We start from the raw sequence: 144,179 nt of genomic DNA, 5'->3' as shown, positions 1-144,179 counted from the left end.
CTAGAATGAACTATATCCAATAGTGGAACAAATTAAACACCACACCTCTGTCAGTCAAGTCATCTGGCAAAGACCTGAAGCACTTTTTGAGAAGGTCAATAGCGATGGGAGTGCTCTAAGTAATCCAGGAAGAATATGGGTTATCATCAGAGATCATACCAGTGAGTTCATCCATGCCATTGCTATCCCCCTTGGAGAAGGTACTAACAATCTTGCTGAAGTAGAAGTTACCATCATAGGAGTGCAATGGTGTTTGGGCAATGGATTTCACAAAGTCCACCTTGAGGTAGATTCAGTTGTCCTTATCCAGTGGCTGAACAAAAATGAATCCCCCTAGACTCTAAGGATGAAAGTGCAGAATCTTAAGAAACTCAGCTCACAGTGTGAGGAATTCATATCTTCACATGTGTATAGAGAAGCTAACTACCCAGCTGATTCCTTATCTAAGTTAAGTCATGAGTTGCCAGCAATGACCCATTTCCACTTCCCATCAGCTCTACCTAACCACATCAGAGGACAGATCTTACAAGACTCCATCAGCACTCCAGATTTCAGACACAGGAAAATAAGCAGAATCACTGCACCATCACAATCTTCACATGGATATGGGTAAAATCAAAGCAACAAGGGGAGCCGGCCTAATTGTCCAATTATCCACACCCATGGCCCTATATGATCTCAAGAAGAACAAGCACCTTGCTCACATCCTTATGGAGGAGAACACTGGTGCAGCTTGGTATACTAACCTTGGTTTTTATTTTGCAAGTAATACTAGGCCCTTGCAAAGTCCTCTAGTGGTCCTTCAGAGTGTGGTATCAGCAACTCCGTTGCTCAATCTACTGAAGGATCATCAGAGCACTGAAGCAGGCCTCTATAGCAATGAAACCAAACACCTAATCATACCACCAACCCAGAAGTCCTCACAATCTCCAACACACTTCATCAGTTACCTATACCTCCAATCTACTGCACTAATGATCAACCAATCCACACGACGGTCCACATTCCTCACCTACAACTGGAAGTCACTCACCCAGTTTGACACCAACAAGACACAACCATCCACCCAAACTCAAACCAGCAGTCCATTTCAATTACCCTACAACCTCAGTAACAACCAAACTTACCCCTACAAACCACACTCAACCAGCAAGCACACAGATCCCAGAACCCACAATAACCTGAGATGAGACATACATACAATTCTCAGAAGACACAAGAACCTGAGAATGGCCTCACACTCAACTCTCAACCTTCAAAAGGAACTGAGAGGAGAGAATCACTGCTGCAAAACAAGAAGCAAAAAAATCTACGTTTACACTAACTTTGTTTTCTTTTTTGCAGGTACTTAAACATATGCCTTGCTTAACCAATTGGCGTACCCTCAGTGTGTGGTATCAGTACAATATGTACTCATTCTATTAAGGGCATCTCAATGGCTTAAAGAAGGTCCTAATTTACTACCTCAAATAGACTGCTTCATACCATACAACTCACAGCTCCCCAAGTTAAATTTTGCCTTTTCATGCTCCTTCTCATTATAAGGAGGAAACAATATGGAAACACTTGGAGCTGGACTTCCTCAGCTCAGACTGTACAACAGGAATCCCAACATACAGAACATTGTAATCCTTTACAATTCACTGATGCAGAACCAGTACATGCCGCAGGACACCAACATTTGAGCCATCATCAACTGGAACCTCAGCATAGTTCCAGCAGCTTCAGCTTCAAAACAGCTAACTAATTTGTTTATTTTTGCAAGTACCATATTGAGTGATATGTCCTTACCATTTAGATGTTCTCAGAGTGTGGTATTAGCACAATTTGTTCTCAATCTACTGAGAGCATGTCAAAGACTCAAGGCATGTCAATTCCTGAATATCGCACACTTGTGCATGCATTTAACAGGTACCCAACAAGACACATCTAGCTGCCCTGCACTGCTTTTTCATCAGCCCTCAGATGCAGAAACTTACATACTACAACAACCTCTTCACAAAGGGATCTGCCTCAGCTCCCAGAACCTACCATCTCAACCTGTCTGTTGCACTACCTCTTGGATCAAAGTAACAAACAACTACTCAATCTCTTTTGTCAAGAACATCATGCAGAAGCAACAACCTTAATCATATACATGGGCTCTTTTGATAATTATCTTCAACTTGGCTTTCTCTGGCCTCATTGTCAAAGCAAAGTTGAAGATAGTTCCTCATGCAATCATCAACATTTTGTCATTCTCCATAGGGAGATTCTACTGTAGATGTAGGTCTTATTGTATGTGGACCATGCACTTTCAACTCAACCACTTAGTAGATTTAGATTCACTTGTGCATTTTTGTATAGTTGACCTAGACTCATTTCATCATGTTTTTGTATGCCCAAGTGCCTATCATTTATGGATAGGCAATTGGCACATCATTATAGGTCTAACTTCATATAGTCTTCAGGATCCATTTGTTTGTCAAGTTAGGATGACCAAGTGTGTATTGACCATATTCTCAGAGGTTAGGTTTATTTCCCCCTCCTTTGTTGTACTCTATTTTACATTTATGAAAATTAACCCTAGGCAAAATGCATAGTGAATTGGCAAAAAAAACTATAGGAAGCTATTCCGAACAATAAAGTTACGATCTTTTAAGAGAAACAAAAGTCAACTTAAAAAGTCAACCCCGATCTCGCGTCTCGGAACCCGACCAAAATTATAAAATCCGAATACAATTTCGATAATGAGTCCAACCATATAAGAATTACTCAAATCCGACTTCAAATCGCCTTTCACAACCTCAAAATTTAGTCTAAGAAGTTTTCACAATTTCCCCCCAAATTTCTAACTCAATTCACTAATTAAATGATGAAAATAACAATAGATTCATGTAATATAGTCAAATCTGGGTTAGAATCACTTACGCCGATGATTTCCTTGAAAACCCCTCGAAATATCACCTCCAACCGAGCTCTCTAGATCCAAAAGATGAAAAATGAAAATAAACCCTCGAAGACCTCTTTTTCTGCCCAGCGATTTCGCATCTGCGGGCTCTCAGTCGAATCTGCGACGCCGCACCCACGGAAAATTCATTGCAAGTGCGGTTCCAGTTAAAGTCAGGAGTTTCCGCTTATAGCGCATATGTGCTCGCGCACCTACGGAGGGTCTCCGCTTCTGCAACCACAGAGCCGGCTAGCCCTTTCCGCTTCTACGATACACTTCTCGCACCAGCGAGTCCGCTTTTGTAGATAAACGACCGCACCTGCGGTCATAGCTGACTAAGTCCAATCTCACTTCTGCGGCGCGATGGCCGCTTCATTGGTGCAGCATCTGCAACCCAAAGTGCGCATGTGCGATTGTACCAGGCACATTAAAGGTTCAGCAATCACCTAAGTCCAAAATTGTTCCAGATTCAATCTGAATCACACCCGGGGTCCCCAGAACACGGTCCGAATATACCAACAAATTCAAAAATACATAACGGACCTACTCGAGGCCAAAAATCACATCAAACAACATCGATTCAACGAATCGCAACCCAATTCAAGTCTATTTAGACTGTGAACATCTGATTTCCAAAACTAACGCCCGAACCATACCAAAACAACTCTGATTGCCCTCAAATTTTGTACACAAGTAATAAATGACATGACAGACCTATTCTAACTTCCAAAATTGGAATCCGGCCCCGATATCAATAAAGTCAACTCCCGATCGAACTTCTCAACCTTCCAAACCTTCAACTTACTAACATTCGCCAATTCAAGTCAAAACGACCTACGGACCTCCAAATCAACATCCTGACACACTCCTAAATCCAAAATCACCATACAGATCTATTGAAACCGTCAAAATCCCATTCTAAAGTCGTCTACACAAAAGTCAAACTACGGTCAACTCTTTCAATTTAAGCCTCCAACTTAGAGACTATGTGTCTCAATTCACCCCGAAACTCACCCGAACCAAAACCAAACACCCCTGGCAAGCCACATAACCATAATACAACATAGAGGAGGCAATAAATAGGGGATCAGGTCTAAAATACTTCCTCCATTCCAATTTATGTGATCGTGTTTGATGGGGCACAAAGTTAAAGGAAAAATGAAGACTCTTTGATTTTGTAGTCCTAAAAAACTCAAAAGGGGGACCAGAGTATTTGTGTGGTTATGAAATATTCTTATTAAGGGTAGAATTGGAAGTTTAAGCTAAATTGTTTTCAAATTTAGAAAGGGGTCATTCCTTTTGGAACGGATCAAAAAGAAAATAGGTTCACATAAACTGGAACGGAGGGAGTACTCAAAAGCATAATAAACTACGTTATGCTATATTCCTCTCCCCCCACAAATATTTAGCACATGTAGAGACTCACCACATCATAAAAACCAAAAGAACCGATTTTACCCATTACCATGCTGACCCAATCTACCACCAAGCAGTCTTACTTCTCCGAGTTCCTTTCGAATTGCCTTCAAGTTAACACATCTCCTTGACAGTACACCATGATCCTTACCCAAAGCTCACCACAAAGATCCTACCATAAAACCACGTCGTCCTAAAGCTCATAAACAGTTGTATTCCCTCTTAAGCACTCCAAAAGTATCATAACCGAGACACTCACTTTGAGGAGACCTTCTGTGAATTAAAGTTTTTCCTTTTACCTTTCGGATACTGAAATGTAGAATCCATAGTAATACAAAAATACCGCAAGTCCCGACACCATCTAATGCAAATCTTAGATCTTAGCCATATACAAATTTGGAAAAATTCTCAATTGGCACATATAAATCTTGAATCCATTAGAACCTTCTCGAGAGTCATCCACTCTGCTCGAAAATCAATTGCACCGCCCAAACGGGTCGAACGACCTGTGTCCCATTAGCACAATAACACCCAAAGAAGTAATTCACACCTCTAAGCAACCGAGTGACTCCTTTTCCAATACTTCCATATACATTACAAGACTTCCATATATCCATAAGGTATAATACATCATGCATCCAGAAATTCCTTACTCAAGTCATCCTCAAAACCAACCTATGCAAGTCATAACCGATCCACAAGTGTGCCTTAGTCCAAAACAAATACATCACATAGTCATGCAATTAAATCATCGATAGCCGACTCCCCAACTTGGCTCAAAGCCATAGAACAAAACATCTGATAATTCACAATACCCATACTCTATTACTGCCATCATTCCGCATTGAAATTCAACTAAATCCTTCATAAGATCATGCAACACAAACCATATAATACCTCAAATCATCTGCTAATCTCGCATTCATCCTCGTAATTATCAAGTCGACTTTCTTAACCAATTCAAACTCAAATCACATCACATATAACCCACTGGTAGAAAGAAACTCTCCACACAACATCATAAGGATCACACATCTGTATATTACCCTGCAGGTGATGACCCACCTGCTTAGCCTCAAATTGGCATTTCACTACGCCCTACCATGGCCACAACCATCATGCGATCACTAAATCTTCCCGAGTATGAACTCATCAACAAAATATAGGAATCAACTTTATCCCATAATTAGACAACATGAGAGATTCCTCAACACACTCATAACTCGAGACTATACAACACATCAAGACAGAAATCAAGCACCCAATAGTTCTTTTCACATCTCAAGCAAACTTTTCTCGTCACATTCAAGCCATTTGAACACATCCCGCAGTCACATCCTACTCATCATATAGCCATCTAACCACTCACCGAGCCACCAGTCCCACTCATAGGGACACCACCAGACATAGAAGTCCAAAAGCACATACTCACACAACTGAAATCACCGTGCCCAAGCTGCAGTCAAAACCGACCTCAAGTCCTCCATACTGGCCCATCACTAAATCAAGAAAAACACATCTCACACTTCATCCATGGAACTACAAGCCGTCAATGCACAACTGATATCGAGCGCTCACATATGCATATGAGTGAGTGGAAGGAATTCAAAGAGATACGCTTCAAGCTGAATCAATGTCGCATGATAAGGAAAGAAATATGGGAAGTTTATCCTAAATGTGTTGTAGCCTCTCGAATATAGGTATGGCCGTCATCATATCGATCTGCAAGACTCTACTAGGCACCTACTCATGACTCATAGAACCTATGAACCTAGAGCTCTGATACTAACTTGTCACAACCCAAAATCCAACTAGTCGTGATGGCACTTAACCCACTTGCTAGGTAAGCCAATAAACAACAATCCAATTCAAATGAGATTTACTGAGAAAATAAATGATGAAATAACTGAACTTTTATACAAAAATTTCAAGGATTGGTAGTACGAATCGTGAGCTTCTAAGACTTGGAGTTTACAAAGCTGGTATAAAATAAATACATCATCTGTTCGAAATATATATAAACAGATTTATAAATCTAAAGCTACCAAGAATAAGAGGCAGTTATAGCCGAAACACAGGTACATCTTTAACAGCTCCCGCCGTACATATCAACGTCAACTTCAAAATCTACTCACAAGGTGCAGAAGTGTAATATGAGTACAACCGACCGCATCTACTCATTAAGTAACAAACCTAACCTTTGGTTGAAAGCAGTAAAGAGCTCGAAAAATGGTCAGAGTCTAACACCAACATCCGAAAATAACTCATAACAATATAATAAAAGTAGTACATATAACAACTCAAAAGATCTCATGTTCAGCTAATTTACAGTTACATAAGAATAAACATTCTTTTTAGGTATAACAGAAAAATCCAATCATTCACAGAAATTACCACAATGTAAGTATATCAGAAAGTTGTGATTTTTCCCAAACTTTCAACAACAAATAAGATATTTTATTATCATATATCATGAGTAAAGTACATCTCTATGTCTATATGTCAATGTACATGTCAAATCATGAATGTCACAATACTGTGTAGCATGAGGAAAAAATGCTTCTCTATGCCTACATGTCAAGTATGCATGTCAAATGAATGATTTCACGGTGATAATTCTAGATACTCACACTCTCAGAGTACTCAATCTGCCTAACTCAAACTCCCACTCGTCACACATAATCACTCAGCATTGTACGGCACCTGCGCTCACTGCTTGTATGTTAGACTCCGGAGGGGTGGATCCTACCCAAGCGCTAATATAAAGCCAATATAGCCTGTTGCTGCGTGCTCAATAAAGCATGTTGTGGCGTGCATCCCGATCCCATAAATAGCCAATAAGGCCTGCTACGGCATGTAGCCCGATACCATAAATAGCCAATAAGGTCTGCTGCAACATGCAACCATATTCCATTGTCACGACCCCAATTTCCCTATGTATGATGTCGTAATGGCACCTAGTTCGTACGACTAGGTAAGCCTAACAGTTTGCGGAAAAAGTAAACTTCAATCTCCACACATGATATATAAATAGAAACTACGATTTAAATAATTACAACTCCCAAAACCCGGTAGAAATAAGTCACAAGCTTCTAAGAGCAAATACTAAGTGTCTCTATACATCAGAGTTTAAAGAGAATAAGGAAAAACAACATAGTAAGGATAGAGGCGGACTCCGAGGTATGTGGATGCTGGCAAATATACCTTTAAGTCTCCACATGTGGTCCAGCTCACTGGTATCTGGTCTGGTAGGAAGAACTTGGATCTGCACAAAAAGATGTGTAGAAGTGTAATATGAGTACACCACAACGGTACCCAGTAAGTGCCAAGCCTAATCTCAGTAAAGTAGTGACGAGGTCAAGTCAGGGCCCAACTGGTTAAAAAGGAAATGAGGCAGAAAATATAATAATACAATAAAGTGACTGAGAAATGAACAACGAGAAATTTCAAAGAAATAACAACACGGCAAATAAAGGAAAACAATAGGGGCGCTCCCGAGGTATCGCATCGTAAACCCAAATGTAAATGCTCAACAGGGGGATCTCACGAGGTACCGCCTCGTAGTCCCAAAAGTAAATATGCAAGCAGGGGGATCTCCCGAGGTATCGTCTCATAGTCCTAAAAGTAAATATGCAAGAAGAGGGATCTCCCGAGGTATCGCCTCGTAGTCCCAAAAGTAAATATGCAACACATAAATTATGGAACCATAAATTTACGGCAAGGAATCCTATAGTTAAAGACTGAATATAATAATCAAGAAAAAAGGTAATTCAACTAAGCATGTTGCACGAATTTCAAGTAAGGTTAAGACACGTAGACATATGATACTAGGCTAAACATGACAGCTACACATGCTAAGGCAACTCGATTAAGAAATTTAAAAGAAGTTTACTCAGCAAGAACCGAAATTTTCCACAATTAGCCTGTGTACGCACTCGTCACCTCGTGTACACGGCGCACGCATATCACAAATTATTACAACAGTACCAAATCCTAAGGGGATTTCCCCCACATAAGGTTAGACAAGTCACTTACCTCAAATCTCGCTCAATCAATCGATAAGGATGCCTTTCCCTCGATTTTCCGACTCCGAATGACCCAAATCTAGCCAAAAGCAATTACATATCATGAATACAACTACAAGAAACTAATTTAAATCATAACTCTATGACTTTAGCAAAGATTCGAAAAATTGCCCCAAAAGTCGACCTGGGCCCACGTCTTGGAATCGAGTAAAAGTCACAAAATACGAACACCCATTCGATACCGAGTTCACCCATACCAAAAATACCAAAATCCGACACCAAGTCGCCACTCAAATCCTCAAATTTAACTCTCCAAACCCCTAGCCTCAAACTCCTAAATTCCACCTTAAACACACACAATCTAGGTGGGAAAATCAATGGAGAAACAAGATTATTGATCAAAAATGAGTATAAGAGACTTACCTCAAGAAATCCCTTGAAAATGCTTTTAAAAATCGCCAAGAGCCGAGCTAAAAATGTTTAAAATGAAGCAAAATCGTGAACCCTCGTATTTAAGTGTTTTGTCCAGCACTTCCGCTTTTGCGGAAACATAGCCACATCTGTGGCGTCGCAGAAGTGAAAACTTACTCGCTTCTGCGGTTTCCCTCACTCCTACAGTCTCCTCATCCGCTCTTGCGGACTCGCTTCTGCGGGCCTCCTAGCCGTTTCTGCTGTCCCAGCTTCCTCGCCAAATTCTGCTTCTGCGGTTCAAAGACCGCTTTTGCAGGTGCGCATATGCGCAAACTCGTCCGCTTCTACGGACAGGCCCTCCAAGCACTTGTCTTCTTCTGCGATCACTCTTTCTCAGAAGCGACTCCGCTTCTACGGCCATTACATCGCACCTGTAACCACTGGCCATTTCCCCAGTTCCGCATCTGCGCTCCAAATTCTCGCTTCTGCGAGCTCACACATGCGGTCAATCTTGCATAAGTGCAATTACACTAGAACTGGTGCTTTCGGTCATTCTCACAAGACCAAATTTGATCTGTTAACCATACGGAATCCACCCGAAGCCCCCGGGAACTCAACCAAACTTACCAACAAGTCCTAAAACATCATACGTACTTAGTTGAGCCTTTAGATCACCTCAAACAATGCTAAAAATATGAATTGCACATCGATTCAAGCCTAATGAACTTTAAAACTTCAAACTTCTACATCTGACGCCGAAACCTATCAAATCAAGTACGATTTACCTCAAATTTTGCACACAAGTCATAGTTGACATTACGGACCTACTCCAACCTCCGGAATCAGAATCCGACCTCGGTATCAAAAAGTCCACTCCCGGTCCAACTTTCCAAAATTAAACCAATTTTCCAACTTTCGCCAATTGACGCTAAAATGACCTACGGACCTCTAATCTGAACATGCTCCTAAGACCAAAATAACCCTACAGAGCTATTGTAACAGTTGAAACTCCATTCCGGAGTCGTCTTCACACAATTCAAACTATGGTCAATTCCTACGACTTAAACTTTCATTTTAGTGACTATGTGTCCCATTTCACTCCGAAACCCAATATAAATCTCCCCAGAAAGTTATGTAACCACAAAATGAAATAGAGGGAGCAATAAATAGGGGTCCGGGGTTAATACTCTCAAAATGACTGGCCGGGTCGTTACACCCATGAATATCACTCACAATCCGGCTCTCTAGTCCCAACTCAGTCATCAATCTCTCAAGTCTCAAGGGCTCATACTCTCATACCACTCAGCCCAAATAATAATAACATATGATGTAATAATGAATGATAAACATAGACTGAGATATGATATGGAAATGAAGAATCATGATTGAGTATATAATTACAGTTAGAGCAGATAACTCAAAATAATAGAGATAGCCTCATTTGGTCTCAACAGAATAAGTGCATATCCTAAACATGATTTCTAACATGATTCACAGCTCATAAAATCAAACAAGTAGGGAGAACATAGATGCAACAAGATATAACAACAAAATAAGTCCGATCATAGTCTAATAGTACCCTAGAATCATGATTTCCCTGGTGCACGCCCACACGCTCGTCACATAGCATGTGTGTCAGCTCTTATAACATAGTTCCCAGGGTTAAATACCCTAAAATCCAAGTTTAGATATGTTACTTACCTCGAACAAGCCAAATCCAATACTGAGCAAGCCAAACAATACTCTAAAAATGCCATCTTCGCACGTAACAATCTCCGAACAACTCAAAACTAATCAAAAACAACTCAAATATATCAAATAATGCCTAAGGAAACAATCCCAAGTGATAAAGGTCGAATCTTTACACATTTACTCAAAGTCAACCAAAATTCAAACCCGGGCCCGCATAACGGAACCTGACAAAACTTACAAAATCTGACAAGCCATTTAATTACGAGTCTAACCATACTAATTTTACTCAAATCTGACTCCGAATCGATGATCAAAACTCAAAAATTCACTTTAGGAAAGTTTAAACAAAAACCTCTAATTCCTCATTTCAAATCATAAATCAAATGCCAAAAACGAAGATGGAATCACAGAATAAAATTAATACCGAGTAGAAAATATTTGCCCCAATCCATGTGGTGAAAATCGCCTCCAAAATAGCCGAAATCCGAGCTCAACTCAAAAATATGCTAAAATGTCTGAAACCTTCGTAAATAGAGTACTTATAATCACTGGACAGATATATGAATCGCGAGCGCGGAAATATCACCGCCTTCACGAAGAAGAAAAATCACACTGTCATGAAACACTCTACGCGTTCGCGAGCATACTCATGCGAATGCGATGCCCACAGATGCTACCTCTCGGCGAACGCGGATACACTCATGTGAACATGAAAGAGAAATCACCAGCTCCCAGCTCTCAACTCAGCTCTATGCGAACGCGATGACTCATATGCGAACGCGTACTATAACTAGGCTACGCGAATGCGGTCTCCTAGTTGCGATTGAGATGAAGAAAATGCCCAGCTCTGGATTTCCTCTACGCGATCACATTTCCATCTTCGCGATCGCGAAGAACAATTGGGGCATCAGAAACCAGCAGAAACCAACAATAAAAACATAAAGAAAAATGGTCTCAAATCAATCCAAAATACACCCTAGCCCCTAGGAACCCCGTCTAAACATACCAACAAGTATCGAAACATAACACGGATCTACTCGAGCCCTCAAATCATGCATAACAACATCAAAACCATAAAACACACCTCAAATCGAACTAAATAAACTTTTGAACTTTCAACTTCCAAAACTCGTGCCAAACCATATCAAATCAACTCTGAATGACCTCAAATTGTGTACACAAGTCCCAAATGACATAATGAAGCTATTCCAATCCTCAGAACCACAATCCGAACCCAATATCATCAATGTCAACTCTCGGTCAAACTTATGAACATTCCAAACCTTTAAATTTCCAACTTTTGCCAAATAGCGCTGAAACCTTCTAGAAACACACAAATACAAATTCGGGCATACGCCCAAGTCTAAAATCACCATCCAGACCTAACATAATCATCAAAACTCCATTTCAGGGTTAAATACTCAGAAGTCAAAATTGGTCAACTCTTCAAACTTAAAGCTTCAGAGTTGAGAATCATTCTTCCAAATCAATTCTGAATCACCTGAAAACCAAAACCAACGATTCACACAAGTCATAATACATCATACGAAGCTACTAAAGACTTCAAATAGCTTAACAGACTGCAAATGCTCAAAATAACCGATCGGGTCATTACAAGATCGTAACAAGTTGGTATCAGAGCTCTAGGTTTATAGATGTTACGAGTCATAAGCAGATTTATTGGAGTACGGAGTCATTTTTATTTATCTTCGAGAGGATACAAAACTGTTATGAAAACTTCACTTCTTTGATTCCTTATCGTGCAAATTGGCTGACTTCGAAAACTAAATCTTTGACTTTCTATTCTCTCAAAAATGATGATGACAAATACTGTTGGATCCGACGATCAGACACCCGCGCCCTCTGCTAGAGCCACAAGAGGCCGGAACTGGAGAAGAGGCCGAGGAGGGGCACGTGGTGCAGCTAGAGCACCTTCCCGAGCTGCGACAGAGGATCCACCAATAGCTGCAGTTGGGGGACAGGCACCCGAGGCACCTGTTGCCACCTCCGAACTTTAGGAGACCCTCACACAACAGTTCTTGAGTATGTTTGGCACTCTAGCTCAGGCGAGGTTGATTCGACTTGCACCAGCCACATCTCAGGCTGGGGGAGGAGCTCAATCCGTATTGTGGAGCAGCGATTCTATATTGGTCAGGTCTTCGGGTGTAGTACCTGTACAACCTGTTATTCTGGTTCAGTCGAGGTTAGGGCAGCAACATCTGAGGAGGAGGAGCTTAGACTTGAGAGGTTCAAGAAGTATCACCCTCCTACTTTCAATGGTTTAGCTGAAGAGGATCCATGTGATTTTCTAGATAAGTGCCACCGTATTCTTTGCACCATGGGTATTGTGGAGACAAGCGGAGTTGCTTTCACTACTTTCCAGCTGTTAGGAGCAACATATCAGTGGTGGCGAGTTTGAGCAACTGCGCTATGGTACTATGATAGTGTCAGAGTATGTTGTCTGATTCAGTGATTTTTCCAGACATGCACATGTCTTGATTTCTACAGTCAGAGAGCGAGTCTGTCGATTCATCGGGGGGCTCAATTATTGTATTAGATTTAGCATGGCTCGAGAGTTAGAGACAGATACCCTATATCGGCAGATGGTAGGGATTACACGGAGGTTGGAGGGTATGCGGGGCCGTGAGAGAGAGGACAGGGAGGCCACGAGGCCTCGAGGTTTTGGAGGATTTAGTGGTGGCCACGTTATGGCTACAACCCATCATGGTAGAGTCTATGTGAGTTGTCCAGTTCACTCAACGCTTCCAGCTTCTAGTGGTGCTCCAGTTGTTCCGAGGTCTCAGGTTGCACACTTTGCTCAGCCACTTTCTAGTGCACCTACTGCACGGGGTGCCTTCAGCGGTCAATCCAGTTGACCAGGCTCGAGTCGGTCCTAATAGTCACGCCCACTGAGATCTTGATTTAAGTGTGGTGATACCCGTCATATGGTTAGAGACTGCCCTAGACTCAGGAGGGGTGCACCTCCATAGATTACTCAGGCTCTATGGATTTAATCAGGTCCACAAACTTCTCAAGCCATGGTTGTTGCCCCAGTTACCACTCCACCCAAATAGCCAACTAGGGGTGGGGGATGGGCAGGTAGTGGTATCCCTAGAGAGGGAGGCCAAGCCAGATTCTAAGGTTTTTTGGATAGGACGGAGGCAGTTGCTTCAGATACAGTCATTACATGTATGGTTCCGATTTGCCATAGAGATGAATCAGTCTTATTTGATTCGGGATCCACTTATTCATATGTGTCATCTTACTTTGCTCTGTATTTGGATATATCTCATAATTCTTTGAGTTCTCATGTTTATGTGTCCATGCATGTGGGAGATTTTATTATTGTGGACCGTGTGTATCGGTTGTGTTTAGTTGTTATTGGTGGTTTTGAGACAAGAGTTGATCTATTATTGTTTAGTATGGTAGACTTTGATGTTATCTTGGGCATGGACTGGTTGTCGCCCTATCATACTATTCTGGATTGTCATGCCAAGACTGTGACACTAGCTATGCCAGGTTTGCCATGGTTAGAGTGGAGGGGTGCATTGGATTATGTTTCTAGTAGGTTTGTGTCATTTCTAAATGCTCAGAAGATGGTGAAGAAGGGGTGTGATGCTTATTTAGCCTTTGTAAGAGATGTCAGTGCTGATACTTCAACCGTTGAGTCAGTTCCGATAGTGTGATACTTCCTAGATATATTTCCAGCATATCTTTCTGGTATGCCGCCTGATAGGGATATCGATTTAAGTAATGACTTGTTATTGGGAACTTAGTCCATTTCTATTCCACCATATCGTATGGCCCCAATAGAGTTGAAGGAGTTAAAGGAGCAGTTGCAAGAGTTGCTTGATAAGAGTTTCATTCGGCTTAATATGTCGCCTCGGGGTGCTCCGATCTTATTTGTGAAGAAGAAGGATGGTTCTATGCGCATGTGTATTAGTTATCGGCAGTTGAACACGGTTACAGTGTAGAACAAGTATACATTACCGCGCATTGATGACTTATTTGATCAGCTACAGGGTGCTAGAGTGTTCTCAAATATTGATTTGCGGTCAGGTTATCATCAACTGAAGATTCGGGATTTGGATATTCCTAAGACTGCCTTTAGGACTCGGTATGGTCACTACAAGTTTCTTGTGATGTCATTTACGCTGACCAACGCCCCAACAATATTTATGCACCTGATGAACAATGTGTTCCAGCCATATCTTGATTTATTCGTCATTGTATTTATTGACGACATCTTGGTGTACTCCCGTAGCTAGGAAGATCATGAGTAGCACCTAAGTATCATGCTTCAGACCTTGAGAGAGAAGAAGTTGTATGCAAAATTCTCAAAGTATGAATTCTGGCTTGATTCGGTGGCATTTTTGGGTCATATGGTCTCGAGTTATGGGATCAAGGTAGATCCAAAAAAGATTGAAGTAGTTCAGAGTTAGCCCAGACCATTTTCAACTACTGAGATTTAGAGTTTCTTTAGTTTGGCCGGGTATTATCGCCATTTCGTAGAGGGTTTCTTATCTATTGTTGCACCTATGACCAGATTGACCTAGAAGGGTGCTCCTTTTAGATGGTCCGAGGAGTGTGAGACAAGCTTTCAAAAGCTCAAGACTGCTTTGACTACATCCCCAGTGTTGGTGTTACCTAGGTGTTCAGGGTCTTATACTGTGTATTGTAAAGCGTCGTGTGTTGGCCTTGGCACGGTGTTAATGCAAGATGGTAGGGTAATTACCTACGCGTCTCGGCAGTTGAAGACCCATGAGAAGAATTATTCAGTCTATGACTTGGAATTGGCAGCTATCGTTCATGCATTGAATATCTGGCAGCATTATTTGTACGGTGTCCCTTGTGAGGTCTTTACCGACCACCGGAGTCTACAATATCTGTTCAAATAGAAAGATCTTAACTTGCGACAGCGGAGATGGTTAGAGTTGCTTAAATACTATGATATCACCATTCTATATCAATTTGGGAAGGCCAATGTCTTGAGGCAAAAGGTGGAGAGCTTGGGCAGTCTAGCATATCTACCGGCAGCAGAGAGGCTATTAGCATTGAATGTTCAGGCCTTGGCCAACTAGTTTGTTAGATTGGATGTTTCAGAGCCTAGTCAGGCTCTTGCTTGCGTGGTTTCTCAGTCTTCTTTATATGATCGCATCAGAGAGCGTCAGTATGACGACCCCCATTTGCTTGTCCTTAAGGACATGGTACAACACGATACCAAAGAGATTTCTATCGGAGGTGACGGAGTGTTGCGGATGCAGGGCAGGTTATATGTGCCCAATGTGGATGGGCTGCGTGAGTTGATTCTGCAGGAGGCCCACAATTCGCGTACTCCATTCATCCGAGTGCCGCTAAGATGTATCATGATTTGAGTCAGCACTATTGGTGGAGGAGAATGAAGAAAAACATCGTGGAGTATGTAGTTCGGTGCCTAAACTGCCAGCAGGTGAAGTATGAGCACCAGAGGCCGAGCGGTTTGCTTCAGAGACTTGATATTCCCGAGTGGAAATGGGAGCGTGTTACCATGGACTTTGTTGTTGGACTCCCACGGACTTGAAAGAAATTTGACGCAGTATGGGTCATTATGGATGGGTTGAACAAGCCGACTCAATTCATTCCAGTAGTGACTACCTATTCTTTAGAGCAACTGCTCAGGTTTATATCCACGAGATTGTCCGACTTCATGGCGTGCCGGTATCCATCATCTCTGACCGGGGTACGTAGTTCACATCACATTTCTGTAGAGTTGTATAATGGGATATAGGCACACAGGTTGAGTTGAGTACAAAATTTCACCCGCAGATAGACGGACAAGCCGAGCTCACCATTCAGATATTTGAGGATATGTTTCGTGCGTGTATTATATGGGGTTCTTAGGATCAGTTCTTACACCGCTTGTGGAGTTTGCCTACAATAACAGCTACCAATCTAATATTCATATGGCTCCTTATGAGGCATTATGGGAGACAATGTCGTTCTCTAGTTGGTTGGTTTGATCCGGGAGATGCTAAGCTATTAGGCACAAATTTGGTTTGATATGCCTTGGATAAGGTCAAGTTGATCCAAGATCGGCTTTGTACAACCCAATCTAGATAGAAAAGTTATGCGGATTGGAAGGTTCGTGATGTTGTATTCATGGTTGGAGAGCGAGTCTTGCTCCATGTTTCACCCATGAAGGGTGTGATGAGGTTCGGGAAGAAAGGCAAGTTGAGCCCTAGGTATATTGGACCTTTTGAGATCCTTAAGAGGATTGGTGAGGTGGCCTACAAGCTTGCATTGCCACCTAGTTTATCTGTGGTTTATCCGGTGATCCATGTTTCTATGCTCAGAAAGTATTACGGTGATACGTCTCATATTTTAGACTTTAGCATAGTCCAATTAGATGAGGATTTGACTTATATTGAGGAGTCGGTGGCTATCTTGGACAGACAGGTTTGGAAGTTAAAATCAAAGAACATTGCTTCAGTGAAGGTTCAATGGAGGGGGTCATCTGGTCGAGAGGTCGACCTGGGAGACCAAGCGCGAAATGCGAAGTCGTTATCCTCATCTATTCATCACTTTAGGTATGTCCTCATGCACGTTTGAGGACGAACGTTTGTTTTAAGAAGGGGAGATTGTAATGACCCGGCCGGTTAGATTCTTGGCTTAAAAGCCTATATTAGAAATGTTCACCAAATTTTAAATTTTGTGAAAACGACCCTGGAATGGTGTTTTGATGAATCCTATATCTTCATATTGCAATTTCGGACTTGGGCATATGCCCGTAATTGATTTCGGAAGTTCGTAGGTTGATTTGTGTTGTTTTGCCGAAATTTGGCAATTTAAAGTTGAAAATTTTGACCGTAGTTTGACTTTTAGCCATCGAACTCAGAATTTGATTTTGGGACTTTGAATAGGTCTGTTATGCTATTTAGAATTTGTCTACAAAATTTGGTATCATTAGGAGTTGAATTGATATGATTCAAACATCTTGTTGAAATTCTAGAAGTTCTTGAACTTTACTTTGAAATTCCTCATTTTAGTGTTTGATTCCTAGTTTTAGATATTATTTTTGTGTTTTGATCGCACGAGCGAGTTTGTATGATATTTTTAGGCTTGTGTGAATGTTTGGTTTTGAGCCCCGAGGGCTTGGATGAGTTTCAGACATGTTTCAAAAGGTTTTGAACTGAAAAATGAAAAATCTTGTGTCTGGTGCCTCTGGTGTCGCATTTGCGGCCTTAGCAGGGAACCCACATGTATCGCAATTGTGATGCCTGGGTCGTATTTTCCATGTTTCTTGGGGTTGGGCTAGGTTCAAATTTGCGACTAAATTGTCACTTTTGCGAGGGGAACATGGTTCGCAATTGCTAACCCATCTTCGCATTTGCAAGAATTTCCCATGCATGTTAGTGCTGCAATTGCGTGATTTTCTTTGCAATTGCGAGGGTTCAGAATTGCGAACCCATGTCACAATTGCGATAACTGCAGCTGAATATAAGGGCTGGAAGTCGGGATTTCATCACACATTCTCTCATTTTAGAACCCTAGACTCGGTAGGAGGCGATTTAGATTGAGGATTTTCATCTACAAACTTTGGGTAGGTTATTCTAATCTATTTCTAATCATATTCCATCAATATATCTTAGATTTTAACATCAAAATCATGTGAATCAAAGTGAAAATTTGTGAAAAATTGTCAATTTTTTGAAAAATAAGAATTTAGGTTTTGAGAGTCGATTCAGACTCGAATTTTGAAACTAATCATATATATGAACTCGCGGAGTTATGGGTAGTCGGAATCTACCATTGGACCTGGGTTTTGACCGGGGCGGGCCCCGGGTTGACTTTTGTTGACTTTTTGGGAAAAGTGTAAAGATCATGCCTTTATCTATTGTAATTGATTTCCCTTGTATTGTTTGATGATATTAAATCGATTTTGGTTAGATTTGAGCCGTGTGGAGACGAATTTTAGGGGAAAAGCTATTTCCGATAGTTGAATTGGCCTAGTTGAGGTAAGTATCTTGCCTAACTTTATGTGGGGGAACTACCCATTAGGAGTTGGGATTGATTATGTCGTTTGTGCTATGTGAAAGCCGTGTACGCAAGGTGACGAGTGGGTACATATGTTATATGTGGTTTTTACCGGTTTAGGCTACTTAGACTCTTTCCATGCTTGAATTGAATGGTCATATTGTCACGACCCAAATCGGAGGGCCGTGACAGGCACCCGGTGCCTTACTCAACTGAGTACAAACGTAACATATCTTTCTTATCACACCATCATGGGTAAATAGGCCAGGCGTCATGAGATAACCAGAATAAAATATAAGGGAATACTAGACATAGGACGACCCAACATGATATAAAAACTTATACATGTGACACACGGGCCTATAAGGCCGACATGATCATTTGTACACTCAAAACATAGGCCGACAAGGCCATACAAGTATCCATATACATGACATATGTCTATAAGCCTCTAAGAGTACATAAATATTATAAAGGTCGGGATAGGGCCCGCCATACCAATCAATACATGTCCAAATCATACTGACCAAATAGGCAACTCTGGAGCAAGTGGAGTCCGCCAACACCTTCCACTGAGCTGATAGCCTACTAGGAGGACTATCAACCTGTCTATCAGGACCTGCGGGAATGAAACACAGTGTCTCCGGGCAAAAAGGACCTCAGTACGAATAAAGTACCGAGTATGCAAGGCATGAAAGCACTATATAAAAGACATGAAATAAACATGGAGTAAAGAACTCAACCTTTAAGTCTGAATAGCTATATGAATCATGAAACATTTATAATGTCATGCATATGTGTATAAATATCATATCATTCATAGGTATATGTGTACATAACATCATCAAGCCTCTGAGGGCATCCCATCATATCATCTCAGCCTCTACGGGAAAAATCATCAACGTATACCAACTGATCAGGTAGTGGTGCGTATATAACTATAACCTTTCCTCATACCCCATATACATAGAATATATACATATATAACGCCATCTGGTCATGGGTCAATGTACATGTATAAATGAATGCAATGCATAAGAAAGTAAGTCGATACGATCTCTCGGAATGTCATAAGATCAATATGCCTTCGACTAATATCATGAAATAAACTTTATCAACTTGCATATTTTCTGAGACCCATGAACAGATGATATAATAATAGGACACATGGGGAATCAAGAACATAGGCAACTCTAGTACTTCTAAGAATATAGTCATTTGTGAAAGTTGTGTGTTTGCTCGTTTCGTTGTATCATATGGATCATGCCAAAAGGAAAGAAGAGATAGCCTTAACATACCAATAAATTCTTCAAACAACTCAACTTAATCTACCATAGCATAAGGAGATTCAAAATCAGTGCTGAGTAAAGGCTAAGTACATAACTTAAACTAGTAGCTCGTTTATGTAAATTTGGGAAGCATCTCCCTTGTAACAAGGGCCTCTTCCAATAACATATACCAATAACAACAACCAGAGCAATACAATAATAACAACATCAATAATAGGGTACAAAATATTTCATTAACAAGTCATCAACATATCACGACGAGCGGCAAGCTCAGATTGAATCCCTTTAGCACCCTTCAACCCCATTATCATTCATTCTTGAACTTAGTAATATATCTAGTATAATAACCAATACATTTAAAAGGATTTCTAACCTTGTACTCAATTTTAATGTTACCCGTAATAGCCTAACACAAGATAATATCACTATGGATAACTTCCAAGAGCTTTATAGCCATTTCTTTTCTAGTTACCAATTTCCTCAACAAGATTGACATGTAAACCAACATAATCATACTAAAAATATCATATCCAACTTATTTTTCATAATTTCCAGCCATATGAAGTCATATACACAACTCCAAAATAGTCCAATAAGAGACAACAACTTCTTATACAACTTCAAGTTCTATCTTGTAATTCTTCATCCAAATAACTTAACCAACACATAGATAAGCTTAAGACCAAGTAATAGGGTGTTATAAATACCTTAAATAATCAGAACAAACTCAAACCAAAGCTTCTCTTAGCTTACAAGCACCCTTAATTGACTTACGACGTACTCTCACGTACGAAAACATGGGGTGTAACACATATCATGTTCTAAATTCTCATAGTCAATTTATTCTTACTTATGTTAGTCTATAATTACATGCCTTAAATCACTCGTTAACACTTGTTCTACATCATAATTGATAAATTGCTCTCATGCTTTAGTTGAACTTGTTGCCTCTTTTATTGTCACATGTTATTTCTTCATTGTTGATTATCATTATTTGAAGTTATTGTTCATGTTATCTCGTTCATTGTTGATTTACATTATTTGAAGTCATTGTTACATGTTACCTATTCCATTGTGAGTTATTCTTATTTAATATCATGGTTATACATTATCTCTCTCATTGTTGAGTTATTGGTGTTAAAGTTGTGGAAGTCGTTATCATGTTGAGACGAAGTAGTTTATTGTTGAGACATCTTTCTTATCGAGCATTTTACATTAATTGTTGTTGTTAATATTCTTGTACACTATGTGGTTGAGCCATGGGCTAATGTTGTGGAAATAGTGATATTGTTGATTATTGTCAAGTCGTGATATATGGGCCTTTGTGGTGTGAGTTGTTATTGTGATGTGCTATTGACGCACATGCGGTGGTATAAGGCTAGGGATTAATGTGCATGCGGCGGCATAAGGTGGGACTTATGTGCGTGTTACCTGTAAGGGAATTACGTGAAGCCACACGGCATCATAAGGTGAGCTAAAGTGCGTGTAGCTATTTCGGGAAAAATGTTTTCAAAATCTATTTAAATGTAAGGCTCACGCGGTGGTATAAGAAAAGACTGTGATTAAGATTGTGAATTGTGAATATGAGATGGTACCTCGGTTATGATTATATATATATATATATACACGAGGCGGTATCTCGGTTGTGATTCTTATTGTACACGAGGCGGTACCTCATTGTGATTCATGTTGTTTATCTCGTGTTGGAAAGAGTTGTTTGGTGGGAACACGTCTTGTTGTTTTGTTCTTCATTATTCTATCAGTTATTATCCGTATATTAACATTGTGGTTCTTTTCAATTGCTTCTATTATGTTATCTCCATGTTTACAATCCTTTCGTTAGTCTCTGTTATTAACTAGCTTCATATTACTTATTGCTCCATTTTCCGTTACTTCTTGCTACCACGTTTTCATTCTGTTTATTATATCCTAGTAGGTATCTTGACCTGGCCTTGTCACTACTCTACCGAGGTTAGGTTTAATACTTACTGAATACCGTTGTGGTGTATTCATAGTACGCTTTTGCACATCTTTTTGTACAAATCCAGGTACGTCTGCATGTGTCAGAAGCTAGAGTTGATTTGAGTTGCTGCTTTTGTAGAATTCAAGGTATACCTGCTCCACGTCCGCAGGCCTCGGAGTCCCCTTCTATTTTAGACTTTCCACTATTTCTTTCTTATTTCAAACAGTATTGTAGTTCGAGACTTATAGTACCATCTTGTAGTGCTTATGACTCCGTTCCACCAGGTTTTGGGGAAAGTTTTGGCTATTGTACTGTTGAGTTATCATTATAGAATGAAGGTTTTATTGAAGTTGTAGTAGTATTTCCGCTATTTCTCTATGCATGTTAGGCTTACCTAGTCATAGAGAATAAGTGCCATTATGACATCCTACGGAGGGGAAATTGGGGTCGTGACAGCATGTCTACCTCAAGTCTCTGAAAGTAGATATGATCCGAGCAGAAACTCCGCTAGACACTGCTGGGACCAACACCAGAATCCGCACAAAACTGCAGCAGTTTAATATAAGTACAACTGACCCAATGTACTCCATAAGTGTCGATCCTAACCTCGACGAGGCAGTGTCGAGGCTATGACAAGACACCTACTAAAATCCTGTGCAGATTTATACATAAAACAACAGAAGTAACAAGTAAAGCATTTAAAATAATAACGGGAAGGGAACATGTAAAAAGGGAGCAAGATCATATCAGTAAGTACAAAATCACCAAGTAACCTCTTTCCGAAATAAACAACGGTGCGTCCAAGTAAATTCACAAATCCGAAAATCAAGTAAAGCATTGAAAGCATCAAATGGCACGACATCACTCTTCGCGCTTTTACTCTCATCCTCACCATATAATTTTATAAATGTAATGGCATGGAAACACCCTTCGTGTTTTTACTCTCATTCTCACATGATATAATAAATGATAATAAAGCAGTCAAATGCACGGCATAACCCTTCGTGCTTTAATCCTCACATTCTCTCATTCAATAATAACAATATGCAAATATGGCACGGCAACACCTTTCGTGCTTTTTACTCTTCATCACCAAGTAGCAACAATAATCCAAAGTATCAATGCAAAATGGGAAGCAATTTCAACTCCAACATTCTAACTAAATCATATAACGCATGGTAAGAGAAGAAATATGGTACAATAAATCAATTTTCACCTGCATGCTTTAACCCATGACAACGCATATATACTCGTCACCTAGCATATACGTCATCCCCACATGTAATTCATATAGCAAATAGAACAACTAGTCTTGATTCTCTCAAGTCAAAGTTAAACATGACACTTACCTCACTCCGCAACCAAATCAATCAATCAACCACGTCCTTGTCTTTCGAACAAGCCTCCAAACCAACCGAATCTAGACAATTATCGATCAAACAATTCAAAATATGCTTTAGAAACTACTCACGAATGAAAAGGGTTCAATTTTGATCCTTTTTGCAAAAGTCAACCCTAAGATCGCTTGGTCCAAATATCGGATTTGGACCAAAACTTGATTACCCATTCACCCCCGAGCTCGATTATGTGATTTATTTTGAAATCCGATCTCAATTTGATATCTAAATCTCAATTTTACAAAATCCCTAAATTCTACCAAAAATCCCTAATTTCTACCATGTAATTTATAGATCTGATGTTAAAAACTTATGAAAAGTAATGGAAAATTGATATAAAATGAATTAGAGTTGCTTACCAATAAATTTGGGAAGTAAACGCTCTTCAAAAATCGTCTCTAGAGTGTTTGGGTGTAATGACCCGACCGGTCATTTTGCTTTCTAGATCCCCATTCCCCTAAATAAGACTCCTCATATATGCTTGTACTATTTTATGACTTGTGGAGATGGTTGGTTTGGTTTTGGAAGGGCTCGGGTTGAAATCGGAACACTTTGTTCCTTAATAGTGGCTTAAGATGGCCCAGTTTGACTTGAATCAATATTTATAGTAAACGATCTCGGAAGTGGGATTTGATGGTTCCAATAGGTCTGTATGATGATTTTGTACTTTGGCCTATGTTCTAATCGAGTTTCGGGTGATCCGGGAGCATTTCAGTGCTTAATGTTTTGGTGCATTGAAGGTTTTCAAGTTCTTTAAATTTGGTTTGAAGTAGACTTTAGTGTTATCGAGGTCCGTTTGGGATTCCGAGCCTGGGAATAAGTATGTATGGTAATTTATGACTTGTACGCAAAATTTGGCATCATTCTAAGTTGTCTAAGTATGATTTGATGCGTTCAAAGATAGTTGAAGATGTTTGAAGTTCATAAGTAGATTAATTTGGTTTTGGGGTGCGATTCTTAGTTTCAATGTTGTTTTATGTTTTCTCAGGGTTCGAGCAGGTCTTTATTATGTTTATGGACTTGTTGGTACAGTTGGATGGGAGCTCGGGTGGCTCGGTCGAGTTTCGGACCACCCGCAGCTAAGTCTGAAATTGCGGATATATTAGTTATAGTTTCCTTCTTCACGAACACGAAGGTGGTATTGCATTCCTAGAGAAGGAATTGGGGGCTGGGAATTTTGTTCTTCGTGTTCGCGATCGCGAAGGTTTAGGACCTGTGGCCTTCACGTTCGTGTTGGAAGGTCCGCGTTCGCATAGAAGGGGAGAGGGCTTGAGTGCCAGAGGGTCATTTCCCTTCGTGTTCGTGAAGGGCAGGCCGCGTTTGCGTAGCTTGGGCTGGGCTGGGCTAACCTTCGCGAACATGAGGACCTGGTCGCGTTCATGAAGGGATTTTTTTAGAGCCTAGGCAATTTGGCCTTCGCAATCGCGAGGCCCTTTTCGCGATCGCGAAGAATGGAGACCTAGGCAGAAGCAAGATTTAAATCGGGACTTAGGCTTATTTTCTCATTTCACTTTGGGTTGGCCGATTTTGGAGCTCTTGAAGAGGGATTTTTAACCTAGCATTTTAATGTAAGTGATTTCTACTTAATGTGTGTTTAATACATGGATTATGGGTAGATTGTAACATGTAAAATTGTCGAAATTATAGGATTTGGTCGAAAAAATGTAGGTTTTAATAAAAATGGGATTAGACCACAAAAATGATTATGGAATGGAGTAAAAATTATATATTTGTGTTCATGAGGTTATGGGCAACATTTATTTACGAAAATTTCAGGAATCCAGACACGTGGGCCAGAGGGTGAATTTTAGGAACCTTCCAAATTGGGTTGGGTAATTACTCTAATAGTTAAATTATGAACTTTTGAGCATATATTGATTAGTTTGTACAACCTTTGGCTAATTTCGGATTGCTCGGAACCGATTTGAAGCTATTAGTATGATTTGTGGATCGGGAAGAGAACTTGAAAATGAGGTAAGTCTCTTGCCTAACCTTGTAAGAGGGAATTATCCCCATAGGTGTTTTAAATTATTATTTGCTAATAATTATGGATGATACGTACGCACAATATGATGAGAGTCCGTATGTAACTAAAATCATGCTTATGTCCTGGTAGAATTAGGACTTTACCATGCATTACTTGTATTATTTGCACCCAACTTGTTAGTTTAATTACTTGAATTTATCATTAAAATTGGATAAAGAATTTTATGAGACCGAGCTTCATTACTTTGAGTTTTGACGAAATACTTGATTGTTAGCAGAAATTAAGCCTTCTTTGAGCACTATTCTTATGTAATAGTCATTGATCGTAGTTTGTAGAGTTTCTATATTCTTGTGGATAGGGCCGAATGTCTCGGCATTATAATAGATGCATATATGGTTCGCGCCGGTCGACCCTCGACAGTGTACACAGCATTCTTGATCGGGTCATACGACATCGGCATAAATCGTGCGTGATATTGCTCAGAGTTCGATTATACTTGATATTTCTTCCATGACTTGATAAATTATAATTACTTGATGGCTCTTAACTGTTGAAATTAGAAGGTGTTAGTTGGAGATTTTTAATTAATATTTAGTTAAGAACTACTTACTTATTGTTCATTATTTTGTTGTATTTTATGCCTATCTATAATTCCTATACTTTATTTATTGACCTCTAGTAAGTGTCGATGTCGACCCCTCGTTACTACTTCTTCGAGGTTAGACTAGATACTTACTGGGTACACGTTGTTTATGTACTCACGCTACACTTATGCACTAATCGTGAAGGATCTGAGGCAGGTGCATCACGTGGCTAGTCAGGCGCGCATCCCCGCTGCCCGGAGACTTAGTGGTGAGCTGCTTCCTATGCTCCGTTCTGCAGCACCCAGATTATCTTCCTTGTTGTATTTACTTTTTTGTCTATCTTACTTTAGACAATAGTTGTAGGAGATTTTGTATATCCTACTAGTTTTCTCGTGCACTTGTGATACCGGATTTTGGGAATTTCTAGTAGATATTCATGGTTTTTGTCTATTAATTTCACTACTTCACCCTTATGTTTATTTTATGCTTTATGTTACTTTACTCTTACTTCTTTATTAAATAAAGTCAATAACTTTAAACTATTAAAATGAACAATTAAATGGATATTTCACCTTTGGCTTACCTAGCAGCGACGTTGAGCGCCATCACGACCTATAGTAGGAATTGGTCGTGACAGCTTGGTATCAGAGCACTAGGTTCACATAGGTCATACAAGTAATGAGCAGGCCTAATAGGGTCTTGTGTATCAATGCAGAGACGTCCGTACTTATCTTCGAGAGGCTATAGGGTGTTAGGAAACTTCTCTTTCATCATCTCCTATTGTGCAGTTGATGTTGTGCTAAGTATCTTTCTTTTATTCTCTCATAGATGGTGAGAACGCGCGCGACAGATGTACCTGACGGTGGAGGAGCTGCTCCCCTTGTTGCTAGAGGCCGAGGGAGGGCTCCAGCTCTTGTTAGAGGATGAGGGCATCCTAGAGTTTCCCATGTCGTACCACCAGTGGGTCTAGTGGAGGATCCTATCATTGAGAAGAAGGATGAGGCACCTGGAGATGAGTCCGCCCCGGTAGATTTCACGAGTGCACCGGGATTTAAGGAGGTCATGGGCCGTATGTTGCGGTTCATGGACTCTATGATGAAGGTTGGTTTATTTCCAGCGGACCCAGCCATATCTCAGGCGGGAGGGGGAGCACAGACCCCTACCGCTCAGGCTCCAGGACACGTTGTTGTGTATATCAGACCCCAAGTGCACTACCTGCGGACATGACTCAGCTAGTTGCAGCGGTTATACCGGAGCTCAGACCAGCTGTGACCGTTGAGCAACAAAAGCGGTTGGATAGATGGACCAGGCTACATCCTTCTGTCTTTGGTGGGAAGCGACATGCGGAGTATTGGAGTCCAACAGGGTGGACTTCACCATATTTCAGTTAGAGGGCAAGGCCCCTAGATTGTGGCAGTCTTATCTCTGTAGAAGGCCAGCAGGTTCACCTCCCTTTGCTTGGGATCGATTCACACATCTCTTTCTATATATATATATATATATATATATTCTACCCTCATAGAGGGAAGAGTTGCGGGGTCAGTTTGAGCAGCTCCAGAGTGACTTTTACTTGAAAAATATATTTATTTGAAAGAAGTATATTCAAAATATATTTATTTAAAAGAAGTATATTCGAAAAATACTTGTCTTAAATAATAATATGTGAAGGAATTATATTTGAAGGACTTGATTAATTGATTTTACTTGTGTTTCTTATTTGTCTCAGCAATAATTATGATGTTCTTATTGCCTTGATGTTATATCACTAGTTGATTTTGTTGTTATCAGTGTTAGTTGTTTTCCAATACTTTTATATACTGCTATATTGCACAGGTTAGTTGACTAGTGAGTGTCTTGACTGTACCTCATCACTACTCCACTGAGATTAGTCTTGATACTTACTGGATACCGACTGTGGTATACTCATACTACACTTCTGCACATTTTGTGCAGAGACATGTATTGGAGATATCGGACTTGAGTAGAGTTAAAGCGGGACTGTAAGGATTCAAGATAGAGTTGCTTGGTCGCCGTAGTCCCTTGGAGTCTTTTCATTTCATCGTACTGTTAATTTTTAATCAAAGAGTATTGTATATTCACTCCTCGTGATCATTCCATGTATTTAGTTAGAGTTCGTGACTCAGCGGAGAGCATGAACCGAGGGACAAGCGGCCCCGATATTCGGGAGGATTTACTGGTGCTCTGTCTAGGGGCATATGTTAGTTTGTGAGGGGCCAGTCTAGCAGGACCACCTATTCAGCACCACCGCTTTCTCGGGGTGCTCAAGTACAGCCTATTTTAGCGTTATTCCAGAGAGCTCCTACCGTCCACCGGCTATTCAGGGTTTCTCTAATAGGTATTCAGGTCCCCAGGGTCAGACTCAGGGTCAGCCATCTTCCGCAGCGAGAGGTTGCTATGAGTGCGGGAAGCTTGGTCATATGAGGAGATTGCCCCAGACTTCGGGGCAAGGAAGTACAACAGGGCCATCAGCCCATGATCATCGCACCAACTGCTGCACCGCCCACCCGCTCGGCCAGAGGCGGAGGGAAGGTGGGTAGGGGTCACCCTAGATGTGGAGGCTAGTCAGATAGCATTCCATCTAGGTTCTATGATTTTCCAGCCAGACCGGATGTAGTAACCTCAAATGTCGTGATCACATATATTATTTCTATTTGCGGTAGGGATGCTTTGGTTTTATATGATCCAGGGTCTATATATTCATATGTTTCTTCTCTATTTGCTCATTATCTGGATCTCTCTCGTGAGTCCTTGGGTGCTCCTATATATGTGTCCATGTTGGTGGGCGATTCTGTTGTGGATCGCATTTACTAGTCCTGTATTTTGATTTTCTGTGGTTATGAGACCAGAGCAGATTTTCTGTTGCTCGACATGACTGACTTTGAGGTCATCCTGGGCATGGACTAGTTGTCTCCGTACCATGTCGTTCTATATTGCTATGCCAAGACTGTTACCTTGGTAATGCCAGTGTTGCCTAGATTGGAGTGGAAGAGTTCATCTATCAGTAGATCAAGCAGGGTTATCTCTTTCTTGAGTACTCGACATATGGTCGAGAAGGGTTGTTTGGCCTATCTAGCTTATGTTCGGGATACTGATGTAGAGACTCCCACGATTGATTCAGTGCCTGTGGTGCGAGAGTTCTCTAATGTGTTTATTTCTGATCTACCAGGCATGCCATTAGATCGTGATATCGATTTCAGTATTGATTTGGCACCAGGTACACAGCCTATCTTTATTCCACTGTACTTCATGGCTCCGAAAGAATTGAAGGATTTGAAGGAAAAGCTTGAGGAGTTTCTTGCGAATGGGTTCATTAGGACTAGTGTGTTGCCTTGGGGTGCACCGATATTATTTGTGAAGAAGAAGAAGGAGGGGAGTATGCGGATGTGCATTGATTACCGCCAGTTGAACAAGGTTACCATTAAGAATAAGTACTCGTTTCAGTGCATTGATGATTTATTTGATCAGTTACAAGGTGTTAGGGTGTTCTCTAAGATCGACTTAAGGTCTGGGTATCATCAGTTGAATACTCGTGCATCGGATCTTCCGAAGATGGCTTTCCGGACTAGATATGAGAACTATGAGTTCCTAGTGATATCCTTCGGTTTGACTAATGCCCTGGCAGTGTTTATGGATTTGATGAATCGGGTTTTCAGGCCATACCTTGACTTATTTGTTATTGTCTTCATTGATGATATATTGATCTACTCGCGTAGTATGGAGAAGCACGAGCAGCATTTGAGAGTTGTGCTTCAGACCTTACGGGAATAGAAGCTATATGATAAGTTCTATAAGTGCGAGTTCTAGTAAGATTCTGTGGTAATGTTGGGACATGTTATATCAGGTGAGAGTATTAAGGTGGATCCCAGGAAGATCAAGGCAGTTCAGAGTTGGCCTCGTCATAGCGACCGAGATTAGGAGTTTCTTGGGGTTAGCAGGTTATTATCATCAGTTTGTAGAGGGCTTCTCATCTATTGCAGCATCTTTGACCAGATTGACTTAGAAGGGTGCTCCGTTCATATGGTTGGACAATTAAGAGGTGAGCTTTCATAAGCTGAAGACCGCGTTGACTACAACACCGGTGTTAGTGTTGCCGTCCGATTCAGGGATGTATATTGTGCATTGCGATGCTTCACACATGGGTTTGAGTTGTGTATTGATGCAGGAGGGGCGAGGTATTGCATATGCTTCATGTTAGCTGAAGCCCCACGAGAAGAATTACCCTATTCATGATTTGGAGTTGGTTGCGATAGTTCATGCCCTCAAGATCTGAAAGCATTATCTTTATGGAGTGTCCTATGAGGTTTACACCGATCATCGCAGTTTACAGGATTTGTTTAAGCATATGGATCTTAATTTGAGGTAGCGCATGTGGCTTGAGTTACTGAATGATTGTGATATTACTATACTTTATCATCCGGGCAAGGCAAATGTGGTTGCGGATGCCTTGAGTAGAAAGGCTGAGAATATGGGTAGTTTGGCATTCATTTCTCCAGAGGAGAGGCCATTGGCTTTGGATATTCAGTCCTTAGCTAACAAACTTGTGAGGTTGGATATCTTAGAGCCTAGTCGAGTTCTTGCATGTGTTGTGGTTCAGTCTTCGTTATTTGAGCAAATCAAGGCTTGTCAATACGATAATCTGCACTTGTTAGTTCTTAGAGAGACGATGCTATAGGGTGGATCCAAGGAGGTTACTCTCGGTGGTAATGGTGTTCTGCGACTCCAGGGTTGCTTATGTGTTCCTAATGTTGTTGTCCTGAGGGAGACGATTCTAGAGGAGGCTCACAGTTGATGGTATTTTATTCATCCATGTGCTATGAAGATGTATCGCGACTTGAGGCAGCATTACTGGTGGTGGCAGATGAAGAATTACATAGTGGAGTATGTGGCAAGATGTCAAAATTGCCAGCAAGTTAAGTATGAGCACCAGAGGCCAGGTGGCCTACTTCAGCAGATGGTTATACCGGAGTGGAAGTGGGAGCGCATCACTATGGACTTCGTAGTTGGGTTGGCGCAGACGTTGAGGAAGTTTTATGCCATTTGGGTCATTGTTGGTAGTTTGACCAAGTCGGCACACTTTATTCTGATTGTGACTACGTACTCTACAGAGAGATTGGCCCAGATTTACATTCAGGAGATTGTCTGGTTACATGGTATGCCTGTTTCTATCATTTTAGATAGAGGCCCTCAGTTCACTTTGCATTTCTGGAGAGCAGAACAGAGCGAGTTGGGTACCCGGGTAGAGCTCAGCACAACCTTTCATCTGTAGACCGACGGGCGGTCGGAGCGGACAATTTAGATTCTAGAGGGTATGCTAAGAGTGTGTGTGATTGACTTCAGAGGGTAGTGGTATCGATTCTTACACTTGGCCGAGTTTGCTTATAACAACAGTAATCAGTCCAGCATCGAGATGGCTCAATTTGAGGCTTTATATGGTCGGCAATGTCGTTCGCCCATCAGATGGTTTGAGCCCGGCAAAGCTAGGTTATATGGAACTGATTTAGTGAAGAATGCCTTTGTCACGCCCTAAAATCGGGGAGCGCGACCGGCGCTCAACCGAGTGAACCCGACCGAGAAAGCCTATTAAATTTTCTTCTACCCAAACTCATCCATGAATAAATATGATACAGATCTTCGTTAATTAGATAATAAGATGTTCGTGTCTACAATACCAAATCATTACCAACAGTTCCATCATTTCAAGGTCTTAAATAGAACTAGTAATACAACATAGTTTGACTTTCCCAGCACCAATACACAAATCACACTATGTTTACGGAGCCTCTAAAATAACAAAGAGTACAATGATAGTGCCGGCAACAAGGCTCGACTATACCTCAAAACACGAAAACACATACGAAACAAAAGATGCACAACCCCGAAATGAGATGGGGCTCACCAAGTTAGCTGGGAAGAATGAGCACCGCTATCACTGGTCAATATCCTCCACTGTGGAACACCTGAATCCATTAAAGATGTAGCACCCCCGGCAAAAGGGACGTCTGTACATGTCGAATAGTACTAGTATGAAAACCAAACACCAATTTAAGAACTTGGAAGTACAATATGAATATGATGAACCGAGGTGACAATAGAATAGCACAGATAGCCATTTAAACCAATGCAAGCTTATCAAGAGCTGTCATTAACATTTATAGAATTTAAAATGAGGACCTATGTAACAATTTTCACACAAAACAGCCCTGAGGTGTAAATACAATATCCATTTTCACATAAAGCGGCTCCGCCGCCTCACCCCAATATATGCGAGTGGAGGTGTAAACACAATACCCATTTTCACACAAAGCGGCCCCGCCGCCTCACCCCAATATATGCGGGTGGAGGTGTAAACATAATCACAATCTCTACACAATTTGGTAGAATAGTTTCCCACATAAATCACGACTTGGAATCATAACACGTAGATACACAATCCATAGTTTGGAACACATCCTCAATTTATAATACAATATAATAAGAGCACTTGAAACACGAATTGAACATATATCTTTGTCACAAAATTTATTCGGAATACTCAACTTGTAATAAATATCTTGGAACTTACAAGGATATTGGGGTTCTAATTCTTAAAGAAAAGTTTAGCCAACATACCTCAATAGAGCTTCCTTAAACTATAAAATATTTCGAAATTCTTAGCAACTTTAATCTATTTTAGAAATATAACAAATTGAGCCAAAATTAGGAAGATGCTCGTGGTTCTAGCTCATTTGAGCATTTTATCAAACACTAGGTGTGCATTAAGGTTTCAAGGTCCTTTAATGGAGGATTCCATCATCCCACAACCCAATCTTTACCATTTTTAGCTCAACAATCTTCCTACACCCTTTGATAACACATGCATGTGATATAAACAACTCTCATGCCCAAATATTATCTTGCTAATTACCTATTTCTAGACAAAATTCGAAATTGAGGGTTAGGGTATAGAATCTTACCTCTAGGTTGAAGACCTAGTGAGTTTCCCTTCTTAATCTTCCAAAATTTGAGCAAGAATTGAAGAATAATTATTGAGGAACACCTTCTCACTCTAGGGCACACGCTTTCACTTTAAAATGTTAGATTTTAGCTCAAAAATGGCCCAAAGTGTGTATTTAACGAAGTAGGGTCGGGTTTTAAAAACCCAAAAATGAAGCTCCAGAACAAGGTCTGCGATCGCATAATCGATATGCAGACCGCATATCGGCCGCATAATTGGTGTCCGAAACTGGTAGAAAATCTGCTTGGGTCTGCGGTCACTATGCGGCCCACAGACCTGTTCTGTGGTCGTATAGTGAACTGCAGAATGGTTCTGCGGTCGCATAGTCGACCGCAGAATTGCATCCAAAACTGCCCCTCACATGCCTCACTCTGCGGCCATTATGCGGTCCGCAAAGTGATTCTGCGGTCGCATAATGGACCGTAGAAACACATTTCTTTTCCAAAAAAAATTCCTTTATCCCTTAGTGCATTGTTCAAACAAAAAGTCCGAGCCGCGTCGAGCTCCCTAAACACGTAAGCCCAATCCGGCACCACGAAACATTATATTTCTTTTTTTGGTAAAATTTTATGGGGCCTTACATTCTCCCCAACTTAGGATCATTCGTCCTCGAATGAGGGTCAAAATCTGTTATTAGCATCAAATGTGGCCCAACTGTTAATTCACACTCACTAGTAGTTTCAAAATTTGGCTAACTCCCTAAAGTTCCAAAAATTTTGCCAGAGTCTCCTTTGTAACTGGGCCTATCCACCTGTCAGATAATTCTAGAAACACTTCCTAACAGCATATACATAATCCAACGATGTAACATAATACAAAACAACACCAATTGTGGCCTCACAAGCAATATATTACCAGAAAGAAACACCCTTAACGCCAATTGTACAAATGATACATAATTCATAGGAAATAAGTCTTAGAAATTTCCTAGATCACAACTTTATAAATACATGGTCATTCAAACAAATAAGGATACTTTTTCTTCATTTCTTCCTCGGCCTCCCAAGTAGCCTCTTCAACTTGTTCGTTTTGCCATAGCACTTTCACGGAGGCAATTTCTTTATTTCTCAACTTTCGGACTTGTCGATCAATAACGGAAACCGAAATCTCTTCGTAAGTCAATTTCTTGTTAACCTCAATAGTCTCAACCAGAATAATGGGTGTCAGGTCTCCAACTACTTTCATCAACATAGATATATGAAACACTGGGTGCACTAATGACATCTCAGGTGGTAGCTCAAGCTTGTACGCCACCTCACCAATCCTCTAAATGATTTTTTACGGTCCGACATACCTCGAAATCAATTTTTCTTTCTTACCAAACCTCATCATACCCTTCATGGGGGAAACTTTCAAGAATACCCAATCATCTTCTTTGAACTCCAAATCCCTACGACGAACATTCGAATAGGATTTCTGACGACTCTGAGCAGTCTTCAACTGCTCCTTAATAATTTTAACTTTTTCCATAGCCTGATGCACGAGGTCTAGCCCTATGAACTCTGCTTCCACGATCTCAAACCACCCAATGGGAGATCTATATCTCCTTCAATATAAAGCCTCGAACGGTGCCATATGAATGCTAGTATGATAGCTGTTGTTGTAAGTAAATTCTATGAGTGGTAAATAGTCATCCCAGCTACCTTTGAAGTCTAGAACACAAGCACGCAACATATCCTCAAGCGTCTGAATAGTCTGCTCTGCCTGCCCGTCAGTCTGCAGGTGAAAGGTTGTACTAAGATTCACCTGAGTACCCAGACCTTGCTGAAATTTCTTCCAAAAATTTGCGGTGAATTGCGCTCCCCGATTAGAAATGATGGAAACTGGAGTGCCATGCAACTTGACTATTTCTTTAATATACAACTAAGCATATTGTTCCGCTGCGTCGGTAGCCTTAACCAGCAAAAAGTGTGCTAATTTTGTGAGTCGGTCCACAATCACATAAATTGAGTCAAACTTATGAAGAGTGCGGGGATATCCTACCACAAAGTTCATATTAATTATTTCCCATTTCCACATTGGAATTTCTATGTTTTGTGCCAACCCACTGGACCTTTGGTGTTCGGCCTTTACTTGCTGACAATTTGGACATCTTACCACAAATCCGCCACATTCCTCTTCATATCATTCCACCAATAGACTTCCTTAAGATCATGATACATTTTCATAGAACCTGGGTGCACGAAATACCTAGAAGTCAGTCATAATTCTTTCCCAGAGACCATCCACATTTGGAACACATAGACGCCCTTGGTACCTTAGTGTACCATCATCCATGCCAAGAGAAAAGGCCATGGTCTTATGTTTATGAATCCCCTCCTTTAATTGCACCAAAAATGGATCATTGTATTGCTTCTCCTTGACTTCCACAACAAGTGATGATTCAGCCCTATTTTGTACAATTACCCCTCCTTCACTACAGTCCGTAATACGAACTCCTAAACTAGCCAATCGATGAACTTCCTTAGACAATGGCCTTTGATATGCCTCTAAGTGAGCCAAACTACCCATAGATTTCCGGCTAAGAGCATCCGCCACAATAATAGCCTTCCACGGATGGTATAAAATATCAATGTCGTAGTCCTTGAGTAACTCAAGCCATCTTCTCTGCCTCAGATTCAATTTCTTCTGCTTGAAAATATATTGAAGGCTCTTATGGTCCGTGAATATATCAACATGGACCCCATACAAATAATGACGCCAAATTTTCAGTGCAAAAACCACTGCCGCAAGTTCTAAGTCATGTGTTGGATAATTCTTTTCATGATTCTTGAGTTGCCTAGAAGCATAAGATATCACCTTGCCATGTTGCATTAATACACACCCAAGTCCAATTCTTGAAGCATCACAATTTACTACAAACCCATCAGTACCGTCTGGTAGAATCAATATTGGTGTCGTAGTTAATCTCAATTTCAACTCCTAGAAGCTCCTTTCACAAGCATCTGACCATTGAAACTTAATTGCATTCTACGTCAATTTAGTCAACGGAAAGGCAAGGGTAGAAAACCCCTCTACAAATCTTCTGTAATACCTAGCTAAGTCTAAGAAACTACGAATCTCTGTTGGAGTTGTAGGCCTCGGCCAATTTCTCACAGCCGCAATCTTTTGAGGATCAACCATAATTCCTTCACTAGAGACTACATGACCCAATAATGTAACAGATTCAAGCCAAAATTCACATTTTGAAAATTTTGCATATAACTCGTGCTGATATATGGTTTGTAGAACTACCCTAAGATGATCAACATGGTCCTCCCGAATCCGTAAATAAACAAGAATATCATCAATAAATACTATCACGAAGGAGTCGAGGAAAGGTTTGAAAACCCGATTCATAAGATCCATGAAAGCTGCTGGGGCATTTGTTAGCCCAAAAGACATCACCAGAAATTCAAAATGCCCATACCGGGTTCTAAAAGCTGTTTTCGGAACATTTTGTTCCCTGATCTTCAATTGGTGATACCCGGATCGTAAATCAATTTTAGAGAAGTACCTAGCACCTTGAAATTGGGCAAACAAGTCATATATCCTTGGAAGTGGGTACTTATTCTTGATCGTGACCTTGTTAAGCTGCCGATAGTCAATACACATTCTCAGTGACCCATCTTTCTTTCTTACAAAAAGGACCGGTACGCCCCAAGGCAACACACTCGGCCAGATAAAACCCTGTTCTAATAAATCTCTCAATTATTCCTTTAGCTCCTTCAATTCTGCCGGTGCCATTCTGTAGGGTGGAATAAATATAGGATGCGTGTCTGTCATCATATCAATCCCAAAATCAATATCCCTGTCTGGTGAGATCCCAGGGAGTTCATCTGGAAAGACTCCCGGAAATTCATTCACAACAGGCATGGACTCAAGTGTAGGTGCCTTAGCATCGGTGTCCGTAACCCGGACCAAATGGTAAATACACCCCTTGTTGATCATTTTTGTGGCCTTAAGGTAAGAAATAATCCTACGCTTTGGCACTACATCATCACCCCTCCACTCAATAACTGGCTCATTTGGAAATTCAAACCTAACAATCCTGGTTCGGCAATCAAGCTTGGCAAAACAAGAATAAAGCCAGTTCATCCCCATTATTACATCAAAAATCAATCATTCTCAATTCAATAAGATCGGCCACGGTGTATCGACCACACAACATGACAACACAATTTCTATAAACCCGCACGGTCAAAATAGACTTATCAACCATAGTAGATACAAAGAATGACTCATGAAGTTGTTCTGGTTCTATCCCAAATCCCATAGCAACATAAGGAGTGACATATGACAAAGTGGAACCGGGATCAACAAGAGCATACACATCATAAGATTGGACAGTTAATATACCTGTGATAACATCTGGAGAAGCCTCTGAATCCCGACGCCTCCGCATATCATAAAATCTGCTGGGTCCTCCCGAATTTTGTGCACCACCCCTAGCTGCACCACGCCCTGCGGGTGCTGGGGTGCCTCGAGCTGGAGTACTGTGGATGCAGTTGCTGCAGAATTAGCTGGTTGCACTGCACCTCCGCCCATATTTTGGCTTGACGAACGGCAATCCCTCTGAATGTGACCCCTCACACCGCACACATAGCATACAGGTAGATCCATGAAGTAGGACCCAAAATGCATCCTCCCACACTTAGGGCATGGGAGCCTCCGCTGTTGAAACCTTCTATCGGGCCGACCCTACTGGTGGGGTCCCATATTGCCCTGACTGGGTCCAGATGACTGTGCAATCATCGAAGACTGAGTGAATGATTGAGATGGTCCAGATAACCCTCCCCTGAATGCCAACCTACCACCACCACCACCGGAAGAACCACCAAAGTTGCCCGTGGATCGGGCCTTGCTGCTACTCTGATGCTCCATTCTATTCTTCAATTTGCGGGTCTCTGTGGCTTGAGCAAATGCCACCATCTTACCATAATTCATATCGAAATTCAAGGCAGCTATAGCGGCCTCATTAATAACCAAGGGGATAAGGCCATGTACAAACCGGCGCACTCTAGCCTCCATAATGGGCAACATGTGAATAGCATATTTGGACAGGCGCACAAACTCCATATGATACTCCCACACATTCATACTACCCTACTTCAGGCTTTCAAACTCAGCGGCACGGGCTGCCTTAGTTTCGGCAGGCAAGAAATGATCCGTAAAGGCATCGGTGAACTCACCTCACCTTGCCAGAGGGCTTCCCTCCTCACGGGATTCCTCCCACAACTCAAATAAAGAATAGGCCACCCCTTTCAGGCAGTAGGAGGCCAACTCCACTCCCTCCGTCTATGTAGCATGAATAACCCGAAGAGTCTTGTGCATCTCATCAATGAAGTCCTGGGGGTCCTCCTTAGGATCAGTACCCGTAAACACTGGAGGATCTAACTGAAGAAACTTGTTCACCCTGGAACTAGCAGATTTCCCTGACTGACTGGAAGAATTAGGCCCAACACTCGATCTCTGGGCTTGAGAAGCCACTTTCTGTGCCAACATCTGTACGGCTCCCCTAAGATCAACATCAGAAACACCATAATTGGAAGCTGGAACTGGAGGTAGAACTGGTATATCAGTTGGAGGGACTGTTTCACCCTCCGTAGGTGTAAGGACAGGTGCGTTCTGGTTAGTTGTAGTAGAATCAGGCAGTGTAGTAACCGGAGGAATATTCTCACTCCTTGGGTTCTCACCCGCATCATCAAATATAGGATCAACTGTCACTCCTGGGGTGACATTGGCTCTTTGGACAGTTCTTGCCTTCTTCTTAGGTGCCATGTACTGAAATTTAAAGTAAAGCACGAGTTAAAGGGGGAACAATCTTACAACCAGCTTTATCACACGATCAAGAACATGCAAAAAGGGTATTATTCCTAAATGCCCAAGTAGCATCCTAATTATAGATGTGGTCGACAACACATCGATAATAAGAACTCTACTAGACACGACTCCGAGACATCCTAGGACACTTTAAAACCTTAGGCTCTGATACCAAGTTTGTCACACCCCAAAATCGGGAAGCGCGGCCGGCGCTCAACCGAGTGAACCTGGCCGAGCAAGCCTATTAGATTTTCTTCTACCCAAACTCATCCATGAATAAATAGGATACACATCTTCGATAATTAGACAATAAGATGTTCATGTCTACAATACCAATTCATTACTAATAGTTCCATCATTTTAAGGTCTTAAATAGAACAAGTAATACAACATAGTTTGACTTTCCCAGCACCAATACACAACCCACACTATGTATATGGAGCCACTAAAATACCAAAGAGTACAATGATGGTGCCGGCAACAAGGCTCCGGCTATACCTCAAAACACAATAAGTCATACGAAACAAAAAATGCACAACCCCGGAATGAGATGGGGCTCACCAAGTCAGCTGGGAAGAATGAGCACTGCTATCACTGGTTAGTATCCTCCGCTGTGGAACCACCTGCATCCATTAAAGATGCAGTGCCCCCGGCAAAAGGGATATTAGTACATGTCGAATAGTACTAGTATGAAAACCAAACACCAATTTAAGAACTCGGAAATATAATAGGAACATGATGAACCAAGGCGACAATAGAATAGCATAGATAGCCGGTTAAACCCAAACAAGCTCATCAAGAGCTGTCATTAACATTTATAGAATTCAAGATGAGATCCCAGGTAACCATTTCCACAAAAAGAGACCCCGCCGCCTCACCCCAATGTATGCGGTTGGAGGTGTAAACACAATACCAAAATCTACTCAAGCGGCCCTGCCGCCTAACCCCAATATATACGGGTGGATGTGTAAACACAATACCCATTTTCATACAAAGCGGCCCTACCGCCTCAACCCAATATATGCGGGTGGAGGTGTAAACACAATATCCATTTCCACACAAAGAGACCCCGCTGCCTCACCCCAATATATGCGGGTGGAGGTGTAAGCACAATACCCATTTTCACACAAAGAGGCATCGCTGCCTCACCCCAATATATGCGGGTGGAGATGTAAACACAATACACATTTCCACATAAAGCGGTTCTGCCGCCTCACCCCCAATATATGCGGGTGGGGGTATAAACACAATACCCATTTCCACACAAAGAGGCCTCGCCGCCTCACCCCCAATATATGCCGGTGGAGGTGTAAATAAAATCCCTATTTCCACACAAAGCGGGCCTGCCGCCTCACCCCAATATATGCTGGTGGAGGTGTAAAAATAATCACAATCTCTACACAATTTGGTATAATAGTTTCCCACATAAATCACGACTTGGAATCATAACACGTAGATACACAATCTATAGTTTGGAACACATCCTCAATTTATAATACAATATGATAAGAGCACTTGAAACATGAATTAAAAATATATCTTTGTCACAAAACTTATTCGCTATACTCAACTTGTAATAAATATCTTGGAACTTACAAGGATATTAGGGTTCTAATTCTTAAAGAAGAGTTTATCCAACATACCTCAATGGAGCTTCCTTAAACTCTAAAATGTTTCGGAATTCTTAGCAACTTCAATCTATTTTAGAAATATAACAAATTGAGCCAAAATTTGGAAGATGCTCATGGTTCTAGCTCATTTGAGCATTTTATCAAATACTAGGTGTGCATTAAGGTTTCAAAGTCCTTTTATGGAGGATTCCATCATCCCACAACCCAATCTTTACTTTTTTTAGCTCAACAATCTTCATACACCCTTTGATAACACATGCATGTAAAATAAATAACTCCCATGCCCAAAAATTATCTTGCTAATTACCCATTTCTAGACAAAATTCGAAATTGAGGGTTAGGGTGTAGAATCTTACCTCTAGGTTGAAGACCTAGTGAGTTTTCCTTCTTAATCTTCCAAAATTTGAGCAAGAATTGAAGAACAATTATTGAGGAACACCTTCTCACTCTAGGGCACTCGCTCTCACTTTAAAATGTCAGATTTTAGCTCAAAAATGGCCCAAAGCGTGTATTTAACGAAGTAGGGTCGGGTTTTAAAAACCCAAAATGAAGCTCCAAAACAAGGTCTGCGATCGCATAATCGATATGCAGACTGCATATCGGCCGCATAATTGGTGTCCAAAATTGGTAGAAAATATGCTTGGGTCTGCGGTCACTATGCGGCCTGCAGACATGTTCTGTGGTCGTATAGTGAACTGCAGAATAGTTCTGCGGTCACATAGTCGACCGCAGAATTGCATCCAAAACTGCCCCTCTCCTGCCTCAATCTACGGCCATTATGCGGTCCACAAAGTAATTCTGCGGTCGTATAATGGATCGCAGAAACGCATTTCTCTGCCAAAAAAATTTCCTTTATTCCTCAGTGCACTGTTCAACCCAAATAGTCCAAGTCGCAGCTTACAAGCTCGCTGCAAAGAATTTATACAATCCCTAAACACGTAAGCCCAATCTGGCACCACGAAACATTATATTTCTTTCCTTTTTTTTTGCAAAATTTTACGGGGCCCTACAGCCTTGGAGAAGGTAAAGTTGATTCAGGAACAACTTTGCACCGCACAGTCCAGACAAAAGAGTTACGCGGATAAGAAAATGCTTAATTTATCATTTATTGTGGGCGAGAAAGTTCTCTTAAAGGTCTCGCCTATGAAGGGTATCATGAGGTTCAGAAAGAAGGGCACGTTGAGTCCGAGGTTTATTGGCCCATTCGAGGTGTTGAGGAGAGTTGGGGAGGTTTCTTATAAGCTTGCTTTGCCTCCCAGTCTATCGGGAGTTCATTCGGTCTTCCATGTGTTTATGCTCCAGAGGTACCATGCCGACAGGTCGCATGTGTTAGATTACAACATGGTTCAGCTAGATGAGAGCTTGGGTTATGAGGAGGAGCCAGTTGCCATTGTTGACAGGCAGGTTCGCCAGTTGAGGTCTAATATGATTTATGTGGTAAAGGTCCAGTGAAGGGGTCAACCAGTCGAGGAAATGACTTGGGAGACTGAGGAGGACATGCGGAGCAGATATCCATACTTATTCAGTACTCCACGTATGATTCAAGACCCGTTCGGGGACGAATGTTTGTTTAAGAGGTGGAGAATATAACAACCCGATCGGTCATTTTGCTTTCTAGATCCCTATTCACCTAAATAAGACTTATCTTATGTGCTTTTAGTATTTTATGACTTACGGGGATGGTTGGTTTGGTTTTAGAAAGGTTCGGGTTGAAATCGGAACACTTAGTTCCTTAATAGTGGCCTAAGATGACCAAATTTGACTTGAGTTAACATTTTGAGTAAACGACCTCAGAACTGGGATTTGATGGTTCCAATATATTTGTATGATGATTTTGTACTTGGGCATGTGTTCGGATTGAGATTCGGGTGACCCGGGAGCGTTTCAGCGCTTAATGTTGAAAGTTGGCGCATTGAAGGTTTTCAAGTTCTTTAAATTTGGTTTGAAGTGGACTTTGGTGTTATCTAGGTCTGTTTGAGATTTTGAGCCTGGGAATAGGTCTGTATGGAGATTTATGGCTTGTATGCAAAATTTGGGGTCATTGCGGGTTGTTTATGTATGATTTGACGCGTTCGGGACTAGTTGAAGAAGTTTGAAGTTCATAAGTTGATTAATTTGGTGTCGGGGTGAGATTCTTAGTTTCGATGTTATTTTATGTGTTCCGAGGATTTGATCAGATCCGTATTATGTTTATGTACATATTGGCATAGTTGGACGGGAGTCCGGGTGGCTCAGGTGAGTTTCGGACCACCCGAAGCTAAGTCTGAAATTGTTGATATACTGGTTTGGGTTTCCTTCTTCGCGAACGAGGAGGTGGTATCGAAAAAGGAATTGGGGGTTGGGAATTTTGTTCTTCGTGTTCACGATCAAATGGTCGCATTCCCGAAGGTTTAGGACTTTTGGCCTTCGCGATCGTGTTCGCATTGGACGGTTCGCGATCGCGTAGAAGGGGAGAGGGCCTCGGGGTCAGATGGTCGCTTCCCTTCGCGTAGCTTGGGCTGGGCTGGCCTTCGCGAACGCGAGGACCTAGTCGCATTCGCGAAGGGATTTTTCAGAGCCTGGGCAATTTGTCCTTCGAGATCGCGAGGCCCTTTTCACGATCGCGAAGAAAGGAGACCTGGGCAGAAGCAAGATTTAAATCGGGACTTATGCTTATTTCCTCTCATTTCACTTTGGGTTGGCCGATTTTGGAGCTCTTGGAGAGGGATTTTTCACCTAGCATTTTAAGGTAAGTGATTTCAACTTAATGTGAATTTAATACATGGATTATGGGTAGATTTTAGCATATAAATTTGAACATTATAGGATTTGGTTGAAAAATCTAGGTTTTGATAAAAATAGGAACCACGAAAATGATTATGGAATGGAGTAGATATTGTTTATTTGTGTCCATGAAGTTATGGGTAACATTTATTTATGAAAATTTCCAGAATCCCGACACGTGGGCCCGATGGTGAATTTTAGGAACCTTCCAAATTGGGTTGGGTAATTACTCTAATAGTTAAATTATGAACTTTTGAGCATATATTGATTGGTTTGCACAACCTCTGGCTAATTTCGGATTGCTCGGCACCGATTTGAGGCTATTAGTGTGATTTATGGACCGAAAAGAGGACTTGAAAACAAGGTAAGTCTCTTGCCTAACCTTGTAGGAGAGAATTATCCTCGTAGGTGTTTTAAATAGTTATTTTCTAATAATTTTGGGTGCTATGTACGCACGGTGTGACGAGAGTCCGTACGTAGCTAAAATCTTACTTATGTCCGAGTAGACTTAGGACTTTACCATGCATTACTTGTATTATTTGCACCCAACTTGTTAGTTTTTTTACTTGAATTTATAATTAAAATTGGATAAAGGATTTTATGAGACCGAGCTTCATTACTTTGAATTTTAGCGAAATACTTGATTGTTAGCTGAAATTATGCCTTCTTTGAGTATTATTCCTATGTAATAGTTGTTGATCGAAGTTTGTAGAGTTTCTCTATTCCTATGGATCGGGCCGAACGCCTCGGTAGTATATTAGATGCATCTATGGTTCGCACCCGTCGACCCTTGGCAGTATACACACTATTCTGGATCAGGCCATACAACCTCGGCATAAATCGTGCGTGATATTGCTATGAGTCCGATTATACTTGATATTTCTTTCTTGACCCGAGACTTGATAATTACTCGGTGGCTCTTATGTGTTAAAATTTTGGCATGTGATAGTTGGAGATTTTAAATTGATATTATGATTAAGAATCATTATTTACTGTTTCTTATTCTATTGTTATTGTTGTATTTCATGCCTATCTATAATTCATATACTTTATTTATTGAGCTCTAGTAAGTGTCGATGTCGACCCCTCGTTACTACTTCTTCGAGGTTAGACTAGATACTTACTGGGTACATGTTGTTTATGTACTCACGCTACATTTATGCACTAATCGTGAAGGATCTAAGGCAGGTGCATCAGGTGGCTAGTCAGGCGCGTATCCCTGCTGCCCGAAGACTTAGTGGTGAGCTGCTTCCTATGCTCCGTTCTGCAGCACCCGGAGTCTCCTTCTTGTTGTATTTACTTTTATGTCTATCTTACTTCAGATAGTAGCTATAGGAGGTTTTGTATATCCTACGATTTTGCTCGTGCACTTATGATATCGGGTTTTGGAAATTCTAGTAGATATTCATGGTTTTCGTCTATTAATTTCGCTACTTCACCCCTATGTCTATTTGGCTAAGTGAATATGAATCCTTCTCCCTTGCATTAGAAAGATCAACAATCCCAAGAAACAGACTATGAAGACATATACCCAGCGGTCCACCCATCCCAGAGAGGAAATGGCTAGCTCCTCATGATGAAGGCGATATGATTTGCTATGCCCATAATGCTCATATAAGAATTCAAAGGGGATGTATGATTTATTCAGACAGACCAGTTCATCGTTCTTCTTGAAACCCAATATTTTCAGCAAACCGTGTGGAATGTGATTTTCTGGCACCAATAGCCCTGTACTATCCCATGGTAACTTAGCGAAACCCCCTATTTCCTTCAGGAGATGGTCATTTCTATATTACCAAATCGAAAAACAGCCCTCTTCCCATCCCAGAACATAGTAGTAGCCTCGATTAGTCCCCTGTTAGGTTGAATGTTCAGCAAGGATGGCAAGTTACCCAGTACCCTCCTCACATGGTTTCTGTCACAGGGTGCAAGGTCGTTCTACCAGTCAATTAGCGGAGGCGGGATATTCTGGACCATACCGAACCTGGGGATTTCGTGCTTAATTTTCTGCAAACAAATAAAAGTTATCCCTTTCCCCCTCCAGATTCGATTATTGATGCTTTATGTTACTACGGTTTTTTACTCTTAGTTCTGTATTAAATAAAATCAATGACTTTAAACTATTAAAATGAATAATTAAATGGATAGTTCACCGTTGGCTTGCCTAGCGGCGACGTTGGGCGCCATCATAGCCTATAGTGGGAATGAGGTCGTGACATTGGGTTTAAGAAATTGTGTAAAATGAGCTAAGTCCCCTCTTTTATCCAGCTGCAGGTGTCGCATTTGTGAACACTTGTTCGCAAATGCGATCGGACCACCAAACATCGCAAATGCGATAATATCCTCGCAAATGTGATCTTCCCACAAACCGCAAATGCGAGCTAAGCTTCACATTTGCGAAGATGCCAACCCCTAGCTCCAAGTCGCAAAAGCGACTCAAGGATCGCAAATGCGAAGTTCAAGAGTCTACAAATGCGATTAAATGTTCGCAAAAGCGAAGAACCAACCCACCAGCCCCTTATCGCAAATGTCTTGGACCGAAAATGCGAGATCTACAAAGTGACACCATAACCAGCATTGCACCAGCAGTTCAAAATCAACCAAACTGTTCCGTAACAGATCCAAAACTCAAAACAGAAATAACATATTTGAGATCGGGCTTTATGTGATCAGATAAATATCCCATATCTACATATTGATCATTTGTGACTTGAATTCATTAGAAAATAATAATTTCATATCAATATTTCCCTGAAGGTATATGAATATAAGCTTAACATCATCTCGTACCTTCTTGTTGGAGAGGAGATAAATCTTGCTGATAAGCGTACAACAAAAGTGATGTTTGGTCGGGTATTATTGGCAAGTATACTAATGCTTCAATTGCACTAAGATATAGAGTTTCATCACCAATAAGCTCTTCACAAATTTTTGGAGGTCGGAATAAGTCTTTATTTATGTTAAGCAATTGCACAACCATTGGGGAATCAACGATGCTTTATCCATGTAAAATCACTTTAAAATCTTTTTAGTATATGTTGATTATTTGACAAATATTCCATTTGTTAAGTGCTCAATTTGTAGGCCAAGATAAAATTTTGTCTTACCAAGATCTTTCATTTCATGTTCTTTCTTCAAATATTGTACAGTTTTTAACAACTTATTATCAGTACCAATGATATTCAAGTCATCAATGTACACAATTATGATGATAAATTCAGATCAAGATCTTTTTATAAAAGTACAACTACAAATAAGATCATTATTCTATCCTTTCTTTAGCAAATATTTTTGAAAGCGGTTTCACCATATTTGTCCCGATTATTTCAATTTTTATAAGGATTTTTGAAGCTTTATTGAACAAGTTTTTCGAGATTATTTGCTTCTAACACTTTGAATCCTTAAGAGATTTTCATAAAAAAATTCTTGTCCAATAATCCATATAAATAAGTTGTGACAACGTCCATCAGCTGCATATCAAGCTTTACATGAACTACCAGATTTATTAGATACATGAAGGTAATTGTGTCCACCACGGGAGAATATGTCTTTATATATTCAATGTCAGACCTTTGCAAAAACTATTGTGATATAAGCCGTGATTTATATCTTACGACTTTACCTTTCTCATTTTGTTTTCACAGAAAAATTCATTTGTACTCTATTGGCTTGACATTTTCAAATGTTCGGACTATTGGTCTAAATACTTCATATTTTTCAAGTGAAGCTAATTCCGCTTGAATTGCATCTTTTTATTGTATCCAATTATTTTTCTATCTACATTCATTGATGGTTTTGGTCGAAGATCCTCATCTTATTGCATTACTTCAACAACAATGTTATACACAAAACTATTGTCGACAATAATATTATTTTAGTTTCACCTTTTTTTCCTCTGGAGACATAACTTATTGAGATTTATTTTTTATTTTCAGGTATCTGGATCTCTCTTAAGATCTTATCAATTGTTATGTTTTGATGCTCTTCTTCAACAATTACCTTCATATTAGAGTTAATTTGATCATTTGCTCTTTCCCTTTTCGAGGGTTCTTATCGACGAAACCAATTAGTCTACGTTTAAGATGTGGCTTAGACTCATTTGCATTATCATACTATTCAACTTAAACATCAACTCGACCTGGAACATTTGCAGCTGGAGTATGAGATTTAGTTACCCTAGGAAGGTTAGTAAATGCATCCGACAGTTGATTTGTAATATTTTTTAAATAATTTTTTTTAACCTCAATCTTCAAATTGCTTTGTATGAGGACCCGTATGTGATAAAGATAAATCTGTCTCTTTTCCCGACTGTTTATTTTCACCCCTAATATTGAAAAAACTGATTCATCAAAATGATAATCAGCAAATTCTACCGTAAATAAATCTTCCGTCATTGATTCAAAATTTTTATTAATAGAAGGAGATTCATAACGAACATATATTTCCATCCTTCTTTGGGAACACATCTTTATGTATTATGGTGGAGCAAATGGAATATATACTCCACATTCAAAAACTCTAAGATGAAAAATATTGGCTCATGAACAAAAGCCCACTATAATGGGAGACTTCATGATAACTAGCTGGCCTTATGCGTACAAGTGTTGCTGCATGCAAAATAGTATACCTCCACATGAAAAGAAAAAGGTTTTATCCTCATTAGCAATGGTCTATCTATTAATTGGAGGCATTTAATCAACAATTCTGCTGGACTATTTTAAGTATGAACATGAGCAACCAGGTGTTCAGCTGCTATTCCAGTAGATATATAATAATCAGTAAAGGCTTAAGATGTAAACTCACTAGCATTATCAAGACGAATTGTCTTAATTGCATAATCTGAAATTTGTGCTCTTAACCTTATTATTTGAGTCAACAATCTCACAAATGCCATATTACGTGTTGATAATAAGCACGCATGTCTTCCAAATGTGAATAACATGATTCTTAATACCTTTATTCATAGGGTTACATTGAGGAACACCAATTGGTGTCATGTACATGACATTAACCATTGAGATTATGAGAAAAAATCATGAGGAGGGTATGAAGGTGTGGAGTTACAACTATAATGATGAGAAATAATGGAGTGTTAACTACATCATGAGAAAAAAAATAGTGGGAGTAGTGAACAAAATATTATAATTTACAACAAACATAAATATATTCTTTCTCTTTTAGGACATGTATGGAAAGCCCCCTTGTAATTGAATTTGAATATAATTGGGTGTAACTACACAGTTTGACATGTTTGTTTAGAATTCGGCGTAATTGAGAGAGAGTAATTACACTCTCCAATTGTCACGCCCCCAATTTCCCTCTGTAGGATGTCATGATGGCACCTAATCTCTAAGACTAGGTAAGCCTAACATACATGTGGAATATAACTGAAATAACTATAAAACTCTCAAATACTCAATAACTATCATAAAGGAAACTTCGCAACTCAGCATAAACAAACTTCCCAAAATCTGGTGATAACAAGTCACAAGCTCTATGAGTAAGTACTGATCATCCCTATAGAGCAGTGTCTATAAAAGTGAAAGAAAATGAAGTAGACTAGATAGAGGGTGACTCTGAGGCAGCCTGCGGATGCCAGCAGGAATACCTTAAAGTCTCCGAAGCTGAGCTCGTCTCACTGGTGCCTGGACTGGTAGGAGGAACCTTGATCTGCACAAAAAGATGTGCAGAAGCATAACATGAGTACACCATAACGGTACCCAGTAAGTGCCAAGCCTAACCTCGATAGAGTAGTGACGAGTTCAGGTCAAGGCATTACTGGAATAAATAAGAACTGAACAGGGATACAACAGCGTAATAATGATAACGATGAAAATGAAACAATACGGAAATATACCAAGATTAGCTACATTGAACCAAGGCAAATAATGTATCACGAAAGAAAACAAGGAAGAACATGCCAAGGAAACAAAGCAACCAAACACAAGCGAAGTACAGAAAGGTATCAACAAGAATCACTTCTGAGGTACTCCCTCGTAGTCTCATATCATAAAATAATTCACAATATTTCCTTATATCACCGAGGGAGCCTTGCATTTAGTTTTGAAAATCATTTTTCCCGAAATAGCTTCCCGCGTTTTAGCCCACCCTATCACACTGCGTGGCTTCAAGCAGTTCTCCTACTAGCAACATGCGTATCAAGCCCACCTTATCTCACTGCATGCGTTTCAACCCCAATCCTTATACCATCGCATGCATATCAATATCACAACGTATCACAAATCGCACCTCAAGTACCCAATATCACAAATTGCCAAAGAAGTCAACAATAATAGTATTTTCACAATAAATAGCTCATGGATCAACCACAATATGCACAAGAGTCTCAATAATATCAACCGGAAGTGAATAACTCAACAAGGATAGTATTTCACAACTTAACAACTTTGCCTCAAGTAAGGAACTCAACGGTTAAATAATGAATAAGGAATAGAGGAAACAAAAATTTCAACTAGGCATGTAAAGGCAAATAACAAGTAAAAGGTAGGGCAAGTAAAGCATGTGAAGATAGACTAAAGATGATGAATATAACATATTATGGCAACTCAATTAAAGGCATGAAAAGAATTTACATAGCTAGAACCGGTCAATTACCACATTAAGCCCGTGTGCATACCCGTCACCTTGCGTACACAGCTTCCACACATCACATTTAATACAAAACAATACCAATCCTAAGGGGTAATTCCCCACACAAAGTTAGGCAAAACACTTACCTCAAAACACGCTACGCAATCCACTAGTAAGCCTTTCCCTCGATTATCCAACTCCAAACAGCTCGAATTTAGCCAAAACAACTTTATACCATAAATATAAACTATAGCAAATTATTCTGAACAATAAAGTTACTATCTTTTAAGAGAAACAAAAAGTCAACTCAAAAGTCAAACCCGGGCTCGCGAATTGAACCCGACCAAAATTACGAAATTCGAACACCCATTCGATAACGAGTCCAACCATACAAAAATTACTCAAATCCGACTTCAAAACGCCTTTCAACCCAAAGTCTAAGAAGTTTTCATAGATTTCCAACTCAAATCACTAATTAAATGATGAAAATAACAATGGATTCATGTAATATAGCCATAACCGACTTAGAATATCTTACCCTGATAATTTTCTTGAAAACTCTCAAAAATTCGTCACAAATCGAGCTCCCTAGGTCCAAAAATAAAAATGAGATCAAACCCTCGAACTAAGCGTTTTCTGCCCAGCGATTTGCGCATTTATGGGTTCACTGTCGCACCTGTGGAAAATCCATTGCAGGTGCGGTTCCCACTAATCTCAGGAGATTCCGCTTCTGCGAACCAAATCATGCACATGTGCGTCCGCTCCTGCGCTCTCGCGCCTGCGGAAGGGGCTCCGCTTCTGCGACCCCACGCTTGGCTAGCTTTTCCACTTCTGCGCTCCCTCACTCGCACAAGCGAGTCTGCTTCTGCGGACACTGAGCGCATCTGCGGCCCCAGTTGGGCAGGTTACATTTTGCTTATGCAGCTTGAGGGCCGCTTCTGCGATGCCACACCTGCGGCCCAAAATGCGCAGGTGCGATTGCACTAGACACAACAGAGGTTCAGCAATGCATCAAGTCCAAAATTATTTCGGATTTAATTCGAATCACACCTGGGGCACCCGGGACCCCGTTCGAATATACCAACAAGTTCTAAAACACATAACGGACCTACTCGAGGCCATAAATCACATCAAACAATATCGATTCAACGAATCGTAACTCAATTCAAGCCTATTGAAACTATGAACATTCGACTTTCAAAACTAACGTAGAATCATACCAAAACAACTCTGATTGACCTCAATTTTGCACACAAGTCATAAGTAACATGACAGGCCTATTTCAACTTCCAGAATTAGAATCCGACCTCGATATCAATAAAGTCAATTCTCGGTCAAACTTCTCAACCTTCCAAACCTTCAACTTTCTAACTTTCGCTAATTCAAGCTGAAACGACCTACAGACCTCCAAATCAACATCCGGACACGCTCCTAAGACCAAAATTACCATACGGAGCTATTGGAATCGTCAAAATTGTATTTCATAGTCGTCTACATAAAAGTCAAACTACGGTCAACTCTTTCAACTTAAAGCTTCATTCGAGAACTGTGTCTCATTTCACTCCGAAACTCACTTGAACCAATATCAAACACCCCCGGCAAATCACATAACCATAATACAACATAGAGGAGTCAATCAATAGAGGATCGGGACTAAAATACTCAAAACGACCGGGCGATTCGTTACACCATTTCTCAAGAGATGTGAAAATTGGCGGTAGATAACTTTTCAATTTTTTTTCCTTTAATTACTTTTTCCCTTTCATTTCTTTCCGCTTCCCAATTTTTTTCTTTTCAACGTCAAGTCACTTTGCTGTTGCTTTCCAGATATGAGAACTGTACAACTCCTTATATTTCTTCTTCCTTTTTAAACTTTTATATTTTGAATATTTATTTCCCCCATTTTAATATTATTGAAATATTATTATTTTTGGATAAACTTTGATGGATGATTATGATAATTTGAAAATATCATTATTATACTAACTTTATAATAATTAGTTGTTATACAAATTGTGTTGTAGATAGATTGATGAGTAGTGTTTCTAATTTGCTTAATAGAAGTTTTATTTTGTGCTCATTAGTATAAATATTATTATAGAGAAGTACTTTCTTAAGTTATACCTATCTTTTTTCTTTAAATTTAAAACTTTAATTTTTTTTATATATACATGTATTTTTCACACATTAACAACTTGTTTGGATGGTTGTTACCTATTGTGTTGTATCGTGTTGTTACTTTAAATACGATGTTTGTTTTGATTTTTCTTAAATTTTATTGTATCGTATCGTTAAATTCGTTGTTACGTAACGACGAAATTTGTTACTTTATGTAACGACTGATTTTGTGTGATCGCGTTGTTACCTTATTTTTTTCTCTCATCTCTCCTTTCATTATTATTAAATAATTTTAGTTTATCCTTTACCATATCTTTTTATATAATAATTCTACCTCTTATCATAATTTTTCTTTATAATGTTATAAGTTTATTCTTCATATCGCCGGTGTGTTATATTATGAAACGACATCAAACGATACATTCTATCCAAACATTGTATTCATCAAACGATATAGTACAATACAATACAATACAATACGATACGATACATTATGAAACGGTAAGTAACAACTAACAACCATCCAAACAAGTTATAAAGTTTGCTTACTTTGTATGTTACTAGTTTTATTTTCTGATTACTGGTATAAATATTTATTATAGAGTATACTTTCTAAACTCATAGTTAATTTTCTTATATTCAAATGAGTTGGTAAAAATATTAAATTCGTTTGTAAAATTTTTATTAATTAATTTAAGTAACAATACTATTTATTTGGAAGATATCAATTATTTATGACATTATTTATCAATTTATAATTATTTAATATATTTTTATAAAAAATATTTATTTAAATACCTTATAATAAATTAATGTTTGATATTCATTATTTACATATACGTATATTATGCAATAATACTTATCTATATGTTGTTTGAAAAAAGTTTGATTAACGATGTAATTATATTTGTCCAATCAAATATGATAATAAGATTTGCATGGTAATTACATTCCGGCAAACAACCAAGGTGTTACACTGCCCAAACAGACCCTTAGTTTAGCAATAAAATTTTATTACACTAATGACAGCTGAGCGACATCCAATATTAAATTGAGTCTCTGCCTTAGTTCTTCTCTTCTATCTCTGCCTCCGTCTCTCACTTCCCTAGGAGAAGCAAAGAATTGCAGTCTGTAATCTGTATGTAGATGCGTGCATATACATACATATATTCAGCTACCTATATTTTCTTCTAATTTAGCCAACCGTTGATTCTTGGATGATGCTGGCTTAGATCCCCCTCTTTTCTTTTTGTTTCTCACTTGGGTATAATTCCTGTTATCCTCTGCTTTATGATTTATGCATATGTATGTTTTGTGATATATTCATTTTGTGCATATGGATTTCAATCTATGTCATCTGTGCACTTGTGCGCTTTTCCTCTAGTAAAATATATATTGAAAGAAATGGGGTTTTGGAGAAATAATTGAATTTACTCAGGTTAAAATCTCAGGAGAGGCCAAAAACACTAGGTAATTTCTTCGGACCCGCCTTGGTGAGCAGAGTTACCCAGTATTTGTGCCGGTGGGAGGGAGTAGATATCCGGTGGAATAATCAACATGTCCGCCCGTATACTACTGTCATAAAAAAAAAGAATTGAATTTACTGATTTGGGGCACTTCTTTTTTGGTTATCCGTCTTGATTTTGTGACATTTTGTTGTAATGTATGTAGTTTCTGAAAAGAAGATGCTGATTATTTGGAAGTTGCTGATAAATCCTAAGTTCTAAAATTCAATTATTTTTAGATTCTATCACTGCACTCTTTTTGCCAATGCTTTAGTTTGCTTGTCTTGTTTTATGGTATTTATCCAAGTGGCTTTACCTTATCTCTTTTTCTTTCCACTTTCCTTGTGATTCAGCCATTTTCTTTATATTTGGAAAAATGGTTGTATTTTGAATTCACGTATGCAAATCGCGCGTGGAGAATTAGGTTTTCTTTACAATTTAGGGTTCAAAAGAAGTAGATGGTTATTAATGGGATCTTGATTTTGCAGTCACTTGGATTCATTTTTTATTTTTATGTTGTGGATTTATATAACCGACCAGAACAAGTTTTGGACTGAGATATAGTTGTTGTTCTTGTGCTTTTATTTAAGGTGCTTGGTTATTGCGCGTGCAAGCACTGTGATGGCATTCACTAGTACTGATAAAATCAGATTGGCAGATACAGTGGTATGTAGTTATTCTGCTCTTAATCTATGGTGAAACCCATTATTCCATTGGTAGCCATCTGAACTGGTTGTTGAACCAACAAAATTTTCACCTACTTCAGTTGCATGCACCAAAATGGATCAAGTGAATATAGAACTACTCGTATTATACAACCACAAGAATTTTTCTCCTTGATTAGTTGGTGCACAAAATGTGACCTAGTTATATCTAGAATTATTGATTTTATCCTCTCTCCTAGTTTTAAGTTTTGTAGTAGGAGGGACATATTTTCAAGTAGCTAGACTAGATTCATATGACCCTAGCTTCGCACAGGTTTAGGCCAGTTTAATTTATGGTTGACCTATTTCCTCCGCCTGGGTGCAACTTATTTATGTGTCTTATCAGACTTTACGTCTATACCAGTCACTTTTTTTTTAATTGTGTTGACAAAAGTAGGAGCTGTGTATTAGTATTCTTAAGCAAAGGGTATAGAAAAAGAACAGAAATGGGAACTTTAAATATCTAAGCTAGTGTAGCTACTATTGATAATTCTTCAAACTAGAAAAGATGCTTTTACTTGGGGAATGCAACTTGTCCACTTACATTTGTTGCGTGTTTAATGGGATATGGACTTTAAACCCTTATCTGCAACCACTGGGTTATGAAAGAATAAAGTAATGTAGAGATGCTCCACATCAATTAAAAGAGATTGGGGTTGGCCTGGTGGCAATTGACTTGAGCCTTGGAGTTTGCTCCCTTTCAAGGTCTCAAGTTCGAAACCCACTGGGTGCAAACAATTTCTGAGGGCTATCGGACTGGGTAAAACCTGAATTAACCGTGGTGCACTTGCGGGAAACTCGTTGCCGAGGGCCTGTGCACCCCCGGGATTAGTCGGGGCTCAAAGAGACTTGGACACCCGGTGCAAATCAAAAAAAGAAGAAGAAGAGATGATGATAGAAAAAACCTCACTTCTTGACTTGCTCTGGCTTGTGTATGTATTTTTCCCAAGTCCGAAAGTTTTGGTTTTCGATCAAATAATCTTTCCTCAAATACTTTTAGTAGTTTAAAACATCCTGCTATATTAAGGCTAGGTACTTCATTTCTTCTATGTCCTACTGAGGCAAGTTTTCTAAATGTGCCATATTTGGAAGAAACTCCAACTATTACTAAAAATGGTGTGGTTTTTATGATAATGAAGAATTGCTTGAATGGAATTCCATTTGTCAGATTTGTTATTTTTCCGCAGTTTAAAGTAGTGAATGCTAGACCTTTAGGACGATAAACGTTGTATGACATGCTTGAATATTAGCTACATGTTTATTAATAGAATCTTTGCAGATTCCATAAAGTTGAGGCTGACGTATGTGGATTGTTTTCTTTTGAGGTCTTTTTTCTTACCCATTTAACATTTGTGTCAGCTTTGAAAAAAATTGTGTTGAACAATAACAAGGTACTAGTCTTGCTGCATAGTTTCTTTTTTGGATGAAAAAAAGGTAAGCAGCAATGACTAATACATCATTAGTCATTGGTTCTTACTTAAGTTGTTGGACAAGTGATTGGTTGTTGGATGAGATGAAGTATTTAAGTATGGCAAGCACATTGTTGTTAGAGTAATTTAACTTTGAATAGTCTGTTAGTTGCATCAATGATACTTTCCTACTTCCAAAATTTTCCGGAAACCGAATGCATGAAAAATGATTCAACAATATATCCAAAAATTCGATTTGATAAGCTACCCAAAAAAGAAAGAGTTTACCAATTGCATAACTTCTTTGCTGTTTGTAGCGTGTGGGATCACGTCTTGCAAACAATCATAGTATGACCACTCATCCTTCTAATAAAATCAATGTGTAGATCTCAACTCCCTTTCCCCCTACCGGCAAGGATTGCGTATCCACAACCTCGGGCCGCCTTTAAATAATGTCCGTGTTGTTGAAGTGAAGTATTTTATCAGACTGATATTTTCTCTTTAAGTATATCACTTGTAGAGTTAAATTGATGTCAAAGTTTGCACTTCTCCAAACTCACTTTGCACTTCCCACAATCTAAAAGTTAATTAGAAATATTTGTATCACCTTCCTTTTCAACTACTATTAAAGATTGTCTTCTGTATACTTCTCATGTGAATCAATTATATTAAACTTCACCTAGGTTTCACAAGAATAAAAACAACTTATGCCTCTTAGGAGATGTAGAATTCATAAACTTCTTTTTCTTTATAAAACCAAGCGTTGGCAGAAAGTACTTTGGAGGATCCGACACGCACTCAACAACATTTTTGAAGAGTCCGAGTAACATAGTATTGGACTACTAGTCCCTATGTTCGGGCGTTGCACAATTCACTGAAATGATTTTAAAATTTTGGACCACATATTGTAAAAACTTTTGCTTGAACTATAAATCCTCACAATAAAAACTATATTAACATGATTTATATAGCCGACCTGAGTGTGATTGAACTATATTTGTTGTAATTTTTATATTGTGGGCTACAGTAAGAGTCTTATTTGTATTACATGAGTTGTATGGATTAGAAGTTTAGTTTAAGTGTCATGCTAATAGATAGTTGTGAAAATATTTCTTATTAATTTCACATTATTATCAAATACTAAATATTTTTCTATAACTTGAAATATTTGATGATAAGTTTTAGAAAACACTTTTCCTTTCTTTTGTACATTAATGTCAGAATATTTTCAAGGGGTAAAAGGTCCATCAACTCTACAGTGGCATTTTGGTATGTCAAAATTTTACATAGATTCTTCCCACTTTTATAAAAGTAATAGATTAAACATGTGCAATTTTGACTTCGAGGTAAGTAAACTGTACCTTATCAAAAAAAAATTGACTTCGAGGCAAATGCTAATGGTGCTCTTGGAGACATACTTCACCTTAAGTCCTTATGTTTCCTAATGTATCCCACCTAAGGTTTGTTAGGAAGCTCTGTTTACCTATGTTGCGCGGACTCTCCAAAATATTGCCGCACCCGTGTCGGATTCTCCAAAAATACACTGCTTTTGGAGAATCCAACATGCACCCGGCGATATTTCGGAGAGTCCGAACAACATAAATGTTTACTGAACTTAGTTTTTAACTTTATTGTAAGGAAAAATTCTTGATAGGTTATCCACCAGGTGGGAGTGGCATCTCCTAAGAACTTGACCGTAGACTCATGTATTGATTTTGTTTCCAGTGGATGCCACTATTAAAAATGCAATACTTTATCAAAAAGACTGCACTCTAGACTTTAAAAGAGGTTATTTAAGTCTGCTGTTCAGACCCTAAATAAAGCTTACACCAATGGTGCAGGATTAGTGAACAGAACTCAGATTAATTGGTTGAAATTAGATTTTGAGCTTATTAGGTTAAGAACTTAAGATTTATGACCAACAAAGAATCTCCTAAAACAGTGGCTTCAGACCTTTTTAAGATTAAGACAAACTTCCTTGGAAACTCTCCCCGAGTGTCAAGTGGTTCCTGGTATCCAGTGGTTCTTGCACACCAATATGATCAAGTAATTAGACCAACTTTTCAATGTGAAGTGGCCGCTGTCTAGATTCATTTGCACTCTTGATGACTTGGGAAATGTTTTGTTTGAAAATATTTGATGCTAACTTTCTTGTTTGTTCAATATAAATAGTATTCCTAAGTTTCTGATAAAGATATAGTATTCCTAAGTTCTGGCTCCCCGACAGGGATGGGAACAGCCTTCGGACTTTACCTGTTACCTGGCACATCAGCATTAAATAGTATGCCTAAGTTGTGGCTCAAACTATTTACCTTTTGCTGCTTTATGAATGATTTCATTTCCCAGAACATCAACTTCCTTTCATGGTTGCCAAGTCTCCTGTAAAGTCATTTAGTTGAGCAGTTTCAAAATTTAACTTTTGCCACGGATCTCGTTTGTGGCCTCTCCTAGCCTTATCTGGACAGTCACTCTGATTTATCTTCATGTAGAATTTCCTGTTATTAATGATATTTAGTTTTATTGGTCTTTCATTAGTTTTATCTTGCATTTTCTTGGTGATTTTAAGTCATTGCTTTCATCATAGAGAAGAACTCCTGTACTTTGAGTGCCCCATAGAGTTAAATTATATTTTCTCCTTTGAAAGTGTTTTTGTCGAGACCCCTCACATGTTTAACTGGATCTTCTTGTTTATAAATTTGTTCCTTGTACTAGATGGACACATTTGGGTATGGAGATTGTTTCAATTGCTACCAGACTGACGTTTCAAATTTGATTTATAATTGCTCTGTATTATCAACTCATGTCAGCTCTTGATGACTTGGTTTGGAGAACTCCCTTTCAGCATTTATTTTACCAATCCAAACAGGGGTTCCTGTCTTTGTAGAAAGTACATAAATTAGCCCTTTGGTTAAATAGGATAAAAGGTGTTCTTTTTCTGTCCTATGCTGTTCACTGTTCCAGGAGTTCTCTTGTTGAATAAATTATGTTTGCTTTGTTTGGACAGTTCTATTCAATCTAGAATTGGTTAGATGGAGCAAGATCATCTGGACCTTGCGACCCTTGGAAAAACAGATCATAATGATATTCATGGTTCTTCAGTTGCCAGTCACCGAGATAATATGAAGTATGAGCCAAAAGATTTGAGAAATTCTGCACACCCTGCTTTTAATCAGAATCCTATAGATGTTACTTCTTCACCAGAACGAGAAGATCATAGCACAGACGATGAGGATAACCAAGGTGAAGATGCTCAAAAGCAATTGGTGCTTTACGATCCTGCTGCAGTTGGTGCTGGCGAAATTGAACTCGTCCCTGATCCTCTTGATTCTCAACCTCGAGGAAACTCCTTTCCAAATTATACATCTAGAATTTTGCCAGCTGTAGGGGCATTTACCGTGCAGTGTGCTAACTGCTTCAAGTGGAGGCTCATACCAACAAAGGAGAAGTATGAAGAGATAAGGGAACACATATTGGAACAGCCTTTCTATTGTGAAACAGCCCGTGAGTGGCGTGCTGGAGTATCATGTGATGATCCACCTGATCTTACTCAAGATGGAAGTAGGCTCTGGGCTATTGATAAGCCTAATATTGCTCAGCCCCCTCCTGGGTGGGAACGCCTTTTAAGAATCCGAGGTGAAGGAGGCACCAGGTTTGCTGATGTGTATGTGTCTTGCATTCCTTCCCTCCTCCTTTTGCTGTTAGTAGGTCTTAAAAAGTGAATATATGATTCTTCCCTTTTAAGCTAGGACAAACACTGCCTAATTAACATTTCTCTTGTCATGATGATTTTTCAGGTATTATGTTGCGCCATCAGGCAAAAGACTTCGTTCTATGATTGAAATTCAAAAGTAAAATTACAAAATCTTGAATCTGTATTTTCTTTTCATATTCCTCATGGTTTTTGCTCAATGCTTTCTCTTCTCAGGTATTTGCAGGAACACCCGGAGTATGTAGCAGAAGGTGTAAGTATGTCCCGGTTTTCATTTCAGATCCCAAGACCTCTGCAGGAAAACTATGTTAGGAAGCGGCCTTATCGTCCAGCACTTGCACATGATGAAGATGATCCTGGTATGCCACGACCTTTTGAACCTCCATAGACATGGTTCTTTAAGCATTCTTAAGTTAAAAACTCTAGCATTTGGGATTAAAGCTTCGCGGTTATTGTGTGTTAACTGTAATAAACCGTGTATTTTCTTCTATTAGTGTTACAGATTTCAAATATTTCCGATTTTATTGAAATAATGGTCCCATGTTTCTCGCTTATGTCGCTTGTGGGGTCAGACATCGTTTCCGTGTTTCGGGGGCGCGCAACTCCGTAAAGTTCACAATTAGCAACAAAGTCTTCGCGGTGTTTTTGATACTGTCGCATCCACTAGAATAAAACGATGATTTTTTCTAAGATTCATGCATTTTGTATTAAGAAAAGCTTCTTCCCTCAAGCAACCCATTATTTCCCTCATGGATCTTCCATACCGGCGTCCATGCTTCCCTCCGTTTGCCATCACCAATCCACCTAGTGCAATAAAACTGGCCCGCGCAATTTCTCAGTCCTTCGCATGCTATGCTCAGTTCTGCAAACAGCTCCTGCAATATCAGCAAAGGTGGACGGATTGGGTATTCGACGAGGGGTTTGCAGAAATAATTGAAGACGTGGTGCTGGTTTTCCAGATTGCACCTTGCCTTCACGGTCCCCGACTAGGCGAGCTGGAGGTATTGATACCTCGTCACACCCAGGTCTTCATTTACACATCGTCCAGCCGTCTACGGTGGTTTCTGGAAAACCAGTGCATTGCTCGACGTGGTGAGACCGTGTTGGCCTGCATAATCCCGCCTTACATGAGTGACCTTTCACTGCAGGAAATGGCACGCGTACATAATGAGATTTTTCCAAGCAGTTACACGACGTCCGCGGACGTGCAGTGCTTTATCGCCATCCAACTCAGCAGCCTGTTCGTTGAGGAGCGAACATGTATCTTGCATGGGCGAAATGGCTTAGAAAGAACCTGCCGCTTCTTTCGTCGACCGGCCGGCTTCTTTAGCCGGTACGACATAGTGGCAATTGGGCCGGTGCTGTTCCACGATGAATTGAATCGAGCAGAGATCTCTGATGCACCTCCTTGCTGCTTTGACCCGTGGTACAACCATCAGGTTTTCCTTCAAGAGAGCGAAGCGCATGATGGTGTAGGGCATTATCCAGAGGGCACACCACTACCTAGTGTTGCCATAGTGGGAGGTGGACTGTCTGGTCTTGTTGCTGCAATTGAATTACTTGGCACGGGCGTCAGAAATATCACTCCTTTCGATACTGTTGATGAGATCCGTAACATTGGGGCGCCGCCGCCTGTGCCCATCGGCGTCCAAGAGGCCTTGACTTCATTTGGAGTCATGCCTTTCTCCGACAACCAAGTTTGTCTTTCATACTATCTGGACAAGTTTAGAATCCGTCCAGCCTCCGATTTCCTCGCGCCGACAACGATCACACAGCACTGTATTTCCGGCAGAAATGCTACATCTGGCTAGCCGGACAAGATCCCCCGGGGTTATTTCAACGGGTATACGTCGGATGGAAGACTCTACTGTGCCAAGGGTGTGAACGAAACGGCAGAAGGCTCGTCGCTCCGATGGAAATCTCTTCGATGTTAGAAGGGGGGCGTCATTACGAAGCCCGAGAGGCATGGTTGGCTTGGCTTACAGAGTTCGGCCATTTCACTTTCCGTGCCGCGTTGGTTGAGATCTTCACCTGTGGTGATTCCCCTCCTGGTGGGGAGGTATGGGGACCGGATGATTTTGAGGCTTTCGGGATCATAAGATTGGGGTGCGGCCGAGTTTCGTCCCTTTACCAGCACCTGCTATTTTCAACGATCCTTGGTTGGATAATCAGTGGCTACGAGGAGGATCAGTATCTTTCTATTGGCGGCATTCAACTTTTGCAGGCTCGCATGCGCATTGAAATATTCCAGAAAAGCCAGGGAGAAACACGACTCTGTTTTGATCCGGTGTGGGGGATAGCAAAGCAGAAGGGGAAATTCAAGGTATGCTTGAAAGACCAACAGTCGCTTTTTTTTGATCGGGTCATCCTAGGCGGCAACGCTGGAGCTGTTTCGGTTGAAACCAGACTGACCGGGGATAAGATCTCCTTCAGCTACGATGGCGCACGCGCCGTTGACTACTCGTCTACCGCTCGCAACTCAGCACTCTTCATGGTCACTAAGCAAAAGTTCTGGGTCAACGCCGACATTCCTGCCATGATTTGGACCGATGGACTTGTTCGTGAGCTTTGCTGCATCGACATCGAATCGCCAGCCGGGGAGGGGCTTGTCGTCTTTCATTAAAGTCTGGATGAATTGTTGTGTCGGCCGATGGACCGCCACAACAAGAAGCGACGGTGCTTGGAATTAGTTCGGGAAGTTTCTACTGCCTTTCCTCAGCTGGCTTTGCCGTTGGTCCCAGTCGATGAAAACTATGAACGGTACGTGTTTGATGGCCACCTGATGGACAGTTTGAGGGAAACTTCGTGGAAGGGAAGTTCTCCGGAGAATGGTCAATATTTCCAAGATCTGCTTCCGGGTGCTAATTCGACAGAGCAGGACGTGGGAGCCTGTTTTATTGACCGAGAATATTGCGTCACCGGGGCCTCGTGTGAGGAGTATGTGGAGGCCGGGATCAAGGTGGCTTGCGCTATTGTTCGCAGCACCGGTGGGACGCTCTCATCCTTCAATCCGCTGGACTGGTGTAAAGAATAGGAGTTTTCAGCAATAATAATGTTAAATTATTCAAAGTGCGTATTAATCCCGTAGGTTCATGTATTTCCATCAATGTAATGTTTAAAATTCTCTTTCAAGTTATAAAACCGCAATGCAAAATTTGCACTCATTCAGGAATTCATAAGCGCTATTTTGGGTCTCAGTGCTGCCAATATATCATAAATCTGACTAAAATAATTCGTTATTATGGCATCTGGGTATGATTGCATTCCTGTACAAATTTGTTCTCATTCCCAAGAAATGCCGTTGGACAATGCGCCCCTTCACGTGCCTTTGCATCTTGCCAACCCCAAGGGGCCCTATAATCATAATTAAAAGCATTAGTTGGCTACGCAATTCGAAATATTCCCACTAACACCACTGAGGTCATTGCGCTCGTCACAGGCGTCAGTCCACTTGTCTCGAGCCATGTGATTTTTTCTGTGTCCACTCACCACTAATTGAGCATCTACATATTTAAGTGGGAAAGATGAAGTGTCACCATCCGTTCTCCTGTTTAAGTTTTGAATTTTTTCTTAAAGATTTCATGCTGTCAATCACACAGCTTGAAAAGGAAATCCCGGAATCAACGGAGCTCAAATTTCAAACGGCTGGCCGGAAAAAAGGATGCTTCATCATTATGCAGATTACACAAACTCACCTTTCGGTTCTGGGGCCCACTTTTACTGTTCTCAAGTGGGTGGAAAACCACAAGAACATGGCTTAAATAGCTCATTTCATCAAGCCAAAACGCCATTTAGATCATGCTGTAAAGCTTCAACACCGTGGGTGCCATTATAGCTCCTGTTGTTCTAATTTACTGATCCATATATTTCTGTTGCTAAAATACACTAATCGTTTTTTTCAGGATGGAATTTGCTGGCATCAATATCACCGACATGGCCCAGACCTTTGGCGAAGCATCGATCGCCCTTTCTAAGTTTGTGAAGCGTAAAAAGACTAAGAAGAGGCGGGCCAAATAGGTATCCCCCTCCGGACTCCTTGCTGAACCAGCTCATCTGAGCACCCATCCTCTGGCCACCAACTCCCAAGCTCCGACCGTGATGATCAACGAGGGGCGAGTTGCAGCGAGAAGCCGTGCGGCCGGCGAGAATGAGATCTCAAACCTACTGGATTAATACGCAATTCGACAGAAACCCACGGGATTAATACGCATGTGGCTCGTCAAATAAGATTCACCTCCGCTGGGCGGTGAAATCAAGTATTTCTACTAAACCTAGAATAAAATCGAGCCGCATTGCCGTTATCCCGTGTTTAGTCTATATAGTACTTTAACGTCTCTGTAGAGATGTTTCATGTAATAGGTTGGAAATATCTGTATTATTTGATATCGAAATCCGTTTGCGCTAATATATAAAATTTAGCTATGTTATGAAATATGCAAATATGTAAAGCAGCAACTTCTTTTTAATATAGCTACGTTGAGTGTTGTTGCAGTAATTGCGGGGCAAATTTATTATCAGGACAACACACTTGTTACAGAACAAGCCATGCCACCGAACCAAAGACAACTACAAAATCAAAGCTCCATGTTACACAACGCGGGAAGAAACAAATCAAATCAAAGACAAGGTGCCCTGCAGGTGGAGTTCAAGCCTCGATCTCAGTCTTCCTTCTTTATGTTTGCTGTCCCCGGCTTGATCGCTTGATCATCCTTCGCTTCGTAGTCGAGTGCCGAGAGCCGCAGTGTTAGGTCTGGTCGGTGGGATGGTGCTGCCCAAAGTGGCATCCTGCCGGCCCTTTTGCTGAACCATGTTTTACCGCAAGCCACCACATCATAGGGGCGGTCTAGAGTTCCTCGCCGCACAAAGAAGGGGCAAGCTGCCTCTTTCCCATGAAGAGTGGTCACTTTTAGGTCCCGTAAGTGAACGAACAAGGTGCTGGCGAAAATGGCGATGAAACACTCCAGATCAGGTTCCTTCGTCTCGCTGTGCGGCCAAACACCATTGTGAACACGAAGCATCTCTTCGAGTGGCAGGTCGCACCGATATGGCTGGATCGTCGTCGCCAACACGGCATCCCTCCCAAACACAACGGACCCTTCCTTCAGCACTCCCTCCATCTTCTCACGGGAGAGGTAGACAAACACATGTTGGTCCTTCTCTCGAGCCAAATCCAGTTGATCAACCAACATCGGGGGATGATAACAGATTTTGTACCAGAGAAGTTCAGCCAACTCTTTAAGTATACTAACGGCTGGAATACCTATCTCTAAATTGAGGACTCCCAGAGCCCATTTTTTTTGCAAATCCATAAGGGTTTTGCTATAGGCATCATTATACGTGTTAAAAGCGGATTCAATCCCCTTGCAGAGATTTATCGGGCTCAATGCTCGAGTGAGATTTCTTGGGTGAAAGCGTTGAGCTCAATGCTCGAGTGAGATTTCTTGGGTGTAAGCGTTGAATGAAAAGTAGCTGATAAGGCATGTTGATCTGAGTTAGGATGAGAAAAACTGCAGATTCCAAAGCCATTTAAAGTACCGCCGGAAGTTGGAACTAAAATAGAAACAGTATTTTGTCGGGAGCAGGACAAAGTTTGGCAACAATCCCCATTCACATCAAAATCGATGCTCACGACAGGCAAGCCCAAAATCAGGTCAAGCTTTTGTTGGATCATTCACGGGCTCATTGAAATCGGGTTGCCGTCAAATTGGTTTCGTCCGCTTTGCCAGAAAATGGTCAAAAGATGCCCATAATGGGACGATAAAAGGCGGAAAGGCTCATTGAATTTCGTAAAAGTGGGCGTCGGCAAACGTGAGATGCTTTTTCACGTACTCCGAAAATTAATATATTTTACCTCAATTATTGGGGGTTGATTACGTTTTCCATTATGCATTGTTTTTCAAGTGTGCTGTGCTAGAACAAATGCATACCCGCACGAACATGGAATGTATTTACCTCTTAGTTTTTTATGCAATTCTATAAATGTAAATCTTTCGCCAATTGAAGATAAACCTAGAATGCGATTGCCGAATGCGAGGTACTAGAAAAATTGATCTGAATGTTTGTTGGTCGCGTTATAGAACTGATCCTAAGTAAATAAAAGGCCTAAGCAATCATAATTATCTTTTTCACTCGTATCAGATCGACAGTCAAATAAGTGCAGTTGAACAGCAATTATCAAAGAATAAAAGTAAGAATAGTGGCTCCATTTTGCATGCTTTAAGAGAACCAATGAAACTTGGCCAGCTGTGGAGCTTTGGTGCCGACAGCCCTAACGTGGGTTCCAGCTCACAAACCAATGCGTGCAGCAGTATCAATAAAGTTAGTAAGTGCATCCATTATTAAAGCAAAAAAAGGAAAAAGCATAGGTCATAATGGGGCAATCCACCATTATTAAAAAAAGAATCTATTCCGGCACGTGCACTCCGAAGGGTGTAAAACCTTTCAAATAAAATCACATGTGGTCCGTTTGAGAGACGTGAAACACTGACAACGCCATGCTTTAGAACAGATACAATATTTAATTCTTTGCTTTGCATCTAGGCCTAACTAAATATTTTATTTGCTAAAATTAAACGGAGAGATATGGGCAACGATAAATAGTGGGCTTAAATCAAACTGAGAACACAAGCGGTCTTGTTTCCCACTTTGTTAACATAATGGCTGAAGATAACCTATGTGCTCTCTTTTTCAAACTGACGGTGCAGGGGGTGACGTGCAGCGATGGGCTCAAGAAGCATATGGAAAACGCCGAAGATGAGCTCAAACCCTTACTGGAGCATGGTCCTCAAGGTGAATCCATGGACATCGATGAAGAAGAAGTCTCGGGGGCCAAACGACTACTGTATCTCTATGTCGACTGCCCGACAATGATGCGCTGCTTTTTTGGGAGATCCATGCCCTATAATTGCAGGGGAGGCACCCTCCTTACCGACCTTCCCCCGTACCATGCTGATGTGTCGCCCCATGAGGTGTCTCGTGGACTCGGGAAGGCAACCGATTTCTTCAGCTATGAGGATGCTATTCGTAGTGCCTACTTCGCTGCCTTTTCTTTCAGCGGGCCAGTCAGAAAGTTGGATCAGCAGCTCGAGCTAACGTCGACAAGAGGAGAGCCCCTGACATTCAGTCTTTATGCACGTAGCCCTGGCCGGCTCGAACCTGGGGAGCTGGTGAGGCATGGCGAGTGCAAGTTTGCAGGCTAGTCGTCGCTGTCTAAAGAATCGGCTGTCACAGCAGCCAAGGGTGCCGTACTTGTTTCAATTTGGAAAATGCATGTAATAACTATATCTGGTTTGATGTAACAGTCCTGGTTTTGAATCTAATGTGTTGTTGTGTTTTAACGGAAGAATGGTTTAATTCATTTATTTTACTGAGGATGTTAGCGTTGACTGTTTACAACAAGTCGGCGGGTTGCTTGGCAAGCAGGAAAATCCGGCTCTTGAATTTTTTTCAAGCAACAACGATATACCGGACCTACGCGCCGCAATTGTTTAATTTCCTAATTTTCTGCTGGCTTTTTGAAAGAACGGCCGACATGTCTTCACAAAGCATGCAAAGTCGTGCTGCCTTGAAAACCGTTAATTATGCACCCTAGGACAACAACAACAGAACTATGTCCTAATTAGCGGTTGTGGCAAAAGATCAACGAAAACGGATAGTCTAAAATGAAGAACGTCTTGGTCAACGTACTTGAAAATAACAGGAGTTATTAGGCAAATTTCATACCCTTGATTTACGAATTTGTATGAAATCTAAAATAAGAAAAAGTATTTGTGAGCAATGGTATATCATTGAGAAATTATCATACATCGGCGCTCCAGACAAATTATGTTGGTGACACTCTATTCTCATTCATGTTTGCTACCTGTAAAAAGCTTAGCGTGACAGCATCAATGGCTCGTCCAGGTAGGTCTCAACAGCTCCATGTCGATGATCTTCGTTGGATCAAGGACCCCCTTCAATTGAAGGATGAGCTTCTGAATGTGGTGGAGGCGTACAAGTCTGCGCAAACAGAGACGTTAAAGTACTATATGCCGTCTGCAGCTGAGGGTAGGACTCATGTAGAAGTGGCCTGTCTCAGCGACTCGGAGATGGAGCTGCATCCGGCCGGGCTGACGTTTCCTATGGCCTTTGTCTTTACCTCCAAGGCCATGGCGGTAGCTTGTAAGAAGAAGCAGCGCCTCTTGTGCAAAGAAGGCTCAGATGGGGAACTGTTAGCCTGCGACGTTCCTCCTTATCAGACAAATGTCTCACTGGCTGCTTTAAGGGAAATCCATAACTCCTGTTCGGGAGGAGGGTACCAGGGACCAACAGATATGGATTATTTTGTGGCTATCTTCCCAAATGAAGAATTCGACCGTCAGAGCTGCGAAATTGAGAAACGAAGTGGTGGGAAAGGGCTCTGCAAGATTTTTAGCAGGGAACTGTGTGGGCAGCCTTTACCTTATGAGGCCATACTGGCAATCGGCAAGGGGCTGTTACAGTAAGGGCCGCCGGACCTCCCACATTCTGTTCGGATCGAGTTTCAGCAGTTTATCGCATAACTGATATTTGTGTCACCATCATTCTCATGGTCGTACGTATTATGGGACAGATATTATGTATTGCTCGAATGAATAAAAGTGGCATGCGAGTATGCGTAGTGAGTGTCTATTGTATCTTTGGCATTCATATTTTCTATTAAGTTTTACGTACCGAAGATGATAAAAATATAATAATAACTTTGCGGTAGCGGAAATAGTCAAAATGAAATACAATCGATATTAATATTACATTCCAAACGCTGATTTGTGGGTAACAACACGGAAACATATTACACAAGGTTATTTGTAAGTAAATAAGGGTGGACTAGAGAGTTGACAGAGACGAGTGAGCACGTATATTTAGCCAAGATCCAGTGACTTGCCGGACAACATCGATCCGTTCCCTAAACAGCTCCGTTTTCTTGCGTGAAGACCGCATCTTCCTGAGACCGGCGCCTCGATGAGCAGCGAACCAATCTGATCGAAGATCAGCGGCTTTTCATCCAAGAGCAAGCGAAGTTCTGCGAAAGCATCCGCAGGGAATTCCGGTGGAAAAGGGATCTCATCTTCGTCGTCGTTCTTTTCCAAGAGCAAGCCTTCACTCGATTCTTTAGCCATTTAGGAGTGAGAATGTCGGGTCAGGCAACGCAATTCTTATAGATCCAGTGGCGCCCTGTTTGGCAGAGAGCATGAGATTCCGTTTGAAGGCGATTGGTGGCCTAGGTGTGATTAAAGTGATGCTTTCTGATCTTACCTGCAAAATGATGCTTTTCGAGAAAGTGCCATATTCCTTCCCAAAAAAACTAACGTGGATGTGCCTGCTAAAGATATGATTCGCGCTTTTTTGAATGGGGAATATCACCTCCCTTTTGGAGAAGATGGAGAACACGTGGATCTCAAATAGAGTTTTAAATGTGGGGACCGATTCCTTTCAGGAGTGATCACTTTGCATGGTGGATTCCTATCGGCGTGGACAGCATTAAGTAATGTCGGATAGTTGTCAAAATTCCAGTTCAGCACGCAACGCATTTGTGAACTGAAAGATGGAGAATGGGCAAGATCACGTTGAATTTTACACGCTGCACGGGATTCAGGCCGTACAGTGCCTGATGAAGGATCTGGCGGCGGCGCTGCTTGATTATTGCGATGATCTTGTGGCCTGGGGTTCGTCGGACGATCGAAAGGCTTCCAGCGCTGAAACGCCTACAAGCCCATTGGCGCATATGCATGTGAATCGATCTATGTTCGAATGGTGGAGCCCTACAGTCACCCAAATGGAGTTTTCTGCTGAGGGGGCAACGGCGGGAGGCCGCCTTCTGTATATGTACATGGATCAATGGATTGCCGAACAATGCGTGAAAGGACACTGCCTGGTTTACAACAGTACCAACTTCGGCGCTTTGCTAACTTCTTTGCCGCCATATCTCCCAGAGGTTCGTGGTCAAGCGGTCTGCGACCGGCTCCGCTCCCTCGGTGGAGGCACTCCTATGATCGACTACCGCGAGCCATGCTGGAGTACGCATTTCGTCTCAGTGCTACAGGAAGATGATTTTGAGAAAATTGGCTCGTTATCTATCGACACAGACAGCGGTAACCGTTTAGCTTTTGAAGTTTTCACAATGGATTCGGATTGCTTGCAATACGACGTCGTGTCTGCGGGGAGAACCCTGTTCCAGTTGCCAATGTAGCTCCTGACATATTGTATCGAGTTCATTAAGTTTTAAGTAAAATCTGAAGACTAAATGAAAAAGGCAAAACATTACGATGAATATAAGATATTTTCGTCCAGCCCAAATGTATTGGTTACTATAATTTCAAATCTGTAATTATAGAAAAAAGTAAATGGTCACATTGGCTTTGCTAATGAAGTATGTACGTAATAATAAAAAATGTTGCTGGAAAACCAGTTTTGTGATACATGAGAATAGCCTTATTTATTATCGGATACAATAACAGGCACCATGAGCATGTGGCTTAAAACATAAAATTATAGACTTCAACAAAATGCATAACATTGTGATAGGTAAATAGCGGCGGAAGCAATAGCACTGCTATGCAATGGCCGTGGGATAAATTTAGCTCACAGTTGAGTAAAGGATTTCGACCCGTCTGGGCTGGTCTTAATTCGACTCCAGCGCGGTGGCGAGGAGCAGGATCTCTTCTGTGCTAACACGAGGAAATGATCTTCCCAAAAAAAATGGAAAACGCGATTGTACTCTCCGGTGGTATAGATTAACGAGAGTCAGCAATGCGGTGGTCAATTTTTTGTACTCTCCTAGGGATGTCAGTTGATCTAGTGCGGAAGAGTACATCTCGTCCCAGACTTTGAACTTAGTCAGCCCTAGATCACCTAAAAACTCGAAGTGGTTAAAGGGTTTCAATAAATGGTTGCGGGTGAGGTCGACCATTATTTCCAGAGTTATGCCGTGAATCTCAGCATCCATGAGGAACCGATAGAGGGTATTTGGACCATCAGTCATCAAATAGCTCCACTGGTGCATCCAAACGGGAAGAGCGTTCCCGCCGGTTCCCATGCCACTCGGAATGATTCCCGCGAAGCAAGTGCGGATCTCTCCGGGTTCGGTACTGAGCGCGCGTATTGCTTCGGCGAAAAAGATGGCTTCGACATCTTTCCAGCTGTTACCAAATTGGACGCTCTGAGGGGCATGTAGAGCGATCGATGGTGTATTCTCGTCACCAGGTATGCTGACCTCAATGGATACCACTTTATGCTGTGCGGTCGCCAAGGTGTCGCTGTAAACTGCACTCCCCATCGCCGTCAGCTCTGATAGATCTTCCTGGAGAACCTCTGCAAACCTATTGACACACGCGCTTTCGTGCGTCTGACCATACGTCACGACAATCGACTGCCCCGGCGCGTACAGATAAGCCGCCCCTTGATGGCGATCCACAATTTGGCCAGGTCCAGTATAGGTGATCGTTGTAGGCATTAAGAAGCCTTCGCCGGAAACGTTAGGGTATAGAGCGAAGCTGGCTAACGGCAGCTGAGATCTGACTAACTCGACCACTTCCGGGTTTTTTTCGCTCATCAATCTCGCCCGGACTGAACGACCAGCGGCCCGAATAAGAATGATCGTGGGGCAAGACATGGGCAGTGCAAAGAAAACGAGCAGCGTTGGGTTGCTAGTATCGCGGAATAAGGCTGGGATTTATGAGAAAAGCCGCTCACTGTGGGGACCCCGTGTCTTCGGCCCTATTTAAAACTCTTTATGAACTTTGTGGTCTCCGCCACTCCATTATAAAAATCGTCAAACCAATCGACTGCCGAACAAGTGGACAAAGTGGCAATCCAGCTGTCGTCAAAGCCATCTCATAAAGATCCGGGAGATCCCATGTGGGTAGATCAACTTCACGTGCTTAAGATGCTGATACCAGTTGTCACGGGGCCGTTTTGGGCCAATTTTTCGTGCCCAACTTGACACCGCGCGACAGCAACCTGACACTCAAGTTACTCAGCCTTTTCCAACACTTAGCCAACTTTTCATCAAGATTGGCTTCCCACAAAATTCGGCAGCAACACAAAGAGAACACCAACACTTACGGGAAAAACCCAACCTTTGTATTAATCACAAAACATACAAAGGACCTCTCTTTGCCATGAACACAATCCGTTCACAGCCCACTTCGTCCGGCCAAGATCACAAATAGATCTTGTCACTAAGACCTGCCAACGCTCCAGCCTTAGCCCACTTTCGGAAACACTTAGAAACTCTCACGTTTCCCTCTTGGTTCCCATTTTGCTATGAACACAAGTCGTTCATAACTACTAAGACCTGCCTACGCTCCAGCCTTAGCCCACTTTTGGAAACACTTAGAAAGAATCACCTTCCTAACCTGTTTCCGTTTCTTTGCTATGAACACAAGTCGTTCATAGCCCACTTAGTCAAGATCACAAGCCGATCATGACACACTAAGACCTGCCCATGCCCAGCCTTAGCACCACTTCGTCTTCGTCTCGGAGACCCTCTTCTTCATTTGAAGACCCTCTCCTTCTGCACAAGACTCTTACAGTCTTGATTTTGGTCTTGGAGACCCTCTCCTCCTGCACAAGACTCTTACAGTCTTGATACCACTTTTGATCTGAGACCCTCATGGTCTAGATCTTCCTCTTGGAGACCCTCTCCTTCTGCACAAGACATAGTCTTGATGCCTAATGCAAGACCTACACGGTCTTGATGCCTTCTCTTCACGAAATGCCCCCATATATATAGATATAGGGGGTTCCACTGGCAGATATTAAGGGACAGCATACAAAGGGGCAATTCCGTCATTGTGCTTTGCCCAGTCAAAGCACTGATAAGCACTTAACCATTTAATGGGGTACTTGCCCACGAAATAGCCCTCTCCAGCACTTATTTCTGTTTGTGGAGCACTCAGCCTTCATAGTGGAACACTCAGCTCATCTGTTGGAGCACTTAGCCCTCTGGTGGAGCACTGGTCCCACTTCCCACTGAACCAAGCCATTACACACAGCATACTAAATCTGATCCTATCTTGTAGTTTACATCCCCCAACTACATAGGCCATTATCTTACACGAAATGACATTAGCTACAAGCACTAAACAGACATGGATACAAGTCATTACAAAAATACAACGGCCCACTGCTTTGGCATGTGCCCTACATGTGCCCTTTTTCTTGGTCAGCTATTGCACGCCCCAAGTCTGGCATTGCGCCCAGCCTTGGCTGATTCTGACATTGCTCCGCGCCAATGTCTCGTCCGCAACCTACTGCCCATGATTTTACCGCACATGCTCGACGCCTGTCGGCCGCACATTGCCTTAGCCGCATTTCTGCCTTGTCTTTGTCAACACTTGTTTCATCCGTGCCATTGCTTGTCTTTTGTCTCACATAGCTTTGCCTTAGCTATTGAAACCCTTTGCCATCATTCCGTGCCTCCGTGATTTAGCTTAGCTTGTACTTGGCGCTCCCACAACTTGAACTGCCCGTACCTTTGCCTTTGGCGCGCATGCCGCTTCATGCCGCCCAAACTTGTCCGCACTGCCTCATCAAGCCTTTGCCAAGCCCATCTTGCCTGTCTCAAGACCTTGGCCAATACTTGTTCTCATGACAATGTTTCTCGTCCATTGTCCCGCATGATCGTTTTGCTCCCGCATAGGCCAACAGCAAGGCCATCATGCCCCAATCCTTGCCATAGCCGCGCCACGTTCGATTGACAAAGAATCGGGTCCTAACAAATCACCCGCACCCTTTGAAATCGACGTCCTCGTCGAGCCGACTTAATGGATCTGCCCCAAGGAGTTGTTGACAGACAACGCCCTTGTTGCTCCATTCCACAAGAGAGTTTCCCGCGCTTTGACACTTCTTGCTCTCACGAACTGTTCCACCCTTGGCGCAGTTCAGCAATTTTGCCACAAGCCATGTTCTCAAAACAGCAACATTCCGTCTGCTACTGATCGTCTTACCACTGCCATGAATCCTGCTCTGCTCCGATACTCGTCTATCAAAGCAGTTCCGCTAAGCACGCTGCTTCACTTTAATACTAGTTGTATCAAAGTAATTCCGTCTCAGCTCTGATACCAGTTGATCTACCCACATGGGATCTCCCGGATCTTTATGAGATGGCTTTGACGACAGCTGGATTGCCACTTTGTCCACTTGTTCGGCAGCCGATTGGTTTGACGATTTTTTAATGGAGTGGCGGAGACCACAAAGTTCATAAAGAGTTTTAAATAGGGCCGAAGACACGGGGTCCCCACAGTGAGCGGCTTTTCTCATAAATCCCAGTCTTATTCCGCGATACTAGCAACCCAACGCTGCTCGTTTTCTTTGCACTGCCCATGTCTTGCCCCACGATCATTCTTATTCGGGCCGCTGGTCGTTCAGTCCGGGCGAGATTGATGAGCGAAAAAAACCCGGAAGTGGTCGAGTTAGTCAGATCTCAGCTGCCGTTAGCCAGCTTCGCTCTACACCCTAACGTTTCTGGCGAAGGCTTCTTAATGCCTACAACGATCACCTATACTGGACCTGGCCAAATTGTGGATCGCCATCAAGGGGCGGCTTATCTGCACGCGCCGGGGCAGTCGATTGTCGTCACGTATGGTCAGACGCACGAAAGCGCGTGCGTCAATAGGTTTGCAGAGGTTCTCCAGGAAGATCTATCAGAGCTGACGGCGATGGGGAGTGCAGTTTACAGCGACACCTTGGCGACCGCACAGCATAAAGTGGTATCCATTGAGGTCAGCATACCTGGTGACGAGAATACACCATCGATCGCTCTATATGCCCCTCAGAGCGTCCAATTTGGTAGCAGCTGGAAAGATGTCGAAGCCATCTTTTTCGCCGAAGCAATACGCGCGCTCAGTACCGAACCCGGAGAGATCCGCACTTGCTTCGCGGGAATCATTCCGAGTGGCATGGGAACCGGCGGGAACGCTCTTCCCGTTTGGATGCACCAGTGGAGCTATTTGATGACTGATGGTCCAAATACCCTCTATCGGTTCCTCATGGATGCTGAGATTCACGGCATAACTCTGGAAATAATGGTCGACCTCGAGTTTTTAGGTGATCTAGGGCTGACTAAGTTCAAAGTCTGGGGCGAGATGTACTCTTCCGCACTAGATCAACTGACATCCCTAGGAGAGTACAAAAAATTGACCACCGCATTGCTGACTCTCGTTAATCTATACCACCGGAGAGTACAATCGCGTTTTCCATTTTTTTTGGGAAGATCATTTCCTCGTGTTAGCACAGAAGAGATCCTGCTCCTCGCCACTGCGCTGGAGTCGAATTAAGACCAGCCCAGACGGGTCGAAATCCTTTACTCAACTGTGAGCTAAATTTATCCCACGGCCATTGCATAGCAGTGCTATTGCTTCCGCCGCTATTTACCTATCACAATGTTATGCATTTTGTTGAAGTCTATAATTTTATGTTTTAAGCCACATGCTCATGGTGCCTGTTATTGTATCCGATAATAAATAAGGCTATTCTCATGTATCACAAAACTGGTTTTCCAGCAACATTTTTTATTATTACGTACATACTTCATTAGCAAAGCCAATGTAACCATTTACTTTATTCTACAATTACAGATTTGAAATTATAGTAACCAATACATTTGGGCTGGACGAAAATATCTTATATTCACCGTAATGTTTTGCCTTTTTCATTTAGTCTTCAGATTTTACTTAAAACTTAATGAACTCGATACAATATGTCAGGAGCTACATTGGCAACTGGAACAGGGTTCTCCCCGCAGACACGACGTCGTATTGCAAGCAATCCGAATCCATTGTGAAAACTTCAAAAGCTAAACGGTTACCGCTGTCTGTGTCGATAGATAACGAGCCAATTTTCTCAAAATCATCTTCCTGTAGCACTGAGACGAAATGCGTACTCCAGCATGGCTCGCGGTAGTCGATCATAGGAGTGCCTCCACCGAGGGAGCGGAGCCGGTCGCAGACCGCTTGACCACGAACCTCTGGGAGATATGGCGGCAAAGAAGTTAGCAAAGCGCCGAAGTTGGTACTGTTGTAAACCAGGCAGTGTCCTTTCACGCATTGTTCGGCAATCCATTGATCCATGTACATATACAGAAGGCGGCCTCCCGTCGTTGCCCCCTCAGCAGAAAACTCCATTTGGGTGACTGTAGGGCTCCACCATTCGAACATAGATCGATTCACATGCATATGCGCCAATGGGCTTGTAGGCGTTTCAGCGCTGGAAGCCTTTCGATCGTCCGACGAACCCCAGGCCACAAGATCATCGCAATAATCAAGCAGCGCCGCCGCCAGATCCTTCATCAGGCACTGTACGGCCTGAATCTCGTGCAGCGTGTAAAATTCAACGTGATCTTGCCCATTCTCCATCTTTCAGTTCACAAATGCGTTGCGTGCTGAACTGGAATTTTGACAACTATCCGACATTACTTAATGCTGTCCACGCCGATAGGAATCCACCATGCAAAGTGATCACTCCTGAAAGGAATCGGTCCCCACATTTAAAACTCTATTTGAGATCCACGTGTTCTCCATCTTCTCCAAAAGGGAGGTGATATTCCCCATTCAAAAAAGCGCGAATCATATCTTTAGCAGGCACATCCACGTTAGTTTTTTTGGGAAGGAATATGGCACTTTCTCGAAAAGCATCATTTTGCAGGTAAGATCAGAAAGCATCACTTTAATCACACCTAGGCCACCAATCGCCTTCAAACGGAATCTCATGCTCTCTGCCAAACAGGGCGCCACTGGATCTATAAGAATTGCGTTGCCTGACCCGACATTCTCACTCCTAAATGGCTAAAGAATCGAGTGAAGGCTTGCTCTTGGAAAAGAACGACGACGAAGATGAGATCCCTTTTCCACCGGAATTCCCTGCGGATGCTTTCGCAGAACTTCGCTTGCTCTTGGATGAAAAGCCGCTGATCTTCGATCAGATTGGTTCGCTGCTCATCGAGGCGCCGGTCTCAGGAAGATGCGGTCTTCACGCAAGAAAACGGAGCTGTTTAGGGAACGGATCGATGTTGTCCGGCAAGTCAATGGATCTTGGCTAAATATACGTGCTCACTCGTCTCTGTCAACTCTCTAGTCCACCCTTATTTACTTACAAATAACCTTGTGTAATATGTTTCCGTGTTGTTACCCACAAATCAGCGTTTGGAATGTAATATTAATATCGATTGTATTTCATTTTGACTATTTCCGCTACCGCAAAGTTATTATTATATTTTTATCATCTTCGGTACGTAAAACTTAATAGAAAATATGAATGCCAAAGATACAATAGACACTCACTACGCATACTCGCATGCCACTTTTATTCATTCGAGCAATACATAATATCTGTCCCATAATACGTACGACCATGAGAATGATGGTGACACAAATATCAGTTATGCGATAAACTGCTGAAACTCGATCCGAACAGAATGTGGGAGGTCCGGCGGCCCTTACTGTAACAGCCCCTTGCCGATTGCCAGTATGGCCTCATAAGGTAAAGGCTGCCCATACAGTTCCTTGCTAAAAATCTTGCAGAGCCCTTTCCCACCACTTCGTTTCTCAATTTTGCAGCTCTGACGGTCGAATTCTTCATTTGGGAAGATAGCCACAAAATAATCCATATCTGCTGGTCCCTGGTACCCTCCTCCCGAACAGGAGTTATGGATTTCCCTTAAAGCAGCCAGTGAGACATTTGTCTGATAAGGAGGAACGTCGCAGGCTAACAGTTCCCTATCTGAGCCTTCTTTGCACAAGAGGCGCTGCTTCTTCTTGCAAGCTACCGCCATGGCCTTGGAGGTAAAGACAAAGGCCATAGGAAACGTCAGCTCCATCTCCGAGTCGCTGAGACAGGCCACTTCTACATGAGTCCTACCCTCAGCTGCAGACGGCATATAGTACTTTAACGTCTCTGTTTGCGCAGACTTGTACGCCTCCACCACATTCAGAAGCTCATCCTTCAATTGAAGGGGGTCCTTGATCCAACGAAGATCATCGACATGGAGCTGTTGAGACCTACCTGGACGAGCCATTGATGCTGTCACGCTAAGCTTTTTATAGGTAGCAAACATGAATGAGAATAGAGTGTCACCAACATAATTTGTCTGGAGCGCCGATGTATGATAATTTCTCAATGATATACCATTGCTCACAAATACTTTTTCTTATTTTAGATTTCATACAAATTCGTAAATCAAGGGTATGAAATTTGCCTAATAACTCCTGTTATTTTTAAGTACGTTGACCAAGACGTTCTTCATTTTAGACTATCCGTTTTCGTTGATCTTTTGCCACAACCGCTAATTAGGACATAGTTCTGTTGTTGTTGTCCTAGGGTGCATAATTAACGGTTTTCAAGGCAGCACGACTTTGCATGCTTTGTGAAGACATGTCGGCCGTTCTTTCAAAAAGCCAGCAGAAAATTAGGAAATTAAACAATTGCGGCGCGTAGGTCCGGTATATCGCTGTTGCTTGAAAAAAATTCAAGAGCCGGATTTTCCTGCTTGCCAAGCAAGCCGCCGACTTGTTGTAAACAGTCAACGCTAACATCCTCAGTAAAATAAATGAATTAAACCATTCTTCCGTTAAAACACAACAACACATTAGATTCAAAACCAGGACTGTTACATCAAACCAGATATAGTTATTACATGCATTTTCCAAATTGAAACAAGTACGGCACCCTTGGCTGCTGTGACAGCCGATTCTTTAGACAGCGACGACTAGCCTGCAAACTTGCACTCGCCATGCCTCACCAGCTCCCCAGGTTCGAGCCGGCCAGGGCTACGTGCATAAAGACTGAATGTCAGGGGCTCTCCTCTTGTCGACGTTAGCTCGAGCTGCTGATCCAACTTTCTGACTGGCCCGCTGAAAGAAAAGGCAGCGAAGTAGGCACTACGAATAGCATCCTCATAGCTGAAGAAATCGGTTGCCTTCCTGAGTCCACGAGACACCTCATGGGGCGACACATCAGCATGGTACGGGGGAAGGTCGGTAAGGAGGGTGCCTCCCCTGCAATTATAGGGCATAGATCTCCCAAAAAAGCAGCGCATCATTGTCGGGCAGTCGACATAGAGATACAGTAGTCGTTTGGCCCCCGAGACTTCTTCTTCATCGATGTCCATGGATTCACCTTGAGGACCATGCTCCAGTAAGGGTTTGAGCTCATCTTCGGCGTTTTCCATATGCTTCTTGAGCCCATCGCTGCACGTCACCCCCTGCACCGTCAGTTTGAAAAAGAGAGCACATAGGTTATCTTCAGCCATTATGTTAACAAAGTGGGAAACAAGACCGCTTGTGTTCTCAGTTTGATTTAAGCCCACTATTTATCGTTGCCCATATCTCTCCGTTTAATTTTAGCAAATAAAATATTTAGTTAGGCCTAGATGCAAAGCAAAGAATTAAATATTGTATCTGTTCTAAAGCATGGCGTTGTCAGTGTTCCACGTCTCTCAAACGGACCACATGTGGTTTTATTTGAAAGGTTTTACACCCTTCGGAGTGCACGTGCCGGAATAGATTCTTTTTTTAATAATGGTGGATTGCCCCATTATGACCTATGCTTTTTCCTTTTTTTGCTTTAATAATGGATGCACTTACTAACTTTATTGATACTGCTGCACACATTGGTTTGTGAGCTGGAACCCACGTTAGGGCTGTCGGCACCAAAGCTCCACAGCTGGCCAAGTTTCATTGGTTCTCTTAAAGCATGCAAAATGGAGCCACTATTCTTACTTTCATTCTTTGATAATTGCTGTTCAACTGCACTTATTTGACTGTCGATCTGATACGAGTGAAAAAGATAATTATGATTGCTTAGGCCTTTTATTTACTTAGGATCAGTTCTATAACGCGACCAACAAACATTCAGATCAATTTTTCTAGTACCTCGCATTCGGCAATCGCATTCTAGGTTTATCTTCAATTGGCGAAAGATTTACATTTATAGAATTGCATAAAAAACTAAGAGGTAAATACATTCCATGTTCGTGCGAGTATGCATTTGTTCTAGCACAGCACACTTGAAAAACAATGCATAATGGAAAACGTAATCAACCCCCAATAATTGAGGTAAAATGTATTAATTTTCGGAGTACGTGAAAAAGCATCTCACGTTTGCCGACGCCCACTTTTACGAAATTCAATGAGCCTTTTATCGTCCCATTATGGGCATCTTTTGACCATTTTCTGGCAAAGCGGACGAAACCAATTTGACGGCAACCCGATTTCAATGAGCCCGTGAATGATCCAGCAAAAGCTTGACCTGATTTTGGGCTTGCCTGTCGTGAGCATCGATTTTGATGTGAATGGGGATTGTTGCCAAACTTTGTCCTGCTCCCGACAAAATACTGTTTCTATTTTAGTTCCAACTTCCGGCGGTACTTTAAATGGCTTTGGAATCTGCAGTTTTTCTCATCCTAACTCAGATCAACATGCCTTATCAGCTACTTTTCATTCAACGCTTACACCCAAGAAATCTCACTCGAGCATTGAGCTCAACGCTTTCACCCAAGAAATCTCACTCGAGCATTGAGCCCGATAAATCTCTGCAAGGGGATTGAATCCGCTTTTAACACGTATAATGATGCCTATAGCAAAACCCTTATGGATTTGCAAAAAAAATGGGCTCTGGGAGTCCTCAATTTAGAGATAGGTATTCCAGCCGTTAGTATACTTAAAGAGTTGGTTGAACTTCTCTGGTACAAAATCTGTTATCATCCCCCGATGTTGGTTGATCAACTGGATTTGGCTCGAGAGAAGGACCAACATGTGTTTGTCTACCTCTCCCGTGAGAAGATGGAGGGAGTGCTGAAGGAAGGGTCCGTTGTGTTTGGGAGGGATGCCGTGCTGGCGACGACGATCCAGCCATATCGGTGCGACCTGCCACTCGAAGAGATGCTTCGTGTTCACAATGGTGTTTGGCCGCACAGCGAGACGAAGGAACCTGATCTGGAGTGTTTCATCGCCATTTTCGCCAGCACCTTGTTCGTTCACTTACGGGACCTAAAAGTGACCGCTCTTCATGGGAAAGAGGCAGCTTGCCCCTTCTTTGTGCGGCGAGGAACTCTAGACCGCCCCTATGATGTGGTGGCTTGCGGTAAAACATGGTTCAGCAAAAAGGCCGGCAGGATGCCACTTTGGGCAGCACCATCCCACCGACCAGACCTAACACTGCGGCACTCGACTACGAAGCGAAGGATGATCAAGCCGGGGACAGCAAACATAAAGAAGGAAGACTGAGATCGAGGCTTGAACTCCACCTGCAGGGCACCTTGTCTTTGATTTGATTTGTTTCTTCCCGCGTTGTGTAACATGGAGCTTTGATTTTGTAGTTGTCTTTGGTTCGGTGGCATGGCTTGTTCTGTAACAAGTGTGTTGTCCTGATAATAAATTTGCCCCGCAATTACTGCAACAACACTCAACGTAGCTATATTAAAAAGAAGTTGCTGCTTTACATATTTGCATATTTCATAACATAGCTAAATTTTATATATTAGCGCAAACGGATTTCGATATCAAATAATACAGATATTTCCAACCTATTACATGAAACATCTCTACAGAGACGTTAAAGTACTATATAGACTAAACACGGGATAACGGCAATGCGGCTCGATTTTATTCTAGGTTTAGTAGAAATACTTGATTTCACCGCCCAGCGGAGGTGAATCTTATTTGACGAGCCACATGCGTATTAATCCCGTGGGTTTCTGTCGAAATGCGTATTAATCCAGTAGGTTTGAGATCTCATTCTCGCCGGCCGCACGGCTTCTCGCTGCAACTCGCCCCTCGTTGATCATCACGGTCGGAGCTTGGGAGTTGGTGGCCAGAGGATGGGTGCTCAGATGAGCTGGTTCAGCAAGGAGTCCGGAGGGGGATACCTATTTGGCCCGCCTCTTCTTAGTCTTTTTACGCTTCACAAACTTAGAAAGGGCGATCGATGCTTCGCCAAAGGTCTGGGCCATGTCGGTGATATTGATGCCAGCAAATTCCATCCTGAAAAAAACGATTAGTGTATTTTAGCAACAGAAATATATGGATCAGTAAATTAGAACAACAGGAGCTATAATGGCACCCACGGTGTTGAAGCTTTACAGCATGATCTAAATGGCGTTTTGGCTTGATGAAATGAGCTATTTAAGCCATGTTCTTGTGGTTTTCCACCCACTTGAGAACAGTAAAAGTGGGCCCCAGAACCGAAAGGTGAGTTTGTGTAATCTGCATAATGATGAAGCATCCTTTTTCCGGCCAGCCGTTTGAAATTTGAGCTCCGTTGATTCCGGGATTTCCTTTTCAAGCTGTGTGATTGACAACATGAAATCTTTAAGAAAAAATTCAAAACTTAAACAGGAGAACGGATGGTGACACTTCATCTTTCCCACTTAAATATGTAGATGCTCAATTAGTGGTGAGTGGACACAGAAAAAATCACATGGCTCGAGGCAAGTGGACTGACGCCTGTGACGAGCGCAATGACCTCAGTGGTGTTAGTGGGAATATTTCGAATTGCGTAGTCAACTAATGCTTTTAATTATGATTATAGGGCCCCTTGGGGTTGGCAAGATGCAAAGGCACGTGAAGGGGCGCATTGTCCAACGGCATTTCTTGGGAATGAGAACAAATTTGTACAGGAATGCAATCATACCCAGATGCCATAATAACGAATTATTTTAGTCAGATTTATGATATATTGGCAGCACTGAGACCCAAAATAGCGCTTATGAATGAGTGCAAATTTTGCATTGCGGTTTTATAACTTGAAAGAGAATTTTAAACATTACATTGATGGAAATACATGAACCTACGGGATTAATACGCACTTTGAATAATTTAATATTATTATTGCTGAAAACTCCTATTCTTTACACCAGTCCAGCGGATTGAAGGAGGAGAGCGTCCCACCGGTGCTGCGAACAATAGCGCAAGCCGCCTTGATCCCGGCTTCCACATACTCCTCACACGAGGCCCCGGTGACGCAATATTCTCGGTCAATAAAACAGGCTCCCACGTCCTGCTCTGTCGAATTAGCACCCGGAAGCAGATCTTGGAAATATTGACCATTCTCCGGAGAACTTCCCTTCCACGAAGTTTCCCTCAAACTGTCCATCAGGTGGCCATCAAACACGTACCGTTCATAGTTTTCATCGACTGGGACCAACGGCAAAGCCAGCTGAGGAAAGGCAGTAGAAACTTCCCGAACTAATTCCAAGCACCGTCGCTTCTTGTTGTGGCGGTCCATCGGCCGACACAACAATTCATCCAGACTTTAATGAAAGACGACAAGCCCCTCCCCGGCTGGCGATTCGATGTCGATGCAGCAAAGCTCACGAACAAGTCCATCGGTCCAAATCATGGCAGGAATGTCGGCGTTGACCCAGAACTTTTGCTTAGTGACCATGAAGAGTGCTGAGTTGCGAGCGGTAGACGAGTAGTCAACGGCGCGTGCGCCATCGTAGCTGAAGGAGATCTTATCCCCGGTCAGTCTGGTTTCAACCGAAACAGCTCCAGCGTTGCCGCCTAGGATGACCCGATCAAAAAAAAGCGACTGTTGGTCTTTCAAGCATACCTTGAATTTCCCCTTCTGCTTTGCTATCCCCCACACCGGATCAAAACAGAGTCGTGTTTCTCCCTGGCTTTTCTGGAATATTTCAATGCGCATGCGAGCCTGCAAAAGTTGAATGCCGCCAATAGAAAGATACTGATCCTCCTCGTAGCCACTGATTATCCAACCAAGGATCGTTGAAAATAGCAGGTGCTGGTAAAGGGACGAAACTCGGCCGCACCCCAATCTTATGATCCCGAAAGCCTCAAAATCATCCGGTCCCCATGCCTCCCCACCAGGAGGGGAATCACCACAGGTGAAGATCTCAACCAACGCGGCACGGAAAGTGAAATGGCCGAACTCTGTAAGCCAAGCCAACCATGCCTCTCGGGCTTCGTAATGACGCCCCCCTTCTAACATCGAAGAGATTTCCATCGGAGCGACGAGCCTTCTGCCGTTTCGTTCACACCCTTGGCACAGTAGAGTCTTCCATCCGACGTATACCCGTTGAAATAACCCCGGGGGATCTTGTCCGGCTAGCCAGATGTAGCATTTCTGCCGGAAATACAGTGCTGTGTGATCGTTGTCGGCGCGAGGAAATCGGAGGCTGGACGGGATTCTAAACTTGTCCAGATAGTATGAAAGACAAACTTGGTTGTCGGAGAAAGGCATGACTCCAAATGAAGTCAAGGCCTCTTGGACGCCGATGGGCACAGGCGGCGGCGCCCCAATGTTACGGATCTCATCAACAGTATCGAAAAGAGTGATATTTCTGACGCCCGTGCCAAGTAATTCAATTGCAGCAACAAGACCAGACAGTCCACCTCCCACTATGGCAACACTAGGTAGTGGTGTGCCCTCTGGATAATGCCCTACACCATCATGCGCTTCGCTCTCTTGAAGGAAAACCTGATGGTTGTACCACGGGTCAAAGCAGCAAGGAGGTGCATCAGAGATCTCTGCTCGATTCAATTCATCGTGGAACAGCACCGGCCCAATTGCCACTATGTCGTACCGGCTAAAGAAGCCGGCCGGTCGACGAAAGAAGCGGCAGGTTCTTTCTAAGCCATTTCGCCCATGCAAGATACATGTTCGCTCCTCAACGAACAGGCTGCTGAGTTGGATGGCGATAAAGCACTGCACGTCCGCGGACGTCATGTAACTGCCTGGAAAAATCTCATTATGTACGCGTGCCATTTCCTGCAGTGAAAGGTCACTCATGTAAGGCGGGATCATGCAGGCCAACACGGTCTCACCACGTCGAGCAATGCACTGGTTTTCCAGAAACCACCGCAGACGGCTGGACGATGTGTAAATGAAGACCTGGGTGTGACGAGGTATCAATACCTCCAGCTCGCCTAGTCGGGGACCGTGAAGGCAAGGTGCAATCTGGAAAACCAGCACCACGTCTTCAATTATTTCTGCAAACCCCTCGTCGAATACCCAATCCGTCCACCTTTGCTGATATTGCAGGAGCTGTTTGCAGAACTGAGCATAGCATGCGAAGGACTGAGAAATTGCGCGGGCCAGTTTTATTGCACTAGGTGGATTGGTGATGGCAAACGGAGGGAAGCATGGACGCCGGTATGGAAGATCCATGAGGGAAATAATGGGTTGCTTGAGGGAAGAAGCTTTTCTTAATACAAAATGCATGAATCTTAGAAAAAATCATCGTTTTATTCTAGTGGATGCGACAGTATCAAAAACACCGCGAAGACTTTGTTGCTAATTGTGAACTTTACGGAGTTGCGCGCCCCCAAAACACGGAAACGATGTCTGACCCCACAAGCGACATAAGCGAGAAACATGGGACCATTATTTCAATAAAAGCGGAAATATTTGAAATCTGTAACACTAATAGAAGAAAATACACGGTTTATTACAGTTAACACACAATAACAGAGTCCACACTGCAGTGTGCATATTCAAATTTCACAAAAAAATCATCTTTCCAATACATTCTGTTCGTGGTGACTGTCCACTTAGGCCAAATACATCTGTGATCTTGGCGCTTTCGTTATCGTCCCTTGCACCGTGTAAGAATTCCGCGTAGCGTTCCAGCATTTTAGCAGCAGCATCGAGAGTCAAAACACCGATTTCGTTAAACTCTTCAGAAGGATGCGGCTCTCGGAAACATATGTATTGGCTACAGAAGCTGGCCCGGCTCGAATCACGAGGAGAAACCATGGTCGGAGCATCGAAAAGGCCGAGGACATAGTCTTTGATGGCCTGAGGGTCTACCAGACGGAATTGATAAGTATCACTGGGGGAGAAAGCGGAATGTAGTTCATGCTGGAAAATGAGGAAATAAAGTTAACCGGTGCTATTTGGTTCTTTCTCCCCCTCAAGACTGCTATAGGTGAACAATGAAAGAATTACTTTCAAGTTATGAACTGTTCCGACTGGAGTAACTGGAAGCTTGTCCTAGGGATAATGAATCTATCTGAACATACACGTTATAAATGAATCACTGTGGTTTTTGTGCATTAAGCATTCAGCCCTCTTAGGCTATAAGTACTTGATTGATGGATTTTCCTTCACTACCCTCTGTTTATTATATAACTAATCACCTCTTGGATTGAGAAATTATACTGTGAAGTTATAAGTTCATAAGCATAGATCAGTTCATGTTGACTGGTGTGATTCCATTAAGTTTCTAAATTGTGTGAACTTGAGACGGCTGCTGGATATGAAGATCTATGTTTATATCTTTGCTCCTGACCGGTTATTCATATGGTTGTCCCATCACCTTAGTCTAATTATTACCTGAGGTTGTAATAGGCAGTGTTTTCTACAAAAGAATGAGACTTTGTACTCGGCACTGATTGATGCGCATTTGTGGCTATGGCAGTTAAACGCATAGCATGGATTGGTTCAGATGGCGGTACAGATTTACGGCTTGGTATGCCAGGGCTGTCTGCACCTATTGACCGGGCTCCTCTTTTTGAATCTGTGAGCCAATCGCTCAAGAAGAAGCGGACTCCATCTAAACGAATGAGCAATACTGATGCAGCGTGCAAGTCAAGTTAGAAGAGTCTCGTCTACTTTTGTTTGTATACGATCTGGTGAAATCTCTCTGGGTTCATTTTGTGTAAGCTGACATTGAGCAACCTGCACATGGACTTGTACGTACGGAAATGTTACTAGAAATATGGGTTTTACCAAGCATTGTTTTTTGATGAACTTCCCTGAAGGTCATATCTTTTGTTGTTTCCGTTGAGTGTAGACTGTAGATATGAACGAACTAGGTAATGTAAAGAACGGCTGTTCTATCTTAGTTTTAGTTGAAATACTTACTTCTGTTAAGGTAAAAGCGAATGCTTATTTTCGTGGTGTTTTCACGTCAAGATGTTTAGAATCTTCTGTTGTCTTATACTATGTTTGACGCCCCATAAAAGTTCAAATACAAAGAACCAAGTCTTGATACAAAAAAAAATGACATGATCGCTCTCCACACACACACACACACACAGAGTCTGTGGCGTATGCTTTGGATGAGAAAATAAAATGAACAATAATCGATTGCCTAACTCAAATATAGCTTCTCTGAATTTTATTAAAATGCGTACATACAGTTTCTCAAAATTTCACAGTTTTGCTTGGCTTGAACATATCACAGCTTCTCAAAATATACTTGATATAATTTCCAATAAAAGATTTGAAGGAGAGTATATTATGCACTCTGAAATATCAAGCTTCATGGAATTCTCTGCTCCCCTCGGAAAACTCCATTGCTTTGATGCAAAGGAAACAAGAGATTTTGGGTTAATTTTCGGGGTATTATCAATTTATCCCGCACCAGAAACTATTTATATCTGGTAGCCGAAAAAAGTATAAAATTTGTATATTTTTTGTATATAACATACGTAATGTATATATATACAAAAAAAAATTATATATACAAATTTTATACACTTTATCGGCTACCGAATGTAAATATTTTCTGACATAGACACTTAATTACAGAATTATGTTTTTAACGTTCTTTAATGCACAAAAATAACTCTGTGACTTCACTGTTATAGGGGATATTCAACTATTTTAATGTGATAAAACAAATAGTTTGAATTGTGGATTGTCCCATTTAATAGTCTTGTGGATCCAGTTCAATGAAGCTCACAGGGGAAGCTTAATGAAAAACCTTTCTCATATAAATAGGGGGCTAACCACACCCATGTAAAATGTTGTACAACAATCAAAAGCAATAAAATCTCTATTTGAACCATTTTCTCTAACAGAAAAGAGTATATTTACACAACTATACACTCTGATAATATCAAGCCTCGTGGAACTACCAAAGAAACAAGAGAATTTTGGACTAGTCTCGCGGTAATCACCATGCTTCTATTGCCTTAAAACCTATGCTAGAGCAGATTACCCTTAGCAACATGAGTTCCCTACCTAGACTGGATCCATGCAATGGTGATGAGAGACTACTCACATATATTCACCTCACTACCTTTTTTCTCATATCAAAGATTAGCATCAGCTCTGTTACATCAAGGGATCGTTAAATATACCAAGATCCCAAGAAGAGCTGGCTCGCTTACTGTACTGGTTGTATAAAAGAAGGAAAAACTTTGGCAGCACAACTTCCATCATGCTTGACCAACAAAATTCCTAGAAGCTATATTTGTGCAAGTTTCCAGCTTCAAAAGAATTGTTAACAAGCTATAATTACATGCCTCCCGCATCTGAACTGCTACAAGCTTGGTTTTGAAGGACATTACCTCCAAAATCTCCATCCAAGCTCATTTGTTGAACTTCCTGCGGAGAAAGAATCTTGATGCAGCGGACACAGCTCACAAATTCCCTGAAGATATCATATGATAGTATAGAATATGTAAGTCAGAGGGCATAAGCTTCTTTTTGCAGAAAATGCAAACTCTGGAAATTTGACAGAAGCATAATTTATGAACTTACTCCCAAGGGTCATCACCAACCAGGAGATCATCGTTCTCATGATCCACATACACAAGCTTCCATCCTATTCTTTGTCTGTCCTCCAGTTGTCCCTCTATACCAAATCTACGAGCCAAATCTAGCTTAAGTTCCTCATAGCCTGAGTACCGTCCGATATCAATTGATCTTCCCACCGCACCACGCTTGTACACCTTTGAGAGATATGATGCAAAAAAAGGTTATAACTTAGAAAAAATGAGATCCAATTAAATCACCTTACAAGGCTACCAACCTTGGTAAAAGTCCGCATACGGGGAAGTTGAGGCGGTGGGTCCCAGGCACCTCTATCCATGAAATTACCATCATTGATAGTAGAATCCATTGAATTAAAGGTCATATATTCGGAAGCCATTGAGGCCAAGAGTTCAGGCTGCGTTTCCTTGGGGTTTTCATAGCTAGAGAGCATGCCTCCTCCTGATGAGAGATTGTCGGAGAAATCCTTCCTTGATCCTACTAAGCTTTTTGTGATCAAAGGATCAGGCATCATAGGCAGTCCTAACTGATTTTCCATATTTGCTCCAAAAGCTATATCATTCCTCGAGTCACCCTGAACTTCTCCGTCTGGACTATCTCTGAATATCAATGGCTGAGAACTGGAAGATAGTGGTGGGTCTGTGGTCTGCTGCAGTTGGACATCATTTTGGGAAAGGCAAGCTGAAGTTGCTGAAGATGAACTATCCAAATAATCCAATTGGTGTCCTGCAGTGTTCAGAGTTTGAGGTGCCAAAAACCCATGGTTCTGGTTCTTGGAGACGTTTATTGACGGCTTAACATCAGTTTTTTGTTGCAACTCTTTAACCAGGTTGCTATTAGCAGACATAACTTCTAATCCACTCGAATTAAAAAGGGGTCCAGAATAGTGGGTTGTTTCATCACGCGCACCTGTGCTTTCATGGATCCGACCATTCAAATTTTGCTGAACTACATTTTGACAGTTGTTAGTGGACACTGAGGTGGACCATGATGGGACTTCATCCATTACAGGCTGCCCTCCGCCTGCAGTTCTTGTTAAACTACTACCGTTTGTGGTAAGCTGATAAGTCGTTCTGGGTAGAGAGTAGCCAACTGGTCCAGATAGGTCTGGTAAGATTCCAGATTGCTGCTGCTGAAGCTTTGGTTGCTGAGTTGGCTGGACAAACCGAAGATTGGACTGGCTATGTGTTCTTGTCATCTGCTGCTGCACAATCTGCGAGTGGGAAAGTGAAGTGGAGGTGGTTTGAGACGCATCCAACATTTGGCTTGTTGCCAGTGACCTGGAAAAGTTCTGCGATACATCCAAGAACTGTTTCTGCTGATCCTGGATTGACCCAAGATGCGAAGATTGCTGTAATGCAGATTGTTGTGCTAGAAGTGATTTTTGTTGCTGATGCAGTTTCTGTAGAAGTTGAAATTGATTTTCAGAGAAGTGATGTTGGTTAACTGGATCTGGGGGCTGGGACGACATGAAATTTTGCTGCTGACTTTGACTCAGAATCTGTTGTTGTGGCTGTTGCTGTGGTAGGCTCTGAGGGAGGTTTCTCTGCAGCTGGTTTTGAATTGATTGTTGCGGCGGAAGAACATTCTGAGATTGCACAAGACTCTGAGCTTGCAGAAGTTGCGATTGAACTTGGGTTGTAGGCAGTGATTGATTAGTTGAATTTTGCCTTGGTTGCTGGCCGATATCATATAACTGTTGCTGCGATTGCATAATTGAATCTAATGAGTTGAGTGTTGCCGCTGGTAACTTCTGGAGCTGGTCAAGCTGTTGTCCCTGTTGGTTTGGCCTATGAAACTGCAAGTTATGCTGCTGCTGAAGTTGAGGTGCTGCCAAACCTAGCTGACGTGATAGGTCCGCTCCAGCTAGGTTTTGTAGAACAGAACCAGATAGGGAATTCAAGTAGTTGGACATCATCGGGTTAGCCAGAGAAGGGCTTTTTTGCATGTTCATCCATTGGACTAAGCTAAGACCGGGCAGACCTTGAGGATCCGTCATGCCAAAGTCATCACCGAGCCATGGCATTGTCCTCCTGAATACACCATCCATATCAGAACAATCACCATCTGCAAAAAAGTAATAATTTTCTACTGATTAAGAACTTGGTTAGTATATTACATATGCAAATGAATGTTGAGTTGAAAGCATCCTTTTGTTACTTTAAAAGGTTCTCCTTTCCTTTAATTTTTCGGTCACTTTTTTTCTGTAAAAATATCACCTATTTATAACCAGGTTAATCCTAGGTCCACCTCCTTGTAAGTGGTAAAAACATTCTGACCAAACATTCTAAGAAACCTTCATAAAAAAACAAGCCACGTCTGGCCGGGAAAATGAGGCAAATTCTAACTGCTCCACATCAACTATTATTAAATGGAATTCTGTTAACAAATTGCTCAACTACCTGGCATTCCAGGTTGCCTTGGACGCTTGGAGCTGAAGAATGGACTGGAACAGATTAAAAAAGGTGCTGTTATAGGTTCAATCTCCCAAATAGACACTCGGTTGATCCTTTCCCCAGCAGTTGATTCATCCCAACCAACCTAATCAAGAACGTAAAGGTGTCAAGCTGAATAAGTCCCACAAGTTAGAGAGGAAATTAGAGAGCGACAGCTCCACTTTTTTCTACCTGCAAATTCCTCCATTGAGAGTTCTTCCACCTCACTGGATCCATATCACTGATGCCAGTAATTGTTCCCATATACCTTCTAGTTCCAGATTCTTCTGTCTCAAACATCATGCGAAACCGCATGCCAAGAGATACTTGACTGCTATAAGTTGCTTTGTAGTATTTTGCTAAAGGAATTACAAATTCAGAAGGACCGGCCCTGTTCATATTAGAGGCTAGACTGTAAATCTCATGATAGGAAATATCATTAAGGTCTGAAACATTGGCAGCTCTTGAGGTTATCGATGCATATATAGACCTAAACAAAAATAAATACACTGACCTTGGGTTATAAAACACAGTGAAAGGGCTGTTGTTTGCAGCTGCATGAGCTGCCGCTGCTAGGATACCAATATGCATGCTATCACTTGACAACACTGATGACGATAAGTTGGTCGGCTGCCTGTTTGCCTTTCTAATTCCTAGTTGAAACTGATGCTTTTCATCCCTATTGACAAGGATTAAAGGGCGTCAAGTAAGACTAAAAGCAAATGACCGAGTAGGAGAGACTCCAAGAAGTGTGTAGGTTCTTTTGAAGCCTACAATGCCCCTTACGGTTTATCATGGAATGTACTTAGCTTTCCATTATAGTCTATGAATTTTAACTATGACTGTTTGCCTCTTTCCATATTTCAAAAATCAGAGACGATATCTAGGGGACATATCATTTCCATTGTCATACCTAATAAACAAGACCGAGTCACCTGCAAAAAGTCTTTTTCCACTCACAACAAGGCTCCACCCTGTTGTTAGCAAGTGTCGTTTGGGTTGCCCTGAATGATGAGAGATAGGTAAGACACCAGAAAAAGGCATACTCTCATTCAGCTATACTCAAGTTCATGAACCCACATGTAACTGCTAAATAAACCTACCTCGATAAACATGTCTAAAGGTCCATACATTATCATGCAAGTCTCTAGCCACAAGCTCTTGAGCAGGTGGTTGCAGTGAGTAATCCTGATTACAAACAAGCAGCATGTCGCACATAAGATATAGAAACAACATAATATATAGAAACAACAGATAAACTTTAAATAAGATATAGAAGCAACAGATAGAAACTTTAAATAAGAAAATTTAAAGGAACTTACAAGAGGAGGAAATATTTTCTCTGCTGCGCGCCGAGGCACAGAGAAACCTCCATGAGTGCTTGTATCACTTGCGGTCAAGGTCTTGCAAAAAAATTCTGGTTGTGGTTTATTTGCTTTCATAGATAAATCTGACCTCAATAATGCCTCCTTGTCGAACTGCATGTAAAAAGGTCACACCAGCTGAGTTTTACATTCAATTTGAACAGGCTATACTTAGAAAGGAGAGAAACAACAAGAAGATGAAACAAAAAGAGGACAATTGAAGATATCAAGAAAGAGCCATACTGAAGGGACTGGTTGCAGTGTCATTTGGGCATAAACTTCATCAGTTTCTGGATCAGCCTAAGTAACAAAAAGGATAATCATTTTCGTAAACCAGCAAATATATTAACGTAGAACAACATTTATTAAGACAAGTCAACTGTGAAATATACGCACATGCAGGGTAACATTGTGAAGAAGACAAATTAACTTTGATGGAAGATTTGGATAGTTTGGAACTTGGGCTTCCACATCTTTCTTGATAGATGCTGCAACCTGAAAATATACATGCAATATTAAACAGCAAGAAATCAGGAGCGTTGACTCAATGAATTGAGCACGAACCTTTCCAAATGATAAGAATATGGACAATATTCCACTAGCTAGCTACATGTGCAAAACAGATTCAGTTCTCGAACTGATAACTCATTAATCTTTTAATAAATCAAAAAAGAAGACACCTGATTAACCATTTCAGTTTAGGAACTCAGAAGTCCCACAACAAAAGACATAAAAGTGACAGATAAAATGATACTCACTTTTACTGACAATCTTAACTAACAGGAATGACTATATGCTCTTCTTTCAGCTATATGATACTTGGTTCTGTTATACTTGTAATCAATTTACAGTCCCACCCGCCACCTCCTAGAAAGGATTGTATACAAGTTTTCGTTATGATAAGACATTAACAGAGTTATTGCTGATTGAACAACAACACTATCTCCATGTAGCCTAAAGTACAGAAAAACACTACCATTTAGGCACAACACAGCAAAAAAGAATTAAACCGCAAATTACTAGCAGAAAATGGACACAGAAGATACAATGCATACCACTAGTAAAATCAACAGTAACAACCACGATACCAACACATGATGTCAGTGATTAGGCTAATCACATAATAAGGCGAATTTTAAGCAGGAACACCATACTAGCTCATGTTAGCTAATAGCCACAAAGATGTACATACAACTACACAACACCAGTAAACAAGAAGGTAAAAAAGTTTAACTGAAAGACCTGTTCACTGTGGCCTTGTGGGAAGTAGACAACGTGGGTCCCAGCGACCGGCAAGTTCACCAGAGGCCCGGCGCAAGCTTGCCATAGCTCTGGGTTTATTCTCTTCTTCTCATCTGCTAACAGAAACCCCCCATCAGTCAATTCACAGCAGTTCATTAGTTATAACCGGCTTCGTTTCTCAAGAAAATCAAGGACATTAAATTTTTCCAATTCAATATAGTTTAACATGCTGTAACTGGTAAATCACCAATCCACACTTACTAAACGCATAAATGGTAATTAGTTGATAATTAATCTGGTAGTGTAAAAGATCTTGTCAGCTTATAAAGGGGTTGAAAAAAGAGAGCTTTACTCATTCTTGCTAGATTCAAAAGCTATGAAAAGGTGAATCTTTTTCTCTCATCTTTTAGTATCAAATTTTCCTGGAAAATTCACTGAAGAAAAATATCCAATTTGACTAGTACATCCACCCCACGTGTAAGCAAGACAATTGGGGAGTTTCTACTCATAATTTTCTTGTCATTGGAGGAAAAAAACCAGGAAAAAATTAGAATAAAACAGAAAGGCAAATCATATTTTCCCGGAATTGAAAATCCTCAAAAACAATAAAAGACAAGAAAGAAAAGAAAAAAGATTATCTTTTTTATTCTGTTATTCTTACAATGCCTTTGCATATAAGACAGAGAAACTGACCTTCATTGCCAGCAGCCGGCTGAGTTCCGGCACCGGCACCGTTTGCCGGCGTCTTCATTTTCTGTTATTCCGTCGACTATTTTTCCAGCTGAAATGAGCAACCCCGCATAAACCTCACCGGAGATTCATCTCGCCGGTGCAAATCGGAGTTGCACTGACCCCACAAAAAATCCCAGCTCGAACAAACTAAATAATGATTCAAACAGAAATCAATACTAATTCTTCTTCCTTACATCTCTGAGCTCAGAAAAGAAAGGAGATAGCAGGAGGTTGCCGGCGGCCGGAAGAATATTATTCCGGCGAAAAAGGTAGCCGGAAAAAGAGGGAGAAAGAGAAAAGTTTTGTGTTTTTTAGATATTGGAGTTGAGAAAAAGTTGAGGGGACAAAGAAGCTTTGGGGAAAGGAGAGGATGTTGAGGAATACAGAGACCAAATGTTGCACTTTCACTTTTAAATTGCCCCCTTTTCTACACTACACCTCCTAGACACACACTATGTATTTTCTTTTACCTTTCTCGTTAATACAAAGCAAGCTTTTTTTTACTTTGTCCATGTCTTTGTTTGTTTATTTGTTCTGCTACTGTGCTCTACTCAATTATATGTCCCTGTTTTTTATTGTCTCTTTCCCTCTGACTCTCTCTATCTCTGTTTATTAAGGTGGCCTCACAAAAGTTTGACCATTGAGCCGAAAGAATGGCCAACTTGTCCTGTTTCTCTTTAAACTAACTAGTGTTAGAGGTGAGATGAATAGGATTTATAACCCTGGTTATTATGTATTGTATGGTATATATTTTTATGTTAGATGCCATGTTTATTCTTATCGTTACTTGAATACGAAGAAAACTGTCATAACGATTTGGTGTGATCGTGTCGTTATTTTTTTTTCTTATATTATTCTTCTTTATTATTAAATAAATATATGTTATCTTTTATCCTATATTTTTATGTAGTAATAATTATATCCCATATTATACTTTTCTTTATAATATTGTTGATGCATCATATCATGAAACGACGATAGACGCTACAATCTATCAAACGTTGTATTCATCAAAACAATATACTCTATCCGTTTCAATTTATGTGAATCTATTTTCTTTTTAGTCTGTGCCAAAAAGAATGACATCTTTCCTTATTTGTAAATAATTTACCTTTATGCAATGATTTATAGCCACACAAAATATATGTGCCTCATTTTACACCACAAGTGCAAAAGTCTTCTCTCTTTTCTTAAATTCCGTGGCCAGTCAAATGAGTTAACATAAATTAAAACGGAGAGAGTAATATAATACGATACATTATGAAATAATATTATAATAGAAAATATTCTTCTTTAATGAATGTTAAGCAATAATAAATTCAATTTAGTGGGGACTACAAAGTGGATATTGAACACTATGAAACAAGAAAAAAAAAGTATATTCCTCTTTTTTCACTTTTTTATTCTTTTTATTCAACTCTTTTTTCTTTTTAATCTTCTTGGGATAAGAAAAAAATGTGTTTTTAAACATTATTTCACATGATCAATGAAGGACCGTCAAATTCCCATGAATTGTCAAAATTACCATTTTTATCAAGCATATGTCTTGAATTGATCTACCTGACTACCTTATATAGTTATTAATGAAGTAAAGTGGAAGTTGATTGAGATAGAACTCGGAAGATTAAGGAAGTAAAAGCTTTTGTCCTTTTCAAAACTTGCGAGGAAGAGGAACAAGGATTTATTATTGCATAAAATAATATACTACGTATAAACTTTAAAGTACTTTTAATGTGTGATTATAAGTCGAACTTTAAATATTATTGAGATGTTCTTAAAATATTGCTTTTTTGCCTTTCCATAAAATTTCTCCCATTTTAAGAAAGAAAAAAAATGTACTACTTCGTGTATATCTTGAAATATATATCGTCTACTTCTTCTGTTCCACTCTACCTAGGACTATTTTTTTATTATATTTAAAAAAATAAGATATTTTGATGTTTTAAAATAATTTAATTTTAGATTTATTATTTATTCTGATAATTATATAGGGTAAAATTGGTTTATATTAAATGATTGAATGATTGCGTGACACTTGGAACCAGAGGCAGACAAAAGATGAATCGAATAAGAACCGAGACCGGGGATAACAGCTGCAGTTGGTGTCGGATTGATCTCGAAGGGAACATAATCAACGGGAGCAAAACAAATGTTTGTCACCAGATAGAATTTAATGAAGAATATTCCCTAGTATTAAATAAGCAGTCGTTGCAGAGAATTTTGGTATTCATGGCCTAATGTTATACCTTCATCAATAGCCCATTTTATTGTCATTTAAGAGGGTTTGATCTTAGGATTTTGTTTCCTAGGTATAGTTATAAATAGTGGCCTCAACAACCATTGTAAAGGACACGAAATTTTTGGAAAACCTTATGCTACATTCGATTCTCAAGCTAAATAATACAACTTTACTTACTACTTTATATTGCTATTATTTTTGTTTTCGGATCCATCGCTCCCGGAGCTAGACCTGCCATTTTCTTTAATTTTTTCGAAAAGTCTTATATTTAATCTTATTTATTTATCATTTTTTGGATCAAATCGGTTCGTTTGTCTATAAACCATGTAATAAATTTAACTGTACTATTTTTACGGGTAAAGAGTGTGGCGCCCACCGTGGGGCCTAGATAGTTACGTAATTGAGTTGACCCTTACATCTATTTCTTACTCGTATGATTCTTTGTTTCCAATCGAAAATGGCAGCTAACGATGTCAACATAGCACACAATGTTGAGGCGCACAAAAATCTTCCTCAACATGAGGATTCAATCAGTAACACCTGCAACGAGGGGGCGTGGCAACTCAGGTCCATGGCGGACAATATCCCCCACATGTGCGGGAGCCAACTCCCGATGATGCGGAGGACGAACACGTTGCGAAAACGGTAAGGATTTTGAGAGAGCAACAAAAATCCATCATGGACCACCTCTCAAGGCAGGACCAAGTCATGACAAAATTGAAGAAGGCATTACTAGGTGCCTCACAGCGCTCCTGCAAATCAAACGACTCAAAGAGTGGATAATAACACCCCGAGGGATGAGGTCGGTTTCGACGGAGCAAGGGTACCGACAGCAGGTCCAGAAATGACAACGGTAATGATCCCTTCAAAACCAAACTCACACTACTAGAAATTCGGTAAAAACCGACTAAAAAAATCGACCAACGTTGGTCGGTAATGGCCAAAAACCGACCAAAACACGACCATTTACGTGTGGACGGTATTTTTATGGTCGGAAAGGAATACCGACCAAAGTTGGTTGGAAATTACCGACCAACTTTGGTCGGTCAATTAAATTCAAAAAAAAAATATTACAAAAAAAACCGACCAAAGTTGGTCGGTTTTTTCCGACCAAAGTTGGTCGGTATTTTAATTATGTAATAAAAAGATTCACCATCTGGGAATCGAACCGGGGTCTGTACTGTGGCACGATACTATTCTACCACTAGACCATTGGTACATTTTGTTTTAAGACTGTCTTTTATTTGATTTATACTCTTTAATTGTATTTTCGTACAAAAATAACCGACCAAACTTGGTCGGTTTATTAAAAAGTAAAATTACCGATCAAAATTGGTCGGTTTTTTTAAATGACCCGCCGAATTAACCGACCAATTTTGGTCGGTTTTTTTAATATTAATTTTTATTTATTTTAATTAAAAAACCGACCAAAGTTGGTCGGTTTCTTGAAACATAAATTTTGCGGGACTCAAAAATAGTTTCCCGCATTTTTGCGCCAAAGAAAACCGACCAAAGTTGGTCGGTTTTGTAAAAAAAAATAAAAAAAAAATTGAAAAACCGACCAACTTTGGTCAGTTTTTTGGTCGATTTTTTGACCAACCAAAGTTGGTCGGTCGACTTGGTCGGTTTTTGTCGAATTTCTAGTAGTATCATGAGATTCATGAGGGAGATGAACGAGTGGATGGATTAGAACGTGAAGGAGTTTCATGCTCGAATGGACCAGATTTCGGGCGCACCACTAGTGTTGAAGAGCCCAGATTCGAAGAAGTACACTGAGTTGCCGTTTAGGCCGAGCGCAACACATGAATTAATTTCAATACGATTCAAGATGTCGGACATACCAAAGTACGATGGGACTTTAGATCCTCTGGAGAACATCACAACTTATACAACGGTGGTGAAAGAAAATGACTTGCACCGGCATGAGATCGAGTCAGTTCTGCTGAAGAAATTCAGAGAAACCCTCACGAAAGGGACCTTGATATGGTATTCACTACAACCCAATAACTTAATAGATTCTTTTAAAATGCTCGCATATTCTTTCATTAAGGCCCATGTTGGGGCTACGAAGGTCCAAGCCCGAAAAGCGGACATATTCAAAATCGCACAAGGAGAGTCTGAATTGCTACGGGAATTCGTGATCAGATTCTAGAAAGAAAAGATGATGTTACCGGACGTGCCAGACGAATAGGTAGCAGAGGCATTCACTAAGGGTTTGAACTCAGGGAGCTCTGATGCCTTCCGAAAGTTGAAAGAAAGCATGCTCGAATTCCAAGCGACCGCATGGGCATATGTCCATAACCGCTATGAATCGAAAATAAGGATAAAAGATTATCATCTTGGGTTCCCGACATCAACCAAGGGGCGGGACCGAGACAAGAGCCGGGATAAGGCCAAGGATAATTTTGATGTAGATCGTTGATCTTCCAAAGGCCAATTTTTGCCTTACGAGAGAGCGGGGGGACACTGCAGTAAAGGGTTCCGGTCCTCGGATAGGTTCGCTCCCGAAAGAAGAACTAATCATGGCCGAAACAACAGATCGTTGCAAGACAAAGAGGTATCGGGGACCCGAAATTCCACTTATCCCAGGTTGTCAGATTACAATCTCAACATCAGCATTATGGAGCTGGTATCAGTGATGAAGAATATCACAGAGGCACGATTCCCAAGGCCAGTCAAATCCGACCCTAGCTTGAGGGATCCTAACTTATTGTGCGAGTATCATTGGACTCATGGCCACAAAACTGGGGACTGCCGACATCTGCACGAGGAGGTGGCAACGCTTTTGAAGAACGACCATCTCAGGGAGTTCTTGAGCGACCGAGCCAAGAACAATTACGGCCGCAGCCGGGACAACGCAGAACCCTTGAAGATAGGGGAAGACGCTCCTCGGTTAACCAACATGATTTTTTGAGGAAATGAAATCAATAGTTTAACCTTCTCGATAGTCAAGAAGACAAAAGTATCGGTTACCCATAGCAAGTGACTCTGGGAAGTTACCGAAGACGACATCACCTTCACAGAGGAAGACTCTGACGGACTTATTCTGATGCCTAATGACGCCCTGGTAATTTCTCTTAGTTTTCTAGCTTTCAAGATTAAACGTGTTTTGATTGACCCAGAAAGCTCAACCAACATTATTCAATGGAGAGTGCTGGAATAAGCCAAATTAACCGGAGGCATCATTCCGGCAAGAAAGCTCCTCGCCGGGTTCAACTTGGAAAGTATGACAACCCGAAGAGAGATCCTGCTGCACACGAATGTCGAATGGATCACGAAGACCACCCTATTTGAAGTAGTGGATGACGACACGGCTATAACATAATTCTTGGCAGACCATGGTTGCATGAGATGAAGATCGTACCATCAACAAATTTTCAACTACTGAAATTCCTGACCCCAGAGGGAATCAAGCAAAAAATAGGAGATCACCTAGCAGCGAGATAAATGAATGAGTGTTAATTTCCAGCAATAAAGAGAAGGAGACCAGCAAATAACAATTATAAGAATCGACGCCTGCTCACGAGCCGAGTGAAGATGATAAAGGCAAGGAGTCGTCGGAATGCCACCAGGTACCGAGATACTCTCAGGTACCAAAAGAGACAGACACAACCAAGTTCACGACAGAAGAACTCGAACAAGTGGCTTTGTTTGAGGAATTCTTGGAGAGAAAATTTTACTTGGGAACAGGGCTCAATCTCGAACTCAGGTCAAGATTTATTAATTTTCTTAAAGCTAGTGTTGATTGTTTTACATGGTCGCACTCGGATATGACAGGTATCCCGCAAGAGGTGGTTGTGCATAGTTAAGCCTGGACCCAAACATCCCTCCGGTAAGGCAAAAGAAACGCTCGATAGTCAAGGTCAGAAACAAGATTGTTAAGGAAGATGTAACTTAACTACTTGACATCGGTTCGATCCGGGAGGCAAAGTATCCCGAATGATAAGCAAATATAGTTGTAGTTCCGAAAAATATAAAAAGTTTCAAATGTGCGTAGATTATAATGACTTGAATAAGGTGTGCCCTAAAGACTCGTTCCCACTGCCAAACATCGATCAAATAATCGATGCAATGTCATGTGAGAGTTAATGAGTTTCCGCGATGCCTATTCCGGGTACAATCAAATTAAGATAAACCCAAAAGATCAGGAAAAAAACTTCATTCATAACAAACTTTGGTATATATTATTATAATGTGATGCCTTTTGGGTTTAACAACGTGAGAGCCACTTATCAGAGGCTCGTGAACAAGATGTTCGAGAAACAAATAGGTAAAATAATAAAAGTATACAAAGATGAAATGTTTGTCAAGTATTTGAATGCAAGTGATCACTTAAAACACCTCCAAGAAACCTTTGATATCCTGAGGAAGCACAACATGAAGCTTAGCCCGAAAAAATGTGCGTTCAAGGTTGGCTCCGGTAAGTTCTTAGGTTTCTTAGTTTCACAAAAGAGGATCGAGGTAAATCCCAATAAGATCAAAGTCATCGAGGACATCCCGATAAGATCAAAGCCATCGAGGACATCCCAAACCAGCTGATAAGTGTAAAAGAAGTCCAAAGGCTAACCGAAAAATTGCCGCTCCAAGCATGTTCATCTCTCCATCCTCGAAAAAATGCCATCACTTCTACTCTATTATGAAGAAGAAGAAGAAGAAGAAGAAGAAGAAGAAGAAGAAGAAGAACAGTTTCGAATGGACTCCAGAATGTCAATAGGCCTTAAAAGACCTGGTACGCTATCTATCAATCCCCCCTCCATTAAGGTCAGGTGAAGGTGAACAACTGTTAATATACTTAGTAGTCTCAGAGCTAGCGGTAAGTGTTGTTCTAGTATTGGAGGATGAAAGTATACAATTTCTTGTCTATTATGTTAGCAAAATTTTGTCTGGAGCAGAGACTCATTATTTGCACCTCAAAAAACTAGCCCTAGCTCTCGTAGTCGCCTCTCGAATGCTTATGCCTTATTTTCAATGCCACCCAATAGCCATTTTGACAACCTTCCCTTTGCAAAATGTTCTTCACAAGCCTGAATTGTCAGGCCGGTTGGATAAATGGGGCGGTCAAAATCAGCGAGTTCGATATTGAATATAAGCTCGGGACTGCAATCAAATCGCAAGTTTTGGTCGACTTTGTGGTCGATTTCAGTCTCGGTTTATTATCCATTGGCTACTTAAGAAGTGGTGATGGTGTCAGAAACAACATCAGTAATTTGGACCTTGTTCACGGATAGAGCCTCCAATGTGAAAGGGTCCAATGCTAAAGAAGCGGTGATGGTGGTCCTAATCACGCCTTTGGGGGAGAACTTGAGGCGGGATATGAAAACTATTCCTTTAACTAACAATGAAGCGAGTATGAGGCTTTGATTGTAGGACTCGAACTTGCCTAGAGACTTGGCTCTGAGGTCATAGAGATCAAATGTGATTCCAAGTTGGTAGTGAACCAAGTATATGGGATTTTTGACACAAAGAAAGAACGCATGCAACAATATGTGATTAAATTTCAAACTTTCCTTGCATGATTCAGGGAGTGGTCGATCACACATATCCCGATAGATGAGAACATAGAAGCAGATACATTGGCCAATTTGGGGTCATCCACGGAGATGAAAGGATCTGACTCTGGTACAGTCGTTCAACTTATGCATTCGGTATTGGATGTAGACGACAATTATGAAGTAAGTACAACAAACCTAGTCTAGAACTAGAGGAATGAGTTCATCGATTGTCTTTGGCATGGTAAGCTGCCCGAAGTCTCGAAGGCATCTCGGGCAATACGCACCAAAGTGGCTCGCTACAGCCTCTTGGGAAGACAATTATACAAGAGATTATTTCAAGGCCCGTTGGCCGGATGTTTAGGAGCCTCGGAGCCAGACTACGTAATGAGAGAGGTCAATGAAGGAATTTGTGGGAACCACTCCGGCGCAGATTCGTTAGTGCTAAAACTGGTTAGGGCAGGATAATACTGGACCCGGATGGAACAAGACGCAAAGGCATTCGTTCAAAAATGCGACAAGAGTCAACGCCATGCACAATTGGTGCACCAACTGGCAGAACTCTTGCATTCAGTAGTATCCCCATGGCCATTCATGAAATGGGGGATGGATATAGTCGGGTCATTGCCGCCAGGTCTCGGAAAGGTAAGATTCCGTTTAATTTTAACCAATTACTTCACTAAATGGTTTGAAGCAGGTCCTAACCAGAAGATAGGTGAGCGCGAAGTGGCCGACTTCCTGTGGGAAAACATAATTTTCCGGTTTGGAATACCAAATGAGATTGTCATAGGCTCCAAAGTCATAAAGTTTCTTGAAGACCTGAAAATTAAAAGGATTACATCTTCGCCATACCATCTGAGCGCTTATGGACAGGCGGAATCGACCAATAATGTGATCATTCAAAAACTCAAAAAGAGGTTAGAAACAGCTAAAGGCAAGTGGCATGAAGAGTTACGTGGCGTGCTATAGGCGTACTGGACGACGACAAAATCAAGTACGGGGGAGACACTCTTCTCTCTCGTATACGGTGCAGAAGCTCTGATCCCGATGGAAGTAGGAGAACCAACCTTACGGTTCTTCTGAACAGACGAAGAAGCAAATAATAAGGCATTGCTGGTAAAGCTGGAATTACTTGATGAACGTAGGCACTTGGCATATATAAGAATGATGGTGCATAAGCAGAGGATAAAAAGGTTCTATAACCGGAGGGACAATCTCCGCTACTTTAAAGTAGGAGACTTGATTTTGAGGAAAGTAACCCATAACACTAGAGAAATCAACATCGGGAAGCTGAGTCCGGCGTGGGAAGGCCCCTATCGGGTTTTGGCTGTAACCGGTAGAGGATCATACGAGATGGAAAATCAAGATGGAGTCAAATTGCCTAGCAACTGGAATGTGACTCACCTCAAAAGGTACTATTGCTGATGGATCCTGTCTATACTGAAAGTATGTGCTGCACTCATTTTCCTTCGACCAGTTTTTGTCCCAAAAGGGTTTTTCTGGTAAGGTTTTTAATGAGGCAGCAACGGAAAGTATACTACAAAGGAAATACCATCAACAAAGTTAAGACCTTTAAATTACAAGGCACTGAAAAAACAAGCCACAATGGGATGGTTAGATAATCTTTGGCTCGATGGAAAAGTTCATAACGAGAAACAAAGCCTGCCATCGAACCAAAGATTATTCAACCCTTCACGAGTGTTTTTCCTCAAAGGAGCAAGACTTCTATTGTTCCAATTCGCATACATCGCATTCGAACACTAGGGGGAATAGTATGAGAATACGACAACATGATTACCATGAAAATCGGGACTGCGAGACCCGGGAATAATAATATCTCATGGGGACCGGGGACTGCACGGCCAGCCCCGTAGAAATAAGTTGTATAAGTTAGCCACATGTATTGGCAATTTCTTTTTTCAACAAGCAGATGCTTATGTACTTTCGAAGATAGAAGGAATAAAATGAAGTCCTTTTATTTTTATCTTGTTTCTTGTCCAAATGATGAATTGATTTTATCATTTGAAAGTTAACTAAAAACTTCAAATGCTTGTGCCGGAATGAACATGAGACATCCTCTTCAAGATCACCGTAAATATAAGAAGGCCCTCTTTTATGAAATAATCATAGTAAAGGGTTGGTTCCAGAAGAATTTATGCCAGAACCAAAAAGCTATTGGAAGAAAATACACCCGAATACTTACCTAATTCGACGCAAAAAGAATGAACTTTAGGCAATACTTAAACAAAAAAAGTCTTCTTTATTTATCAAACATGCAAAACGGCATAAGTTCAAAATACAAAGGGAAGACATCAAAAGAAAAAAGGAAAAAGCTAAACTTCATCGCCACCGGAACTCGAGGGAAGAGAGGAATCTATGCCCTCCCCCTAGAGAAGTAGGTGGATCTGTCGCTGGTGTAGGATCTTGGCCTTCATCATCATTCTCTTCAAGTTCCGCCTTGATTCTTGAATACTTGGAACCATTACTCGAAGAGTTAGTTGTATCAGGCTTAGCCGGGAGATGTTCACGAGCAGTAAAATCCAGCGCTCAGGCTTTGGCGATTTCAGCGTTAATATCAATGACGCCCGCTTTGGCTTCCTCCAAGGTTTTTCTCTCATATGATGCATAGAGTATGTCTTTTGAAAGACGATGGAATCCCCTTGGTGTTGGAGGTTTGCCTTAAGTCTGTCAACCTCGGCCAAAAGGCCATCCATCTCAGATCTTGTGGCGCCAATGCTAAGATCAAGATCACGGATTGTAGATATATAAACCCGTTTTTGCTCCATGATCTTCTTATACCTCTTTTCCATCCGGGCGCGCATTTCCTCGACAGCAACATCCTCTTCGGCTTTGGAGTTCAAAGTTGCCTCCAAATTATTCACTCGTTAAATGGAGGCAAACTCGCCCCCGGCATCAGCAAGCAGAGTATCTTGGACCTCAACCTATTTAGCCTTAGCTTTTTGAAACTGTACATTTAGCTGAGAGGCTTCTTGGCTAAGGGCCATCACTTCCTTCTCGCTTTGCTGCAACCGACCCTCAAGCTCACTCGCCCCAACAGCCTTTGCCTCCGGCACCGGGAGGCGAGCAGCGATTTGGTCCCTCTCGACCAACAGCTGATCTAGCTCGGACATAAGTCCCTTTTTATAAAGGATCAATCTCTAAAGGCCCTTAGAAGTAAGGAAGTTGGCTTACACAACGTATATCAAAGTCAGAAACCCTATTATAATAGATGAATAAAAAAATAAGTAGTGAGAGAACAAGTACGGCATCGCTGCCGCATTGTGCATGACATTATTCAGCATACATTCCCCTGAAAAGAAGTGTATTTTCTTCTCATCCTTTTTTCTGAAACCAGCGGCTTTAGATAGTTCGCAAGCTCCACCATCCTAGACAGTAGATAGCACTTCTTTGAAATCGAGAGAGTGACACTTCTCCTCCCTTAGGGATCTGGAGGAGGGGTGAGTAGTTGTCCCCCAAATTCAGGTGGTTAGGGGACTAGGGAAGAAAGACATCCTCTTCTCAGGCATTTACTGCCGGCGGGGTAGGTGCAGTGGATGCGGAAGGAGAAGGTGCATCTAGTGTAGAGGGGCATGAAGTTGTTGGTGTTGTAGGTTGAGAAGCAACTGCAACATAGGGTATGCTAATTATTGGTTGCTCATCAATCAAAGGCAGAAAAGGCTCGGTCTCCGACCTCATAGGACCAGGAGCAACAACTGGGACCGGGAAGTGAGTATCGACATTTTCTACTATCTCCATTTTCCCAAAAGCGCTCGAACCCCGCCTTCGGTTGGGGTTCTAAGCTCTCCAGATTGAGTATTTTGTTGAGTTGATGAAGATCGTTGTCTACGTTGAAGGGAAGCCTATTCATCACTAGCTTCCCATCATCATCAATGACCATAGTGGCTTCAGACGGCTCAGGCGCGTCCTTCTTTATTTTCTTATTTTTATCCCCAGTCGAGGCAGAACGTTGCCTTTAAGATTTCTTGTTCTCTAGCTGGAGACTCTTAGAAAAAGCATCTACACTAGAGGCAGATCCGAGGGCACCGCTCCGAGTGAGAGCCTCATGCAACAACCTCGCAGCCTCCGCGGGATCGACCAAAACCTCGACTTCGGGGTAGGTAACAGAACCCTGTAGGAGTCGTGAGTCAAACAAAAAGGTATGGTTAGCAAGTTTTCTTATGTACCTACAAAGGCAGAAAGTAGAAAGAATCAGTTTACCGTGGTTCTTGGCCTTTCACCCGTATTTGGGGGGCAGCTCCTTCCACTGACGGGTCTCTGGCGTAGTAATATCCAGAATCTTATGAACCCACTGGTCCATGCCTTCAACCCTTGGTGTGTCTACCGAGTAGCTGAAATAACGGAAGCAACATGGTTAGCAATGATAGGGAACAACCTTTTTACAGAGAAAGATATAGATTACAAACATACGTGAATGACTTCATGATTCGGGAAAAGATGGAGTTGTAGCAGGGATGATATCCCCGGTTGCAATGATGACAAACCATTTCACCCACCCACGATCATTGTTATCATCCATGCTGGTAAGAAGATGATTGTGGCCACGCTTGCTGAAATTTATTATTCCCCTATGGGAGATTTTAGGAGTGTAGAGGTTCATCATATGTGTCAAGGTTAGGGTTTTTTCCGTCTCCATGAACAACCGGTGCAAACAAGCCACAGTTTGCCATATAGAAGAGACTATTTGTGCCAAGCAGACCTGGTACCGATGGCATAGCTCCAAGATCACGGGGTCAAGTCCCCCGCTCAAAGAAAACGGGCCCAAAGTGAAGGGGTACGTATTGACATACGTAAAACTTTTCTTGGTGAAGGTAACTCCCTCCACCAGGTCAGGGGCAATGATGTTTAGGTCATGGCAGTTACAATCTTCCTTTACATAGAAGTCATTAACGGTGTTCAAGTGCTTGGGTATTATGGTGCTTGCCGTAGGGGGATCAACATCAACCTCTTTATCTTTGCTTCTCTTCGGGCCTTCACCGAAGAGAAGACTAGAGTTCTTAAAAGATTTAGTGAAAGAAGCTATAATAGCAAGAAGATGATAGAGTTTTTTGAAGAAAATTGGAGAGAGATGAAAGCGGAAGGAAGTTAAGTGCAAAGAGGATAAAAGAGCTTATGAAAACTTTTAGAAGTGAAGGAGGTAAAATGAGGCATATAAGTAAAGATATAGACGGCTAAAATCGTAGTCATGATTACCTCAAGAACAATCGTGGGGCAACACGTGTTTGGGGTATTAAATGCGAGGAGACATGCATCTTATCAAGCGTCAGAGACTGCTCAGAAAAGTTTTAGAAAATTTTCTGCCAAAAAAGAAAACTTCACCAACCTCTCGATGACACAAAGATGTGCCACCAGAAAGAAAAGGGATTATCTGTATAAGGTAAAATTGGTTTATATTAAATGATCGAATGATTGCGTGACACGTGGAACTGAAGACAAACGGAAGATGAATCGAGTAAGAATCGAGACCGGGGATAACGACTGCAGTTAGTGTCGGATAGATCCCAAATGAAGCATAATCATCGGGAGCAAAATGAATGTTTGTCACCAGATGACATTTAATGAAGAATATTTCCTAGTATTAAATAAGCAGCCGTTGCAAAGAATTTTGGCATTCATGGCCTGCCGTTACACCTTCATCAATGGCCCCCTTTATTGTCATTTAAGAAGGGCTTGATCCTAGGATCTTGTTTCCTAGGTATAGCTATAAATAGTGGCATCAACAATCATTATAAAGGACATGAAATTTTTGGAAAAACTTATGCTACATTCTATTCTCAAGCTAAATAATACAACTTTACTTTTTGCTTTATATTGTATTATTTATGTTCTCGGAGTCATCGCTTCCGGAGTCAGACCTGCCATTTTTTTTTATTTTTATGCTGTTTTATCTTTAATCTTATTTATTTATCATTTTTTGGATCAAATCGGTTCGCTTGTCTATAAACCACGTAACAAATTCAACTATACCGTTTTACGGGTAAACAATAACATATTTTCATAGTAAAAGAAATGTCCAGCATATTGTAAGAATTTAAAAATCCTGTGTTAATTTTTGTTGTATAATTCAACAAACTATACAAACACGCAATTTTCACGACCCAATTATGTATAAACGAAATAGCCTCTCGAAGTCCGCAAAAGTTTCTTGTTGGTACAATAATTATGCACAGTAAACTTTGTCATTGGCACTAAAATTTACTGGCCAAAACATTGTAAAATATAGGTGAATTTCTACTGGGAATAATGCACTTCAAGCTTGAACTTTTGTGGTTGTAGACCATCACCATCACCATCAGTCTATCACTTTCTTTCTGACCTTATTGCCCTCATTAGCAATGACAATGACTAGTAAATTCATAAGAAAAATAAAAGTATTGATTACAGAATAAAATGTCGCAAGAGAATTTGGGGTTTATGTAGTACTCTTGTTATTATGTACATTGAAAGCGAAAACGGCAAATGGCAAAAATACCTTTTTACTTTCGAAAATGGTCTAAGAATACCTCTCGTTATACTATTGGGTTATTTATATCCCTGAAGTTATACTTTGGGTTCAAATATACCCCTCATTTAAACAGAGGGACACGTGTCATCGTCTTGTTGGTCAATTCTAAATATCTCCTAATTAATTAAAAAGACCCATTATCCATACCCAATTTTTTTTTTTTTTGTAAAAAACTGGAAAAAAACTAATATTTTTTTTTACTAGAAACTGAAAAAACGAAAATATTTTTTTTTTCAGTTTTTACAAAAAAACTGCTTTAGAAAAAACTAAAAAATATTTTCTATAACAATGTTTTTGTAAAAACTGAAAAACAAAAGCTGAAAATTAATTTTCTAAAGCAATTTTTTTTGTAAAAACTGGAAGCATTTTTTTTTTCACTTTTTACAAAAACAACTGCTTTAAAAAAAACTGACAAAATATTTTCTAAAATAATATTTTTGTAAAAACTGAAAAAAAAAAAGGTGAAAATCAATTTTCTAAAGCAATATTTTTGTAAAAACTGAAAAAACAAATATTTTCTTTTTTTTTTCAGTTTTTAGTTAAAAATATTTCAGTTTTTTTTTCAGTTTTTAATTACTTTAGAAAATTGCTTTTCAGTTTTTACAGAAATATTATTTTAGAAAATATTTTTCAATTTTTTTAAAGCAGTATTTTTGTAAAAACTGGAAAAAAATATTTTCATTTTTTTTCAGTTTTTAGTATATTTTTTTTTTAGTTTTTTCCAGTTTTTACAAAAAAAAATAATTATTTTTCGGGTATGGATAATGAGTCTTTTTAATTAATTAGGAGATATTTAGAATTGACTAACATGACGATGACATATGTCCCTCCGTTTAAATGAGGGGTATAATTGAACCCAAAATATGACTGCAGGAGTATAGATAACCCAATAGTATAACGATGAATATTTTTAGACCATTTTCGAAAGTAGAAAAGTATATTTGGTCCTTTGCCGAAACGAAAAACCTTAAAAGTAACAAATAAGAAAGGAGGACGTATATTATTTTTCATTTATATAATTATCATTTTTCAGCAAATAAATATATGTCCTCCTCCTCTTCTTCTTCTTTTTTCCGGTCTTTACTGCTTACTGTGATTCTTTCGGTACTAAAAAACAAATTCAAAATTAAATTTTTGAGTTTAAAACTACGCAGTGAAAATTTGGAAGATTCCTTAATAAAAACGTCTTCTATGAATCAATCGAATTAAAAGATATTCCTTTAACATAGATCATCTAAAGAATCTTGAAGACCCACTAAAGTATGAAGAGCAGGGTCTTTCATAAAAGTCCATTCATATCTTGAAAGCATATTTCTTCTATATAGGAAATCTTTTCTTGTCCAATCAAAAATAATTTTATTATTTTGACTCAGAGCGAATAATTTTGGAGAAAAAATTTGGGGAAGTGCACAAATAACCATTTTTAAGACTCCTATTTAAAGAATACTTAAAGTAAAATTTAGCAGCCTCAAAATCAACCGTCAAATTTAAAGTTTCAATTGAAGGTCTGAAGTTTCGATCTTCAATCCGTCGAATTTGAAATTAATTTATGCCAAAGTCTAACTTCACATCTCATGTCTGAAGTTTGAATGCAAGTCAAATTTAGATCTTCAATCCGAATTTAGGCTCGGGGTCTAATTTAGGCTCGGGGTCTTAAGAAGAAGAAACATCATTAACATAAATGGTCTGATGTTTGATAAAACTAAATAAACTTTAAATGTTTTTTAGTAGCTAGACTTTTTTGTAATAAGGATGTTCAAAGCGGCTACGTGGTGCCATTTTCTATGTAAAAAATTGACTATGATGGATTAGTTTTATTAGGTCCACTTGCATGGCAATATGTTAGGAATATTTGATAAATAAACACTGGCTTCCTCGAACTAGCCATTTGCAAGTATTTAGGATTTCCTTATGTTACAAGTTACAACTCACAGAACCACCTACACATTTCTATATTAATATGTGCTATTTATGATTACTTTTGCTTGATAACCTCTTTTTTTTTTTCATAAATAGAATAAAATAAAGAATGAAATATTCTATGTTTTATATCAATCATAGGATTAATAATGATGGTAAAATTTTCCTTAAGAATGAGGTCAATTCTGTGTGACCTCCCATCGTTTATCACATTCCTTACTTTTCGCAAGAACCGCTCCTCAGAGAAGTCACTCTTGGAGCTATTCCCCGGTGTTATGTCTTCTTTCTCTTTACTCTGGGAATGAATATCAAAATTTATCCACCTTATAATTATTTGTGTGCCACAAATTTAGGATTAATCATGATGGTAAATTTTGCTATAGTTATAAACTGTCTGAGTCATCACAAATATAGTCATAGTAATTAGTTGGACTCCATTCAATAAATATAAGTTATTATATATCAAATACAGAGTCAATTAAGTGAGTAACTATGGTATCTGAAGTTATAATAGGAAATTTGCTTTTATTTTGAAAAAAAGGATTCTAGCAATAATTAATTAATGTATCAAAATTCTCTTTAGTGGGGAACAATTTAGTTGATTTCATATCTAAAATGCACTACATTTTTTTTTTCTTTCAACAAAATCTAAAATGCACCACTCAAGTTTTTAAAAATTTAGACTTAAATATCCCTAAACATGATGTTTCAGTAAAGTTCAAATCACGACAAACATTTGACATGTGCAGAGACGTGTTCATTACTTGGCAGGCGCAAAGCAATGAAAGAGTCTCTTAACTATACACTTAAGTATCATTACCCATCTTAAATTCCTTTTTTATCTTCTCTAATTTTGGTGCATTAAGGAAAACACCAAAATCCAAATGTTGGATCCACACCTCGAAGTGATGTTAACAGCTCTAAACTTCTTTTCGTGCATTTTGGACCTCTTTTCTTGTTTATTTTACTACGTATTAATTTTGTAATTTCCTACTTGATTCTCAAGTATATTTTCCGTATCAAAACAACGATTTTCAGGTTTCGTCAACTTCTTGTTTTTTTCTTTTTAACTTTGCTGATAACGTCGCAAGACGTCAAAATATCAATGTAAGCATTTAGATTGGATGTATCAAGGGTGTCAAATGGGCGGGTCAGAGCTGATTTTGGCCGGGTCAAAATGGACTGAGTCAATAAATGGGTTGGTCAATGACTCGCCCAAAAGTTAATTGGGCTTAGATGAGTTGGGTCAACATGTGCTAAAATTTGGATTATAGTCCAACCCGCACAATTCTTACCAAGCTTTAATTAGTGTGTGTTATTTTCTTATGAATTATTTAATTATATCAAATAAGATTTATTTTTTCTTTTGTTATGGTCATATATAAACATATCGAACAAAAAAAATATTTTAAAGATATTTTAGCAAAGTTATTCATGGATTAATTTGGGCTAAAAATCAACTTAATTTTAGATAAGTTGAGATGTGCTGGGTCAAGATGAATTGAATTTAATAAATGGGCGGGTCAATAACCAACTGGCGAGTTAAATGAGTTTAGGCTCAAATTGCCACCCCTATATGTTTCATAATGTATTATTGGTTATATGGTTTACTTGTCTAAATTTTATAGTAGAATTTTGAAGAATAATAATTTTATTTAGAGGTAAGAATTTATATTTGAAATTTGCAAAAATAAATAAAAAAATCGAACAACAACAATAACAATAACAAATTCAGTGTATTCCCATAAATGGGGTTTGGGGAGAGTAGTGTGTATGCAGACCTTACTCCTACCTTATAGAGATAGAGAGGTTGTTTTCAATAGACCTTTGGCTCAAGGAACAATGGAGATAAAGCAACAAGTAGCAAACAATAGTAACAACAATGCATTATGGTAACGGGCGCAAATGACACAACATGTAATAATAAAAAACTATAAATAAGGAAATACAAAAATAGTCGTCGTACTACTGATAAGCCTAGGAGGAATACACTACTATCTGTTAACCTACAACCCTAATCCTCGACCTCCACACCTTTCTATCGTGGGTCATATCCTCGGTGAGTTGGAGCAATGACATGTCCCGCCTAACTACCTCTCCCCAATACTTCTTAGGCCTACCCCTTCCCTTCCTCAGACTCGTCATGGACAATCTCTCACATCTCCTGATCGGAGCATCTATGTCTTTCCTCTTCACGTGCCCGAACCATCTCACCCTCGATTCTCGCAACTTGTCCTCCACAGATGCCACTCCTACCTTGTCCCTAATAAGCAATAACTTCATTCCTAATCATGTCCTTCCTGGTATGTCCACACATCCATCTCAACATCCTCATTTTCGCTACTTTCATCTTCTAGACATGGAACTTCTTGACGGGCCAGCACTCAGCCACATACAACATAGCTAGTCTAATCACCATTCTGTAGAACTTGCCCTTAAGTCCATGTGGCATATTCTTATCACACAAAACCCTCGAGGCTAGCCTCCATCTCATCCACCCCGCTCCAATACGATGAGTAACATCCTCGTCAATCTCCTTGTTGCCTTGTATAATAGACCCAAGATACTTGAAACTATCTCTTTTGGGGACGACGTGAGTACCATTCTTCACTTACACTCCTTCTCCATACATCCCATCAATGAAATTGCACTCCAAGTATTCAGTTTTTGACCTACTCAACTTGAAACCCTTAGACACCAGCATCTGTCTCCAAACTTCCAACCTAGCGTTAAATCCGTCTCGCGTCTCGTCAACCAGAACTATGTCATCAGTGGATAGCACACACTATGTCACCTCTCATTATATTTGTCGCGTCAACACCTCTAATGCTAAGGCAAATAAAAACGGGTTAAGAGCCGATCCCTGATGCAACCTCATCTCCACTGAAAAATGATCTGAGTCTCTCGAAGTCCTCACCTGAGTCTTCCTCCCTCGTATATGTCCTTAATCACCTTAATGTACGCCACCGGGATACCACTAGCCTCCATAAAATCTCCATAGGACCTCTCTCGGAATTTTATCGTAGGCCTTCTCTAGGTCTATTAATACCATATGCAAGTCTTTCTTCCTCTCCCTATACTGCTCCACCAATCTTCTCATAATGTGAATGGCTTCTGTAGTAGACCGTCTCGGCATAAATCCGAACTGGTTCTCGAAAATAGTAACACAACGTCGCACCCTCCTCTCCACCACCTTCTCCCAAATTTTTGTAGTATGATTCAATAGCTTGATACCCTATAGTTATTGCAGTCCTGAATATCACCTTTGTTTTTATACAACGGGATAATCAAACTCCACTGCCATTCTTTGGACATCTTCCTCGTCCTGAAAATGACATTAAAAAAACCAGTAAGCCACTCCAAGCCTATCCGACCCACTTCCTTTTAAAATTCCACTAGGATCTCACCAGGCCCAGTTTTCTTATCCATGCTCATCTTCCGCATTGCCCCCTCAACCTCCTCGCTCATAATACACCTACAAAACCCAAAATTTCTCTGACTCTCTGAGTTTTCCAACTCACCTAGCACGATGTTCATGTCTTATTCCTCATTCAAGAATGTATGTAAGTACTCCTGCCGTCTACACCTGATACACGCATCTTCCACCTGAACCTTAACATCTTCGTCTTTGATGCACTGCACTTGGTTCAGGTCCCGAGCCTTCCTCTCCCTAATCTTGACTAACCTGTACAACTTTTTGTTGCCTATTTTGCCCCAAAGATCCTCAAACAATCGCTCAAAAGCTGCAGTCTTAGCCGCCATGACTGCCAATTTTGCTTATTTCCTTGCCTTCTTATAACCCTCCCTACATGCCCTCTTCTCCTCCTCATATGTGTTCCTCACTAGCTTCATATATGCCGCTTTCTTAGCTTTCACTTTTTCTTGGACCTCCTAATTCCACCATCACTCCCCTTTGTGGCCTCTCGAATAAACCTTCGTTACCCCTAAAACTTCTCTAGCAGCTTCCCTAATGCACTTCGTTGTCGTGATCTTCATACTACTCGCGTCCCCACTACTTGTCCAGGCCCCCATGGCCAACAACTTCTCCCCCTACTCCTGAGCATTTGACTTAGTCAAGGCTCCCCACTTAATCTTAGGTTGGCCATACACCACTCTCTTCTTTCTTACTTTCTTGATCTCCAAGTCCATTACCAGGAGTCTATGTTGCGTCGACAGACAATAACCTTGATATCAGAGCTAAGGCCCCTATCACCCCTCCTAAGGAGAAGGTAATAAATCTGAATCCTAGCTACCTTACTCCGGAAAGTGACCAAGTGTTCCTCCCTCTTCTGGAAACATGAATTAGCTAACACCATGTCAAAAGCTTTAGCAAAATCCAACAATGAGGTACCGCCCTCATTCCTAACTCCGAAATCGAACCCGCCATGCACCTCGGCATAACTCCAAACAGCCACCCCAATATGGCCATTAAAATTACCCCCTATGACGAGCTTCTAGGAGTGTGGAATACCATGCACAACCTCATCCAAATCATCCCAGAAGCACATTTTGACCTCCTCGCCCAGGCCTACCTGCGGTGCATAAGCCCTAATCACGTTAAAAGTGACTCCACCAACCACTAGTTTAATAGTCATTACCCTATCATTCACCCTCCTAACATCCACCACAATCTCCCTGAGATCCTTATCAACTAAAATACCTACCTCGTTCTTGCCCGTAGCTCCTCCTGAATATCATAGCTTAAACCTGTTAACATCTCGAGCCTTTGTACCCTTCCATCTAGTCTCCCGGACACATGTTATATTAATCTCCCTCTTTTGAAGAATCCTTCCTAACTCTATAGACATACTCATCGGTGTCCCTATGTTCCAGGACCCCACTCTCAGCCTACTAGATTCCTTACCCTCTTGCCATCCTTGCCCCCTGGCCCACCCGAGGACATGACCCTACTCTACCATCATTCCGGCTAGCCACTGAGAAGGGATTTTGCATTTACCAGCTTACTGAAGAGATTATTAATAGTAGTATTCGAATAATTATTATCGAGTTTTGACTAGGCAATATTTTTTTCAATAGGAGTCATGCGAACGCAGGCTTCCACTACCACAAATTATAATGTAGGCACTTGGGTCGACCTTAGGCTGGCATCCCTCCAAAATGCAATGGAAGTCACCAGTCCTAGTCATGGTTTTTATTGATCGCCCATTGACCACGTCCGGGTAAGTATTGACCACTCAATTGAATTAGAAAAAAATAGTTCAAATCAAGGTTCGAGGTTGTTGTTTTCCCCACCTTAACTAATAATTTTTTTAATGCGTTGTTATCATCCATAGAAAAGATATCTCCACTTAATGAGAAAGGAATTTGTTACAGAAAATGGGAACTCAGCTCGAGCTATTAAAGGGAGTTCATGCTGACGTGAAATCATATGCAACCTTGGTTGTTCTTTTCCGGGCCGAAACTATAGCACCCCTCGTTTGGGGAGGCTACGAGGTTATTCTTTGGTCATATTTTTTTAAAATATGTTATAAATATCTTAAATTATAAATTTTTTCGTTTATAATATTTTTATGTAGTTTTTAATTATGTAAATTTTATTTTAAAAATTTAAAGAATTTATTTTTATTTTACGATCAAAATAAAGAACTTTAACACGCGTACTTCAAATCGTGCCACTTAAAGTGGAACGAAGGAATTCAACAACTTTTACTTAAATCTTGTATTTATATTAAAAAATATCAAAATATGTATAGATATTTAAATAAAAATCAAGTAACTAAAACATGAGTTTGATGACAAATTTAAAATTAGGCGAACTTTAAATTCTGACTTTTTTAATAATACATATAATGGAATATGGACGGCGGATGTTGCTTCCCGTAAAGTACCTTGGTCGGTGTGTGAATAGACTAGAAAAAGGGAACTTTGAAAGGAAAAAATGGTTATATACATTACTCGTTGAATAATGTGATTTTCACATTTTGTGCGACTAGTGATTTTTCTATACAACTACTTGGACAATTGGGCTTCTTAAGCAGAGAGCGTAAACTATTATGATAAATGAAATTATAATATGAGGGATCTTACCCTTCGTCCGTGTTAAGTTAAATGCCTCGTTTAACACCCATGATCTTTAAAAAAAAGTGTAAACTACATAAGTGTGCATAATTTAGTAATCACGCAAAAGATGGGACTTACAAGATGAAAAAAATACAAGACGAAAACCAATGGGGTGTTTGATTTAAAATGAAAATAAACCAGAATATGTGTATATGAATGTAACAACTTACCTTAATTCAAAAGCGATGTTGTTGGCTCTCGACTTAAGTCAAATGTGTCACGTCCTTAGTTTTCAACTAAGCGCACGTGCGGCACTTGACAACTTGCTCACGTTCTTGCTATGCCACATTAGTCTTACTACACTAAAGATCGCTAAGGGAATGTTAGAACACAGGAGAATTGCCAAAAAAACTTTTGTATTAGAGAAAACTTGATTGTTTTGCTTGATGTTGAGTTACAAATGAATGCTCCCTATTTATACTAATCACATAGGGGCTAGTGTGTAAATAATAATTGTTTCACAAGTCCTTCCATATTTACAAATAAGTACACCCTCTATAATTTTCTACATGACTAGAACATTCCAAGGCTTTTCAAAAGAGTCTTCCTACCAAGTCCATAAGTATCTAGAGCTTTCCCAAGGAAATTCTCCATAGTTCTAGAATGTTCTACCACGAGCTAGTCCCTAACTTATGTAACCCTTCCATATGGCAAAAATATATGCAATGTGGTACCTACATGGTATGATGATGTAGCGGGTCATGACACTCTCCCCCACCCATTAGCCATGATGCTCTATGGAGCGGTTCACCTTCCCATGTCACAAGGTACTGGTCACCTTTCTTCTTGCCCCGTTTGTACTTTGGACGACTAGCAATGATGACCTCGATCATCTGTTCATCGGATGTCTCTCCTTGCTCTTGGCCTGAATCTCCCCATGACTCAACCAAGTCTAGTGGCTTCTGAAACATCGGGTCCATGCTTCCACTCCCAATTTGGTTGTCCTCCGTGGTCATAGCCTTGTTAGAAAACTTAGCCCCTCTTCTTGGTACATCGTCCAAGTCTGATAGCGTGCCATCACTTTGTAACTCGTCATCCTCTTCAACAATGTCCATCCAACTTTTCTTGTTGCCACCATGCTCTATTTGCATGGTGCCAAGATAGGCTTTGGAATCCCCCACTTTCGGCTTAGATTCCAAGTGCATCCCCCCAATACAGGCGGTCCCTCCTGCGTTACCCTTGTGTGCTTGAGCAAAGTTCTCGATCATTGTTGCAAGCCTCCCCAGATCGGGCATTCACTTGCCCGATGTGATCCTTTACAAAAGTAGTACCCTCCATTAGGCATGGACTTGCTACCGTCTTCCGGCCCCTTGCCGTTTCTCTTGGACCCCTGTCCATTATGGGATGGCCCCTTGCCATTGCCCTTGTATATCTCGGCTATGCCTTTCCCGTTGTCCTTGTCATGATTTCCCTCATCCCTCACGGCGTTGCCTTCTTTGGACTTGGCAGGCTCCATCTTGAAGTCAACGAGCGACACGGCTACCACTATAGTCTCGTCCACGTTGGCTACTTGATGTCTTCTTAACTCCTGCTTTGCCCAATTTTGCAACCCATCTATGAAGTAGAAGAGGGAATCTCCCTCGGACAATGACGGATTAGCAGTATTTAGGCAGTGAACTCGCGCACATACTCCCGAATTATGGTCGTTTGTGAGAGCTCCCTTAGCTTCCGCCTAGCCTCGTACACCACATTCGTCGGGTAGAATTGCTTCTTCAACTCCTTCTTGAACTGCTCCCACGTCTCAGTCTTGCATATCCCCTTCTCCATGTCAGCGCACTTTCGACGCCACCATAGGCAACCTCGGTCAAGTACATTGAGGCATTGCGTACCTTAACAACTTCGTCATCCTCCTTAACTACCTCAAAGTACTTGTCTATCTAAAGTAAGTCGCTCACCTTGCGTGCGCCCCGTGCACTTCCATACTCATTCTGCTTAAGGACCTTTTTGCTTAGGGACCTTCATATTTGTCCCTTTTGCAAGTACCACGCCCTTGGTAATCCTGACCATGGTTCCCTACAAAGCTTCCTTCTAGCAATCTCTTGTATTCTTTCTAACATTCCTTTAGTCATAACCTTTGCTCTGATACCACGTTGCCACGTCCTTAGTCTTCAACTAATCGCACGTGCAACACTTGACAACTTGCTCACGTTCTTGCTATTCCAAGTCAGTCTTACTACACTAAAGATCGCTAAGGGAATGTTAGAACACAGGAGAATTGCCAAAGAAAACTTTTGTATTAGAGAGAACTTGATCGTTTTGCTTGATGTTGAGTTACAAATGAATGCCCCTATTTATATTAATCACCTAGGGGCTAGTGTATAAATAATAATTGTTCCACAAGTCCTTTCATATTTACAAATAAGTACACCCTCTAGAATTTTCTACATGACTAGAATATTTCAAGGCTTTCCAAAAGAGTCTTCCTACCAAGTCCATAAGTATCTAGAGCGAAAATTCTCCATAGTTCTAGAATATTCCACCATGAGCTAGTCCTTAACTTATGTAACCCTTCCATATGGCAAAAATATATGCCAAGTGACACCTACGTGGTATGATGATATGGCGGACCATGACAAATGGCTATAAAATGCTATCATTTGGGCCTAATGTTTATTTACCCAAGTACCCATCATTTCTCTCTTGTTTTATCAAAATATGAAATTTACCTAGGAAATTCTCTCGTTAGCCGTCGCCTTAAAAAACTTAGCATCCTCGTTAAGGCTTGTTCATCAATATTCAAGTTTGTACACGGAGTAGTTGAAATTTCGTACTGCGCAAAGCTCATGGCTAGTATTGTCTTCTTTATTCAAATAACCTCACATATTTATCCTTTGGGTTACATCACATTTAGCGCAAAGGTTGCATACCACATAAATTTACATACCTAGGGTTTTACAATATAATTAACCGCCTACCACCATCTCTAGCAATTAAAAAGGGCGGGACTGGTCGGTTATATATGCGTATAGTTACCGTATAATTTTATCGCATTATGTTGTTTTGCATTTACTTGTTATTTGGATTTTATTTTTTCTGAATTACATAAAAGACTCAGCAATTGGCTGAAATTATTTATCTATATATTATTAATTATTAAAAGGAGAGGAAAAAGCCATTTCCTTAAGCCAAGTGGCAGCCTAGAAAAAAACACATGGCATAAGTAGTTAATAATTAGTTATTGGTTATTATTTTTGAATTTAAATATTTATAAAATAAAATATTTTATAATACAAAACGAAAATTAAAAAAAAATTGTCCATGCAAATGTAGTCTGGGGAGGGTAAACGTACATATGATTAGTCCATTTATCCTCTTTAGCCTTTAGCGTCAAACTTGCAACATATCCTCCCCTATTTTATGTAAACTTTTAGTATCTGATATGCTTTTAAGAATTCATCTTTATTGTAACATTTTGGTTGTGTTTTTCGCATCGAGTTGACAATTCAGGAAGTGTGAAGTCATACATCAATCGAAAAACAACAACTTTGGTTGAGGAAGACAGAAACTATACAAGTTTATCCAAAGTTTGATCTTTGATCAATACATGAATTCAATTGTTAGATGAAGTTTCTAGCCAAAGAGCCAAGGCAGAGAAAGCACACAATTTCATGGAAGTTGGTGTGAAAAGTGAGACCAATTGCAATTGCTTATATTCATATTCCATAGAAAGGATGGAGTTCAACGAGAATCACTACTAAAAAAACTGTCAAAAAGCGTCCAAAAAAACCGACCAAAATCGGTCGGAATCGAACAAACATCGACCGATTTCAATTCATCGAAAAAAGAATGATCGCAATAGGGTAGCGACTGCAGTCGGTCGATATTACCGACCGAAATCGATCAGTATTCGTCAACGCACTTTGACTAAATTATCTGACAAAAAATAACCATACCGACCGACTTCGGTTGGTAGTTTTGAAAATAATTTTAAATTATTTTTAAATTAGCGACCGAAGTCGGTCGGAAAATTAATTATTATTATTTTTTAAAATTGTTCAATTCCGACCGATTTCGGTCGGAATGTTTAAAATATTTAAAATGATAAAATTAAAAATTCTGACCGCAGTAGGTCAGAATTGTTAAAATATTTAATATTTAAATTCAACAATTCCAACCGAAGTCGATCGATAACTTTGAATTTCTGGGAATTTCTGCCAATTCAAAATTTCTTTGTTTTTTAAAATAATTTTTATTTTTCTTTTTGAAAATAAAAAGTTTATTTATTCAGAAAGTATTATTGAGAATAATAGAATAAAATAAAAAATAAAAAATATATATCTTCTATTATATTATAAAAAGAAAGTAGCATACAAAAATTTAAATAAAGTAATATGCTAATAAAAGTGTCTATTAACAATACAATAATACTAAATATTGGATAATATAATAAATAAAAATACCGAACAAGCCTATTATTAGATGCCTATATAAGTCTCATTAATTTAATAAGATTTTATTCATTAAAATTCAGATAATATTATTGAGAACAATAGGATAAAATTTAAAATAAAAAAAATATTTCAAGAGTAATAAAATATATATCTTCTATTATATTATAAAAAGAAAGTAGTAGACAAAAATATTAAATAAAATAATATACTAATAAAAATTTCTATTAACAATGTAAAAATACTATTGAGAATAATAGAATAAAATATAAATATTATTGAGAATAATACAATAAAATAAAAAACAAAAAATATGTATCTTCTATTATATTATAAAAATAAAGTACCATACAAAAATTTAAATAAAATAATATGCTAATAAAAGTTTCTAATAACAATGCAATAATACTAAATATTGGATAATATAATAAAGAAAAATACCGAACAAGCCTATTATTCGATGCCTATATAAGTCTCATTAATTTAATAGAGATTTTATTCATTAAAATTCAGATAATATTATTGAGAACAATAGGATAAAATTTAAAATAAAAAAAATATTTTAAGAGTAATAAAATATATATCTTCTATTATATTATAAAAAGAAAGAAGTAGACAAAAATATTAAACAAAGTAATATGCTAATAAACATTTCTATTAACAATGTAAAAATACTAAATATTGGAAAAGTATAATAAAGAAAAATATAGAACAAAAAACTTATTCAATGACTATACAAGTCTCTTTAATTTAATTGAGATTTTATTCATTAAAATTCAGACAATATTATTGAGAACATTAGAATAAAATTTAAAATTAAAAAATATTTCAATGTTAATTTAAAATATAAAAATAATTTAAAATAATTTCAACATTAATTTAAAACATTAATTTAACATTAATTTCAACATTAATTTAAAACATTAATTTTAAAAAATAATTGAATAATTTCGAGTATTAATTTAAAATAATATAAAAATTTATATCAACATTAAAACATCACACATTGATCTATATTATATTAAAGGATATACATGAATAATGATATTAAAAAAGAAAAAAGTTAATGAAGGCCACATGAAAACGTGAAATACTATGTATTAGGTAACGTAATAACATTAATTAAAACTTCAAAAATATTCAATATTAAAAATGAAAAGGAAAGATGATTTGAACTTGAGATTATATTAAAATTATGGTAAAAATGATCAAACTATGGATAGGACCAAAAAATTAAAGTTTTACTAGAAAATAAAAATAACAATTGGATAAAAAATTAAAATTTTAAGAATACAAAATAAATGTCTCATGTAGGTAATTTAGTAACAAAAATAAAAGTTAAATTTGTATCCTGAAATTAAAAGAGAAAGAAAATTTAATTACATGTGATATAAAAATAATTATAAGAAAATACAATAGATTTAAAATATACTAATTAAAAAGCTTATGTATTAATATTTTAGACTAATTAAAAGTTATAACTTAAAATAAAATGTGATACTACATATTTTGATTATATTATAAAATATTAATATAAAAAACTAATTACAATTTCATAATTGGGGTAAAAATATATAAAGAGAAAAATATAGATAGTGTGAGAATATTTATACTTTGAATTAGTTTAAGGATAAGTATAAGTATATTAATAACTAAATAATACTCAATATATTATTGATAGATTTAAATACCGAAAGAGCTCCGAGTAAGAGGATAAAAGTATAAAAATACATTAAATTTTAGGAATAAAAAATTTATATTTGTATATAATTATCAAAAGGGTAATAAACAAGATATTAAGTCAATTAGTAAGCTAATAAAATATCATATAAAAATAAAATAATATTAATTAATTAATTAAGTCAATTGGTAAGCTAATAAAAGATCACATAAAAATATAACAATATTAAGTAATGAATAATGCAGCAACTATAAACAAAGATTAAATAAATAAATAAATTAGTGAAAATGCTGAAGGATAAGACTTATTCGACTTCGAGGTAAAATATACCTCTTAATCGAGTCGGGCCGACCCGTTTACAACCCGGTTCAGCCGGGTACTGTAGCGTGGGGGGCGGGCTGGGACGGGTTGGGCGGGGATCGAGTTTCAAACGAAAAGTTTTTTGATACCGGTGCACCGGAACCCGCTACAGCCCGGTTCAGTCTAAATTTTATCGTTTTTTTTTTTTTTACCATTGCCAACGGTCAAATTCAAATGTGACCGTTGGCCAACGGCCCTTTTTTGCAGAAATGGCCATTTCGCCCTACCCCTTAAGAAAATAGCCCCCCACCCCTAGTATTTGATAAATTATAATTTTAACCTTTTAAAAACTATAAATAGCCCCCCTTCTTCTTCATTTTTCCTCGCAATTCACTCTCTTACTACTCTAATTCTTTCTTGATATTATTGATTATTGTTCTTAAATACTCAATTACTTATTATTTCAAGTTTCATCAAATATTTAATTTAGCTATTATAAAATTATTATTATCAAATATCAAGTATTCAAGTCAAGTGTGGTATCAACTATCAAGTATCGATCTATCAATTGAAGTTTGGTTTTTGATATCAAATTCAGTGCGGCATCCGGAATCCCGGTACACTCGTTCTATATCTTTCTCTTATTTGGTGCACATTTATTTTATTATTTACAATTATTAATTTAATTTACATAATGAATATATTTAGTGCAGCCAAAAAAGCGTGCACTAGTAGGGGTGGTAGTAAGAAAACTTCCAAAAGATCAAGAGGCGGTGCTTGTTCTTCTAGTAGCTTTACACATATTTCTGAAAGTTCACGTGAAAATTTAAATGTAGATTATGAGGGACTTCAAGAAAATTATGGTATAAATGATGATTTAGATGATATTCCATTTCCATCACCTGATAATCTTGAAACACCACCAGCTACACCTGGTAATGCTAGTCAAACTCAAAATATTAGGGGTGAAAGTCGTGGTAATACAAGTAGGCCTCCCTTCCCTATTAAGAAGAATCGAAGATTAAGAAGTAAGTGTTGGAATTTTTTTGACAGACTAAAAGAAGATAAAAATTATGTAAGATGTAGAATTTGTAAGGATATTTATAAACATGAGACCGATAAGGGAGGGGGAACGGGTCAACTTCGTAGGCACATTGTAGACAATCACCCTCTTGATTGGGGAGTAGATGAGGAAGATGGGCAACAAAAACTTAACCTGGGTACTGGAGGGTTAATGGGTAAATACGATATTACGAAAGATCAGGAAGAATTAGCTAAAATGATTGTTTTAGGTTGTTTACCTTTTAGTTTTGCTGCTTCACCATATCTTGTTACTTATATTCAAAGAATTTATAACCCTTTGTTTAAAGGTATTCCTAGAAGTACTTGTACAGCTGATATCTTTAGACTTTTTGGACAATATCAGACATATATACGTTATTTGTTCGCTAGTCTTTCTTGTAGAATTTCTCTTACTTCTGATATTGGTCGTGCTGTAAATGGTAATGATTATTTGACTGTTACATGCCATTGGATAGATGATAATTTTTGTATGCAAAAACGTATTATTGCTTTTAAATATGATGAAGATCAAAGTCATACTGGTGCATTTATAAGTAATACTATCCATGAAGTTGCTATATTTTATAATCTTGCAGAAAAAGTTTTGTGTGTGTCATTTGATAATGCTTCTAACAACAATGCTGCTATTACAATATTAAAATTGCATCTACACCCACCACTTCCTGAAATATTTTATGTTAGATGTGCATGTCATATTTATAATTTGATTGTGAAGAGTGGCCTTGAATTATTTAGAGATGATATCACTTTAGTTAGAAGAGTTGTTGGTGTAATTCAAGGAAATAATAGAAGCGCTAGATTGAATGCATTTAAAGAAAAATATGTACACTATGGACTAAAACCAAGACTCATGCCTGAAGAAATAGTTACTAGGTGAAATTATACTTATTTATTCTTAAAATGTTGTTATAAATATAGAATGCCTATAACTGAAGTTGCTAATTCTCATTGTATCGATCCTAACCGTTTGTTAACATTTAGAACTTGGGATATCATTGAAGATGTTGTAAAGTTTTTACAAAAATTTTATGTGGCTACACTTGTATTTTCTGGAGCTTATTATCCTACTATTGCAAATGGTTTAGTTCATATTGCTGAGATTTCTCTTTTACTACAAATTTGAAGAAGAAAGAAGGATATACTTCTGTTGTTGAATCTATGCTAGATAAGTTTAAAAAATATTTTTACCCAATTTCCCATATTTACCTAATTGGTGCTATTTTAAACCCTTCTATCAAAATGATCACTTGTCGCCAACTAATAACTGCTTTATATTCTTATATGGATATTGGACCAATTAAAACACCTGATATTGATACTTGTATTTCTGATCTACACAAATATTTAGAAATATTATATAATTATTATGCTAACATTGTTGATGCTTCTTCTGCTGTAGATGCAAATATTCCTTCAAGTTCAGTTTCAACATCTGGGACCAGTGCTTTGGATGATAATGATGATGTTGAAGATTATTTGATTTGGTCTACAATAGGGGAGCATCAACAAACCAGTAGTAGGAATATTGATAAACTTCAATTCTACTTGCAAAAGTCAGCAGAGCCCCGCATAAAGGAATTTCTACCACTGGGTTGGTGGAGGAGCAACTCAAATCAATTTTTTGTTCTTTCGGCCATGGCTCGAGACGTGCTAAATGTGCTGATTTTACCAGTCGCATCAAAGAGCGCATTTAGCCAAGCAAGGCAGCAACTAGGAGATACCCGTCATTCATTGGGTAGCAACGCTTTGAAAATTCTAGTGTGCTTCAGAGATTGGATAAGATCAGAACGACGAAATCAAGGGCATGACGAGGTAGATGAAGCAGAGGACCAAGAAATTGGAGATATAATGGTTTATGGTTCTGATTCAACCAATGCTGGAAACCAAGAACCTCATGTTGACATAGATGAACTCACAAAAATAATGCAAAGTATGTGATGTACTATTTCATTTTTTTTATAATTGTTGTAAATTTTTAATTTACAAGTTCAAAAATAACAAAATCAAAAAAGAACTTGCAACTTAATTTGAAGTATTATATATTATTCAATAAAAATATCAAATGAAAGTCTTCGGAGCTTGATCCTTACATATTGCCTATTGGTCTTATTAAATAATTTTTTGTAGCCACTTACTTTCAAATTTTAATTTTAAAATTATAAAATTCAAATTTAAAATTTAAAATTTTAAACTTCAAAGTTTAATTCTAAGCCTTAAAAGTTTGCATACACTTAAATATCAATAACATTGAATAAGAAAAAAAAATTATTTTAAAAAAAATAAAAAAAATCCAAGGCCACTAACAACCCGCTAACAGCCCGCTAAGCCCGAACTCGGACGGACAAAAAAAATTCCGAAAAAGTACAGCCCACTAACAGCCCGCAACGCTAAACGGACGGGCTAATTTTTTTTGTGTACAGCCCGTCCCAGCCCGCCCGTTAAAAATCCACATGGCATAAGTAGTTATCTATATCTATATATTATTAAAAAGAGAGGAAAAAACCCTCTCCTTAAGCCAAGTGGCAGCCTAGAAAAAAGTCACATGACATAAGTAGTTAATAATTAGTTATTTAGTTAATAATGAGTTATTAATTATTATTTTTGAATTTAAATATCTATAAAAAATAAAATAAAATATTTTATAATAAAAAATAAAAATTAAAAATTGTCCATTCAAATTGGAGAGTAGTTTCAAGTTGGAGTTTTTAAATTATTTTAAAATAAAAAACTAAAATTATAAAAATAAAAAACTGCCATTTCAAAACTTCTTTGATTTTTAAAATAATTTTTCTTTTTCTTTTTAAAAATAAAAAGCTTATTTATTCAGAAAATATTATTGATAATAATAGAGTAAAATAATAGAATAAAATATAAAATAAAAAAATATATCTTTTATTATATTATAAAAATAAAGTAGCATACAAAAATTTAAATAAAGTAATATGCTAATAAAAGTTTCTATTAACAATGCAATAATACTAAATATTGGATAATATTAAAGAAAAATACCGAACAAGCCAATTATTCGATGCGTATATAAGTCTCATTAGTTTAATAAAGATTTTATTCATTAAAATTCAGATAATATTATTGAGAACAATAGGATAAAATTTAAAATAAAAACAACATTTCAAGAGTAATAAAATATATATATTCTATTATATTATTAAAATAATTAGTAGACAAAAATATTAAACAAAGTGATATGCTAATAAAAATTTCTATTAACAATGTAAAAATACTAAATATTGGATAAGTATAATAAAGAAAAATATAGAACAAAAAAGTTATTCAATGACTATACAAGTCTGCTTAATTTAATAGCGATTTTATTCACTAAAATTTTCACAATATTATTGAGAATATTAGAATAAAATTTAAAATAAAAAAATATTTCAAGAGTATTAAAATATATATCTTCTATTATATTAAAAAATAGTAATAGACGAAAATATTAAAAAAAGTAATATGCTAATAAAAATTTCTATTAACAATGCAATTATATTAAATATAATAAAGAAAAATACATAACAAAAAAGTTATTCGATAACTAGATAAGTCCCTTTAATTTAATAGATATTTTATTCATTAAAATTCAGATAACATTGTTGTCAACAACAGAGTAAAATTTAAAATAAAAAATATTAAAGATTAATAAAAGCATATATATCTTCTCTTACATTATAAAAATAAAGCGAACAAACAAAAATATTAAACAAAGTAATATGCTAATAAAAATTTCTATTAACAAATCTCTAAATACTAAACATTAGATAATAGAATAAAGAAAAATATAGAACAAAAAGTTATTCAATGACTATATAAGTCCCTTTAATTCAATAGAGATTTTATTATTGGATATATCATATTGACAAATAAGATGACAATTGAAATTTATTAAAACAATACGATCTAATATGTTGAAATAAGCCCGATCATAATTTAATTTAATTAATATTTTTTTAATATTGATCGCGCATCAGGGGAGTACGACTACTGGTTAATACTTAAAATGATGACTTCATGCATCCAAATTGTACTTTGTTTGGCGTAAGGTCAAGCTTTTATACATAAGAGAACAAAAAGAAAAAAAATAAAAGCTAGAACTATCGCATTCTCAATTGCCAAGGAGTTTATTAATAATCCTTACCGTTGTGGCCCCACCAAATTGGTATCTTTTTGCTAACTAATTTCAGCTGTCTCCTAATTTGCAGGATCTAAATTATCGTTTAAGTTGTTATCTTTGCCAACTACTTGTCCAGCTTCAACAATTATTCATAGTTTTTAAAATATATATTTGTAAGTTCATAAACTTTAAAGCATTATTGTCACCAATTACATGGTTGTTTGGACAAGATTTGGGGAAAAATATTTTTAAATTATTTATTTTTTAAAGTTTATGGAAGTTGAAAATGTATTTGAATAGTTGTAGCTTCTTCTTCTTCTAAAAGATTTGTGAGTATTTCTGAGTGAAAAAAAAATTATCGGATAAAAAAAGCTCCCCGACAATTTAACATTTCAAAATATTTTCAAACTTGTTGCAAATAATATATATATATATATATCAAAATTATTTTAACATTTATAGAGATTTATAACCAAAGGTTGTGTGATGCATAAGATTCATTGACCCTTAATTATAGGTTTTGGGGTCAAACTCTGGTAATGAAAAAAAATCTGATATGGAGCACTTCCCCTTTAATAGGAGTTACGTGATGCAAACACAAATTAGTCACGGCTCTAAAGCAGATATAGGACATCCGGATGGAAAACAAGAAAATCAAACAAATATAAAAAATTTGACGAAAAAAATTCTGGTATAAAGCGCTTCCATTTTAATAAGACTTAAGTAATGCAAACGCAAATTAGTCAGAGCTCTAAAGCAGATATCATACCAAATGAAAAAACAAAAAAATCAAACAAATATAGAAAAAATTTAACCCTTTTACACTAAAATTTTTCCATATATAGTTTATGCTAAGCATTTTGTCGTTCTCTTCATATGATTTTGTAATCAAGTCGACACTTTTAACGGTTGAACTTTTCTCTTATTAGTAATTGTCACTTCACTAACTTACTTTAGTAAGAAAAACACCAAAATGAACGCTATAAGGATGGGATATATAAAACATTACCAATTTACAATACAGAAGGCAACAACTTCATCTAAATGATCTGACGAATACTACTTGTTTCAAGAAAATTACTGAAGCAATTCGAACATTTCAGATTTGGAATAATAGTATCATCCGGTGGCGGGGCAGAATTTTCGCTAAGGGGATCAAAAAAAAAAAGTTAAAAAATTAAAAGAGACACTAGCTAATAGGAATTGAACTACCGACCTCACAAAAGTTTTGAATCTCCTTAATCATTGATCTATGCTTTTGGGTTGTCTTAAAAAAATTTAAAATATAATATATAGCGGTACAAAACGAAAATTGTTTTATATATATAGTGTAATTTTTCGGCGAAGGGTGTTCGGGTGAACCCCTTCCGCCCCTAAATCTGCCCCTGGTATCATCCAATGTAAATTGATAAAAATATAACAAATTCAAACTATTAGAAACTTTATTAATCTCAAACCAACTCAAAAGTAAACTTTATATCTTTCTTTGATGAGCCTCATTTCATATGCTTGATTGCTGGAAATATATTTGTAGTAAACCAAAAAATAATTAGTACCCCAAACCAGAGTCACATGCAACTGTAGGAAATCGACCTGGCAGTAACATTATTTCACAGAAAAAAATAATTGCTTTATAAAAGAATTATTTGACGAACATGGTTTAGGTACATTTTTTTTATTTTTTTTGAAGAAATAAAGTCAATATAAAGATGCAATCTTTTTTTTCTTTTGGTCCACAAAGATGCAATCTTTAATTAGATTAAAGCATACCTCAACACATCATTAAACAATAAACCTAATGTTATTTATTTAATTATTTGTCGTGGTCATCTAACTGAATTCTCACGGGTTAGCCATATTTGTTCATGATTCTCAGATCATTATGAAATGATTTCTTTATTTTTTGTCATGTGCATTTGAATCCGCCAAATTAAACAAAGTTCGTGTAAAAAAAAAAACACTAAAAAAAATTGATATTTCATTTTGCTACCTGTTGGTTCTTCCTAGAGGAAACTATCGTATTCCATTTAATAATCATGGTTTTAATTAGGTGTTATTTACTGGCATTATCGTCAATGACTAGAGTTTTTATTAAAAATCAAGTATGAACGAAGGGTAAATTTTCACTTTGTTGTTGGAATTTCCTCAATAAATGACTCATGAAAATTTGAAAATGTATGAGGACAAAAGTGCATATATTAAAAAGAAATATATATTAAATAATTAAAAAGAAAATTAACCTACACAACTCAAGTCACAAATTAAAACAAAAAACAACTATTTTAAAAAAAATTAGTTTCTCACCCGGTGTCTAGTATCCACTTTTGGGTCACTCCAATCTGGATTCGAGCCGTGAAGTCTCTCTTTATAGGGTAAATGTTTTCCTACCATAGGCTACTTCATACTCAAGGCTCCCGGGGCTTTTAATTATATGGATGAATAAATATTTATCATTTACCACAACCCGTAGGAGAAGTACATATCAAAGATTAGATTAAGAATAGCACGTCAAAAGAACTGTTGGACATAGACAATATTCTCATTTTTTTTTAACTAAGCCATTAATTAGGTGACTTGAAATAGGTAATAGTTGTACAATTTATCCCTATCATTTTGTTGGATTGTTAAGCAGCAAAGTGAACAAGCTTGTCCCTAGATTACAATACAAGATTAAAACTTCATTCTATTAATTTATTCTAGCTGCTATTAACACTTAATTCGTTATTTTTACTAGGTTGCTCCATGTCATGCATATGAGCTCGAAAAGTTAATCAATGATATGTTTAATAAATTTAAAATGTGAAAATGCAGTATCTTGTTGTGGTTTCTATATAGATTCTGAAGTCCAATTCAAATGAAATATTGATAATTTTCCAATTTCATTTAATAAATTCGTTACCGTGACACTCAACCAGCAAAGAATAATTAGGCCTACAACCAAGAATTAAGCTCCCGTTTGATCATAGATTTTGGCTTTATTTTCTAAAAAAAAATAAAATTGAAAATATTGTTTGTTTATGAGATATGATCATGTTTTGAAAAAAAAAATTTAAAATCCCCAAAAACTGGTTTACAACTTGTGTGGATGGTTGTTAGATGTCGTTTTATAATGTATCGTATTGTATTGTACTGTAATGTATTGTATCGTTTGATGAATACAATGTTTGGATAGATTGTGTCGTTTACCGCCGTTTCATGATGCCACGCACCAAAAACATGAAGAATAAACTTGCAACATTACTAAGAAAAAATAGGACACGAAGTAAACTTATTATATAAAAAAGTAGGGTAAAGGATAAAATATGATTATTTAATACTCCCTTCGTTCACTTTTACTTGTACACTATGAAGTTTGTACACCCCTTAAGAAGTAATAGATGAAGTGCATAATTTACCATGATACTCATATTAATTGATGCATATTTTTAATAGATTTGAGAAAATGATTTGAAATGAGTAATTAATACCGTATGTATAATAGAAAAAAAATTGTCTTCTCTTGATATACTAAAAGTGACAAGCAAAAGTGAAAATCTATTTTTAGAATATTGGTCAAGTAAAAGTGAACGGAGGGAGTAATAACGAAGGACAAAATAAGAAGAAAAAAAAAGGTAACGACGCCACCACACCAAATTATGCGTTACATAAAGTGATACTTTCCGTCGTTACGTAACGACGGATTTAACGATACAATACAATAAAATTTAAGTAACAATCAAAACAAACATTGTATTGAAAGTAACAATACGATACAATAAGTAACAACCATCCAAACAAGTTGTTAGGGCAATTTTTTGGTGAAATTATTTTTTCCACTCACAAAACTTTAACTTTTCTTCAAATAAAATGCATGTCCAAACACAACTTTAATTTTATTTTATTTTTAAAATTTCAATCAAATTTATGTCAAAACACTAGCTAAGACTAAGAGTACATGTTCAAATCCTATCAAATATGCAAGTCCAATGTATATATATACTGAAATAAGTTATACACTCTCGATTTGTTTATAGATTGGATGCATTAACTTCTTATTCCAGTAAAACAGAAAAACTCGGTTTTCAGTGTCACCAAGTGGACACATGATTCAATCACATGAATATCGTATTTTATGTGTTTTTTTTTACTAGTTTTATGTGTTTGTCACTTTCTCATTTTTTTAGCTATATTTTTTCTGTTTCAAACAGAAAAGCTCGGTTTCTCACTCTCATTTTTTCTTCTTTTTTTCTTTTAGCGAGTATCGGACATGAGCAAAAAACTAAAAAAAGAAGCTTGTTTAATATTCTAATAATTGCAAGAATTGGTGGAGCGACACCACCAATTGTCGTGATTATTGGCTTTACATTTTAGCATGAATATGCCCTTTAAGAATTGTCCTCAACAAATTTGACATAGCTGGCTGTGAATAAACTTTAAATACTTTCTGATTTTCCGTGGCGATTTCAGAATTTAAACACAGCTATTTTCGAAATGAGATCGTGGTTCCGAAATTATTACATATATTTATATTTATACTTAGTTTTTTCACAAATATATTAACATAGGTTCGACCCCAAAAAATTAAGCTCTCTGTCAAACTCGTCAACTCATTTTGACTCACTGAATGTGATAAAAAGTTATATGGTTAACGCATGCAAGTCAAATATAATATGAAGGCTTACTAATAGTTTCTGTGGTGTGAAGCATATGGTTATTGCCTGCGCAACTGACCTAATCTAAGATTCATTAGTACGACTGTATATGATATATTTAGAGCCCGTTTGGATATAAGAAATTCTTCCCTTTATAAAAAAAAAAATTACTTTTTTTCAAAATCAGCGTTTGTTCACAAAATTTCCAATTTTCACTTGAAGATGCATTTTGAAATTTTTCGAAATTTTAAAAAACTGCGAAAAACTGTTGTTCAAAATTTTCACTCAGATTACTCACAAAACTTCAAAAACAACCCAAAATTATATTCATGTCCAAACACAACTTTAATTTTTAAATACCATTTTCACTTGAAAAAAATTTCCTTTCTTTTTGAAATTTAACAATTCTTATGTCCAAACGCCCACTTAGCTTCCTTTCTTTCTTTCTTTCTTTCTTTCGGAGGACTAGTCCTTCAAGATTTTCTTTTTTCTTCTTGGTGGTGGGGTGTGGTTATTTGCTTAATAGAAAAATAGCATTGATTAATTATTACTTTCTGTGGTTCACGTTAAGTGATTTTTTAGCATTTTTTTTGTGATCCACAATATTTGATTTTTCTAAATATTAAGAAAGAATTAACTTTTCTTTTCAAAGTTGTCCTTGGAGTAAAGAGCTTAGGAGTAGTTTGTTATATTTCCAGTGAGCAAATTAAGATTAATATGATCAATTTCATTGTTAATTAATGTTAAAAGATGAATTCCTTAATATATGTGAAAAGAGCCAAAAAATCACTTAAAATTGACCGGAGACAGTACTAAATATTCCCCGGATTCAAAAAGTGTATTCATTTAGCTTCTTTTTTTCTTGGTTAAAAAAGAGTGTCCACTTACCAAATCAAGAAAAAATTATCCTTATTTTTTCAGATTTTCCCTTATTTAATGTTAAGTGATCAAATCCTAATATATATTTAATTAGGATAGTTTAGTCAAATTACTTATTTTTATCTAAGAGTTAGTATTTTCTCAAGTAGTGTATAAATGGTTAAGTGGACACTCTTTTTGAATCGTAGGGAATATAAAACAACTGTTTGAGAGTACAACATACGAAGGTCACCAATAAAGGTTGTGGTGGAGTGGTAAGTACTCCTTCATCCTTAATTAGAGCTCTCGGGTTCGAGCCATAGGTATGAAGTCGCCTTTGTTAGGGAGAGCTTTACCCCCTAATATGAGATTTTTCATCGCGAATTCGGATTTAGTCGGGCTCCAATGCGAATATCGGACACCGAGTGAGAAACAACCAAACATATGGAAGGTCCAATTTCCTAGTTATACGCATTAAGTAAAGCCAAGAACATAGTAATCTAGTCAATGGCTGTACACAAAGCAGAAATTGGAGAATCAAAATGACATGCCAATATTAACTTGGATCTAAAGATAATCATTGTTTCCTAAAGAACAGCCAAATTTAGGGGGAGATTGACAGAATAGGACAGGGGAAATCGAATTCCCAATTGCAATCATGTTAAACAACTAATATTTGGGAATTTGAAGGTTCCATATATTTCATTTAACATGTCTGCCCCAAGCAAGGTTTGTGTCTCCACAGAAGTTGACTAAAAGTACAGCTAAACCATAGCCACTAAGAAGATTCCATATCTACTACTAGCAATTAGGGGCATGATCACATTATGTGTATTACTTAAATTTAAAAGAAATTAATAAAGTTTGGAAAAATTGATAACAATAGCTTGCATATCTAGGCATATGATTTAGATGCGTCCGTGTGTTTCCTCTTTAACGGGTCTAAACCTGAATCATTCAAATCTTAATTCATTACGGCTTTTCAAAAGTTTGACTAAATATGCTATAAGTGTGTTTGTCTCTTTTCTTCTTTTGTTATAATTTATGAAAGCAACTACGAAATTAATCTAGCCTTAACAAAGTAGTTTTTCAATTTTCTTTTTCATGGAATTAGGTTAATAAAAATGTTAGTACTAAATTAGACAATACCTGAATATCTATACTATTTACTAAATTATTAACTTTACTAATTAAATTCATCAAACAAGTTCAAGTTATCAATGTTCTCATACACTTGTTAACTTAAGTTGATAAAAAATTCAAAAATTTGATAAATTTAACACTAACCTCCCTTATTATTTGAAAGATAGAAAAAAGAAAATCAATCACAAAACACAAAGGGATGGAACTTGCTGGCATTTGTTCTAACAGCATTAAATGCAATAACACACACTTCCAAGTCTAATGGTTCTTTTTTCTTGAATGGATCCTACAAGCCAGCTCAATTGATAGAAATAATTCATAATCCAATAATGTATGTGTCATTTTTCTAGCCATCTACAGTTCAACTTCACCCCCACCTTCCTTTTTGTAGGGTACCCTATATATATTGAAGGTTTTCTGATAGGTTAAGTGTATCCTTGACCTGATTAGGACATAAAATAGATATGTGAAAGGGAAAATAGTGTCTTTAAACCCTACCATCCTCTTACAGAAATTAAATTAGGGTTTCTTTGTCCCTTCAACTAGTAGTTTCCTAAACATGGTGATGGATACTTCCGGTGTTAGAATATCGGGTTCATCTGAACCCAATACTTTCGAGGTGGAGTATTAATTTATGTGTAAAAATTCAATAAAACTGCAATAGTTTTGAACCCATAAATTTAAAGATATATTGGGTTCAATACTATAAATATTAAAAATTAAACCCATAGAATTTAAATCTTGGATCCGACTTTGGATACTACTAAATCTTTCTCTATTCTTTGAACACTGCATTCTAAACCACTTTTAGTCAACAATAACATGTAGCACATAAGGATTAGAGGTGGATTCAAAATTTAAATTTGACGGATTCTAATATTTAGGTGTCGTTTTTGGAAATACCTTATCCCAGCATAAAAAGTCGCATAAGATAATAAAGTGTTTAGTTGAGATGTATGAATAATTAGTCTCAACATAGAAACCGGCATTAGATAATACAGTGTTGCTTGACATGTTAAATAATGCCCTCAATAAATTATGTGAAATTTTATATATAATGTTATGCACGTGATAAAAATATGAAATACGAAATATGTATTAACAATGCAGGATTAAACTATTTAAAGGCATAAATGCCTTATAGACTAACTAATTCATGTATAACAATCTCTTTATTACTAATTACCGCATAATAATGCATTCATTATTAATAACAGCATAATAATTCCTTCATTATTAGTTATCGCATAAACAATTCTTACATTATTAATCTTAGCATAACTTACTTCTACACCAAACAATTCCTTAGGTTCTTACTACTGAATCAAATGCGCTATTTAAATTATGAGTAAAATTATGTGCTCATAATTTAATATTTGTTAAATCTTTAAAAAAAATTCATATACATATTTATACTCTGTATCTAAAATATTAGATCCAATTCAACATATTAACTATATATCTACTCCATCCGCCACGCCATTGATGTAGATGGTGGTTGATGGATCATATGGAATGTGACAACAAGGTCCACATATTACATATATAGAATAGATTGAGACGGGTGTGGAATATGGTGACGAGGGGCGTAGGCACCTTGCTTGAAGCGGTTCGTCAAATCTTTTTCGTAATATGTATGTATAAATAATTCATAAAATTAAAATATTGGGTATAATATAAGAAATGATACCGCTTGCCGTTACAGCAATTTATTTATTTATTCATTTCTTCAAATATTGGACAAGAGTGGGTTGCTCTAGTAGTAAGCACCCTTCACTTCCAACCAAGAGGTTGTGAGTTAGAGTCACCCCCAGAGCAAGGTAGGAGTTCTTGGAGGGAGGGAGCCGAGGGTCTATCGGAAACAGCCTCTTTACCCCAGAGTAGGGGTAAGATCTGCGTACACACTACCCTCTCTACACCCCTATTACGAAAATTTCTGCGTACGCATGCTGATACGATAATATCCCAATCTCATCGAATCGAATTGTCCCTAACAGGGAGGGTGTCAAGTTTGAAAAGAGAAATTCTTGTCCAAAGTGTGTTTTGTGACAGCTTTTCTTGGAAAATACTAGGTCATTGAGGTTCATAATTCAAAAAAGCTATACTTTTCTTTTAAAAGTGACTTTACAGTAAGAAAGAATCTAGTATTTGGAACCACTATTTGGCCCAAACGAATAATAAGCCAAAGTTTCAGGTGATGTCCTTTCAATTCCCTCTCCTCTGATTTTTGGTATTGACCTAAGCTTAAAGGGATTGTAATCCACAGCAAGAAAAATAGCAATTAACGACGGAAAAATGATCCCTAAAAGTTTATATATGGTCCTTAATAATCAATAGGGATCAGAAAAATATGATCGTGTTATAGGCTCCGCCGCTAAAGATCAATTTCATTGTCTAATGTCTACCATATATGTTAAGGGTTGACTTGACTAAAACTTCATAAAAAATTTGTCTATTACCGAAGGTAAAATATTTAGGCACAGCAAAATCAATTAGAAACTTAGTAAGTGGCAAATTTGTGCATATAAAAATTTACAATTTTTTTCTTAAAGATAAGAAACAATAATTTGTTTTGGATTAAAAACGAATTTATAAATAGATGTTTTACAGACAACAAATGATACAAAACTCAATATTGAGAATTAAATTATGGAAGATGAGATGGTAAACTGGAGCAGAAATAACATGTTATATTATGTCAGATGATATTATAATCGATTGGCAGATTCTTGGGAAAATGCTATCAAATCAGTTAGGCAGCATCTTGATTGTCACTATATAGTGTTAAATAATTGACACCTACTGGAAATATAAACACTTTAACATAAAATCACTTCACATCACAAGAAACGAGAAGCCATAAATCCACAAAATTGGAATGTATAACATTCTATGAAATCACGTAACGTTTCCATGACTTTGTAAAAAGTTACGACTTGCATGTAATGAAATTTTCTTCTTAAAAAAAAGGGGAGGGATGGGGTGGGGGTGGGGGGGGGGCTACATGAGCAACTTTTCTTTAAAGGAGCTAAATATGAATTTTATTTATCATTTTATCCTTTACTTGATAAAAATTAAGAAAGTCATTCGCAATGAATGAGTATAAACGTCATATTACATCCTTCCCTTTTACTTCAAAATAAAATGATTTCATTTTTTAACCAACACGATCTGTTCCTATTATTTAGAAAATCAAACAAGAATGGGTATAAATTATCAACATAATTAATAAGATTATCATCTCTAAAACTGTTAAGGACATCAAATAAATTTTTCCTAAGATGCGAGGTACAGTGTAATTCTAAAGAAATCGGAGAACTTTAAATAACTTTTCATGTTCAGCAATTTATTCATGGATTTAAATATAAAAGCGAAAAAGGAAAGTAGGAAAGAAAATCGAAAAAAAGAAACTACAAAAGAAAAACGAAATGATTATTTTTTTTTCCTAATACCAATTTTCTACAGTAATGAGGCTGATACTGTTAGGTGTTGTCCTGATTTTCTTATCATATTTAGTTTTTCTATCTTTTGAAAGAAATGACAACATATTTACTATAACTGAGCTTTTGTTCTTGTAGAAGAAAATTATAAATCTCTCATATTTGGCTAGTTCCTTTTCTCGTAGAAAAAGTTTGGACTTCTATTAATTGAGGATCCTTCCTTTTCATTCACTAGCATCCACAATGTAATCATAATGGGGTTGAGAGTCTTGTTTAGGGGGAGAATTTTTCGGGACAAGTGTTAGTGTGTCACTTGTGTTTGCCTCTTCGTGAGGTTATTCTCTCAATATTTTGTACTCTTTTTTATATAATGGATTGTTCATCTCCGCCGTGGACGTAGGTCAATTGACCGAACCACGTTAAATGTTTGTGTCTCTTTTGGTATATTTCTCTTATGTTGTCTGATTTATTGTCGTTCAAGATTTGCTTTGTTAGCTTCCGCATAAGACCTGATTTTTTCGATCCTAACAAGTGGAATCAAAGCGAGGTTCAAGATAGGTTCATCTTGGCGGGTTTAGTTCTAGCCGCAACCTATTTGACGATAATCATGATTTTTGTTTGAGAAATTTGACCAAAGTGCTATGCACGTTGATACAAACTTTGTGATGGAGATTTGGAGATGCGACATGTTGAAGTTATGTGAAGAAGGTGGATCAAGTTTATTTTGTCAGAAAATTCAGGCCATGGGAGAGAATTGTTAGGTGTTGTCCTGATTTTCTTACCATATTTGATTTTTCTATATCTTGAAGGAAAGGACAACATATTTACCATAATTAATTTTTTTTTCTTGTAGAAGAAAATTATAAATATCTCATATTTGGCTAGTTCTTTTTCTTGTAGGAAAAATTTTGGACTTCTATAAATTGAGAATCCTTCCTTCTAATTCAGTAGCATCCACAATGTAACCATAAGGGGTTTGAGAGTCTTGTTTAGGGGGAGAACTTTTCGGGACAAGTGTTAGTGTGTCGATTGCTCATCTCCGTCGTGGACGTAGGTCAATTGACCAAACCACATTAAATATTTGTGTCTCTTTTGGTATATTTCTCTTCTGTTGTCCGATTTATCGTCGTTCAAGATTTGCTTTGTTAGCTTTCGCATGAAACTTGATTTTTCCGGTTCTAACAAGTGGTATCAAAGCGAGGTTCAAGACAAGTTCATCTTGGCGGGTTTAGTTCTAACCGCAACCTATTTGACGATAATCATGATTTTTGTTTGAGAAATTTGACTAAAGTGCTACGCACGCTGAGACAAACTTTGTGATGGAGATTTGGAGATGCGACATATTGAAAGTTATGTGAAGAAGGTGGATCAAGTTTATTTTGTCAGAAAATTCAGGCCAAGGGGGAGAATTGTTAGGTGTTGTCCTGATTTTCTTACCATATTTGGTTTTCCTATCTCTTGAAGGAAAGGAAAACATATTTACCATAATTGGGTTTTTTTTCTTGTAGAAGGAAATTATAAATCTCTCATATTTGGCTAGTTCCTTTTTCTTGTAGGAAAAAGTTTGGACTTTTATAAATTAAGAATCCTTCCTTCTCATTCAGTAGCATCCACAATGTAGCCATAAGGGGTTTGAGAGTCTTGTTTAGGGGGGAGAACTTTTCGGGACAAATGCTAGTGTGTCACTTGTGTTTGCCTTTTCGTGAGGTTGTTCTCTCGATATTTTGTACTCTCTTTTATATCGTGGATTGCTCATCTCCGTCGTGGACGTAGGTTAATTGACCGAAACACGTTAAATATTTATGTCTCTTTTGGTATATTTCTCATCTGTTGTCTGATTTATCGTCGTTCAAGATTTGCTTTTTTTAGCTTTCGCATCAAACCATTTTTTTCGGTCCTAACATATACTTGAATACATGGCACACCTTAAATCTTATTTTGGTTTTGGATTGCTATACAATGGCATGATTAAGGTTATGATGGACTGGGAGTTTTTATAATCTACTTTTTAAATTTACTTAAAATAAAGGTTGAAACAAATCAAGCCGGTGATTAGAATGAATTTATTTTAATTGAGGATTAAGATCCTTACCATCAATTTCCTGCTTTTGGTTTGGCTAATAAGTAATAGTATTAACAATAATAATGATCAAAGCAATTATGCAGTCGCACAGTTATTATTACTCTTATTTTTAAAATTCATCCAACTGAATCATTACGCGTGAAATTCCTATCATGCTTCACTTTTCTATGATCAAAATAGTAATAATGCAAATATTTAACAATAAAAAAGATTAGTGCTCCGAACGAAGGAATGATAAGTACTCCTTCATCTTTAATCAGAGGTTTTGAGTTCTAGTTCTGGATATGAAGTCGTGTTTGTTAGGGAGCACTTTACCGCCATTGGGGGACTTCCGGCACAAATCTGGATTTAGTCGGACCCCAAATGTGAGTATCGAACACCACGTGGGAAACCAAAAAAACAAAAAAAAATTAGTGTTCCACGTTCCATCTTGCCTTACCTTACAAAGCTGAAGAGAAGAAAGTCTGAAATTGTAATTCAATAGCTATTTGGTAAAAATATGCAAAAATAACAGCTGAAGACGAAGAAGTATGAACATCTTACATAAATTCAAACTTAACATAAATTAAAGTAATTTTACTAGACATGGTAGTTAACTTTTTGACAAGACAAATTTTGCCTATAGATTAATCGTTTTGGGATTATTTAGAAATTAGAACTGCCATATATAGGTATATATTACTACAAACGTTTGGATCTTTCCCAACCGAGTGACGATCTCAAACAGTGTAACAAAAAGATCAAGTCTATATTTGCTCTCAACGTATCTCTTTTATTTTGTGCAATTACTCTCCGCTTTTCAACAGATAATGTCTGATGTAAGGCAACTCAATGGAATTAGGATTGCTTTTTTATATTATATTTTATTGTGTAACATCACACAGTAGGATAAACCTTGCACCCCACTGTAATTTCAAGTTACAGGTTGTGGTTCAAGAAAAACGCAGCTAAGTCTGCTTCAAAAATCCCCCATTTTCCTTTAACTTGAGCAAGAAGGAAGAATCACTATAGTTGCTAACTTGGACCAAACAAGGTACATTCTCAATTGGCATAGATATATTATGCATTTGGACAATATTTGGTTGACGTTAAAAAGAAAAAAGACTATTCAAAGTTGGAAGTTGAAATAAAGCACTTGGAAATTTAAGTTACGTCTTTACACGAATTTCACTTGAAAAAAACCAAAGCTTTGCAAGCGAAAATCTTCATTTGACTTGAAATACTACTCAAACAAGCTTTGTAACTTCTAGTTTCCTATTTCAAGTTAAAACTAAAAAAATTGGACCAAATTATAAAACGAATATTGACTTGTAAATTATATTTGAAGCAGATGCAACGTCCAAACAAGAACCCGGTTAACCAGCTCCATACCGGTCGTTTCTTGACACATTCATTTGTTCGTTTAACTTGGGAGGTAAATCGCATAGAGGAAGAGCATTGTTTCTTTATCCTCCTTTCCATCTAACTTAGCTGATAATCATGGAGCTTATTTTCCAACCACTTCTTTTAAACAAATCAAGCAAATATGAGAAGTTTTAGAGTTTCCACCTTAATCTTCCTTCCCCTAGTACTGAAACATAATGTGTGGACGAAATACCTATTTTAAAGCAAATGGGAAATCACAGGACCAGAAACAGTCAGAACTGTGTCAACATAAATGATTTAAAAAGTTGCAGCAGGACAAAGGGAAGGGAAAAAACAATGATCCAGAACATGCGATGGAGTACTTGTACACCAGCAGCAGTTAATAAAATTCAACATGTCAATCGGGGCATACTCTTGTTTCAACTGACCATTGGAACAGGGCTTGATGCAGACACAACATCCAGCAGCGAGTTCACAGGCTCTAATTCTTCATGCCAAAGTTGGAGGGAATCGCCTGGATAGAACTTTCTTGTGGCTCCATCTTTGTTAATCTGGTTATCAAAATTGTTCAAAAACATGCTTATATAACGAGACAACTGAGAACATGAGGACCTCTTTCGATAAGATGAGGATATTGTTTAAAGTGTTCCAAAGCAAAAACAGTAGCCAGTAAAAGAATTGGTCCGACTCAATCATCCTACAAAAGCTTTATGCTGGAGTGGCGAAAGAGCAATACAGCACAAAAACAACACGTATAGGATAGAACAACATACCCAGTGTAATCCTACAAGTGGAGTCTATGAAAACGTATAGGATAGAAAATACTTAAAAACCTACAGCGGAAGTAATCATATTCATACCATAGCAAAATAAAACACTAGTTTCTTAGACTCTTAGAATTGGTCCAAACTCCAAAATTATAAGGCCTAAATAAACATATTGTGCATAACGAAGGGCTCTTGGACACAGTTGAAATGTGCTAAACATGTAGGTAAATTAAGAAGAAGAGTTTCATGGAGTTGATGCTACAACTACTAATGCCTACAGGTATATCAAGGGTTCCTTTTGACTAAAAGAAAAGGTGGGTAGGCAAGACTTTGGTTTATTCAATTTCTTTATAAACTAAGACGTTGGTTTATTTTAACTTAAATAATTTTCTACTAGAGCCTCAATAGGCAAATAAAATTTCATTGAAGCATATTATAGCATTTGAATAAGCATAAAGCAGATTAATTAACTCACAGTTACAGTCCGGACAACTCCACCACTAGCACCATCTCGTGCAATGGCAAGAGATACTGCAGTGACCACCAGTTTCTACAGAAAAGGTGAAACAAAATTAAATCTTCATCCAACTAAAATCTTCAGAATTATCATTAAAGCAGATCAGTGAATAGTGAGGCAATACCAATACAGATGATTGATCAGAGCATCAACATGTCCACATAGCAATAGTCTATTATGCCCAGTTGAAAAGCTATCCCCTCAAGGAGAATTTCAGAAAACTACTACTCTACCTTACTAAGTAAATAGAGCTCATAGGCAAGATGCAAGTTCAAGCTCTTATTATGCATACAACGGATCATGGTAGTTGGTTTTAGTGTCAATGTATGTGAATCACACTGCTCAGCCTCTTTTACTACCAAAAGTATTTCCCTACCTCTTCCATTGTTTTGAAAGCTTTGTGTCCCAAATTAATAAGAACTTTGCTACTTTCTTTAAAAAGTTTCATCTAGAACTAGCAAAAATACGCTTATTTTTTCAAAAGATATCTCTGCATTATAGACTAAAAGCATGACGGATGAAGATAAACACATAGTTGTGAAGATGATGGCATCTTTGATGGTCCAACACTGTCGTACAAATTAGACAGGTCGTAAATACAAACTGCAGGCAACTAACCTCAGCTTCTTCTTGAGTCATTCCTTCTTTCCATGCTTGGTCAAAGAAACCATACAAATAAGAAGAGCCAGATCCTGAAAGTAACAGTCAATGAACAGAAAATTGCTCAGCCAACTGGTAGCACTTGGAGCATCTTGCACAGGGAAACTAATAAATTAACCCAATTATCAGCGGTTACGTTCAGCTCCCAATATACTTCATTAAGCAACACCAAGGGCAATATTCTAAACATCTTTCAAAAATGACACGGGGGTGTTAAAACATATTTCAAACAAGACACGGGGGTGCTAAATCAGCTTTTTATCTTCCTAGCAGGCGGGTTTTTCTCTTTCGTGGCATTGCATTCGTTCATCCTATCCATTGTTCTAACCATATCGGCTATCACCTGGTGCTGTCAGTTCCCCCCCCCCCCCCAACTTTAAAATGTGTGATAAAAAAATTGAACCAATGGTCATATATAACAACCAAAATTTGCCATATGATATCTTAATTCCACGAGCGCACCAAAATGTAAGGATAACATGCCTGTTCTATCATACTTATTAATAAAAAAAAACGATTCCATCACATGTTTAGGCTATCAAAAACCAAATCCGTGAACCTTTTAGTTCATGTCTAGTTCTGGTGAACCCTTTTTTTTTTTTTGGTTCCAAAGAATTATTTTCCATTTTCATTTGTTATCATTCTCATAGCCATTCCAGAAAAAGGAAACAAGGGGGGGGGGGGGCATATTTCTGGGTTTAAAAAAAGAATTCTAGGAAAATCCTCCATTAACGGAGCCATCTAGAGAAATAACTAACAGTATTCTGCACTCTCATTCAAAGAGATACATGAGTTTCACTGAACCAGACTACCAGGTAATGAGGATGATAAACTAAAACCTGTTGAAAACAAACATATGCTACTATCACCTGTGCTCTGGTATCATTTAATTTTTCCTATTTTTCTTCTATTCAACAATGCAGCTACCCATCTCCCTTGCATAGTGATAGGCGTTCCTCTCAGTCTCCCTCTCCCCCTCTCTCCTTCTGTCTCTCTTTCATACACCCGCGCAGCCATTTATGTGCAGCAACAAAAACAAGGTACTTTATTTGTTTATGTTTCTTAAACTATGCAACGAGATATATGGCATGGAGTATCTAGTTGCCTCTTTCTATTTCAATCATCTAACTTTTGCTGATTCTTGCTGTGCTTTTTAGTTTTCAGCTCTTTGTATTAACGGAGTCTTGGAGAAATCAATTTTTTTTGCCAAATGGGGCTATCTAAAGAGTCTGCTTAAATAGTTACAGAAAAAAGGGAATTTTTCCTGTGAACTGAAAAGAACCTTCAATAGCCAAGTGTTTCTGGAAAGTGTGTATGACAAAGAAGAACAGATTCAGAGCAAACCTCCAATAGCAAAAGGCTGCTCCAAGACTGTGCCTCCAAGAGGGATCCCATATATTTTGCCTCCTTCATATTTGTCCCAACCACCAATAATCATACCCGTTTGAAGCCTATCCTGAATATACAGAGCAATGAATCAAATAAATATAAAAAATAGATCATATATTATAACCCAGGTCATATATTATGTATGATGTATGTGGCTTAGTGGCCAATGAAGTAGGTATAAACTTTGGAGATCATAATTCAAATCCCAACTAAGAAAAAAAAACACTTGGTGATTTCTTCCCATCTACCTAAGCCTTGGCGGGCAAAGTTACCAGTACTTAACAATTTAAAAAC

The 144,179-nt window shown here is 39.0% G+C and overlaps 3 protein-coding genes and 1 non-coding gene across 10 annotated transcripts in view; 1 reads left to right on the top strand and 3 right to left on the bottom strand.

Annotated features, from left to right (window-relative positions):
- The first annotated feature begins 52,650 nt into the window (after positions 1-52,650).
- On the top strand, positions 52,651-91,418 carry LOC107783173 (methyl-CpG-binding domain-containing protein 2). Of its 7 annotated transcripts, none has more exons than XM_075227886.1 (6): positions 52,657-52,890; positions 53,722-53,797; positions 58,249-58,905; positions 59,039-59,092; positions 59,170-59,312; positions 85,346-85,807. In XM_075227886.1, the coding sequence occupies exons 3-6, from the start codon at positions 58,274-58,276 to the stop codon at positions 85,522-85,524; spliced, it is 1,008 nt and encodes a 335-aa protein (XP_075083987.1). In that variant the 5' UTR covers positions 52,657-52,890; positions 53,722-53,797; positions 58,249-58,273; the 3' UTR covers positions 85,525-85,807. The 7 variants fall into 7 exon arrangements, with proteins under 7 accessions (XP_075083992.1, XP_075083987.1, XP_075083988.1 ...); XM_075227892.1 differs by lacking the exon at positions 85,346-85,807 and adding an exon at positions 91,393-91,418 and having other exon boundaries at positions 52,658-52,890; XM_075227890.1 differs by lacking the exon at positions 85,346-85,807 and adding an exon at positions 84,481-84,637 and having other exon boundaries at positions 52,658-52,890.
- Positions 86,624-93,787, bottom strand: LOC107815085 (auxin response factor 19). The gene is made up of 13 exons (XM_016640602.2): positions 93,164-93,787; positions 92,471-92,583; positions 91,625-91,723; positions 91,472-91,528; positions 91,187-91,342; positions 90,968-91,052; positions 90,778-90,868; positions 90,379-90,543; positions 90,057-90,255; positions 89,832-89,970; positions 87,689-89,496; positions 87,418-87,608; positions 86,624-87,307 (listed from the first exon to the last, which is right to left on the bottom strand). The coding sequence occupies exons 1-13, from the start codon at positions 93,219-93,221 to the stop codon at positions 87,172-87,174; spliced, it is 3,297 nt and encodes a 1,098-aa protein (XP_016496088.2). The 5' UTR covers positions 93,222-93,787; the 3' UTR covers positions 86,624-87,171.
- A 20,619-nt stretch (positions 93,788-114,406) lies between these two features.
- LOC142168492 (U1 spliceosomal RNA) lies at positions 114,407-114,561 on the bottom strand. The gene has a single exon (XR_012698350.1). It is a non-coding gene; the product is annotated as a U1 spliceosomal RNA (small nuclear RNA).
- Positions 114,562-140,725: 26,164 nt separating this feature from the next.
- The window catches only part of LOC107815086 (proteasome subunit beta type-6), a 6,993-nt gene continuing 3,539 nt past the window's right edge, over positions 140,726-144,179 (bottom strand). Inside the window, 5 exon segments of the mRNA NM_001325943.1 lie at positions 140,726-140,741; positions 140,772-141,103; positions 141,795-141,869; positions 142,455-142,528; positions 143,841-143,952. Of these exon segments, the coding sequence (NP_001312872.1) occupies positions 140,972-141,103; positions 141,795-141,869; positions 142,455-142,528; positions 143,841-143,952 (393 nt within the window). The 3' untranslated portion in view covers positions 140,726-140,741; positions 140,772-140,971.

Source organism: Nicotiana tabacum, chromosome 13, assembly GCF_000715075.1.
Source record: "Nicotiana tabacum cultivar K326 chromosome 13, ASM71507v2, whole genome shotgun sequence".
Lineage (NCBI taxonomy): Eukaryota > Viridiplantae > Streptophyta > Magnoliopsida > Solanales > Solanaceae > Nicotiana > Nicotiana tabacum.
The sequence above is the reverse complement of the archived record's forward strand: the minus strand, read 5'-3'. Positions and strand labels throughout refer to the sequence as shown.

Excerpts from the sequence above, each read along its gene's own strand:
- LOC107815085 (XM_016640602.2), bottom strand. The coding sequence starts at position 93,221 with ATGAAGACGCCGGCAAACGGTGCCGGTGCCGGAACTCAGCCGGCTGCT. Across the intron at positions 92,584-93,163 it reads GCCGGCTGCTGGCAATGAAG|ATGAGAAGAAGAGAATAAAC; the intron begins GTCAGTTTCTCT and ends TTCTGTTAGCAG. Across the intron at positions 91,343-91,471 it reads CACTGCAACCAGTCCCTTCA|TTCGACAAGGAGGCATTATT; the intron begins GTATGGCTCTTT and ends TTTTACATGCAG.
- LOC107783173 (XM_075227887.1), top strand. The coding sequence starts at position 58,274 with ATGGAGCAAGATCATCTGGACCTTGCGACCCTTGGAAAAACAGATCAT. Across the intron at positions 58,906-59,038 it reads GGCACCAGGTTTGCTGATGT|GTATTATGTTGCGCCATCAG; the intron begins GTATGTGTCTTG and ends ATGATTTTTCAG. Across the intron at positions 59,093-59,169 it reads TCTATGATTGAAATTCAAAA|GTATTTGCAGGAACACCCGG; the intron begins GTAAAATTACAA and ends TTCTCTTCTCAG.